The sequence below is a fragment of the Pleurodeles waltl genome, chromosome 12, assembly GCF_031143425.1.
Source record: "Pleurodeles waltl isolate 20211129_DDA chromosome 12, aPleWal1.hap1.20221129, whole genome shotgun sequence".
Classification (NCBI taxonomy): domain Eukaryota; kingdom Metazoa; phylum Chordata; class Amphibia; order Caudata; family Salamandridae; genus Pleurodeles; species Pleurodeles waltl.
The window spans coordinates 231,178,349-231,322,527 of record NC_090451.1 but is presented as its reverse complement, the minus strand read 5'-3'; positions in this window follow the sequence as shown (position 1 = coordinate 231,322,527).

Below are 144,179 nucleotides of genomic sequence, written 5' to 3'. Positions count from 1 at the left end.
GCCCTTACCTGTTGTATAGTGCACCCTGCCTTAGGGCTTTAAGGCCTGCGAGAGGGGTGACTTACTTATGCCACAGGCAGTGTTTTGTGTGCATGGCACCCTGAGGGGGATGCCATGTCGACTTTGCCTTTTTCTAGCCACCAACACACACAATCTGCAATGGCAGTGTGCATTTGTTATGTGAGGGGTCCCTTAGGGTGGCACAACAAATGCTGCAGCCCTTAGGGACCTTCCCTGGTCACAGGGCCCTTGGTACCACTGGTACCTTTTACAAGGGACTTATCTGTGTGCCAAGGGTGTGCTAATTGTGGAAACAATGGTACATTTTTAGTGAAAGAACACTGGTGCTGGGGCCTGGTTAGCAGGATCCCAGCACACTCTCAATCAAGTCAGCATCAATAACAGGCAAAACGGTGGGGGGTAACTGCAACAAGGAGACATTTTCCTACAGGGAGTCTCAAAGAGGCCTGGTCCATGATGTGGAAAAAGCGACACATATGTTTGAAGGTACTCCGTTTAGGTATAAACCTGTTTTCATCAGAGTGGACTAGAGCGGGAAAAACACACATAATGGTCGGTTAGGATTTTCCCTACGAATTTGTAATCAGTTCCTAATATCTCTATTGATCGATAAGAATATAGTAGGGTGGGGTCCCGGTTGGGTTTTTGCAGAGAGATCAAAACTGATTCTGTCAGAGGATGGGAGAATGCCTGTTGTGAGAGCTTCATTGAACAACTCCACCAGGCGTGACGACAACATTGCAATAACAAGAACCAAAGCGCTACCTTCAGGGCTTAAATAGGCCGCTTAATCTCTCCCCCAGGTGCTCTAAGAGCCCGAACAAAGAATGGGGATGACAGGCGATGAGGCATTACATGTTAGGGGCATGTGGTTGAGCAGTGGCCGCAGGCCTGCAATCCAAAGGGGTTCTTCTGTGTGGGACTCTGCCAGCCATGATGAGGTTGAGAGAAAGAGCGCACCCCTGGGTGGCGGCAAAGTCAGTGCTAGGTGACGTGGATTAAAGTAAGTCCTCCGCTGTCTGTGACGTGTCCTGTGGACCAGCCAGGAGTTCATCATGGTTTAATTCGCTTGTAATTGTGTCCCCCTCACTGTCTGAGGCATTTGAGTCAGATTGCAGTGGCGCTGTTGACCGGCGGAGAGCAAACGATGCCTTGATGGCCGATCTTTGACTGTGTTGATGTTCTTGTGGAGAGGTGGCTATTGCTTTCCCTGAAGACTGAGCAGGACGTCAGCCCTGTCGGTTTCTCTGTCTTTAGGAGCATTGGACGTCACCATTCAAGGAAGGTGGCCTACAGGAACCTGCAAAGTGAGACTCTATCCATTCCCAAGCAGCCTCAGGGTCTGTAAAGAGGTGGGTATGCTGATCGTGTATAATTTTCTGTTTGGCTGGGAAGAGCAGGAAATATAGAATGTTCGGTTCTCGAAGATGGCGGTTTACGGACATAAAGGAGGAGCGATACTGCTGTGTTTGTATAGTAAAGTCAGTTAACACTGAGACACTGTTGTTGCCATGCGTGAGAGGGGGCTGCTTGGCATGCAGCTTGCAGTAGAGCACCGCTGTCTTTATAATGCAAGAGTTTTGAAACAGTGGGGTGTGGGGGAGTCCCTGGTGGTTGCCTGCTGGCCGGTACTTCATGCTCTCGTCCTTGGTGAAATGTGGTAAAGGGGACTGGAATGGCGTAAAGGAGCATACCCATTCTTCAAGGAAATCGATCATAGCGCCTGTCCCTTGACGCCCGGTCTGGTAGGCCCTCTACACGAATGCTGTTGCGGTGGGCACAATTTGATTTTCTGCGTCCTCGGCTCTGTGTTCCAGACGTCGTAGTCTGTCAAGCAGGTCTTGTGTCAACTGCTCTTGGGTTCCAATTCGAGACTGTATTTCAGTGATGGCATGTTCTGTGTCTGTAACTCTGGAGGCAATCTTCTTGAGGTCATCAAGAAAAAGTCCAAATTCCTCTTAGATTTCTGCAATGCGCACCTCAAAAGGCGTGTGTGAGGATTCTATGGCTTGTAGGATGGCGTCAAGCTTAGACGTCGGGTCCAGAGAAGTAAGGGGTTGCAAGTTTCCAGCTTCCCACCTGGTGGGGGAGGACAGACCCGGTGAGGGTGGGCACGAGTGGGATCTCGCCGCCTTGTGTCGCATTGTGATGGTGGACGGGGGTGTTCCCCTGGCTTGGAGCATCCTCGCTGTCAGCTAGGTGGTATTGGAGCTGTTGAGCCCCCCCCCAAAAAAATGGGTGGCTCTGATTGAAGCCACCCGCTGGGGTTGGCGAGGTGGAGGCCAGTGGGGGGTGGTTGCGGGTCTTCTCACCCCCCCCGTTCCAGGTTGAACTGCGTGGTGTTGAGGTGAAGTTCCTCCAAGATAGAAAGCGTGTAGGTCTGCGCACAGAGCCCTCCAGCTAGACTGAGAGTATGTTCTCACCCCCGCTGCAGCAGGTCCCTGCAGGGTGTTAGGGAGGCTCAAGTTTGTAGCTCCATTGCGCGGCAGGGGAGATGGCTGCAGTCTAGTCAGGCCCAGATTCATGAGAGTTACTTTGCTGTTCTCCAACCCACTGATGGACGTATTCATGCAGTGGTGGAGCCCACTGGTGTAGTGGAGAATGAGTGAGGGGTGCTTCGCACTATAATAGGCCAGGTGGTAGCTTCCTCTGTGTAACATTAGTGTGCAAGGTTGGGTTGTCGCAGGGCTACTTCTTCCTATGGGCTATGTGCGTGGCATGGCCTGCGGATGCTAGGTTCTGACCGGAGGCTGTTGGGCTGCAGTGGTGTACTCACAAGTAATTGTAGCTTCCCTGCTGCGGTGAGGCGGCTCCAGTACCATGCCTGCCGGGTATTGCGGTTGGACGGGGGAGTTGTTTGGTTAGGGGCCGGGTGCAGACAAGCTATGGTGGTGCCGTCGCCCGGTCTTAGTTGCTGTCGCTCACCATGGATGAGCCCTGTGTGCCAGCTCCTGCTGTGGGCTCGTTATTTGCACGAGCCAGCCACTGGATCTGTTTGGTAGGGCGGCGTACCCTCTTTTCCTCCCGCAGGCGCCCAATCAGCAGCAGCGGGAGTGCAGGCAGGCAAGGATCTGAGGCCTCCAGCGCTGACTGCCGCTGCAAGCAGGAGTACAGACTTTGAGGTGTCGCAGCTCCGGCCGTGGGTCGAGGTCTTCGTTGGCAGAGCAGGTGGGGTCGGGCCCCCCGGTTCTTCTTGCCCCCTCTGGGCTGCACGCTCCACTGGGGGGAAAGAGGCCTTTGTAACGAAGGATGAGGGCAGTCACGGCCGCGGGCAGGGGTGGTCTTCCAGCAATGAAGGCTCTTGTAATATGGTGTCCCTAAGCCCTCATGCTCCGGAATGAAGTCACGTAGACACAGTCTTATGGTGGTATAAACTGGCCTCAGGCACGTGCGCCCGGCCCCTTTTATTGGCAGGGTCACCTGACTAGTGACGCCTGTGTTGGGTGGGTGTGGGGTGCACATGTAAGACCAGCCCTCAGCAGAGTGGCTGGCAGAAACACTAGAACGAGTCCAGCTGGACTCTACAACCCTCCATAACTTTATTGAGGAACCAAACAAAGTCCAACCTGTAAAAAAACAATAACAAAGCACCACAATCAGTCTCTCAGCCTCGAAAAGGCAGACCGCAGAATTGCAGTGGACATGGTGCAGCTGGGAGCACCCGGACACCTCCGCATGAGTCCATAATTTAACCAGGTACAACTGGGCACGAACACTGTGTGGATGAAGTCCAGATACTTCAGTCGCCATTCCACGACCTCACAGTTCACTGGATATTCTCGATCCGGTCCTGCCTGGGCTTATGTGGTCAAAGTCTATTTACAGTTTCTGATGCGGGTGCATCTGGAGCAGTGGGGAGTCCACTGTACACAGTTCTGGACGGCATTCTGGCTCTGGAGATTGTCTACCTCCTAAGACTGCAGATGACGTGACGGCCTGGGGCACCTGGGAGTCTAGCGGCAGAGCAGCGGCAGTCTTCCCTCTTGTGCCAGACCTCCATCAAGCAGGAGTCTCCTCGAGGCCCTTTCGCGGGCTTCCACGGGACTGTGTGGACTGTGCCGGCCTAGCTCAGGCCCAGCAAAGACGTCTCAGAGGAACAGTCTACAGGACCACATCCGAGTCCCACATAGAGCCAAAAGGGTGGTTGATGCAGGGTCCACTTGCTCAAGTCATCTGGACTCAGGTGCTCTGGTCATAGTGCAAAGTCTTCAGGTGACCAATCTCGCAATATAAGACCTCCGTGCTTCCGGATGCCTGACGTGGAGCTGTCTCAGATGCATTCTCTCTCAGCGAGATTCCATGCTCACAGGAATTAGTTGGAGGCCCTTGTCCCTGGATTGCGACGGGACTGCGTGGGCTGTGCGGGCCGATGTAGGCCACGCCAAATGAGTCTCTAAACTCCCAACAGGGCCACGTCCAACTCTTGTGCAACCCCAAGGGTGGGTGGTCCAAATGATCTGGTCTGTTCTCACCGGCAGGTGTCTGGTTCACGGGGCTCATGGCAGGTGTTCAGATGATACGTTTCTACATTGCCAGACATGCCTTGTCAGCATTGGTTCTTGTTACTGACTGTCTCCACTCAGGTGGTGCTGTGCTCCTTCGCTGTTTGGGTGATGCACCTCATGATGATGATGAGGATGATGTTATTCATCCTTCTGCAGATCAAACAGGTGGCGGTGTCTTTGTCGGTGGAAGGACCACTTGATGGACGTCGTGGCCACTGGCAGGTCTTGTGTGGCCTGTGCAGTTGGCGTCAGGGATGCCATCGTAGCCAAGCAGCCGGTGACAAGTGACAGGACGGTCGCACTGCGAAGCGTGGGGGACCACCCACATCGCTGTCTTCAGTGACGTCTGCTCACCCCGGTGACTGTCTTGTGCTGATGGATACCTTCTCATCTGCTCTCACGAGTCCTCAGTTGTCACTCTACTTCCTTCCGCTTGCACACCTGTGATGGAGTCGATCTGTGGTGTGACCAGTCTGTCACACTCCTCTCCTCCTCTCATTTCTTGTTGGTGTCGTGCCACTCTCTCTTCTCCTTTTTCTCCTTGGTGTGGCGTCGTGCCACTCTCGCTTCTCTTTTTCCTCCTTGGTGTGGCGTCATGCCACAGGTCGCATGCTGCGTCACATGGACCAATCACTGCACCTCCTCTGGTGCATCTTCCTCTTTCTCCTCAATGTGGCGTTGTGCCACAGGTCGCATGCTGTGTCACATGGACCTATCACTGCACCTCCTCTGGTGCACCTTGCTCGGTCGCAGCCTCTCACAGGCTGAGTCCTGCTGGTAGGACATGATCATCTCTTCAGGCAGACCTCTCCCGGTCTGGTCCTTTCCCGGATCCTCTTGGTGGACCTCTCGTGGCAGGAGGGTCACCACTCTCTTCCTCCATCTCTTCACTCGAGGGTGCCACTCTTGCTCCTCGAGGCTGCACCGTTGCGGCGCTCACTCTTGCCATCTGCTCTGGCAGGGTCGGTCAGTTCAAATGACCTTCTCACTGATGGGCCAACGGTGGCCATCTTCCGTCGTTGTGCGGCAAGCTGACATGGCCTCTTGTCCTGTGCGTTACGTCATGCTCTCGGGTACTCTCTCCATCTTCACAGGCTTTTTTCCGTGTCGTCACGTTCTCTGGCGCAGCACTCTGCGCACGTGACATAGTCTCTTTTTTTTTTCCATAAAGGGGGGACGGCCCTTGGCATTATTTCACTGTTTTCGGTGCATGTCTGCACCATGGTATTTCACTGTTTTCTTTCGGTGCGTGCCTGCCCCAGTTTACTCGGCCCACACGGGAGCTGGTGGGGGCGGCTCTGGGTATTTTCTTTCTTTTCTGGTGTCACGGACTCGTTGCGGCCGCAGCAGCCGTCCTTTGTGCTGCGGGCCGTTTTGCCGGCATTTTTGGGGTGGAGGTGGCCCTGGGCATATTTTCTTCGAGACCTCGAAGCAAACAACACTCTTGACCCCTCACAATCTGGATTCCGCAAGAACCACAGCACAGAAACCGCCCTCATCGCATGCACTGACGATATCAGGACCAAAGTCGACAAAGGCAATACCGTCGCACTCATCCTCCTAGACCTCTCCGCAGCCTTTGACACCGTCTGCCACCATACACTTCACACACGCCTCCACAACATAGGAATTCGCCACAAAGCCTTAGACTGGCTCACCTCCTTCCTCACCGACCGGACCCAGAGAGTCCGCCTTCCACCCTTCCCCTCCAACACTACCAAGATCACCTGCGGAGTCCCCCAAGGGTCCTCCCTCAGCCCCACACTCTTCAACATCTACATGATCCCCCTAGCTAACATCCTCCAAGCACACGGAATCACTATCCTCTCCTATGCAGATGACACACAACTCATCCTCTCCCTCACCCGCAACCCCACCACCGCCAAAACCAACCTACACGCCGCTCTCCTCGACACCGCCAACTGGATGACCACTAACCACCTCAAACTCAACTCAAACAAAACTGAGATCATCATCTTTGGCCCCAACAAAACCACATGGGCCGACTCCTGGTGGCCCACCGCCCTAGGCCCCGCACCCACCCCCGCAAACCACGCACGCAACCTCGGCATCATCCTCGACACCTCCCTCTCCATGACACAGCAAATCAATGCTCTAACCTCCTCCTGCTTCCACACACTCCGCACTCTAAAAAAATCCTTCAAATGGATTCCCCCAGAAACCAGAAAGACAGTCACCCACGCACTCATCAGCAGCAGACTGGACTACGGTAACACCCTCTACACCGGCACCACACTCAAACGCAAACTCCAGAGAATCCAGAACACAGCCGCTCGCCTCCCCCGCCACGAACGAATCTCACCTCACCTCAAATCCCTTCACTGGCTCCCCATAGACAAGAGAATCACATTCAAGATCCTCATCCACGCACACAAATCCCTCCGCAACACCGGCCCAACCTACCTCAATGAAAGAGTTAACTTCCACACTCCCATACCCAACCTCCGATCAGCCGACTTCGCCCTAGCCACAGTCCCCCGCATCCAACGCACCACCACAGGAGGCAGGTCTTTCTCCTACCTCGCCCCCAAAACCTGGAACTCCCTCCCCACCGACCTCCGCAAAACCAAAGACCTACTGGTCTTCAGAATGAAGCTCAAGACATGGTTGTTCGATCAGTGACCCTCCCTCTCTCCCCCCCCCCCAGTTCCCCTCCCCCAGCGCCTTGAGACCCTCACGGGTGAGTAGCGCGCTCTACAAATTTTTTGATTGATTGATTCGGTGCAAGAGCACCATTATAAAAAATAAAAAAAAAGGGGGGGGAACGTCCCCGGGACGTTTTCTTTGTTCTTGGTGCGGGATCGCACCATGTTCTTCAGGCGCGGCCGCAGCAGCATGGCACACGCTGCGGACTGCATTCTTATCTTGGGGGCGACCGGCCCCGGCCATAGTTTGGCACCTTCTCACTCCCTTTCTTCGCAGCGCGCGACAGCGCCACCCACCCATATACTGCGTGAACCCAGCAGCCCTCTCACACGCTGCGGGCCGTGCTGTAGCCGACTCTTGGGGCGGGGGTGGGGGTGCTCCGGGCATTTTTCCACAGGGGCTGGGGGAAAAACAGCACTGCGAGCTTCGTAGCGCTTTATTTATTTTTGGCACCCGCAGCCGTTTTGGCAGTGCTGCGGGACACTCTGATGGGCTGCACTCGCCCTTTCACTGACACCTGTGGGGCTGGGGCTGCGACGGCCTTACTTCTCCTTGTTCCTCCACCGATTGACGTGTCAAGTTCATGTCTGCAACCACGTGGTTGGCAGAAACACTAGAGCGAGTCCAGCTGGACTCTACAGCTCTGTCGGGGTGGGGCTGCTGTCTTCTCTGCCTCCCCTGGGGCCTTGCCCATCTCAGGTAAGTGTGGGTTGTAGTTCTCCATGTTGGATATCAGGATGGGAGCAGGCTGCAGGGCCTACGCCATCTTCTGTGGCTTTCTTAGGTGCTGGTTCTTGTACCTTTTCTGATCTCTGCTTACTCCTCTTCTTATGGAAGTGTGGATAAGTGATAGTAAGCACAGCAAAAATGTGCATTAGCACATTTAACTTCATTTTTCACATAATGTTTTCCTTCTGGGGAAAAAACATTCCTCTTCAGCACTTGAAGAGATGGGAAGTATAGGAAACTTTCCCAAACCATCTGCACTCTTATTTCTTTTTTTGGAGTAAGTCTTCATTATAAATAGGGTAACAAAAAAGGGAGAAGTTTTTTCATTACCATTGAATGTACTATGACTGAAAAGATGTTACTTACCTTCGGTAACCCTTGTTGGAGGATCCCTATTTAACCACAGATTCTTCAATTATAGACTGTCCTCTAGTCAGATGCACCTGGAGAATTTCCAGCAGCGCTCCCATACAGCTGTATGTGGCACTGTGTGGCTTCACACTGGCTTGTTAGCGTACTGGAAATGACAGAGCGGGGAGGCATATAAGGACCACTCCTGTGCGCTGATGTCAGTTTCTTGTATTTACACTTTTCGCGCCTGGGACGCAAAGTATCCAGCAATTGTTGTTGACAGTGTGCTGATTGCTAAATTGAGATATTTTCAGAAGCTAAAGAGACCACTTCAAAAGTGATCGGGTGCACGTTCTTTAAATACCTCAATGGGTTGTTAGCAGGGTTAATCTGGGGCACTTCTAGATGCCGGATGGCAGTTGAGAAAGTGGTGCATCCTATATATAAAGGTGGTTTAGGCACCTCAAATAATGTGACCTGTTATATAGTGGCATAGCTGACTTGGCCCACAAAATGAATTTGTGACATATGGATTTGGTGGGAGAATGAATAAAATAAATCATACGTGGAGCTCCCATAAAGAATGTTTTGAATGGGTTGCACCATTACCATGGGTAGTACTATTTGGAAATTGTAACCTGTACGCACATGATCTGCTGGGCTGGAGTCTCTTCAGGGTAAGAGAAGTAGCGCTAATTAATGACAGGAGGTCCTGGATGGAGGCCGGGCTGCTATGTATTATGGACTTTTATCAGGGGGGTACATTTCGTCTGTTTGAGTCCCTTCAGGAGGACTTTGATCTGACCACTAGCCTACTCCTGGCCTATAACAGTCTGAAATTAAAGGCACGCCTGACTTGGGGTGTAGAAGAGCAGGACCCTGCCAACATCCAAGATATACTGATGGGGATCCTGACTGGCTGCGCGGGAAGACAGGCGTTGACCTTTATGTACATGGGGGTGGCACCAGCATTCTGGTATCACACAGCCTCACTTTTAAACTAGCTGGGGTTTAATACAGGGCTCTCAGTCTGCACCTTGGAGCAGATGTTGGCTTATCCCAGGATTGTGTCCAGAAAGCCTTGATTTAAGTTCACGCAGATTAACTACCTACACCACACCTACCTTCATCCTCCTTGACTGGCGAATATTGACAATGGTGCTCTGGATGTCTGACCTCAAAATAGGACTTCGTAGGCAGACGTTGTGCATATGGTGTGGTAATGCCCAGAAATTAAGTGGTTCTGGTATGAAATTCATGAGATTTTACTAGAGGTTATGGAGAAACAGTTGTAGCTCAAGCAAGAGATATGTCCACTTGGAGGCATAATCCGGACCAAAGGCATCAGACAAATCTGTCAGTTAATAGATATGGTCTTAGTCAAGAGAATTATCGCTGTGGGTTGAAGGACTGGGTTGCACCAAGTGCAAGACACTGGCTTAAAGATTTTGAGAAATGGGGAGACTGCAGAGGCGGCAGCACTTAGAATGCAGAAAAGGAGTGCAGGTGAAGCAGTAGATGTGTCCGCTTGGGACTCAGTACTGGCAGCGCTAGTCACCAAGTCAAATGAACATCCACCCTGAACATTGGCAGCAGGACACTGCACAGTAACACTCCATGGGGACACAAGAAATAATAGGTTGATGTGCCCCACTGCTAGTCTCCTGGTGACTTTGGGAGGTCTAGAATAATGGTAAAAAATGTAGTAGCGGTGTTCCATGGGACGTTGCATGGCTGAAGGAGAGCCAGTTGATGACAACTATATCTATTTGTTTATGCGCACTGAGCTGATCTAGTTGGGGAAGTAGGTACTATGATTGTTCTACTTAGTTTATAATATGGATATAATGTTCACTGCATATCTTGTGATCCTATGAAAATTCACTAAAATGATGCATGGCCATTAACACAGAAAGGTGTCATGTAGATGACCTTTTGTACAATTATGCTTGCACTACATGTGTACCAGTCGTGTTTTTACGTTGTGTTTCATGGAAAATTACTAAAAGAGCGATACGTGAAAAAAGTGACCACTCCATAGCAGTGGAAGGGCATTGAGGAATCTGCAGTATCCACCAGAAAGAGCAGTACTGAAGGTAAGTAATTTGCTCTTCTGATGGGAACATTTAACTGCAAATTTTTCACCTTTAGAATAGATACTAAAGCACTACCACCCAAAGATAGAGAAACTTTGGACCTGCAGAACTGAACAGGACGAGTGTCCTTCCTACCGTACCTGCCTCTCAAGGTAGTGCTTTGTGAGCATATGTAGAATGCCCAAGTTGCAGCCTGGCAGATATCAAAGACAAGCAATGACCCTCTCCAATTCTGTCATAGTGTCTTTGGCTCAGGTGGCATGGGCTCTTAGGCCCTTTAGGAGGCTACTTTAGGGCTAGTATGTATCAGACCTTGATTCAGAAGACTGCCCACCTCAACAGGGCTCTCTTCTGCACAGCCTTTCATTTGTTCGCCCCAGAAAACCCTTCAAAGAGTTGATAGCCCTCTCAATGGATCCTGGGACAAGCAATATAAGAACACAAAGCCCTTTTGGGGTCCAACCAATGGAGCCTGTAGTCCTGATGCCTGGTTCAGCAAAATGCAGAACGTCTGAAAGAGCTGGCAAATAACCTTTCAGTGTGCCCTCTGCAAGGCCTTACTGGCTTCAAGAAAGAACAAACAACAGGACGTCTGAAAGCCTATCCCATAAGGGATCAGGATTTAAGGCATCACATCAGTTGACAAACTTTTTACAGAACCCAGCATCAAGGGAATTTGTGAAAGACACCTGGCAATCAAGAATGCCAACTACCAATTCATAAAGAAACTTTAACACTGCCAGTTGCTAGAGCGCAATATCCATGCTTGAAGGTGTAAACTACAAAGGCTTGAAGGAAGGACCCTGCCCTGTTACTGATAGAGGGGTTTCTGCCAAAGTGGTAGCCTGATCAGAGGACAGCTGCTCATGCTCAGGAGTTCCAGTTGCTACACCCTTCTGGCCACGTCCAATTAGGTTGACTTAGGCCCAATTTTCTTGATCTTATCCAGAACTTGGAGCAGGAGCTGTATTAGCAGGAAGATGTACAGGAGTCCCTAGTTTCATTCCAGCCGGAATGCATCTCCTAATAAGTGTACTCACTGAAGCTCCAACATGCAAAACTGTGCACTGTCAAGGGTGACAAACAGGACCAGCCAGTGCGCTCCCCACTGATCAAATACGCCCTTTACATCCTCAGGATGCAAACGCCATGCATGATCTACCAAGTGATATTTGCTCAATGTGGCTCCTCTGGCGTTCAGGAACACCGCCAGGTGGTTGGCAAATAGAAATATGTTCTGCTGCTCCTGCACCGCTAGAGACATGAATCTTCTTGAAATAATGCCCAGCACCCCACATTGCCATCACCATTGCAGTATCATACGGCAGTGCACCAACTTGCACCAACATTCCCTTCTTGGATGACAGGAAAGCTTTCAGGGCCAAACAGGGAGCCCAAAGCTCCAGCAGGTTAAAGTGCAGATGGCTCACCACCAAGACCAGAGGCCTCTGATCTCCACCTGCCATAGATGACCCTACCAACCCAGTAGTTATAGACTTGTTACCACTGACAGATCTGGATTGGGCAGGGTTAGCTGCCTACCACTGGACACCTTGTGATCAGACAGCCACCGCTCTGCATCTTGCTCGTCTCTTACAAGATCTGGATGGAGTCGGAGATGCGGCCTTGACGCTGATCCCAGTGGGATTTCTGGTTCCACTACACAACCCGAATGTACCACCCAGCATTGCGGACAAGGGCGATGCATGGGGTAAAGAGACTAAGAAGCTTCAGAGTCATGCGCACTGCAATCCTGGAGTGAACCGGAAACACCTGGATCATATCCTGAATGTCCAGGACTTGCTACAGTGGATGAAAATCCTTGAACCTCACCCAGGATTGCTCCAATGTACAAACGCCTCTGCATAGGAAACTGGTTGGGGGGAGAGGGGGATTTGAACTAGTTTATGGTGAAATCCAATGATAAAGCATCCACTGTCCCGTGGAGGTGGTCTACCACTGACTGCAGTGAGCCCTCCTTCAGCAGCCAGTTTTTGAGGTACAGCAATACATGAAATCCTGACTTCTGAAAATAGGCAGCTACGTGACCACCATTATTTTCTTGAACACACAAAGGTTGGAGGTGAGGCTTAAAGGGGGCACAACAAATCAAAAGAGTTCCTGGCTCACCCTGAATTGTAGGCAACTGCTGTGGGACTGCAGGATGAGTGTATGAAAATACGCATCCAGCACTTCTCCCGGATGGGAGACGGTAGAAATGGGGACAATGGCTGCCATCAGAGAGGAGGCCAGAGCCTGAATCGATCTCTGTTGGGCCGCAAATCCACCGGCGAATGCCCTCTAGGAATGCATTGCATTGCTGCATCTGGGATGCCAGCCCCTGGATGGCATTCACAATGGTTGACTGCCCTACAGAGATGGATCTCAGGAGGTCAATAGCTTCCTCATTCAGGGCAACAGAGCTCACTGGGGCAGGGCCTGAGGTGCCTGGGGCGAAAGAGATGCCCACCATCCTGGGTGAGCGGGCACGGGCAACTCTCTGAGGGGCTACTGGGAGGGCCGAGCTGGTATGGGGGATGGCGGCTGTACCTGCAGCTGGGGTGGTCACAGAGGTGTTTGCCACCACCAGGGAGCTCCCATGGGAGGAGGTATCTGAGTCTGTGTTGTCTCCTCTAGTTTCTGCCGTGGTGATCCCCTCGCCCTCAGTCCCACTGGTTCCCCCGGCGTCAGTGGACTCTGCCTCCAGGGTCCTGTGGGATGCAGCTCCCTCTGTCGCTGGTGCCCCTGCTCCTCCACCAGATGATGCTAATGCACACAAGGACAGGATGACCAAACAAGAAAGAGGGGGGTGTGGAGACAAAGGATACACTTGGTCAATGACTGCACCAACACCACTATTGGCATGCACATTACCGTCACACACAGGGAACAGGCCTAAGCAATATGCACTGCACTACCAGTGATATGGATAGTCACCAAGGCAAGATGAGGAGCATACACCGCCAACTGCAGCACACCTGGGACCCACAATGCCCTGCCTGAAAGTGACTACTAACAAGCTAGGTTACCTGTATTTGCCATGCAACCATTACCCGAGAGATGACCCACGCTGCAATGTCTGGCCTGGCCTTAGGGGCACCCACTAACACACAACCACCACCCGGATACCACCCCACCAGCAAAAATATGTAATGATACCCACTGTACTCACCCCCTTGTGGCTGCTGTGATTCCTTCAAGTGCCGATCCAGCTCAGGGTAGGCCACAGCCAGTGTGCGGCCCTCAGGGGGGGTCAGGGTCCGACGGGCACCCCTTCCTCGTTGGGAGGCCATCCCCAGCTGGGCCTCCGCGGTCTTCCGTGCCCAGAGTCTCAGGTCTCACACCGTTTCCGACAGTGAGTGCTCCACCTGCCATAGACTGCCAGGGTCCACACATCCTTGGCAATGGCACGCCATAATCCCTTCTTTTGATGGGCACTGACCTGCAGAGGAAAAACATACAGGAGAACTAGATTAAACTAACAGTCCAGCCTGTCACACACACATGGCCCACCATACCCGATTCCATCACCATTGGCACACACATAGGGCAGCCCACAACATGTACACTGCCAACAGACAATCCACCCAACCCTTACACGATGCGTTCACACACATCTCCATGCATCCATGCCACATGCATCGTGCCCAAAGTGTACTCACCTGTTGGTCTGGCGCCCCATACAGCTGTCCGTACTGGGGTAGGACCCCATCCACCAGTCTCTCCAACTCCTCCGAAGTGAAGGCTGGGGCCTTTTCCCCGGTCACACGGGCCATGGTAGGTTCCAGACACAGGTCACAGCAGCACACGCAGTGCAGGTCTTCTCCTTTTGAAGGTCAGGAAACAAGTGAGGAATCAGATAGAAAATGGCGGTCACGTCCGCGGCGATGTACACCGTCACCGCCGGAGTACATCCCCATTGGCCACTGTACTCCATAGGGCCCAATATTATCCAATGAGGAATTGCACAGCTGTGCACGACCGCCTACTGCCATGACACCCATCTTCGGCAGATATACCTAACTTCCACCTGTCCCTCCATACAGGACAGGCTGTCGCCATTTCAGGGGGGAGGAGGGGAGGAACAGGCTTATTGACAACTGCTGCGTCACAGGTTAAATAGGAACATACTTCGACATTTACACTGTCCCAATACATAAGTACACCATGTGGACTGCTGTTGTGGTTTAGTTATTCAAATTATGACAGCCTACTCACTCTTGTGTCCCTTAGATACCTACCGCTGCGGATAAATAGGAGGTGGAGACAAAAAGCCCGTGTACAGACCACTGGTGGACTTAACTACACTGGAGGACAGGCACATTATCCTCACCTATAGACTGGACAGGGCCACAATCACAGAGCTGTGTGCCCAGCTGGAGCCTGACCTGATTTCATCTATCCGTCATCCGACTGAGATCCCTCCCCCCATCTTGTGCAAGTGCTATCAGTGCTCCATTTCCTGGTGACAGGTTCTTTCCAAATGACAGTGGGCTTGGCAGCAGGAATGTCACAGCCAATGTTCTCAATCGTGCTGGCAAGAGTGTTGTCTGCCCTGGTAAAACACATGTGCAGCTACATAGCTTCCCCCCAGGTGGAAGATTTGGCCACTGTGAAGGCCGGAGTCTATGCAATGGGACATATCCCCCATATTATTGGGGCGATTGACAGTACACATATTGCGTTTGTCCTCCCCAGCCAGAATGAACAGGTGTACAGGAATCATAAGAGTTTCCACTCCATGAATGTGCAGATAGTGTGCCTGGCGGACCAGAACATCTCCCACGTCAATGCTAAGTATCCTGGGTCGGTGCATGATGCCTTTGTCATGAGGAATAGCAGCATCCCAAATGTGATGTCCCAACTACAGAGGCACAGGGTGTGGCTTATAGGTGAGCCTTGGTCCCCACCCACTGTATGTTAGTGTATGCCTCTGATGTTAACCTCATTGGATAGTGTGTGGCTAAATGTTTTCCCTCAATACCTGCAGGTGACTCTGGCTACCCAAACCTATTGTGGCTGCTGACCCCTGTGAGAAATGCCAGGACAAGGGCTGAAGAACGTTATAATGAGGCACATGGGGGAACCAGTAGGATCATCGAGAGAACCTTCGGCCTCCTGAAGGCTAAGTTCAGGTGCCTCCATCTGACAGGTGGATCCCTGTGCTACTCACCGAGAAGGTCTGCCAGATAGTCATAGCATGCTGCATGTTGCACAACCTGGCCCTCACACGCCATGTACCTTTTCTGCAGGAGGTGGAGACTGGAGATGCCCCTGTGGCTGCAGTAGACCCTGATGACAGTGAGGATGAAGAGGCTGAAGATGAGGATGAGTGTAAGGAAATGCCTCCTTGGCATGGTTACCCCCTGACCTTTTGCCTTTTGCTGATGACAGTTAGGATTGAAAGTGTGCTGGGACTCTGCTAACCAGGCCCCAGCACCAGTGTTCTTTCCCTAAACTGTACCTTTGCTTCCACAATTGGCCACGCCCTGGCACTCAGATAAGTCCCTTGTAAATAGTACCCCTGGTACCAAGGGCCCTGATGCCAGGGAAGGTCTCTAAGGGCTGCAGCATGTCATATGCCACCCTTGGGACCCCTCACTCAGCACATACACACTGCCTCACAGCTTGTGTGTGCTGGTGGGGAGAAAATGACTAAGTCGACATGGCACTCCCCTCAGAGTGCCATGCCAACCTCACACTGCCTGTGGCATAGGTAAGTCACCCCTCTAGCCGGCCTTGCAGCCCTAAGGCAGGGTGCACTATACCACAGGTGAGGGCATATGTGCAAGAGCACTATGCCCCTACTGTGTCTAAGCAAACCCTTAGACATTGTAAGTGCAGGGTAGCCATAAAGAGTATATGGTCTGGGAGTTTGTCAAACATGAACTCCACAGTTCCATAATGGCTACACTGAAATCTGGGAAGTTTGGTATCAAACTTCTCAGCACAATAAATGCACACTGATGCCAGTGTGGAATTTATTGTAAAATGCATCCAAAGGGCATCTTAGAGATGCCCCCTGAATACCAGTCCAACACCTAGTGCTAGGCTGACCAGTTTCTGCCAGCCTGCCACAACCAGACGAGTTTCTGGCCACATGGGGAGAGTGCCTTTGTCACTCTGTGGCCAGGAACAAAGCCTGTACTGGGTGGAGGTGCGTCTCACCTCCCCCTGCAGGTACTGTAACATCTGGCAGTGAGCCTCAAAGGCTCACCCCTTTTGTTGCAGCGCCACAGGGCATATCAGCTAGTGGAGATGCCCGCCCCTCCAGCCACTGCCCCCACTTTTGGCGGCAAGGCTGGAGGAGATAATTAGAAAAACAAGGAGGAGTCACCCACCAGTCAGGACAGCCCCTAAGATGCCCTGAGCTGAGTTGACCCCTGCCTTTAGAAATCCTCCATCTTAAGTTTGGAGGATTTTCCCAGTAGGATTAGGGATGTGCCCCCCTCCCCTCAGGGAGGAGGCGCAAAGAGGATGTAGCCACCCTCCAGGACAGTAGCCATTGGCCACTGCCACCCAGACCTAAACACACCAGATTCCTGCAACCTGAAACAAGAAGAAGGACTGCTGACCTGAAAGCCCTGCAGAGACACGTGAGACGACAACTGCTTTGGCCCCAGCCCTACCGGCCTGTCTCCTGACTCGACGAAAACTGCAACAGCGACGCATCCAACAGGGACCAGCGACCTCTGAAGCCTCAGATGACTGCCTTGAACCAAAGGACCAAGAAACTCCTGTGAGCAGCGCCTCTGCTCAACAACAGCAACAACCTTGCAACTTTCTTGCAACTTTTAAAGACGTCACTCTTCCCGCCGAAAGCATGAGACTTCACCCTCTGCACCTGAAGTCCCCAGCTCAAGCTCCAGAGAACCAACACAACAGGGAGTACTCCCAGGCAACTGCAACCTCGTGAGTAACCCGAGGCGACCCCCTTGTACCCCCACAGCGACGCATGCAGAGAGAATCCAGAAGCTCCCCCTGACCGGGACTGCCTGCACCCGCAGCCCCCAGGACCAGAAGGAACCGAACCTCAGTGCAGGAGTGACTCTCAGGCGACCCTCTGCCTAGCCCAGTCGGTGGCTGGCCTGAAAAGCCCCCTGTGCCCTGCCTGCACCGCTAGAATGCCCCCGGGTCCCTCCATTGATTTCTATTACAATCCCGACGCCTGCTTTGCACACTGCACCCGGCCCCCCCGTGCCGCTGAGGGTGTGTTTTGTGTGCCTACTTGTGTCACCCCCAGTGCTCTAAAAAAAAAACCTGATCTGCCCTCAGAGGACACGGGTACTTACCTGCTGGCAGACTGGAACCAGAGCACCCCTGTTCTTCATAGGCGCCTATGTGTTTTGGGCCCCTCTTTGACCTCTGCACCTGACCAGCCCTGTGTTGCTGATGTGGTAACTTTGGGGTTGCCTTGAACCCCCAACGGTGGGCTGCCTATGACCAGAAACTTAGACTTGTAAGTGCTTTACTTACCTAACAAACTAACCATTACTTAACTCCCCCAGGAACTGTTGATTTTTGCAGTGTCCACTTTTAAAATAGCTTATTGCCATTTTAACAAAAACTGTATATGTCATTGCTCTAATTCAAAGTTCCTAACTTACCTGTGTGGAGTAACTTGCATTTTATATATTTACTTCAACTCTTGAACTTGTGGTTCTAAAAATAAATTAAGAAAATATATTTTTCTTTTTAAAAACTATTGGCCTGGAGTTAAGTATTTGAATGTGTGTTCCTCATTTATTGCCTGTGTGTGTACAACAAATGCTTAACACTACCCTCTGATAAGCCTACTGCTCGACCACACTACCACAAAATAGACCATTAGAATTATCTCATTTTGACACTATCTTACCTCTAAGGGGAACCCTTGGACTCTGTGCACACTATCTCTTTCTTTGAGATAGTATATACAGAGCCAACTTCCTACAATGAGGACAACAGAACCACAGTTATCCGTCAGTACTTTCAATGACACACAGGTGAGTCAGTGCAACTTCACGTTTCAATGACTATTGGTGTATTCTGTGTGGCTGTGGCATGATGGCATTATTCACTTTTTACCTCTACTTAATGTCGCCTATGGATTCTCATTTTACAGATGTTAGTGCAATGACATCTGTGTACTGATGTGCTGACTACAGCCGGCTACAGGTCATTATCTCTATGCTCTCACACTGTACAATTAATTTGCAACGGATATAACTGTTTCCATTAATACACTGTTTCAACACATGACATAGAAGTATTTGAGTTGTGTTCAAGGGTGTTTATTGTAGTGCTAAGAAATTGAGGGGAAAGTGCAATGGAATGGGGTGATGATGGAGGTAAGTCCAGAGTATTGTTCCAGTCTGTTTGTAGCACAGGTGCAGTGTCTAAGTGTCCATAGGAAGGGGAGAAAAGGCAGTTGAAGGTGGACAAGGTGACAGTGTGGGACACAAGGGGGACAACCAGGAGAGTCTAATTTCCTGGCAGTGGTCTTGGCAATTGTCTCTGGCTTCTGTCTGGGTCACAGGGAACGTTTGCTGGGTGGCTCACCTTCTGCAGGAGGAGGGATGCTGGTGACCTGTGGGTCCTGTGGCAGGGCCTCCTGGCCACTAGCAGCAGCGGAAGTGGAGGGCTGTTCAATTGACTGGCTAGTGGTAGGGGCCCGCTGCTGTGCTGTTGCCTCCCTCATGATGTTGGCCATGTCTGCCAGCACCCCTGCTATAGAGATCAGGGTGGTGTTTATGGCCTGCAAGTCCTCCCTGATCCCCTGATACTGTCCCTCCTGCAGCCGCCTGTTCTCCTGCACGTTGTCAAGGATCTGGCCCATCGTATCCTGGGACTGTCGGTAGGCTCCCAGGATCTCGGAGAGTGCCTCATGGAGAGTCGGTTTCCTGGTCCTGTCCTCCCCATGGTGCACAGCAGTCCTTCCAGTTTCCCTGTTGGGATGTAAATTATGTATTATGCTTCATGTGTATGACATATTGTACATCTGTGGCTTCCCCTCTATCGTTGGTGTTGCCCTGCCAGCTTTTGCTTGTGTATGGTGATGTATTGTGGGTATTTTAGTTTCCCTATGTTGTGCATGCTTTAGTGATGGATGTCCATGCAGGGCTGGGAGGAGTGTCCATGCATTGGTATGGAATGCAGGGCTTGGCATTGGGGTTAGTCATATGTGTAGGTGCAGTGTGTGGGATGAAGTGGAGTGATGGGAGTGAGGGTGAGGGTGTGAGATTACATGCAGGTCTGGGGGGTGATAGGTAGTAAATGTTGCTTACCATTGTCCAGTCCTCCGGCTACTCCAGTGAGTCCCTCAGGATGCAGTATTGCCAGTACTTGCTCCTCCCATGCTGTGAGCTGTGGGGGAGAGGCTGGGGGTCCACCGCCAGTCCTCTGTATGGCGAGCTGGTGCCTTGCTGCAATGGAACATACCTTCCCCCGTTGGTCGTTCCACCTTTTCCTGATGTCATCCCTTGTTCTTTGGTGCTGTCCCACTGTGTTCACGCTGTCCACAATTCTCCGCCATAGCTCCATCTTCCTTGCAATGGATATCTGCTGTACCTGTGCTCCAAAGAGCTGTGGCTCTACCCCGACAATTTCCTCCACCATGACCCTTAACTCCTCCTCAGTGAAACACAGGTGCCTTTGTGGTGCCATGGGTGTTGTGTGGTGTGTGTTGGTGAGAGTGTGTTGAGTAATGTGGTGGGGTGTGATGTGGAGTGCATGACGGATGTATGGGTGTGAGTGGTGTGTGTGTCTAGTTGTCTCTGTGCTCTTCTTCTCAGTCTCCTGGTAGCAACTGGTGTTTGTAAGGGGTTGTGGGTATTGTTGGTGTGTGTTTTATAGTGGTGTGGGTGTGTGGGTGTGGTGTGTATGGGTGTCAGGTGTCTGTTTTTGGTACTGGCCAATGTAGTGTTATTTTGTATGTGGGTGTCCATTCTGAGTGCGGCGGTATGTACTGCAAATGGTTTACCGCCATTGAATATCCGCTGTGGTGATTCGTGGGTCATAAGGTGTTGGGCGTTGTTTTGATGGCGTAACGGTATGGGTGTTGGGTCTGCCACTTTAGCACTGCCCTTTGGTCTGGCGGATTTGTGTATGTGGCTGTATTCTGTTGGATTGGTGTGTGTGTGTCATAATATGGTGAACGGATATCCGCCACCGCGGTGGTATGTTGGCGGCTGTCAGCGTGGCAGTAAGCGGGATTTACCGCCAATGTCATAATGAGGGCAATAGTTTCTTTGAACAATTTGTAAGACCCATCTGTCGAACAGGAAGGATTGTCATCCTGGGAAGAAATAATGAATCTTACTTCCCACAGATTGCATGTGAGCCACTTAGGACAAACTAAAATGGCATCTTGGCTGTTGCAGCATAGTGGGATGAGGAGTTGGGAGGACGGGTGCCCCTGCTGTCCTGTGCGATGCATACCACTGCAACGTCTACGGCTCGAAAAGACTAGGTTGTCTATTGCATCTCTGGCTTAGCAAACTGCTGTGGTCTATAACCCAAGACCCTGGAATAGCTCCTAAATATGCAGAACTGATGGTGAAATAAAAGGAATCAGCCCCAAGGAAGATGCTATGCTTTAAACCATTCCAGGGAGGGGTCTACATTCCCACCGAAGAGTCCAGATCTATGGAAGGAATGGTTTCCTACCTGTAATCCCAGTTCTCTCTCAGGGGAATCTCATTTGAGCACTGAATAATCCCGCCCACGTGTGGGGATCACGAAGTACCTTTTCATAATATATTTTATTAAGTGCAGATGTTCACCTTTCTTCAAGAAGGTCTGTAGAAACACTTAAGACAAGAACATTGTGCAGCCTATAAGGAAGGGTATAATGCCCAATATTTCAGGCTGTACTCAAAAAAGGATGAGAAAACCTCTATATTTGTATATTTAAAGCCAAATACTTTAGTAGATTACTTAAATCTCTTTCATAAACCCTTCTTTGTAAAAGTAGAAAGATGACAGATAGGAGGTCAGTGTAGCCCTATATGCTGCCATTATGTGAGGGTAAAAACAGCATCTGTGTCTTTACGGGGCCAGAGACCACTAGTAGGCTCAACATGCCCAGCAGGTGGCAGGTGCTTCAGTTCTTCTTTTCCTGCACTTGGTGACAAGCTTGGAGCACTGAGCTCAGCCTTTTTTGGCTTTTTCTCTTAAAAAATCTCAATAAATTGTTGTGGCAGCTGTTTCACTGGATAGTTTTCAACTGCCCCTTTCATTTTCTGTCTTTTTCTCACAGGAATTTTTGGAATTGAGTGAAATAACATGACATCTTTATTTGACAGGTGTCTTGCCTGTGGGAGAAAGAAGGCCAAGTCAGGCCCTTATTATATCTGTGTTATCTGCCCACCTTCGAGCCATGTTCCTGAAAAATTTCAACACTGCAGAAGATGGCAGGGTCTATTTTTATAAGCTGTGGCTTTTGCCTGATAGTAGGGCACAAGTGTGGTTCAGGTGAGTTGCAGATAAGGCACTGTCCACATGTCCACACCTGTCCTCTCCTCACCCCTCAGCTAAGCCGCTACCTAAAATTTATAAATCAGGATCTGTAAGCTAAACCTACATATTTGTGCACCTACATGTAGCTCAGGTAAACAAAACTTGTCAGAATAAGGTTGGTAAGTTGCAATTTGTCAAACAGCTTACTGTTGTACAATTACAGTTGTATATTAAATGACAATAATTCACTAATTAAGTCTTTATTGTACTTTCTTGTTAACCGTACCAATAATACATGCACATTAATTTTTATTAGGGACTTGGTATCCATCCTGTTTAAGCTATATTAAAACCCTCTTTGGATCACAGTAGTATGGTCAAAAAGAAATGTGCCTTAAAATGGTTGTACATGATTCCATAAGCATGCATTTCACATTTCAGTCAATCAAAGTGTTACACAACACGTTTGACACGTTAGGGTTTTGCATAGCATGCTGATATTATATTGCACACAAAATTATCCAAAGAAGATATAACATGATTATGTGGCTCTCTGTATTCACAAGCGCTCTCATACAAAGGAAGAATGCTGTAAACCTGTTAAATTTGATTGTATATATGTTAAAAAGAGAAAGCCTACATTAACAGTGCAGTACACATCCTTGTACTTTTAGGAATTCCTAAAATTCCAGTGTTTAGCTAAGAAGAATGTTCACATTGTTCTCCAAACCACAAGGTGAAGTACATTTTACTTTCAAAATCCAGAGTCGCTTTGTTCAGGACTGCATGTTAAACCTTTATCCTCCTTGGTGCATCTCTGAAACTCTGAAGGATGAAGGAGTTTGCTTATAGTTGTGTCTCAAATAGCTGCCAAATACATTTGCAAGTTTGGAAGTTATGGCACCTGGATTTTGGTATTTGCCTTAAAAAAAAATTGAGAGAGGACCCCACTGTATCTACACCCCAAGGGGACAGGGTACCGTATCCAGTAATGAAAAAGAAATCCCCTTAAGGGCATCCACTGATCAATCGTTATCACTTAATAAACCACACACATTCAATAACACAATCAATTTTGATAAAGGAAATTCAATTAAAAAGGTAATTTAATAATAGTTATTGCCATAAAAAGTTTCAATAAAAAGTCTAAATTCACAAATAAAAATACTTAAAAAACCAGACAATACATCAACATGGGAGACACAACACAGACCATTCCCTAGTCTATTGTTATCTACTGTCTACAATATGGTTTGTCCTTTCCCATAAATTTATGATTTCAGATCTTTATGGGGCGGTTCCAAAGGGGTCCAGTAGGATGACAAGTATCAACGCGTTTCAGTGGTTTCTCAGGTTCTTTTAACCACCTTCTTCAGGACAATATGATATCCTCCCATCATAGATAATTTGGTCATTCAGACCATTCAAACTTCTCAGTAGTTCTTTTCGTTCCTGGGGCGTTACTTATTGCAACCTATTCCCCGGCGTTGGTCAGTTCCTTACTATTTGCAATCTTTTCTTTTTTTCCGAGTCCAAGGAGCTGACTACTCGTGCTCCTATCTTACTCTTCAATCTGCTGTTTTTATCCGAGAAGTAAAGACGGAGGACGGAATTGCTGCCCCAGTAGACTAGGGAATGGTCTGTGTTGTGTCTCCCATGTTGATGTATTGTCTGGTTTTTGAAGTATTTTTATTTGTGAATTTATTCTTTTTATTGGAACCTTTTATGGCAATAACTATTATTAAATTACCTTTTTAATTGAATTTCCTTTATCAAAATTGATTGTGTTATTGTATGTGTGTGGTTTGTTAAGTGATAACGATTGATCAGTGGGTGCCCTTAACGGGATTTCTTTTACATTTTTGGTATTTGCATCAGACTTTCAGTCATGCACAAAAAGCATTCTGAGTTAATACAAAAATCAGCGAGTGTTGTGTTTCCACTTTGAAGGAATCCAAAGTGATATCTTCATTAGGACGGAAGTGCTATCAAAAAAGGTTTCATCAGGCTTCATCACAGGACTTTAAACTAGATGTTTGTGGGATTGAAAGACATTAATTGCAAATTACAAAAAAAATTAAATTGAATGTTATCAATTTTGAGACAATAGTTTCATTTGTTAAAATAAGGTTATAGATGTGCTGGCACCCACAACCAACTGATAAGAAACCACTATCAATTAAGGAATTAGTACACGTTGTGTCTAGAAACGTTTTGCACTAGAGTTTACAAATACAGCAAAACCACAAATATAAATATAAAACATTTACAGTACAATAAACATAAAAACCCACATAAACAAACAAGTTACTTACCTTCCGTAACACCCCTTCTGGTGGACAATCTGATTAACTGCAGATTCCTCACCTTGTGGATTCCCTCAGGCACCAGACTGAATCTGGAGATTTTTTCTTCCGCAATTCCCTTGTGTGCTGGTAGATGGCATCATGTGGCTCTGCGTCAGGTTTGTGTGGTCCTACAAGTGATGTCAGGGTCACAATATAACCTTCATGCATCAATGTCAGTTTCTTTCTGATATCTTTCTTCACCCTTGGACGTGGAACCTTCAATAATCAGATTGTGACTGTGCAGATCTCTACTTGGAATCTTTTTAGAATGGATCAAAAGAGTCAATTTCACAGAAAGGGGAGGAAGGTGGGTTGGTGAGGAATCTGTAGTTAAAGTACCTACCAGAATGAGTGTCATTGAAGGTAAGTAACTTGTTCTTCTGATGGATACTTCTAACCACGGATTCCTGATGTTATGAGCAAATACCAAGGCAATTCCTACTTCTCCACAGATGGTGGGTGTGTGGAATGTCTCAGACCAGGAAATCACGTAGGACCAAACGGGCAAAGTGCCCCTCCTGTTGGACCTGGCTATCTGTGCAGTAGTGCTTTATCAACATGTGAACTGATGCCCACGTCACAACCTGGAAAATATCTAAGACTGCCACTCCCTAAAACAGTAAAGCAGTAGTAGCTTCAGCTCTGGTAGACTATGTCCATAATAAGTCATCCGTAGGCTCTTTCTTGGTCAGTCCATAACAAGTTTTGATGCAGATGACAATCCACCTAAAGATAGTTTGTTTATGTACTGTTCTCCCTTTCTTAATCCCAGAGAAACCCACAAACAGCTGATCGTCAACCCCATGGTCCTTGGTACTCTCAATGTGAAAACTCAGAGCTCTCCTGGGGTCCAATCGATTAAGTCCCTCTTCCTCTTTGGGGGGATGAAGCAGGCAAAGAAAACAAACAGGGTTATGTAGACTGCCCTAGCTGGACGGGCATAACCACTTTCAGAAGAAATGCTGATTTAGTCTATAGCACTAGCTTGTTCAGGGGAAAAATTGGTGTACGGTTGCTGGACAGACAGTCCTTGAAGCTCACTCAGGCACAACCTCAGAGGACAACTGTGCATTAGCTCAAATGGCCTGTATATCTGAGGTCCCACTGGGGCATCGCAAAGGATTTTGGCGGGAACATATTCGTCATTCCTCTCAAAAACACATTCCAACAGGTGATTTAATCAGAGATGGGTGATAAGGCAACTATCAAAAAGATGATAAGGCTGAAAAATAACCTTTAACTGTTGCCACAGCAAGACCTTGCTGGGCTAGTGATAAACAAAACATCTCGCAGAGTTCCCCATAGATGGTTTAAGTTGAGGAGCACCTGCCTGCCAATATGACATCCACTAAAACAGGGGGGGGAGATCAAAGGCTGTCAACTGTTGCCGCTCAGTCTCTAGCATGGAGGTATGAATTGTGCTGGCCCAGATGCAGCACCCTGCCCTGCTGCTGCTAAAGGAAGTCCTCCTGATGTAAGACAAATGTTAATGGTCAGAAGTTCCAGATACCACACTTTCCTGGCCCATTCTGGAGCTACAAGGTTTGCTTGAGTTCGGTCATTTCTGATCTTCCTCAGAACGTTGGGCCAGAGAGGTAGAGCTGGGAAAGAGTACAGGAGTCCAGAGTTCCAATCCAGGTGACAGCCATTTCCGAGTGAGGACCTCCTACGGAACTCAAACGGACAAAAGTTAGAAACCGCACCCATTCCCCTGTTAGAGTCAGGAGTAAGAACTTCAATGCCAAATGAATCATCTACAGCTTCAGCAGGGTGATATGGAGGCGGATTTCTGCCAATATCAGAGTCCTTTGATCGCCACCTCTCCCAGATGACTGCCCAAACCTAGCAACAATGTATCTGTCAAGACCGTTAGTTTTAGGTGGGGCAGAGAGAGGGGTCTGCCACTGATCCAAATTACGTCCAGCAGCTACCACTGCAGATCTGTCAGTCTCCTCCAATACCCAGTTGGAATCCAGAATGCTCACTTGATGCTGAACCCACTGACTCTTCAGATCCCATTGCACAGTCTGCATGTGCCTCCTGGTGAGGTCCAGTAGCAGGATGCAGGAGGCCAAGAGGTCAAGAAGCCTCAGACCAACTCTCATTGAGACCTAGATCAAGGGTTGAAACATTTGGATCTTAGCTCAAATATCCTGTGGCAGAGGGAAGGCTCTAAACAACACAGTGTTCAGGATGGCTCCAATAAAAGAGAGCCTGTGTGAAGGAGTCAGGTGTGACTTAGGCACATTGATGGAAAATCCCCAAGTTGTCAACAGGTTGGCCATTTTCTGGAGGTGGTTTACAACCATTTGGGGTGAGCCCGCCTTCAACAAAAAGTCCTCACAGTAAGGGAAGACTGGTATTCCCAACCTCCGGGGATTAGCAGAAACCACCACAATCATGTTTGTGAACACCCGAAGGGCACTGGTAAGGTCTAAGGGGAGCACTGAAAACTGAAAGTGCTTGTGGCCTACTTGAAATCTGTCTTTGGGATTGCAAAAGATAGATGTGGAAATAGGTGTCCTGCAAAACCAGCACAATCATTCAATCTCATGAATTCAGGTTAGACAGAACTTGAGCCAGGGTGAGCATTCTGTACTAGCCCATCTTGAGGAAGAGGTTTAGAGGGCTGACATCTAGAAGGTGACGGAGGCCTCTGTACTTCTTCGGCACCAGAAAGTAGCAGGAGTAGCAGTCATTCTCGGTCTTTGATGCCAGTACCCGCTCTATGGCTCTCATCTCTGATAGAGTCTGAACTTCCCTATGGTGAATGAATAACTGACCCTCTGGAAGCCGTTGTAGTGTATATAGTATTAGGGTGGAAATGAAGAATAGGGAGTAACTGTGGTAGATTATTTGGAGCACCCATCTGTCTATAAATGATGCTCTGCTACTAGTAGGGGTAAAAACTAATCTGGCCTCCAACTGGGTGAGAGTACGCAGCTGAGGGTAAATTGCAAGGGAGCAGAGGGTGAAGGATTGGGTAGTTCTTTGCCCTTGGGAGCCTGCTCACTGGCGGCCAGATCCTTGACCTCAGCCTTGAAAGGCCTGGGAATCTGTTGTTGTTTTGGCAAGGTCAGTTGTGTCCTCTGCTGAAATCCATTCCAAAGCCTCAAAAAGGATGACATTGTTAGGGAAACTGCTTCATAGGCAGTATTAGGCCATGAGAATGTGCTGTTGCTTTGCTCTCCTAAAAGTTCTATGGTGCTGAGTCCGCCTTGTCTCCGAAGAGACAGTTGCCATTGAAAGGCACATCCATCAGTGGTTGCTGGACATCACTAAAAAATCAGGCGGAACTAATCCAAGCGTGTCCTCGAAGCACCAAGCTGGTGTCAACTGCCCTACCCATTCGGTGGTGTCCAGGCCCAACTGGATCATGTATTTTGCTGCGGCATGGCCGTCCTGAATTATCTGCCGAGGACTGGCCTAATGATCCTCAGGGATAGCAGACAAGATATCAGCCACTATGTCTCACAACACATGCAAATAACGCCCCAGGAGGCAACTTGAATGTACTCACCTTAGGGCACGGTTGGTGGATGAAAACTTTCATTTACCAAAAGCTTTCCCGCGTTTTGACTCCCTTTCTAGTGGGGTGGTCAGAAACACATTCGGATTTACCCTGCCGGAAGAGGCTTGAACTACCAGGCTCTTAGGTGTTGGGTGCTGCAGCAGGAAAGATGGGTCCTCTGGAGCCAGCCTACGTCTTCTGGCGATTTGCTGATTTATTGGTAAGCAAGATCCTGGCTTTGTCCTGGTGCCTGTGAGTGTGTCCATCAATGTCCTTTGAAAGTAAGGACAGGTTCCTGAGACGCCTGCTTTGGTTGCAGGACCTCTGAAAGCACATTTGCTTCACTTCCAGTGATGGAGTTTGTAAGTCCATTACTTCTGCTGCTCTCCTGATAACCATCACCGAGGAGCAGAGTCTTCAGTGGAAGGACCAGAAGGTGAATTGAAACCAGTGTTTGGTGCTGTGTCTAGGCCACCGGCCTCTTCTAAATGCATACATACATTTTCATCATCATATACCTGGGAACTGTCACTCCCATCGTTGTCTTGCTGTTCCTCTGTATATCCTCTAGTCTAAGGGAAGCATATCAGAATCCAACTGAGGTTGGACTGTATGTCGGGGGAGGGTGGGTGCATCTTTGAACAAGGTCATGGATCTGGTGTTGGTGGAGCTACTGCTGGCAGTGAAGCACGGGGGACCAAGGGCCTGGCGGACCTCAGAGCAGGGCAGCGTTGGTGTGGGGACCAGCTCTGCAGATGGTAACCTGGCTTGAGGCCCCCTCAGATCCATGGACCCTAAAGACATGCTAGAGGTATAGGTTGGAATAGCAAAAATCTGAAGTATAGCCTCTTTAAAGGTCTGGATCTGCGGTGGCACCACTGATGGACCCAGGAATTCAGGTTGTATCAAGACTAAAGCTGGGATCAATTCTGAAGTTGGAAACCAAGACCAGGACTTCAAGCTACCCTGACATCCATATGACTTCTTTTGCACAGTGTGGCAGGAAGGAGAGTTGTGTTTGGACTTTTTGTGCTTCTTTTTCTTGGACTTACCTGATGACTTTGAATGTTACAAGGACTTCTCTTGGGAACGGCATTATGAGCAAGAACGCGTTTGTGTCTTCGACTTGAATCAGACTATCCGAGCCTTCCTACGATATATGGCAACGTACAGTTTGAACTTGCGGTCTTGGATGGCCTTCAAATTACTCCAAGAAAAGTCGCTGCATTACTTTGAGTGAGGAAAAGTTACATACCAGTAGTTATAGTTCTGCATTGTAGGAATCTTCATTGAAGTCATAAATCTTGAATAAATCTGTGCTATTAACACAGACCTGGAACACCTTCCATATATATATACTAAGAATCCAGGAAAAAGACATTGAAGAATGTTCATTTAAAGTCATTTTCCATATAGTCATAGTGTAGACTGTCAGAGATGTATTTTCCTGGTGAATGCTGGAGGAGAAAAACCTGGAAAAAATAGACCAATAAAGCCTCTGAACGTGCAGTAGTGTGTCATACAAAAAAGGCTGCCTGTGTATATCAAACAGCATGGGAAGGATAGAAAGAAAAAACTGCCTGATAGGCTGTCACTGAGAAGATTAAAAAAGGGACCTGCAGCTTTAAAGACCCGAGAGGTACCGCATCCCACAACCAATGCACTGGCAGCATGTCCGAGAGTGTCAGTTATTTTTTATGCGATGCACAGGATACAAATATACTCTGACAGCCAGCGTGCAGGGAGGGTGTTTATGACTTTCATGAAGATTCTTACAATGCAGAACTATAACTACAGGTCTGTAACTTTTCTTTCTGAATTGTAGGATTGTCACAGATCGTCATAAACCTTCAGTAGAATAGCAAGCTGAGAGAAAAGAAAAAAAACACAATGCGGATGTCAGGTACCTGCATGCTGTAAATCCATAAAGCGGGTTAGTTAACTCGCACCAAAATGAATTATAAGTTCAAGCCTGTATGAAAATGCCACTTTTGGCATGTCACCCCCCACTTTTTGCCTAGTGTTGATTCCAGCTTTGATTGGAACTGTGCTGGGACCCTGCTAACCAGGCCCCAGCACCAGTGTTCTTTCCCTAAAACTGTACCTTTGTGGGGGGGGGGGCGTGGCCTGAGCGTCAAGATGGCGGCTGCACCTTAAAGGTGCTCCGGACCCCTCCGTCATCCGCTCGGGAATCGCGCACGAATCGGCCCCACCCGGAGGAGGGACGAGACGGAGAAGGATCGGGGCAACCCCCGGAGCAGAGGAGTTGTTGTCCGGTGCTCGAGGGCCCGGGAGGAGCGAAGAACGGACAGAGCGGCCCGCACGCAAAATGGCAGGCGCTCAGTCCGCATAATCGCCACCGGTGAAGCGGCGGCGACTGGAGGCGACCGGCCTGAAGGGGGAAAAAACCAAAGACGGCGCATAGATCTGACGATGATGGGCAGGCTGGGGAGGAGAGAGGAGGTCCTCGGATTCGGATGCCCCGCACCCAACTGACAGGTACGGAGAAGACTGAAAGCAGTGAAGCCGGGAGGCCTCGACTGGGGAGGGCCCGATCCCCCATGGACGGCGGGAAATGGCGCTGAATCAGAGGGACTGAAACAGGCCTGGAGATCCCGAGAATGCTGGGAGCACCCTGAAGGACGGGGGAGGGACCTTTTCATCGCTTCCTCATCGCCCCTTTTGTGACTAGGGGCAGGGGGAGAGTGAGTTATCGTTTCCTCGCTTCCCCACCCCCACCCCCCTTTTTTCGTGATTAACAGTCCTCGGCCACGAGGAAATAAAGATCTGAGGTGGACAAGGTGATGAATGGAGCCTTTCGGCAAGGCTGACATAAAGAAAGGGTGAGGCCCTTGGGACGAAAGGACGAACTTTGACACACCAGCAGAAGTGAGCACAAGGGCAGAAACGGGAACTCCGGGAGAAACCGAGGAATAAGCGGCAAGGAAATATCCCGCAAGCAGGCCCAACAAGGTAGTTAAATGGGCAAAGATAGGCAAACCCGCCCCGCCGCGGCGCAAACGCGCATTGATCAATTCGCCACGGGGCCCAACGGAGCCTCGAAAGAGGACTGAAAGACCAGCAATAATGACGAGAAACAAACCGGGAACAGCGATCTGGCAACTATTCTTCAAGCAATACACTCCTCCCAAGAGGCGGTGGAGGGCAAAATTGGGGAAGTAAGGGTGGACGTGGCCCTGGTGCGCCAGGACCTTCGCAATGCTACAGCGAGGATTGCAGAAGCGGAGTCCAGGATCTCTATGGTGGAAGACGAGCTGGCGACCCTTAAAGCACAGGTATCAACTTTAACAACCCGTACAGCGGAACTATATCGAAGGGCAGAGGATGCCGAAAATAGATCCCGCCGCAACAACCTCAGAATTGTGGGACTGCCCGAAAACACCGCCGCGTCCTCTCTGGCCATATTCCTGGAGGACTGGTTCCGGTCTTGGCTGCCCCGGGATCTTCTGACACCCTGGTTTGCGATCGAACATGCCCATCGGGCCCTACAAGCCAGACCCCCACCAGGCTCTCCACCGAGGCCAGTGATCCTTAGACTCTTTAACTTTAGAGACAGGGATGCGATTCTCCAGGCGGCAAGAACAAAAGGAGAGCTGCATTGTGATGGGTCCAAAGTTATGGTGTTTCCTGATTACACTAAAGACGTTCAAATGCAACGCCGTTCGTTTATAGAAATAAAACAAAAACTAAGGGCGATGGAAGTTCCGTACCGTCTCCTCTTCCCGGCCAAGCTAAGGGTGGTTCACGGCAACAAGACCCACTTCTTTGAATCCCCAGATCAGGCCTGGAGGTGGTTGACCGAAGAGGTCCCGATGGGCCCTAATGAGGGAGAACGACGACTGGCACTCTCGGGCCAGCAAAGGAGCAACCGGCAGCGACAGCCACGGAGGTCTCGCCAAAGAACTCGTTCCAGGAGGCGCAGGGAGGGGGGGGAGACGATCTCGGGCTCCCCTCGAGGATCCGCGGAGGAATCAACCCAAAGGCAGGGGGTAGAAGTGAGACCGAGAGACAAAGAAATGAACCAGACCCCCCCCGGACCCTAGAGAACTGCTCCCCGGAACTGTAGATGACACGGATCTCTCACAGAGTCCAGTGATCTGAGTCCTCCTCCCGAGAGGGGGAGAGAGGAAAGACAGGCTTGAAAGGCCAGAGACCAAGGAGAGGGTCGTCAGGCTTGGAGTCAAGCATTACAAACTTAAGCACTTCTTAATCCGAAAAAATGGAGGGGTCCACCAAAGCTCAGACACAAGCAGTTAGCAGCTTGTTATGTTTGGGAACAGGCTGTTGGTATTGGGCGACAGATGCTTCTGGGGGGAAGTATGGGGTGGGTTGGGAGTTGGGGGGCATGTTTGGTTCTTTCCAGCCAGCAGGCTGTTGTTATTGTTCGAAATAGTCAATGTAGGTTTAGGGTCTCTAATACCGGCAGGGAACAATAGTGATAGGACACTCAGACACAGAAAGGCTTGGAAGGATCCAGGGGAGAGGCTGCGGGGGCTGGGGCGGGGATGGATGAGAGGGAAAGAATGGGGATGACTCACATAATATCGTGGAACGTCAACGGGCTCCTTGACAAGATTAAGAGATCAGCAGTACTCACCTACATTCATAGACACAAACCTAACATACTTCTGATGCAGGAAACACACCTCTTGGGGAACCAGTGCACCTTCTTAGCCCGCAAGGGATTTGACAGGGTATTCCATGCAGGGTTTACAAGAGGCTCAAGGGGGGTTGCTGTACTGCTACATCACTCCCTACCCCTGGTGGTGAGACAAGAATGGAGAGACCCGCTGTGGAGGTACATGGCAATCTCAGGCTTGGTAGAAGGCCAGACAATGAATATTGTGAGCGCTTATGCTCCCCCGAACTTGGTGCGTAAAACTCTAGAAGATTTGACAAGGTTACTAGCAGAATTACCCCCCGGGAAAACGGTAATAGGGGGCGATTTCAACGCAGTCCCAAACCCAGATCTAGATACAAGCGGGGGACCTTCGACACATAGACAGGCACTGTCCAATAGTCTGGAAGGATGGATGGCATCAACAGGGCTCTGCGATGCTTGGAGGGTGTGGCACCCGAGAAGCAAACAATTCACGCATAGGTCGGCAGCCCACAACACACAGTCCAGAATAGGCTTGGTATTTGTATCAGTCAGGGATTGTGGACACCTCACTCACATCGAGATCCTACCGCGTGGGATCTCGGACCACGCGCCGGTTCGGCTTAGGATGGGCCTGGCTGACCCACTGATCCGCCCCATATGGAGACTAAACGCATGGCATTTGCAAGATGAGGAAGTGGTAGATAGTTTAAGGGTGTCGTTGCGTGACTACTTCATCACTAATGAAGGCTTGGTGAGATCACCAGGAATCCTATGGGCTGCAAGTAAGGTAGTAATGAGAGGGATAGCCAAAGGTCTGATCCGTGCTCTGGAACACGCCCGCAACTCCAGAATCACACAATTGGAGGCTTGTGCCACTCTTCTGGAGAGAGAACAGGAATCTCATTCAGACGAACAAATAACCAGAAACCTCTTGTTGATTCAAGAAGAAATACGCAGTCTATCCCTAGAAACGGCAAAACACATGTGGCGGGCCTCTACGGCTCGAGTATACGGTTGGGGTAATAAAACAGGGAAATTACTGTATTGGTTGGTTTCCCAACAACAGGCTCCCCGAATCGTCCCTGAGATAGACAATGAACGGGGAGAACGAGTGGTGGAGCTCCAGGAGGTGGTCGAAACATTCGCCAAATACTATAAGACCCTATACCGAGCCACAAGTTCAGAGGTTGGGGACTCTCCAGACGGATCCTTGGGGGTCGGGTCATTCCCGGCTCTGCCTACGGTGGACATACGGGCTCTGGAGGAACAGTTCAAGGAAGCGGAAATTAGCGAGGCCATAGCGGCAATGGGGGTGGGGAAAACTCCAGGACCCGATGGGTTTCCCCCAGAATACTATAAAAGATTTAGGGAAGAGCTGGTCCCCCATCTAATGAATCTCTATGCCGAGGTGGACCAAAAGGGCTTCTTTCCGGATGGTCTAGACATTGCCACCATTGTTGTGTTGCCTAAGACCCAACCCCCCTCCCTCTCCTGCGCAGGCTACAGACCCATATCTCTCATAAATAGTGAAATAAAGATCTATGCCACAATGTTGGCCTCCCGCCTTAAAAGGGTGATGCCCTTACTGGTCCACCCAGACCAATGCGGCTTCATGACCGGACGTAGCACACGCCATTGTATTCGAAGGCTCCAAGTGGCTCTTGCAGGACGTCACCGTTTACCCCAGCAACTAGCTCTCCTATTCATCGATTTTGAAAAGGCATTTGACTCAGTGAACTGGGAATTCCTTTTCGCGGTACTCCGGCGGGCAGGCTTTGGGCCACGATTTCGTAGACTGGTCCAGGCCCTGTATACCAGACCCATGGCGCGGGTGCGGGTCAATGGAGTTTTGTCCTCGGCCTTTCCGATACAGCGGGGAACGAGACAGGGCTGCCCCCTCTCCCCTCTCCTCTTTGCTCTGGCCATTGAGCCTTTGGCAAGAATGTTGAGAGATGATCCGATTTACCAGAGTTGGAGATGGGGCCCCTCTTATGAAGATCGAGTGGCCTTATACGCGGATGATGTCCTGCTGTACATGGCGAACCCGGGAGTGACCGGACCCCGGAGCTTCCAGTTACTGCAACACTTCGAAGAGATCTCGGGGCTCAAAATGAACCCGTCCAAATCGGTGCTGGTCCCATTGACGCAGTCGAGAGACTGCTTTGACTGGCAGGAGACGGTTCCACTGCGTCGGCTAAGTTTTAAATACTTGGGGATATGGGTCGCACTGCTCCCTGAGTTGTCCTGGTCCCTGAATCTAAATCCACTGATGTCTCGTATACGGGAAGACCTTAGGCATTGGCAGTCTCTACCGCTGAATATTCTGGGCCGTATTGCCTTGTACAAGATGATGATCCTACCTCGCCTCTTATACGTGGTCCAGAACTTACCATTTAACATTCCACGCTCGTGGTTTAAAAAACTGGACGGAATCACCACCTCCTTTACATGGGGGGGAGCGAGACATAAAGTAGCAACCCGGAACTGCCAAAGAGACATATATGACGGGGGTTGGGCATGGTTGACCCATACCTGTATTACCTGGCAACACAGCTCCTGGTGGTACATGACTGGTTCAACGGAGGCTGGTCAGATCCAGCATATCAGGTGGAATTAGACGCCTTGGGATATCCCCATATCCTGGATGTGCTATATGGGGCTCCAATCCCCTTGAATCTAGAGCCCATCACCAGAGCGGTATTTTTGGCATGGAGAGCGGCTCTGAGACATACCGGTTGGAGCAAAGTGGTCACTCGGCAAACACCGCTGTGGCATGGCAGATGGCTGAGAGAGACGGCCGGGTTGGAGGGGTTCGGGAATTGGGACACATTGGGAATATCCTTGGTTGGGGACGTATGGAAAGGAAGCTTGATGAAATCCTTTGATGAAATGCAGCAAGAATTCCAACTATCCCCGAAACAATTCTTTAAATATCTCCAGCTCCGACCTGCCCTCACTAAGCACTTGAAAGAAATATCCCATATACCAGAGTTCAACCCGGTAGAAGCCAAAACAATAATGGGCAATCTGGGGAGGAAGGGGGTCTCTCAAATCTATAGAATGCTGATCTCAAACGTTCCAGGGGATCTGGATCATCTCAAGAAAGGTTGGGAGAAATGGGTGGGTCCACTTGAAGAGGAAGACTGAGTGGAGGCACTGATGGCCCCCCGAATGCTGGTAATGTCGACGAGGTTAAGGGTGACACAATTCTTCTATCTACACAAAGCATATCTAACTCCAGACAGAATGTACAAAATGGGTGCCCTTGACTCTGGTCGATGCCCAAGATGCAAGGAAGACAAAGCTGACTTTTATCACATGATATGGTCCTGCCCAGTGATCCAGAGGTTCTGGAAGGGGATAAATCAAGAGCTGAATAAAGCCTTGGGATCATCACAGGTACTGACTCCCAAAACGATACTATTAGGGATGATATGGAGGGATCTAGAGCAGATAAAACATTGGTCGGTATAGCGACTGCGGTAGCAAAGAGAGATATAGCAGCCGCATGGAAGAATATCAAAGGTCCTTCTCTTCAGAAATGGAGGACGGGGGTGGACTGGTGTGCAGCCCAAGAAAAAGTGGTGTATGAATCAAAGGGATGCCCTCACAAGTATGAAAGAATATGGGGGAAATGGGTGGGACTCCTAAGCTAAGATATGGGGCTTAGAATATATGTATACCCTCGTTCTTCCTTCCTTGTTTTTACCCTGGCAAAATGTGATGAAGTGATTTCTTACAGTTGTTTGAAGCATTGAAAGATCAGATCAGAATTTATTGTCCAACCGGTGTGAAAGAGATCAAGTTTTGCTAGTTATTTGTTTGTCCTAATTTGTACCTTTTTCAAAACAATAAAAATTTGATTATAAAAAAAAAAACTGTACCTTTGTTTCCACAACTGGCACAGCCTTGGCACACAGTTAAGTCCCTTGTAAAAGGTACCCCTGGTACCAAGGGCCCTGTGGTCAGGGAAGGTCCCTAAGGGCTGCAGCACATATTATGCAACCCAAGGGACCCCTCACTCAGTACATGCACACTGCCTTGCAGCTTCTGTGTGCTAGTGGGAAGAAAAGACAAAGTTGACATGGTACTCCCCTCAGAGTGCCATGTCCACCAACCACTGCCTGTGGCATAGGTAAGTCACCCCTCTAGCAGGCCTTACAACCCTAAGACAGGTGCACTATACCACAGATGAGGGCATAAGTGCATGAGCACTATACCCCTACAGCGTCTAAGCAAAACCTTAGACATTGTAAGTGCAGGGTAGCCATGAAGAGTATATGGTCTGGGAGTTTGTCAAACACGAACTCCACAGTTCCATAATGGCTACAGTGAAATCTGGGAAGTTTGGTATCAAACTTCTCAGCACAATAAATGCACATTGATGCCAGTGTGGGATTTATTGTAAAATACACCCAGAGGGCATCTTCGAGATGCCACCTGAATAACAGTCTGACTCCTAGTGCTAGGCTGACCAGTTTCTGCCAGCCTCCCACAACCAGACGAGTTTCTGGCCACATGGGGAGAGTGCCTTTGTCACTCTGTGGCCAGGAACAAAGCATGTACTGGGTGGAAGTGCTTCTCACCTCCCCCTGCAGGAACTGTAACACCTGGCGGTGAGCCTCAAAGGCTCATGCCTTTTGTTACAGCACCCCAGGGCATCCCAGCTAATGGAGATGCCTGCCCCTCTGGCCACTGCCCCCACTTTTGGGGGCAAGGCAGGAGAGGATAATGAGAAAAACAAAGAGGAGTCACCCACCAGTCAGGACAGCCCCTAACGTGTCCCGAGCTGACGTGACCCCTGCCTTTAGAAATCCTCCATCTTGAGATTGGAGGATTCCCCCAATAGGATTAGGGATGTGCCCCCCTTCCCTCAGGGAGGAGGCACAAAGAGGATGTAGCCACCCTCCAGGACAGTAGCCATTGGCTACTGCCCCCTAGACCTAAACACACCCCTACATTTAGTATATATGGGCGACCCTGAACCCAGGAAATCAGATTCCTGCAACGTACACAAAGAAGAAGGACTGCTGACCTGAAAGCCCTGCAGAGACGACGGAGACTACAACTGACTTGGCCCCAGCCCTACCTCCCTCTATCCAGACTCAAAGAACCTGCACAGCGACGAATCCGACAGGGACCAGCGACCTCTGAGGACTCAGAGGACTGCCCTGAACATGAAGGACCAAGAAACTCCTGAGAACAGCGGCACTGTTCACCAACAGCAATATTTTAGCAACAAAGAAACAACTTTTAAAGAACTCTCCCTTCCCGCCGGAAGCGTGAGACTTCTCACTCTGCACCCGACGCCCCCAGCTCGAGCTCCAGAGAACAAGCACTGCAGAGATGACTCCTAGGCGACTGCGACGACGTGAGTACCCTGAGTCAACCCCCCTGCACACCCACAGCGACGCCTGCAGAGAGGATCCAGAGGCTCCCCCTAACAGCGACTGCCTCATAACAAGGAACCCAACGCCTGGACGAAGCACTGCACCCGCAGCCCCCAGGACCAAGAGGAACCAACCTCCAGTGCAGGAGTGACCAGCAGGCAGCCCTCTTCCTAGCCCAGTTGGTGGCTGGCCCCAGAAGCCCCCCTGTGCCCAGCCTGCATCGCCTAAGTGACCCCCGGGCTTCCGATAGCAAACCAGACGCCAACTTTGCTGCTGAGGGTGTGTTTTGTGTGCCTGTTTGTGTTCCCCCCAGTGCTCTACAAAACCCCCGAGGTCTGCTCCCCGAGGACGCAGGTACCTATCTGCCAGCAGACCGGAACCGGAGCACCCCTGTTCTCCATAGGCACCTATGTGTTTTGGGCCCTCCTTTGACCTCTGCACCTGACCGGCCCGTGTTGCTAGTGCGGTAACTATGGGGTTGCCTTGAACTCCCAACGGTGAGCTGCCTATGCCCAGGAGAGTGACTGTGTAAGTGCTTTACTTACCTGAGAAACTTAACCATACTTACCTCCCCAGGAACTGTTGATTTTTGCACTGTGTGCACTTTTAAAATAGCTTATTGCCATTTTAACCTATACTGTGTGTACTACTGCTTTAATTCAAAGTTCCATACTTTACCTGTGTGAAGTACCGTGCATTTTATGTACTTACCTCAAATCTTGAATCATGTGGTTCTAAAATAAATTAAGAGAATATATTTTTCTATATAAAAACTATTGGCCTGGAGTTAAGTCTTTGAGTGTGTGTTCCTCATTTATTGCCTGTGTGTGTAGAACAAATGCTTAACACTACCCTCTGATAAGCCTACTGCTCGACCACACTACCACAAAATAGAGCATTAGTATAATCTAATTTTGCCACTATCAACTTCTAAGGGGAATCCTTGGACTCTGTGCACACTATCTCTCACTTTGAGATAGTATATACAGAGCCAACTTCCTACACAATGTCAAGCCTTTTGGGGAACCCCTGGACTCTGTGCACGCTATAGTGGTCATTATGACATTGGCGGTGACTGTTAAAGTGCTGGTAATACCACACACCACGGTGGTAGCCACCAACTGCCAGGCAGAAGACAATGTACCGCCCACCATATCATGACACTGCAATCCGCCACAATTTTCTGGGCGGTACCAACGCCCTCAAAAGCCTGGCGGAAACACATCACAGAAGACCAAAGACTCACCAACAGAGACACAGAGAAGATCAATGCCACCATGGAACCAGAACGTCAAGTCTTCCCAATGCTCTTCTACGCCATGCTCCACCAGGAACACCAACGCTGGCAAAGACGACGACGGTGAGTACAGCCGCCTAGCACACAAGGGAGGGAGGGAGGAAAAGGAGAGTTACACATACAAGCATACCACATACCATTCACACACACACCATACACACAACCAGCTGCAGACGAAAAACAATGGCACAGGACACACGTCATAATAATGCAAGGAATATAGTAAGGTAGTACTGAGAATGTATTGAAGGGGAACAGCCACCATATGAACCAACTGGATAACAAAGAGATATGTACAATTGTCCAGAATGGGCCAATGCAACAGTCCAAAGTACAAAGGGCCCACATGGCCACAGGACACAGTCCAAGGCCCAACTTGTTTCCTGACAACATCTACACATAACTGTGCAGGGGCATCATTTTGGAAGTGGTCAGGCACTTCAGGGGGAAGAGGGGTGGGGGCACCTCACCTGAAGTCGGGAACTTGCCCACTGGTTCTGGAGGCGGCTCCATACCCATTATCCTTTGCTGAGGAGTGGAAGGTCACAGTCTCTGAGGTGGGGTATTTGCCCACTGGTTCTGGAAGGGGCTCCATGCCCATTACTCATTGCTGGTGAGTGCAAGGTCACAGTCTCTCAAGTGGGGAACTTGTCCACTGGTTCTGGAGGGGGCTCCTTGTACAGCAGTCCCTAGAGGGTGGCCTACATGCCTTCTGCTGGAGGTGAGGGCTACATTGTCTCAGCTGGAGGTGATGGCTCTGTGACCACTGGTGGTGGTGGTGGTGTTGGTACCCTGCCAGCCTCTGCTAGAGGTGAGGGCTGAGGTGTCTCAGCTGGGGAAGGTACCTCCTGAGCAGCCTCTGCAGGAGGTGAGGGCTGCTGTGTCTCAGCAGGGGAAGAGGGTCTTGTGCCCACTGGTGGTGGTGTTGTTGCACACACATCTCCATGCATCCTTCCCACATGCATCGTGCCTAAGGTGTACTCACCTGTTGGTCTGGAGGCCCATACAGCCGTCCATACTGGGGTAGGACCCCATCCACCAGTCGCTCAAGTGAAGGCAGGGACCCTTTTCCCGGTCACAAAGGCCATGGTAGGTTCCAGACACAGGTCATAGCAGCACAGGCAGTGTAGGTGTTGTCCTGTGGAAAGTCAGGAATCAAGTGAGGATTTAGATAGAAAATGGCAGTCATGTCCGCAGCGGTGTACACCGTCACCGTTGGAGCTGATCCCCATTGGCCACTGTACTCCATAGAGCCCCATATTAGCCAATGAAGACTTGCATGGCGGTGAAAGACCGCCTTCCGCCACAACACCCAATGTCGGCAGAGTTACCTCACTTCTACCTGTCCCTAGATACAGGACAGGCGGTGGAAAACAGACCTGGGACTGCACATGCCAATGCAGATGGCCTTTCCAGGTTCTTCCACTTAGAAAATGAAAACTCTCTTGGGAAAGGTTAGACTCATCCTCTTTCGTTTGGGGGAGGGCGGGGGGCTTTTGCAGGAAAATGCCACTGTTGGCATGGTCACCACCCACATTTTGCCTAGTGTTGATGCCAGCTTTGATTGGAAGGGTTCTTTCTCTAAAACCGTACCTTTGTTTCCACAATTGGCACAGCTCTGGCACACAGTTAAGTCCCTTGTAGAAGTTACCCCTAGTACAAAGGCCCCTGTGGCCAGGGAAGGTCCCTAAGGGCTGCAGCATGTATTATGCTACCCTATGTGACCCCTCACTCAGTACATGCACACTGCCTTACAGCTTGTGTGTGCCAGTGGGGAGAAAAGACAAAGTCGACATTGCACTCCCCTCAGAGTGCCATACCCACCAACAACTGCCTGTGGCATAGGTAAGTCACCCCTCTAACAGGCCTTACAGCCCTCAGACAGGGCGCACTATACCACAGGTGAGGGCATAGCTGCATGAGCACTATGCCCCTACAATGTCTAAGTCAATTCTTAGACATTGTAAGTGCAGGGTAACCATACTGAGTATTTGGTCTGGGAGTCTGTCATTACGAACTCCACAGCACCATAATGGATACACTGAATACTGGGAAGTTTGGTATCAAACTTCTCAGCACAATAAACCCACACTGATGCCAGTGTGGGATTTAGTGAAAAATGCACACAGAGGGCATCTTAGAGATGCCCCCTCTATGTTAACCCTACTGCTAGTGTAAGGCTGACCGGTCTATGCCAGCCTGCCACTTACAGACGAGTTTATGACCACATAGGGTGAGTGCCTTTGTGCACTCTGTGGTCAGAAACAAAGCCTGTCCTGGGTGGGGGTGCTTTACACCTCCCCCTGCAGGAACTGTAACACCTGGCGGTGAGCCTCAAAGGCTCAGTCCTGGTTTTACAGTGCCCCAAGGCACTCCAGCCAGTGGAGATGCCCGCCCCCCCCCCCCCCGGACGAGTCCCCACTTTTGGCGGCAAGCCCAGAGGGATAATGAGAAAAACTAGGAGGAGTCACTCCCTCAGCCAGGACCACCCCTAATGTGTCCAGAGCTGAAGTGACCCCCTCCTTGAGAAATCCTCCATCTTGCTTTGGAAGATTACGACCAATAGGGATAGGGATGTGCTCCCCTCCCTAAGAGGAAGTGGGCACAAGGAGGGTGTAGCCACCCTCAAGGACAGTAGCCATTGACTACTGCTCCCTGACCCTAACACACCCCTAAATTTAATATTTAGGGGCCACCCTGAACCCAGCTCTTCAGATTCCTGACGGCCTCAAGAAAAGAAGAAGGAGTGCTGGGCTGAAAAACCCGCAGAGAAGAGAAGGAGAGAACAACTGACTCGGCCCCAGCCCTACCGACCTGTCTCCTGCTTCAAAAGGTGCAAAAGAAGAAGCAACGTGTTCTGCAGGACCAGCGACCCCTGAAACCCCTCCAGGGAACTGTCTGCAACACTGAGGACCAATAAACTCCCGTAGACAGCGGACCTGTCCAACAAGAAGGCAAAGAAACCATCTTTAAAGGGACTCTCACCTCACTCCAGAAGTGTGAGTCCAAACTACTCTGTACCCGACGCCCCTGGCCCGTGTCCAGAGAAACCACAACCAGCCAGAGAGGATTCCCAGGCGATTCTGACAACGTGTCTACCCTGGGCTGACCTCTCCAAACCCCCACGACGACGCCTGCAGAGGGAATCCCGAGGTCCCCCTGACCGCGACTGCCCGGGACGGGAAGATATCTGTTGCCTGGAGAATTCTGCACCTGCAGCCCACAGGCCGAAGAGAAACCGACCACCAGTGCAGCAATGACCAGCAGGTGGCTCTCACCCTTGCCCTGTCAGTGGCTTGCCCAAGAAGCCCCCCTGTGCCCTGCCTGCAGCGCCAAAGTGACCCCCGGGTCCCTCCATGGAGTTCTATTGAGAACCCGATGCCCTGTTTGCACACTGAACCCGGCAGCCCCTGTGCCGCTGAGAGTTTAGTTTTTGTGCCTACTTGGGGCCCCTCCAGTGGTCCTTCAAACCCCCCTGGTCTGCCCTTCGACAACTCGGGTACTTAGCTGCAAGCAGACTGGAACTGGAGTGCCCCCTATCTCCTTAGGGACCCACGTTATTTAGGCTCCGATTTGACCTCTGCACCTAACCGGCCCTGTGTTGCTGGTGCTGGGTGTTTTGGGTTATCTTGAACCCCCAACGGTGGCCTACCTATGCCCCGGAGATTGAACCCGTAAGTTTGTTACTTACCTCAAAAACTGTACTTTACTTACCTCCCCCAGGAACTGTTGAAAATTGCAGTGTCCACTTTTAAAATATCTTTTTGCCATTTTAAAGAAAACTGTGTAAATTGTTGATTCCATTCAAAGTTCTAAGTATTACTGTGCAAAGTACCTTTCATTTAATGTACTTACCTGCTAAATGAATTCTGTGGTTCTAGAAATAAATTAATAAAATAATATTTTTCTACATAAAAACCTATTGGTCTGGAGTTAAGTCATTGAGTGTATGTTTTCACTTATTGCTTGTGTGTGTACAACAAATGCTTAACACTACCCTCTGATAAGCCTAACTGCTCAACCACTCTACCACAAATAGAGCATTAGTAATATCTATTATTGCCTCTGTCAAGTCTCTTGGGGAAGCCCTGGAATCTGTGCACACTATGGGGGTCATTCCAATGTTGGCGGGCGGCGGAGGCCGCCCGCCAGAATTCCCCCCTCCGAAATACCGCGCCGCGGTCAAAAGACCGCGGCGGGTATTACAAGTTTTCCCCTGGGCTGGCGGGCGGTTGCTGAAAAACCGCCCGCCAGCCCAGGGGAAAACGACCTTCCCACGAGGATGCCGGCTCGTAATCGAGCTGGCGGAGTGGGAAGGTGCGACGGGTGCAGTGGCACCCGTCGCGTATTTCAGTGTCTGCAAGGCAGACACTGAAATACTTTGCGGGGCCCTCTTACGGGGGCCCCTACCATGCCCATGCCATTGGCATGGGCACGGCAGGGGCCCCCAGGGGCCCCGCGACCCCCCCTACCGCCATCCTGTTCATGGCGGCTTTCCCGCCATGAACAGGATGGCGGTAGGGGGGGTCGGAATCCTCATGGCTGCGGAGCGCGCTCCGCAGCCATGGAGGATTCACACGAGCAGCGGAAAGTCGGCGGGAGGCCGCTGACTTTCCGCTTCTGACCGCGGCTGAACCGCCGCGGTCAGAATGCTCGTTGGAGCACCGCCAGCCTGTTGGCGGTGCTCCCGTGGTCGGTGGCCCTGGCGGCCACCGGCCGCCAGGGTCAGAATGACCCTCTATATCTCATTTTGATATAGTATATACAGGACAAGATTCCTACAAAGCCCATAAAGAAAACAAATTGAAAGATTCCTTACATTTCTTGTCCAAATTTTGTCTCAGCCTGAGTATACGTGTCTAGACAGTAGCGTCTTATAAAGATGTGTAAAGATCTCCAAGTAGCTGCTTTAGAAATGTCTAAGATCCAAACTGTGGTTGCTGCCTTTCCCCCTGTAGAATGAGCTTTAGCTTTGCATTGTAAAGGTTTATTTGCAACTTGGTGGCACTGAGAGATACACAAGACTATCCAACTTGCTACAGATTGTTTCAAGGTAGCTCATCCCTATCTTAAATATCCTTAAATTATGGAATGATGGGTTGATTTCCTTATGCTTTTTGACTTATCTAGACAGAAACGCAGCAACCTTTTAACATCAAGAGAGTATAAAGTTCTCTGCACTGCAATTGCATGGTTAGAAAAAATGTAGGAAGTCTGTTGATTGGTTAATATGAAATTCTGATACCACTGTTATGATGGAAGACTATAAAAGGTTCTATGAAGACAGCCTTTAACTCACTAACTCTACATGCTGAAGTAATGGCTATAAAAAAAGACGTTTTCCATGACAAGTGTTGCAATTTTGACTTAAGGATGGGATTGAATGGTCCCATCAGTTTTGACAATACCAAGTTCAATTCCCAAGGAGAAGAAGGTCTCCTGACTGGAGAAAAATCTTTCTTCAGACCTTCTACAAAATCTTTGACTACAGGACTCTTGAAGAAAGGTTGTTGGGTTGATGATTTTTGATATGCCGCAATAGCTGCTAAGTGTACCTTAATAGGTGATAATTGCATGCCTGACCTGGCTAAGTGAAGTAAGTACAGAAGGATGACATTCTCCTGTATCGCAATAGGGTCATGGCTATATTTAAGGCACCATATACAGGAACGCTTCCACTTAAAGTATTGCATGCTCATGTGGACGGTAGTTTTGCTTCCTTTAAAATGTTCATACAATCATCAGGAAAATTTAGATGACCATATTGGGTGATTACAGGAGCCATGCTGCCAAATTCAATGATTGGATCGTTAGATGTAGAATTCTGCCCTGAAGTTTCGATAGAAGATCTGGTCTGAGTGGAAGGCGCTTGTGATGGACTATGGACATCTGGAGGGTATCTGTGTCCCACCACTGTCTCAAGCAATTCTAAGCAATTGTGATGTGCTATTTTATCAATTTCTGAATTACTCGTGGTATGAGTGGAATTGCTGAGAAGTGTAAACAAATGGAGTCAACCAGTCTAGCGAAAAGGCATTGTTAGGAGACTGTGGTTCTACAGCCCTGGAAATATAGCCTCAGCGTTTTTTGTTTTGAGCTGTGGTGAATAAATCTGAGTGCCCCATTCTTTGAAGACGTTGTCAACCACCTCGTTGTTGAGATCCCACTTCTGATTTTCTTCTTGAAAACGTCTGAGAAAACCTGCTTTTACTTTCTGGATTCCCAGAATGTGAAAAGCTGTAATTGACAGTCCTCTTGACAGAGCCCAATGCCACATTGCTTAAGGCTGCAGTTATAATTGTCTTGACCTTGTTCCACCTTGTTTGTTTATATAATACATTGTTGTGGTGTTGTCTGTTTGGATCATTCAGTTTTTGGAGGTGAGAAATGGTATAAAGGCCTTTAGAGCTAGATGTACATCTTTCAGTTCTAATAAATTTATATGATAAGACTTCTCCTTTCGAGACCCAAGACCTTGAGTGGTGAGGTGGTCCGTATGAGAATCCCATCCTGTCATTGAGGCGCCTGTAAAAATGTTTTGTGATGGTGTTTCCTTCCGAAAAGGCACTCCTGTTTATAAATTCTGGGACATGGTCCACCAGGAGATGGAATGACGTTCATTCTCTGTTAGAAAATTCGATCTTCCCAGCGTACGGTTCTTTGTGACCATTGATCCTCTAGGCACATGTGGAGAGGTCTCATGAAGAGCAATGCATTCAGGACTATGAAAACACAGTATGCCATTGAACCCAGAAGAGATGCTATCTGACGAACTGTGGGCTTGACTTACTTCAGAAGTTGTGCACACTTCGTCTGGATTGATGATACTCTCTCCCCATAATGTAAACCCTTTTTCCTTTTGTGTATCTATGGTTGTCCCTGGAAAAGTGAAGCACTGGACTGGTGTAGAGTTACATTTTTCAGCATTGACTTGCAAACCCAGTTCTGATAATAGGGATGCTGTCACTGCAAAGTCTTTCTTTATTTTGTCGAGAGAGCCTGCTCTTAACAGGCAATCGTCTAGGTATGGATACAAATAAATGCCTTTTTCCTGAGGTGTGCTGCTACTACTGCCATGCATTAGAAAAAAAGTTTGGGGGGCTGAGTTTAGACTGAAAGCAAGTACAGTATACAGATGGTGGTATGTTCCAACTAAAAATCTTAGAAACTTCGATGATGAGTTATTGAAATATGAAAGTACGTGTCTTGAAGGACCACTGCGCAAGCCAATCGTCTTTTCTCATGTGTGGGAATATTAGATAAAGTAACAGCATTTTGAACTTTCCTTTTTTGATATATTTGTTGAGGAGTCCGAGATCCATGACAGGCCGAAATTGTTTTGAATTACCTTTGTTTTGAACGATAAAGTATCTTGAGTAGGCACCCCTGTTGATCTGATTCTGAGGAACTTATTCATTGTTCTTTTCTGTAGAAGAACAGATGTTTCTTGCAGTAGATTGTGTAGATTGGCCATTGTGACATGTGATGGAAGAGCTAGCGGTGGAGTATTCTTGAAATGGAGTGCATATCCATTTTGAATGAGATTTGATACCCAACTGTCCGATGTTATGTTATGTTTCTCCACTCTTCAAGGAAAGAATTTCACCGCTCCCCCCAGAAGAGTGGGAAACTGTGCAGGGGGTTTGTCCCTCCTTGTTTGTTCTGTGAGGCATTTTTGTCCTTGGTCTGAGAAGGGTTGGGTGGAGGGGATCTCCTTTTCTCATAACGACTTTGGTAAGGCCTCAGTGATGAAAGTCTCAGCCAAGCTGTTCGCCTCAGAGAGATGCTGTGACAGGAAGCAGTAGCTGAAAGTTCAACTGAGTCCACTGCAGCACTGATCGATTAATTAGCGATCAAGGAACCTTTGTTGACCATTTTAAGTTATTCCTATTGTCATTGACATGGCAAGTCAGACATGAATGCCTTCATGCCAAACGCATATCCCGCTGTGGTATCTGCCTAACAACGCAGCCGAGTTGGTGTTTCTTAACTGGGTAGAGGCCGTGCCACACATTTTTTTGACAGTAGCATCCACCCATTTGCTCGGCCAATCTGGAGGAGCCATGGATCCCGGAGCCGAAGCATATCTTCGCCTTACTGACACTGTAATAGTTGAATCCAGTTTTGGTTCAGATTTTAAAAAGTCCCTATCTTGTTGTGGAGGCCTGTACTTCTTCAGAAGTCTTGGCGTAGTTGATTTTACTGTAGCTGGTGTTAGAACTTTTTCTTTAACAATGCCCATTAGTCCTGGGAGAAAAAGGAGAGATCGTGGAGTAGATCCTAGTTGCAGGTTTTCTAAAAGCACTGACACTATTGACTGAGGTGTATCAACCTTAATATTACCTTTAGATGCACCTCTTAAAAGGGCGTCTTGGAAAGCAATGATGTCATCAACCGGAGAAACTCTAGTCGGAGACTGAGGTGGAGAAGCAGGTGTGTACGATGAGTTTGAGTTGGAATCAGGAGATCTTGACCTTCATCTTGAGCGTGAGGGGGTCATGGATCTTCCAAGAGAATGTGATTGTGGTGGTGGTGATCTAATTGGAGGCAGAACTTTCCATTTTCGAATGGGCGACATAGTTGCTGCCCTAGAGAACTGTCATACAGGAGACATATCTAGAGGTTGTAAATGATCCTATAGAGGATCGTTCACTGGAATTATCGGTCTTATAGAGGATCGTTCACTGGAATTATCGGTCTTATAGGTGAAAGCCCAATATCTGGTTGAGAAGACGGAGTCTCAGAATGTTGTGGAGACCATGACTATTGAGAAGAGGATGATATATCATCTTGATGTATTCTTGATGTTGAGACTGGTGAAATCAACAATGTGCAGATTCTCTTTGTCATAACCAGTGTCTTCAGTGGGAACGATTGTCTCTTTGACGCCGAGTGGGTTTTCATCTTTGACAAGCAGTGGGATTTCAACGTTGATCTCGACTGAGACAGCAGCGCCTTCAGTCTTCGGCATCATAGGTAATCCCTGTGCTGATTTGGATGTTAAATGGTGACCAAGTTGTGTCAATGTTAAGACTTCTTTCTAAGGCAAACAAGACGGGGCCAAACCTCTTGATGGCGGCGTCGAGTGGTGCTGATCCCAATGTTGAGATGGAGATTTTCTGGACACAGATCTCCTTTTGTGGGAGTCCACACCTGTCTTCTAATGCTTTTCTGTAGGCTGGTGAGAGGAAGATCTTTCCGTTCTCTTCCTCTCTTGCTCTGCCTTCATATTCTGCACTCAGTAACATAATTTGATGCCCTCTCTGTACTTAAAAGTCCTCTTTGACATGTTACTGCAAATGTCACAGCCTTTAGTGAGGTGCATAGGTGACAAGCCACACACCCCCAATATACCTCGTTTTTTTAGTCTCTGAAGCTATTTCTTGAAGCAATTTTCATAGGGTACTTTGTTTCGTCTACATGATCCTTTGTTTTACTTGTGACAAAAAAGCACCACTACAAGATGGCTGCCACCGAAGGGTGCACGCTCCAGGTCACGTGAGTCACACATTTCTGACTCCACCGCGTGGCCCCTTGCTGACAAACCTAATTGGGCATTAAACGCTCATGCTTTTCACACCTGAGCTTGATTGGCCAATTTGCCGTACTTTAAAGATGTGAAATCCACGCTGTTCATTCTCCATTCAGGCGAGCAGAGGAAGGTAGGTTGGTTGCGCTCTCTGCACAGTAGACTTGTGTGGTCGGTTGCACTATTATTAAACTCTGGTTCTTTCACATTTTCCAACCGCATCAATGATACTTTATGTTTTGACTGCCATTATTATGTTTTTACAGTTAGAAGCTGTTCGCTAACCTCTACCTTTGGCCTACAGGGCATATATTACTGATGAAAAGGGTAAGACCCCTTATACCTAAATCTGTAACAGTCACTTATGACCCACTGTGTGACACTTTCATAGACTTGATCCAGTACTTTATGCACCACGCATGGCCATTTTGTTTGTTTTGTTGATGTGTGTATTGTTACTGTTTCACTTGATTTTCATTTGTAGCGACTGATACAACACCTTTCCACAACATGTGCACGTCTACTACGGGAGACACTATGATACAATGTACTGAAAGAGCAATCTAGCCAATGCATTGAAGCAGTAACATGGCATCCACTGGCTTAACATATGCTTTATTTTTTCTCTGTCTGTTACTTATTTTTCTAGGTTAGACAATAATATATTTTTTCCTCATAAACACCAGGTATTACCGTTGAGGGGAATACCTTGACTATACATGAAATTTTAGGTGTGGGGTTGGGTTGCATCCACACATTTTTTTAGGTCCTAAAGAAACGCCCTCGGTCCTTTTTTGGGCCATTGACCTGATCTTACTTGTACATTGTAGGCTACTTGGGTACATTTCATCCCCACAGCAGCTTGACCCATTTTTAGGTTTTTAACCCTGTCAAGAGACCGCTAACATTAAAGGACTTATTTAGAATCTCCTAGACAGTTTCATGTTCCCTCACTTGTACATACACTATCACTTCACCGCACTAGTTTAGGACACCCTCACACCTATACTTCTCATCATACAGCATACCAAAAAAAGATCTCAGCTAAAGTGACTCTTCAAGGGGTCCGTAGGACACTGCAGCACCGGTCCTACGAGAAGCATGTCCTATGATGAAGCATAACATCCCTATGGGATGTGTGAGGGCACCATAAAACAATCTTAAGGATTCCCTTCTTTGTTTTGTCCTCCACTCCGCTCTCCTCCTTTTCTTTTGATAGGAACAGTACCTCCCTTGAGTACTGGATTATTGTTTTTGGAACCCCGGTACTGGACATTCATTGGCTCCTATTCCCCCTTTCTCTTGTTTACCTTGAAAAAAGTTTATCAGGTGACAGAAGTGAAGACGTGAACTCCAGAGCCGCACAGAAAGAAAGGAACAGACTTCTAACCGCACGATGCACCACCTACTAATGTGGGAAGGAATTGCTGCGGAAAAAATATCCAAACACAGTCTAGCATCTGGAGCATTCAGAAGGTGAGAATCCATCAGAAAAAAAGATTCAGACTCTAGTTGGCTGGAAAGCCGCCAATTTTGAAAAGGACGCCTCAGGCAGCCAACAGTGACATGAGGCCATCCCATTGGCAGATATGCTGATAACAAAATAACATTCATAGTGACAACAGACATATTATTTACCTGTCAGGGGAGTGGAGTGAAACCTCTATAATTACTTGAACGAAGAGGTCCAGTTGGGAAAACTTCCTCTAGTCCCTTACTGACAATTAACCGTAAAAAGGGAAAGAGGACATCAGAAAATAAGGGAAATGAAACCAGAACATAGAGATGTCACAGGGGGTGGGGACAAAAGAGGAGCCTTTCCCAGAAACAAAGCAAAAACAGACTTAACCCTCAAACAGACTATCTTCTGGGATGGAACAGGAAGAGGAGGAGAATGCTGGAGGTGGTCAGGTCCAGAACTGGAACACAAAGGTTATGAGAATACCACTGGAAGAAGGAAAGGAGGTTGGCACTCATCAGGGACAGGAAGAAACGATTGCAGAAGAGAAGCGCCAGGAAAAGGTGTGGAGCAAAGAATGGTAGTACCCTTTGGCAGAGGCATTGCAGCCCACCACAGTCCAGGAGAACTGTGGATATGCAGGTGAGTGCTGGTAATACCGAATGAGGCGTGGGAGATGGTTGAGAAGGGACAGGAATGGTGTAATCTCCCTCTTGGGAAGTAAAAACATCTGTCGCCCAGAGTCACATATTTCCTCTTGTATGCACAAAAGAAAAGGGATGACCTTATTATTTGCTGGCAAGGATAATTCTTTTTTTTAAAGCACCTTAGATAAAGTGCCTAACGACACATTTATTTTTTTCCCCTCTGTGCTATTACCCTCACTCATTTTCCTTCTCCACCTGTGATAATTTGTTATCTCCCAATGTGCACTTCAATTAAAGACTCACTATGTATCCTAGGCTCAACTAAGTTGTCACAGAAAAACACCCAAACTTCTCCTCTAGTGAAGGAACAATCATGTGGTGTGAGACAGGGCCTTCATTTTTCTTATACCCAACTTACCCGAAGTATGTTCTTTCCAAAGGTTGCCAACAGGGTCCTGACACAAGGAACCTGGAGATAGGAAAAAATAAGAAAATTTAAACACTGCAAGAGTGGAAAACCCTGTGTTTTTGCATTTCTCCTGTTCTGGTTGCAAGAAATAAAACCAGTGTTTCAAAACAACTATCTAAAAAGCCTCTGAAGCCATATTTCTGTCTGTCTCCCATATTACCCCACCTGGTTTAGCACTGCAAAAGGACCCCTCCCTCCCGCCACCATTCAGGAGTGTCTTCATGCACAATACCATATTTGTTGACAGTCTCAGCAACGACTGCCACTTCTAGAGGTGATCTTTTGCTGCTATGCTTATTGCCTCAAGTTACTTTGCCCTAGCGTCCTCCATTACAGGCTTTGCTTTTAACCTTGTTATTACCCTCTCATGGCTATATGGGCAGTTTACAGACTTTATCAGACAATTTTAAACTGCCACTTTTAGAACCAGTAATTGAGATTCCACAGGGCAGATTTTAAACAATTTAGGCAGTCATCAAAGGAAATCTATTTTAATGAGCAACAAAGAAGGCTTAATTACATTTTTGGAAAAAAATATGTATATGGGATTTCTAAAGCACAAGCCTAGACAAAAGGAAGCAGACCCCTGTACATTGTCAAAGACAAGCATAAAGTCAACAAGTAATGGGAGAGTAAACTAGGTTGCAGACAATTAATACATTGTGATGTAGTATTATTTGAAGAGGTGAGTCATCAAATCTTTCCTAAATTGGAGTAGTGCTGGGGCGGTTCTGATGGATACGGGATGCTGTTCCAGATCCCAACTGCATAGATGGAAAAGTCCTGCTGTCTTTAATTTGTTACACTTCTTAATCTGCAGGCTAATGGTGTCCTGGCTGTGGATGTACAGAGAACCATCATATTTGTAATAAGCTGGTGCGATGGTCGGGGTGGCTTTGTTAAATGATGCACCTGTTTTTAAAAATGGTGTGGGCCAGGAAGGGGAGCCGATGGAGTTCCATCAGTATGAGGGAAACAACTACATTAAAGGATAACAAATTATTATAAAAAGGCCAGGAACAAACCAGAAAAGCAGATGTCCACCAATTTATTGTTTAATAACTAAATCACAATGTTCAGGGATGGGTGCCAGACAACTTGAAAAATATTGCAGACAAAGAACAGGAAATCAAAGGAAATTCTGACTCTTCACAGGAAATGCACTTTCGCTATGCAGTCTGGCTGGTGGGTTACAAACCAAAGATGCAGGAATTAAAAGCAAACTTTAATACTACTCGCATTTACAGGCCTCTAACTCAATCTTCAAGTAACCCTTCTCTATTACAAGGTCTTTTTTTGTCACCTGCGTGCCACGCCCCCACCTTCCAACCTTCAGAAAACCTGTTTGACCAATTGGGGAGCTTTGTTAATTAACAAGTTACTACCTTCAGTAACGCTCCTTCTGGTAGAGATTATCTAGCTAGCAGATTATTCACTGTAGGAAGCTCACTCTGTACATACTATATCAAAATGAGATATAGTGTGCACAGAGTCCAGGGGTTCCCTGGAGGCTTAACAGAGGCTAAAGTAGATAATACTAATGCTCTCTTTTGTGGTAGTGTGGTCAAGCAGTAAGGCTTGTCAGAGGGTAGGGCAAAGCATTTGTTGTACACACACAGACAATAGAAGAAGCACACACTCAATGACTTAACTCCAGACCATTGGTTTTTATATAGCAAAAATATATTTTCTTAATTTATTTCTAGAACCACAAGATTCAAGTTGCAGGTAAGTACTTCAAACAGGCACAAAAAACACACCCTCAGCGGCACAGGGACGGCCGGGTGCAGTGTGCTAAGTAGGCGTTGGGTTTGCTATTGAAAGCAGTGGAGGGACCCGGGGGTCACTTAGGCGATGCAGGCAGGGTACAGGGGGGCTTCTCGGGCCAGCCACCGACTGGGCTAGGAAGAGGGCCGCCTGCTGGTCACTCCTGCACTGGAAGGTGGTTCCTCTCAGTCCTGGGGGCTGCGGGTGCAGTGCTTGGTCCAAGCGTCGGGTTCCTTGTTACCAGGCAGTCGAGGTCAGGGGGAGCCTCTGGATCCTCTTTGCAGGTGTCGCTGTGGGGGTCCTGGGGGGTCGACTCAGGATGCTCACGTTGTCGTAGTCGCCTGGGAGTTCTCTCTGCGGTGTTTGTTCTCTGGAGCTCGAGCCGGGGGCGTCCGGTGCAGAGTGTGAAGTCTCACGCTACCGGCGGGAAGAGAGAGTTCTTTGGAAGTTGCTTTAAAGTTGCAAAGTTGTTGCAGTTTTTGAACAGTGCAACTGTTCTCAGGAGTTTCTTGGTCCTTCGGGTTCAGGGCAGTCCGCTGAATCCTCAGAGGTCACTGGTCTCTGTTGGATGCGTCGCTGTGCAGGTTCTTTGAGTCTGGAGACAGGCCGGTAGGGCTGGGGCCAAGTCAGTTGTCGTCTCCGTCGTCTCTGCGGGGCTCTCAGGTCAGCAGTCCTCCTTCTTGTTGTAGGTTGCAGGAATCTGATTTCCTGGGTTCAGGGTGGACCCTAAATACTGAATTTATGGGTGTGTTTAGGTCTGGGGGGCAGTAGCCAATGGCTACTGTCCTGGAGGGTGGCTACACCCTCTTTGTGCCTCCTCCCTGAGGGGAGGGGGCACATCCCTATTCCTATTGGGGGAATACTCCAAAACCAAGATGGAGGATTTCTAAAGGCAGGGGTCACCTCAGCTCAGGACACCTTAGGGGCTGTCCTGACTGGTAGGTGACTCATCCTTGTTTTTCTCATTATCTCCTCTGGACTTGCCGCCAAAAGTGTGGGCTGTGTCCAGGGGGTGGGCATCTCTACTAGCTGGAGTGCCCGGGGCATTGTAACACGAAGCCCGAGCCTTTGAGGCTCACTGCTAGGTGTTCCAGTTCCCGCAGCGGGGAGGTGTTAAGCACCTCCACTCAGTACAGGCTTTGTTTCTGGCCTCAGAGAGCACAAAGGCTCTCACCCAAGGGGGTCAGAAACTCATCTCAGTGGCAGGCTGGCACAGACCAGTCAGTCCTGCACTGAAGGATTGGGTAAAATACAGGGGGCATCTTCTAAGATGCCCTCTGTGTGCATTTTGTAATAAATCCAACACTGGCATCAGTGTGGGGGTTATTATTCTGAGAAGTTTGATACCAAACTTCCCAGTATTCATTGTAGCCATTATGGAGCTGTGGAGTTTGTTTTGACTACCTGAATACCAGTCTGACTCCTAGGCTGACCAGTTTCTGCCAGCCTGCCACAACCAGATGAGTTTCTGGCCACATTCTCACCTCCCCCTGCAGGAACTGTAACACCTGGCGGTGAGCCTCAAAGGCTCACCCCTTTTGTTACAACGCCATAGGGCATCCCAGCTAGTGGAGATGCACGCCCCTCCGACCACTGCCCCCACTTTTGGCGGCAAGGCTGGAGGAGATAATGAGAAAAACAAGGAAGAGTCACCTACCACTCAGGACAGCCCTTAAGGTGCCCTGAGCTGAGGTGACCCCTGCCTTTAGAAATCCTCCATCTTAGTTTTGGAGGATTCCCCCAATAGAATTAGGGATGTGCCCCCCTCCCCTCAGGGAGGAGGCACAAAGAGGGTGTAGCCACCCTCCAGGACAGTAGCCATTGGCTACTGCCCCAGACCTAAACACACCCCTATATTTAGTATTTAGGGGCACCCCAGAACCCAGGAAATCAGATTCCTGCAACCTGAACAAAGAAGAAGGATTGCTGACCTGAAAGCTTGCAGAGACGACAGAGACGACAACTGCTTTGGCCCCAGCCCTACCGGCCTGTCTCCTGACTCGAAGACAACTGCAACAGCGACGCATCCGAGAGAGACCAGCGACCTCTGAGGCCTCAGAGAACTGCCCTGAACCAAAGGACCAAGAAACTCCCGTGAGCAGCGGCTCTGCTCAACAAACAGCAACAAGTTAGTAACTTTCTTGCAACTTTTAAAGACCTCACTCTTTCTGCCGGAAGCGTGAAACTTTACCCTCTGCACCCGACACCCCCGGCTCGAGCTCCAGAGAACCAACACCACAGGGAGGACTCCCAGGCGACTGCGACCTCCTGAGTAGCCCGAGACGACCCCCTGGACCCTCACAGCGACGCATGCAGAGAGAATCCAGAGGCTCCCCCTGACGGCGACTGCCTGTAACGAGGAACCCGACGCCTGGACCAAGCACTGCACCCGCAGGCCCCAGGACTAGAAGAAACCGAATCTCAGTGCAGGAGTGACCCTCAAGTGACCCTCTGCCTAGCCCAGTCAGTGGCTAGCCCGAGAAGCCCCCCTGTGCCCCACCTGCACTGCTAGAGTGACCCCTGGGTCCCTCCATTAAATCCTATACAAAACCCGACGCCTGCTTTGCACACTGCACCCGGCCGCCCCTGTGCCTCTGAGGGTGTGTTTTGTGTGCCTACTTGTGTCCCCCCAGTGCTCTACAAAACCCCCCTCGTCTGACCTCCGAGGACGCAGGTACTTACCTGCTGGCAGTCTGGAACCGGAGCACCCCTGATCTTCATAGGTGCCTATGTATTTTGGGCTCCTCTTTGACCTTTGCACCTGACCGTCCCTGTGCTGCTGGTGTGGTAACTTTGGGGTTGCCTTCAACCCCCAACGGTGGGCTGCCTACACCCAGGAACATAGACTTGTAAGTGCCTTACTTACCCGACAAACTAACCATTACTTACCTCCCCCAGGAACTGTTGATTTTTCCACTAAGGCCCATCTTTATACTTTTTTAACGCCGCATTTGCATAATGTTTTGACGCAAAAGCAGAGAAACGTACAAAATACAATTGTATTTTGTACGTTTGTGCCGATTTTGCAGCAAAAAACAATGCAAATGCGGCGCTAAAAAGTATAAATATGGGCCTAAGTGTTCACTTTTAAAATAGCTTTTTGCCATTTTAACTAAAACTGTGTATGTTATTGCTCTAATTCAAAGTTCCTAACTTACCTGTGTGGAGTACCTCGCATTTTATGTATTTATTTCAAATCTTGAACTTGTGGTTTTAAAAATAAATTAAGGAAAGATATTTTTCTATATAATATTGGCCTGGAGTTAAGTCTTTGAGTGTGTGTTCCTCATTTACTGCCTCTGTGTGTACAACAAATGCTTAAGACTACCCTCTGATAAGCCTACTGCTCGACCACACTACCACAAAACAGAGCATTAGAATTATCTAATTTTGCCACTACCTTACCTCTAAGGGGAACCCTCGGACTCTGTGCACACTATCTCTTACTTTGAGATAGTATATACAGAGCCAACTTCCTACAGGGGCACAACACATGCTGCAGCCCTTAGGGACCTTCCCTGGTCACAGGGCCCTTGGTACCACTGGTACCTTTTACAAGGGACTTATCTGTGTGCCAGGGGTGTGGCAATTGTGGAAACAATGGTACATTTTTAGTGAAAGAACACGGGTGCTGGGGCTTGGTTAGCAGGGTCCGAGCACACTTCTCAGTCAAGACAGCATCAATATCAGGCAAAAAGTGGGGGGTAACTGCAACAGGGAGCCAGTTTCCTACAATAAGTTTTATAGTTTCTGAAATATTGGCAATTATCTGTTTTAAAAGTTGACAGTGCAATTTTCAGAAACAGATCCTGGGGGAAGAAAAGTTAGAACATTTTACAGTTAAGTACAAGACTTACAGTTTCAGTCTCCGGGGTTAGGAAGTCCACAGGTCGGGGTTCAAGTTAACCCCAAACACCCACCACCAGCAACACGGGGCTGGCCGGGTGCAGAGGTCAAAGCTGGTGCAAATTTAACATGGGCTCCTAAGGAGACTGGGGGCACTCAGAATCAGGCCTGCCTGCAGATAACTACAGGTGACTTCGGAGGGCGGACCTGGGGGGTTTAGAGAAGCACTGGGGGAGCCACAAGTAAGCACCAAACACACACCCTCAGCGGCACGGGGCGGCCAGGTGCAGGTTGTAAACAAGGGATCGGGTTTCCAATGCTGGTTTATGAGGGGAACCTGGGGGGGTCAATCAGATGTTACAGGTGAGGTGAGGTGGTAGACTTGGATAAACCACATGCTGGACAGGGACGAGGGCCGCCTGCTGAACGAAGCTACACCAGGGGTCGGGTCAGATATCTTCGTCCGGAGCTTTCATTGTCATGGGGGTCCTCAGGATTCCCTCTGCAGGCGTAGTCGTGGAGAGGTCAACCCAGGGTGGGAACTTACTCACAATCGCCTGGAGACCCTCTCAAGCTGATTGAACCACCTGGTCACCGGCCACAGGCATCTGGTTGTCAGGGCTCACGGTTCCTGGGAGGCTCTGTAGTCCCTTGGTTGTAGTTTCTTCTTGGACAGGTCTGCTGTCCAAGGAAGTTCTTGGTCCTTTGGGGTGCAGGGCAGTCATCTGGAGCTTGGCAGAAGTCACTGGTCCCACAGGATGCGTAGCTTTCTTGTTGCAGGTTCTTTGAAGCAGGAGACAGGCGGGTAGGGCAGGGGCCAAGTCAGTTTGCGTCTTCCTTTTTCTCTGCTGGGGGTTCAGCTTAGCAGTCCTTATCCTTTCTTGTCAGGTTGCCAGGAATCTGGTGAGCTGGGATCAGGGAGGCCCTTAAATCCTGGATTTAGGGGTTTTGCAGGGGTCAGAGGGCAGTAGCCAATGGCTACTGTCCCTGAGGGAGGCTACACCCTTCCTGTGCCCACTCCTTTGGAGGAGGGGGGCACATTCCTAACCCTATTGGTCCCTGTCCTCCAAACCAAGATGGAGGATTCTGCAGGGAGGGGGGTCACTTCAGCTCTGGACACCTTAGGGGTGGTCCCAGCTGAAGTGGTCACTCCTTGCTTTTCCTAAGTTTCCTGCCGGACTTGCTGCCAAAAGTGGGGCTTTGTTCGGGAGGGCGGGCATCTCCACTAGCTGGAGTTGCCCGGGGCCCTGTAACATGAGGCCTGAGCCTTTGAGGCTCACCGCTAGGGCCTATAGTTCCTGCAGCGGGGAGGTGTGAAGCACCTCCACCAACAGCAAGTTTTGTTTCTGGCCTCAGAGAGCACAAAGGCCCTCCACCCCAGGGGGTCAGAAACTTGTCTGTTAGTGGCAGGCTGGCACAGACCAGTCAGCCCTATACTAGAGGATTGGGTAAAATACAGGGGGTATCTCTAAGATACTCTCTGTGTGCTTTTTAGAATAAACACAACACTGCCAACAGTGTGGGTTTATTATGCTGTGAAGTTTGATACCAAACATCCCAGTATTCAGTGAAGCCATTATGGGACTGTGGAGTTCGTAATGACAAACTCCCAGACCATATATTCAATATGGCTACACTGCACTTACAATGTTTAAGAATGGACTTAGACGCTGTAGGGGCATATTGCTCATGCAACAATGCCCTCATCTGTGGTACAGTGCACCCTGCCTTAGGGCATTAAGGCCTGCTATAGGGGTGACTTACCTATGCCACAGGGAGTGGTTTGTGGGCATGGCCATGTTGACTTTGCCTTTTTCTCCCCACCAGCACATACAAGCTGCAAGGCCCGAGTGTCACGACTCACGTGCTGCTTGCGCCTGGAGTTTGCAGATCTTGAGGCGTGGATCTTGAGGGTTCGGCTTTGGCCCAAAAAGGGGCAACTCTTTCTGGTAGCCACGGTGCTGTAGGCAATGGAACGCCAAGAACAGACCGTGACCTTAAGAAAGTAGCGCCAGAGGGAAAAAACCCCTTCAGAAAGAAAGGGAAAAAACCTCCAACAGAAGATTCACAGAGGATTCCTGAAACAAGAACAGAGGAACAGGAATCAAAAAGAACTGACGTAAATAACACAGAAATGGCGAAATCCAGAACCAAAGGCTAGGAAATCAGGAGCGAGGACACCATCTGAACAGAGAGTGTTGCAGCGCAATGAAGAAAAGAAAAGACCACCCTTAAATACCACAAAACAGGAAGTGACCCACAGGAAGAAAAAGGACACCATCTTAGATAGGGAAAAGTAGATAGAATAGAATAGAATAGAAACCATAGAGAATAGGGAAAGAGGAATGCTGGGAAGACAAGGGTAACCTGGGAAGGGGAAAAGACATAAAGGAAAGTGCAAAAAACAGACCCAAAAAAGAAGAAGACAGAAGAAAGAAGAAAGGAGCCACAACAGGTAAGAGGGGTCAGGAGACCCTAACAAAAACGGAGGGAGAGAACAGAGCGAGGCCCCAAGGAAACTCTGGGGCCTCGTAGGGTGCAGGAAAGGCTCGGGGCACGCCGCGTCTTTAGGACGCGAAGCGCGGCCCGAGCCGAACGCGCGGCCTGTGCCGAACGCTCGGCTCGCGCCGCGCGGCGCGACAGTAGGCCCCCCTCCCGAAGGCCCTGGTTTGAAAGGAAATAAACGGTGAAAGCGCTGAATCAGAAGAGGAGCATGAACAGAAGATGCATCTTTCCAAGAACATTCACTGAGAGGATAACCCTTCCAATGAATCAGATACTGCAGACGTTTGTGAAACAGTCGAGAGTCACAAATTTCCTGAACCTCATATTCAGGAACATCATCCACTAAGACAGGAGGAGGACAGGAAAACTGACGGGAATAAGGATCAGGCACATAAGGTTTGAGTTGGGAGACATGGAAGACTGGATGAATCTTCCACGTGTGAGGCAAGTGAAGACGGACAGTGACAGGATTAAGCAACTGGAGAATACGGAAAGGCCTGTAGTAGCGAGGTGTGAACTTGTTCTGAGAAAGACGTGAGGGTAAGAATTTAGAAGAAAGACAAACTTTATCTTGTGGATGGTAGTCCGGAGTGGTCCTACGTTTCTTGTCTGCTACTTTCTTCATATATCTTTTGGTGTGTAAAAGATTGGATCGAATCAGTCTATGGATTTGTAGAAGGCGTTTGGAAAAATAAGTAATAGCGGGCAAGGGAGTGGGAGACCGAGAAGAAGTAGGAAAAGAGGTAGGATGAAAACCATAAGAACAGAAAAAGGGAGTGGTCTTGGAGGCACCATGGACTGAATTATTGTAAGAGAATTCAGCAATAGGAAGATAAGTGTTCCAGTTGCTTTGAGTAGAGTTGCAAAAACAACGAAGGTATTGTTCTAAGCCTTGATTCAGACGCTCTGTCTGTCCATTGGTCTGAGGATGGAAGCCCGATGACAGAGCTCTATTGATATTAAGTGTCTTACAAAAATACCTCCAAAACCGGGAAATGTACTGAGGTCCTCTATCAGATATAATGGTATGAGGAAGTCCATGAAGACGGAAGATATGGTCGATGAATATCTGGCTTAGTTCTTGGGATGTAGGTAGCTTTTTCAGAGCAGTGAAATGAGCCATCTTAGTAAAAGAGTCCACAGTGACCATGATTACCCGGTTTCCTGCTGAAGGTGGTAACGAACACATAAAATCAGTAGAGATGGTGTGCCATGGAGTTGGCGGAACCGGCAAAGGCTGGAGTAATCCTGCAGGTCTGGTTCGGGGAATCTTGACTTGAGCGCATGCGGGACACGCCTGAACGTATGTTTCAATATCCAGTTTCCAAGTAGGCCACCAGAAAAATCGTGATAGCAGTTCTTGTGTGGCCTTGATGCCTCTATGACCAGCAACCGGTGAATCATGACACATTTGTAATGCTTTTTCTCTAACTCTGTTAGTAGGGATGAATAACAGATCTTGATAATAATAGTATCCTTGTCTCTTATGTAATAGAGGCCTTAAGTTCTCTACTTCGTCATCAGATAGATTGGAGTATTCCAGTTGTACCTCCTCCAGAAAAGACTGAGCTACCCCAATGATCTTATTAGGTTCCAGTAGATGTTGAGCTGGGGCAGGAGTACAATCTGGATAACGACGCGACAGAGCATCAGCCAGAATGTTTTGAGAGCCAGGAATATGTGTAATGTAGAAATCATACTGGCTGAAGAAGAAGGCCCAACGAGCTTGACGACTATTTTGGCATACGAAATTTCGTAAACATTGTAAGTTTCGATGGTCTGTTCTCACTTCAAAAGGCTCCTTGGAACCCATCAAAAACTGTCTCCATTCTATACAAGCTGTTTTCAGAGCCAACAATTCTCTTTCCAGTACTGAGTAATGTTGTTCTGCAATAGAGAGTATATGAGACAGATAGAAAACAGGATGTTCAAGACCATCATCCTCCTGTTGTTGGAGTAGGACGGCTCCAATGGCCTTTTCAGAAGCATCGGTGATGACAATAAATTGTTTGTTGGTATCCGGATGTCTTAAGATGGGAGCTTGCGTGAATGCTTTCTTTAATTCCTGAAAGGCTGTTTCGGCAGCTTTGGTCCAGACAAACCCTTTAGTTAGATTTTCCTTCTTTAAAGTGTGAGTTATATGGCTAGTTTGTTTTGCAAAGTCTGCGATGAATTGCCGATAGAAGTTCGCTAATCCTAGAAAACATTGTGTTTCTTTAATAGAAGATGGAGAAGGCCAATCTAGAATAGCTTGTACCTTTTCTTGATCCATAGCTACACCTGTGGGACTTAACTGATAACCCAGATATTTGACTTCCGTCTTGTCAAACTCACACTTCTCGGGTTTGCAAAATAGTTGATGTGCCCGGAGTCGTTGAAGGACTTGTTTCACATGGAAAGAATGGAGTTCGGGATTTCTAGAATAAATAAGAATATCATCTAGGTAGATTACAACTGTCTGATTCAGGAGATCAGAAAACACTGAGTCCATAAATCTCTGAAAGATTGCGGGGGCATTAGTAAGACCAAAGGGCATTACCCTGTATTCAAAGTGACCAAATGGAGTCCTAAAGGCCGTTTTCCACTCATCTCCTTTTTTAATGCGTAAAAGGTGGTAGTCTCCCCGTAGATCTAGTTTGGTAAACCGTTGGGCCCCTCTGACTGCCTCTAAAATGTCCCTGATGAGAGGCAAAGGATAACGATCTTTAATAGTTATCTTATTCAGGCCTCTAAAATCCAGGCAAGGGCGAAGATCCTTTGTCTTCTTGGGTACGAAAAAGAGAGGAGCCCCGGCCGGAGAAGACGATGGAACAATAAGACCACTTTGAATATTTTCTTCCAAGTACTCCTTTAGTACTTCCTTTTCAGTTTCCGTGAGGGAATACATCCTTCCAAAAGGAACGATAGTGCCAGGTTCCAAGGGAATAGCACAATCGTAATCTCGATTTGGAGGTAACACTAGTCTGGAGGGTTTTTGGAATACGTCTTGAAACTCCAAATAGTGTTCAGGAACTCCTTGGACTGTATTAATGGTCGAACCGGTAGTACCTTCCGTGATTATTGATCTCTTAGGTGACCAATACTTGTCAGAAGCAAAACAGTGCTCGTGACAGAACTGTGAAGACAAGGAAACCGTCCGGGTAGCCCAGTTCACATATGGATTATGTCTGATGAACCACGGGATTCCAAGAATGATGGTATGATTGGGGGAAGTTATAAGATCAAAGGAGATGTGTTCCTGATGGTTACCGATCTGTAAACTCATCATCAGGGTAGTTGTATCAACTGGACCCGACGATATCAAGGATCCGTCCACCGTGTGTACTTGTTCGGGAATCTCCTTAGGTTGTGTAGGAACTTGTTGAGTAGTGGCCCACTTCTTATCCATATAAATACCACTAGCTCCACAATCTAGTAGTGCCATAGTCTTCTCTAGACGGCCATCAGGTAATTGTAACATGACAGGTACAATGAACAAGGATGTGGTATTGTCATTAAAGGAACTGATGGAAGGTATAGCTGCTAATCCCGTCCCCTCCCTTCTTACAGAGGACGGGAAGCGGCGTTTCCCGATGGCCTTGATGGACGTACTAGACAGGTACGAAGCATGTGGCCGGCAGAACCGCAGTACAAACACAACCCCTTCTTTCGTCTATCTTCTCGCTCGCTAGCGGAGAGAGGGCCTCGAGTGGTATCCACCTGCATGGGTTCTCCTTCGATGTCTCTGACAGGAGGGCGAGGTTCCTCAGAACGATGCGGAAAAACTCGTGAAGTGCTTGGTTGGAAAGACCCTCTACTCTTTCTCTTCTCTGCTCTCCGTTCCTGAAGGCGATACTCGATGGAAAGGGCTTGATCCATCAGGCCACGAAGATCTTCCACTCTGGTGGAATGTACTAGTTCATCCTTTATTTCTTCTTTGAGTCCTCTACGAAACAAAGTTACCAAAGTACGTTCCACCCAGGTGGTCTCTGCCGCTAGCTGACGAAAGCGTGTTATGTATTGAAGGACATCTTGTGAGCCTTGATGAATATCGCATAAGGCTTCTTCCACTGAAGCCTCCAATCCCGGACGACTAAACATCTGCTTGAAGCGATTCACGAAGGCGGAATAGTCCAACAATACCGGATCGTTAGATGATACCATCGGGGTTGCCCAGGCCAAGGCAGGACCGGATAAGGCACTGATGAGATAGCCCACTTTTGTTCTGTCATGGGAGAACTGGGTGGGTCGGAAGGCGAAGTACACCGTTAAGGAATCAAGGAACTCACGCAGTTTGGTTGGCTCACCAGAAAAACGATGGGTAGAGGCGGAGAGCGTCGGAACATCACCACTACGGAAAGCCAAAGCCTGTCGCAATGCAGCATTCTCACTACGTAGTTGTTGTAATTCTTGAGCTTGTTGCTGAATTGTCGTCAGGAGAGATTGATCCGGATCTGCAGCTGCTACCACAGTGTCTTCCATGGTGTTAGAAGACGTTGGGATGGTTGGGCGCTGCAGTCTGTCACGACTCACGTGCTGCTTGCGCCTGGAGTTTGCAGATCTTGAGGCGTGGATCTTGAGGGTTCGGCTTTGGCCCAAAAAGGGGCGACTCTTTCTGGTAGCCACGGTGCTGTAGGCACTGGAACGCCAAGAACAGACCGTGACCTTAAGAAAGTAGCGCCAGAGGGAAAAAACCCCTTCAGAAAGAAAGGGAAAAAACCTCCAACAGAAGATTCACAGAGGATTCCTGAAACAAGAACAGAGGAACAGGAATCAAAAAGAACTGACGTAAATAACACAGAAATGGCGAAATCCAGAACCAAAGGCTAGGAAATCAGGAGCGAGGACACCATCTGAACAGAGAGTGTTGTAGCGCAATGAAGAAAAGAAAAGACCACCCTTAAATACCACAAAACAGGAAGTGACCCACAGGAAGAAAAAGGACACCATCTTAGATAGGGAAAAGTAGATAGAATAGAATAGAATAGAAACCATAGAGAATAGGGAAAGAGGAATGCTGGGAAGACAAGGGTAACCTGGGAAGGGGAAAAGACATAAAGGAAAGTGCAAAAAACAGACCCAAAAAAGAAGAAGACAGAAGAAAGAAGAAAGGAGCCACAACAGGTAAGAGGGGTCAGGAGACCCTAACAAAAACAGAGGGAGAGAACAGAGCGAGGCCCCAAGGAAACTCTGGGGCCTCGTAGGGTGCAGGAAAGGCTTGGGGCGCGCCGCGTCTTTAGGACGCGAAGCGCGGCCCGAGCCGAACGCGCGGCCTGTGCCGAACGCTCGGCTCGCGCCGCGCGGCGCGACACCGAGGGCCGTGTGCATGTGCTTGGTGAGGGGTCCCCCAGGGTAGCATAATACATGCTGCAGCCCTTGGGGACCTTCCCTGGCCACAAGGCCCTTGGTACCATGGGTACCTTTTACAAGTGACTTACCTATGTGCCATGGGTGTGCTAATTGTGCAAACAAAGGTTCAGATTTTGGGAAAGAACACTGGAGCTGGGGCCTGGTTAGCAGAATCCCAGCACATTTTCAATCAAAGTTGCCTTCAATATCAGGAAAAAAGTGGGGGGTAACAGTGTCACTTTCTTACAGATCTGCTAACCACTGCCAAAAAAGCATCCTTCAGAAGGGGTGCATTCCCATTCCACCAGGGCCAAAGCTGTTGTTACTGCTTTGGTACACAAGGTCCTGTTGTACACATCTGCCAGGCAGCCACATGGGTATCTCTTTGTACGTTCATTATGCAGTATTGCATGTACAGCCTGTGGTTTGCCCAAGTCGACCCCCTGGACCTCGTCTGCAGCATCAGAGTGACCCCTGGGGTCTCCTCATAGACCAGCATTGGAAACCTGATGCTTTGTTTGCACCCTGCAACTTGCCGACCCAGTGGCGCTGAGGGTGTATGTTTGGTGCCTACTTGTGCCCCACCCAATGCTCCTCTACACCTCCCAGGTCTGGCCCCCGATGTCACAGGTACTTACCCTGCAGGCAGGCCTGGTTCCGAGTGCCCCCAGTCTCCATAGGAGCCTATTTTAAATTTGCATCAACTTTGACCTCTGCACCCAGCCGGCCCCGTGTTGCTGGTAGTGAGTGGGGATAACTTGAAGCTCAACCTGTGGACATCATAACCCCCGGAGACTGGAACTGTAAGTCAAGTACTTACCTGTAAAACATTCTAACTTTTCTTCCCCTCAGCAACTGTTTCTAAAAATTGCACTATCAACTTTTAAGACCGATAATTGCCAATGTTTCAAAAACTGTATAACTTATCGATTTCAAACAAAGTACTATTGATATATGTGTGAAATACGAATCCATTGATGTACCTGCCTGCAACTTGAATCTTGTGGTTCTAGAAATAAATTAAGAAAATATATTTTTGCTATATAAAAAACATTGGTCTGGAGTTAAGTCATTGAGTGTGTGCTTCTTCTATTGTCTGTGTGTGTACAACAAATGCTTTGCACTACCCTCTGATAAGCCTAACTGCTCAACCACACTACCGCAAAAGAGAGCATTATTATCTTACTTTAACCTCTGGGGAACCCCTGGTCCCTGTGCACACTATATCTCATTTTGATATAGTATATACAGAGCCAGCTTCAGATTGTACACTTCTGTGCAGCCGTGCCTTTTTTTGCTCTTGCGAACCACACGAAGACTTGACCGTCCATCTAGTGGCCATTGGTACGACTGATGTAGCAGCAGAGCGCTCTTTTGGGGTCCAAGCAATAGAGTCTCTCCCAATCTTTAGAAGGGTAAGGCGGAGCATTAAATGCCGGCTGAGTGATAGATTGAAAGATGTGGAAAGGCGTCACAAGTTTCAGTAGAAAGGATGCCTGAGTACGCAGAACCAGCTTATCAGGGAAGAAGGTGATGTACAGTGGCTGAACACACAGAACGTGAAGCTCACTTACACGCTGTGCTGAGGTGACAACAATTAGGAACACAGTTTTGAAGGAGAGGAGCTGCAGGGGGCAGCTGTGGAGTGGCACGTACGGAGTACACATTAAATTAATAAGGAAGAGATTGAGGTACCATTCGGGCAACACAAAAGGAGAAGGGGCAAACATATGTTGCATCCCTTTCAAAAACCTCATCACAACCAGTGATTTAAATAACAAAGGCAGATCAGGCAATCGCAGGAAGGCTAAAAGGACCGATAGATAACTTTCAATAATGCTCAACACAAAGCCTTGCCATGTGAGAGAGAGAACAAATAACAGGACATCAGACAATTGGACCTGGAGGGGATCAGTCTGGCAAGGGCTGCACCAAACGACAAACTTGTCCCAGCGACAACTGTGTATAGTCTTTGTTGAGAGATGCCTGCCTGCCAAGATTACTTCAACTACCTACAGAGGGAGATGGAAGGCATTCAGCTAGTGATGCTCAATCTGCATGGATGAAGGTAGAGAATGTGCAGGTCTTGACTTGGGTCTGGTCGGTCCTCATCTTCTTGAGAACTTGGGCCAGGAATGGTATCGGTTCAAAGATAAACAGGAATCCAGAGTTCCATTCAAGGCAGAACATGTCTCTGAACAAGAGACACCTTGGAAACTCCAACACGCAGAAGAGCTGATATTACCCGTTCTCAGTGATGGCAAACAGATCGAAAAAAAATTCTCCCCATTTGCAGAAAAGACCTTGCACCACCTCCCAGTGTAACTGCCACTTATGATTCACGAGGTAAAAACGTCTGAGTTCATCCAACAGGAAGGTCCCTTGGCGATCCAGCCATTTCTAAGGCACAAAGCTTCCTAGCACAAGGCCAGTGACCCCGACCCACCCTGTTTGCTACAGTACTATCTGGCAATGTGTTTTAATGAGCAGCTGTAGCAGCCTCACCCAATGGACTGCAAGAAGACTTTCAGCTCCAAATAGAAGTTTGATATGGAGCCAAGGCTCTGCCGGAGACCACAGGCCTCTAATCTCCACCTCTCCAAGGTGGCCGCCTCAGCCCGGAAGTGGTGACCCACCAGTCACCACTGTCAGCTCTGGATAGGCAAGGGAGCGGGGTCTACTGTTTCCCCAATCTTAGTCCAGGAGCCACCACTGCAGAACTTTCACAGTATCCTTCGAAATCTGAAAGTGGTCAGAGACATTCCCTTGATGTTTGGCCTACTGGGATTTTAGATCCCACTGTGAAGCACACATTTACCACCCAGTGTGCTCGACCAGCAGGATGCAGGAGGATATCAGTCCCAGAAGCCTCAGAGTAAACCTCACTGAAATCGGGGACCGAGGCCGACAGATCTAGATCATAGCCTGAATGTCTTGAACTCTCATTCCCAGGAGAAAGGCATGAAGCCAAACTGTGTCCAGAAAGGATCCAATGAAGGGGAGCATCTGAGAAAGAGTGACTTTGGCACATTGACAATGAATCCCAAGATTGACGGTAGGCTTGATGTAGTATGGAGATGGTTGACGACGGTCTCTGGTGAGCCCGCCTTCAACAGCCAGTCATTAAGTGTAGGAAAGTAGCTTCTTTCTAGCATGGTTACCCCCAATTTTGGCTTGTTTGTGAGTGTGTGTGAGTGTGTTTTTACTGTGTCACTCGGATCCTGTTAGCCAGGACCCCAGTGTCATAGATAAAAACCTATATGTCAGTGTGTTTTGCCTGTCTCACTGGGATCCTGCTAGCCAGGAAACTGGACAAAGGAAAGGGGAGTGAACACTCCCCTGTCCATCACCACCCCAGGGGTGGTGCCCAGAGCTCCTCCAGTGTGTCCCAGACTTCAGCCATCTTGCTTTACAAGGTGTGGGGCACTCTGGAGGGCTCTGAATGGCCAGCAGGTGACGTCAGAGACCCCCCCTGATAGGTCCATACCTGATAAGGTGGCCAGTCCCCCTCTCAGGGCTATTTAGGGTCTCTCCTGTGGGTTCTCTTCAGATTCTGCTTGCAAGTTTTTTCAGGAATCCTCTGCAACAACTTCAGACTCTTCTGACCTCGGATCAACCGCAGCCTGCTTCAAGAAACGCTGTAACTGCAACAAAGTGTCTACAAGAGACACTTTTCTTCAGCAACCTCAGCTCCAAGTCAGCAACTGCAACAGGTTCCACAGTGTGCACTCTCTGGGGACTCCCTGTCTTCATCCTGCACCAGTATGACTGAAGAAATCTCTGGGGAGTGACGGAGTCACTCCCTTGCTCCAAGCAGGCACCTTCCAAGACGACGACCGGTACCCTGGTACTCCGCTCACAGTGACGAGCATGCTCCTATGGACACAGAGGGTGGACATCATCGACACAGACTGTCCTAAGGTCCTGCTGACGCAATTTGGAGGAGGTAAGGCCTTGCTTCCCCAAGAGCGACGGTACCCCTGTGTACTGCGTCTTCTTCGCCTCCTGAGGCCTCTGTGCACTCTTTGCAAAATTTATTTGGGCACAGCCGTGCCCAGGTCTCCAGCTCTCAATCCTGTGACGCTCAACTCGCTGAGTTGTTTTCCGGCGGCGTGGGACCTTCTTTTGTTGTGCTGCATCAACCACATTTTGCACCTCCTTTGAACCCGGGTCCTGTGGCTCCTGGGGGTGCTGGCTGGCATCCTGAGGACTCTCTAAAGTGCTGAGATCCCCCTCTTCCTCCTCACACAGAGCTGAGCCTCCCAAGTCCCTCCTGGGTCCAACCAGCGCCACTTCGAAGCAAAAACACTTTTGTCGTAGCCAAGGCTTGTTGGCGACTTCCAACACGAAATCTCATCTGCAACGATCTTCACGCCGTGGGACATCTTTTGCATCATGCAGGAACCCGCTGGCATCTTCCTAGGGTGCATTTCTGCAGTCTACGACTAACCGGGGACTCTTCTTTTGCACCCTCTTCTGGGTTGGCAGGGGCTCATGCCCTTCCTGGAACGTCTTTTGACTTCTGGACTTGGTCCCCTTTCTTTGCGGGTCTTCAGGTCCAATAATCCAGCAGTTGTTCTTTGCAGACTTGGTTGGCTGCTGCAAAATCCCCAAAATGAGGTGTAGTGTGTCCTAAGGAAACCTGCAGTACTTTACTCCTGCTTTTCTGGGCTCTGTGGTGGGGTAATTTACTTACCTTTACTATATTCTTACTCTCCCAGCGATTCTGCACACACTACACTTGTCTAGAGGGGAATTTGTGATTCACATTCCACTTTCTTAGTATATGGTTTGTGTTGCCCCTAGACCTATTTTCTCCCATTGCATTCTATAGGATTTCCTACTGTTTGCATTGTTCTATTAATATTTACTTGTCTAATTTTGGTGTCTAGTGTATATATTGTGTATAATACTTACCTCCAGAAGGAGTATTGTCTCTAAGATATTTTTGGTACTGTGTCACCCAAATAAATACCTTTATTTTTGGTAACACTGAGTATTGTCTTTACTTGTGTATAAGTACTGTGTAACTATAAGTGGTATTGCATAAGCTTTGCATGTCTCCTAGTTCAGCCTAAGCTGCTCTGCTATAGCTACCTCTATCAGCCTAAGCTGCTAGAACACTACTACTTCACTAATCAGGGATAACTGGACCTGTATAAGGTGTAAGTACCCAAGGTACCCACTACAAACCAGGCCAGCCTCCTACATTAAGGTAATGGAGGACTGGCACCCCTAACCTCTGAAGGTGCCCTGCTATACTGCCATCAACTTTTGTAAACACCCAGGGGGCACTGGTGGGACCAAACGGCAGCACAGCCAACTGAAAATGCTCCTCTTCCATCACGAAACACAGGTAGTGATGATTGACCGGCAGGACAGGAATAAGGAAATAGGAGTCTTGCAGGTTCAACGTCACCATCCAGCCTCCAGGGTCAGGAGCAGACAAAAACTGGGCCATGGTTAGCATTTTGAACTTCTCCTTCCGGAGGAAGACATTGAGTGTGCAGATCAAGAATAGGCCAAAGATTTCTGTCTTTCTTGGGCACCAAAATGTAGTGGGAATAACAACCATATCCCACTTCTGGTGCTGGGAACCTCTCGACAGTCTCTTTAGTCCAAGAGACTTGTACTTTCTGCTTCAAAATGTAGAGATGGCCCTCCGTCAGTTGCTGGGTTGACAGTGGAAGGTGCAGCAAAGAAAAAAGAAATGGAAAGGCCCTTTGTGGACAATCTACAGGACCCTCTGTCTGGCGTGACTACTTGCCAACCTGATAGAATCAGTGGATTCTACCTTTCATCAGGTGGAAGTGATCCTGTAAGAGTACACTAAAAAGGTTTGGGGGTGGGGCTGGACTGAGTGGCAAGCTGATCTTGGCAGCGGGGGCAGTGGGTACCTCAGCCTCTCCAGCAATACTGCTCGGTTCTCTGCTGGTTCGTAACAGGCTGGCAGTAAGGTATGCCTCGGCCAAAGCTACGAAAAAACAGTGGAACTGCTGGGCCAAGAGATCCAGAGAGTGAGTGATAACCCTACCCTCCTTGAAATATTCAAGGGCAGAGTCAGCTTATCTTCAAACAGGCAAGTCCCATCTGGGGCATGTCCATCAGAGACGACTGGACGTTGCCAGAGAAGCCAGTCGATTGTAGCCACTCAATTCAATTCAATTCGATCTTTATTTGGATTTTACTCCATAAAAGATATTCAACACTCTTTAAAAGGGATAATAATGTACAATAAAATATTTTAAAACATTACTGATAAATAAATAAATAAGGTCCTTCGCTGCAACAAATAGGCCATAATTCATTACTCATACCAGAGGTTTTCTAAATGCGTCATTTTTTTCCTTTGTTATTTAGCATATAAAATGAATTTTCTCACTGAATCACATTTCTCTTTGGTGTCCAATTTACATAAATAGTTAAAAGCTTCTCTACAATAAAACAGTTTATTAATAACAAATAAAGGTTTTAAAAAATATTTCCTAATATCATGGTAGGATTTACAGGCTATAATAAAGTGCATTGTAGATTGTGCAAATCGCCCCACACAGGGGCACTTCGGTAGGTTTTTGCTCCCCATCCTCACCTTTGGAAAAGCTACTAAAAAATGCAATGTCCTAAAACGCATCCGAGTTAAATTAAATCTATCCTGCGTGTTTGCTACCATCAATAGATAATTTGGCATTACCTCGTTGACTTCAGTCATATAAAGTGCTACTGTTGGTTTCCTACATTCTCTATTCTATCGCTATCCCTCCATACCATTAATTTATTTTTCACTTCTTTTTTACTAAATTGAGTATAATACCTGTATCATCTAAATGTGGTGCTAAATTTATGACTTTCAGCAAAACATTTAGGTGCGTGAACCATGGGGTTCTATCCCGGTATTCTAATGTGAGGCAGTCTTTGATAATCTTTTGGGTAAATCGAGTCCCTTCTTTAGACCAGATGCCGTGCCAAGTCAATAAGGCATTGGTATATATTAGGTCTTCCACATAAGAGCAGCCCAATTCCATATGTACCATTAGTGTGGAAGTAGTATTTGGTACTGCAAGTAGTCTACAGAGGAATTTGTTATCTAATACTTGTAATGAATGGATCTCAAGCGTTAAGCCCCAAAGTGCCGAACCATATGTATTACTGCTAACTGATTTGCTTTTGTAAATTTGCAGCTTTTCCCTAAGGGGTTTATTACCAATTTTATTTGAAAATCTAAAGACAGCCTCTATTGTCCTAATATACTTCATCTTAATAATTTCTAAATGTTGTTTCCACTGGCCCATATTAGAAAACTAGACACCCAGATTTGTAAATCTATTCACCTCTTCGCATTTATGACCCTTGATAAAATAAGTTTTCTTTCTGGCCTATCCCTGTCCACAAGTCATTACAACAGTTTTGTTCATGTTCAGCGACATATCTCTTGCCTCCATAAAGTCTACAAAGCACTCCATCAACCGCTGCAGCCCATTGGCAGTTTGTGACAGCAATACCGCGTTGTCTGCATATAAAAGAACTGGGATAGGACATTCCCCTATTTTAGGGGTGTTGATTTCCATATTTTTTTAGGTGGGCATCTACTCCGTTTATATAAAGGGAAAATAGAAGGGGCGCCAAGACACAGCCTTGACGTATCCCTCTCCCTATCCTAAAACCTGGAGTATACTCACCATTTCTTCCATATCTCACCTGTGCTATTAAATGATTATACAATTGTACCAAGAAGTTAATTATATCTAGGGGCGCACCCAGGTCTGCTAAGACTTTCCACAGCTTTGCATGGTTCACCAAGTCAAAAGCGCTTCTAAGATCTGCAAAACAGAGGAACACATGACCCTTTTTTGCTATTGTATATTTACTTATTATTAAATTAAGATTTATACATTGTTCCAAGGTGCCAACCCCAGGTCTAAATCCCAGTTGGGCCTCTGTAAGTATATGATTGTCGGTTGCCCATACCTCTAATCTTTCTAGGAGTACTCTCCCTAATAATTTTGACAGAAGTGTCCAGGAGGGAAATAGGTCGGTAACATTTAGGGTCACCTCTATTCCCATTTTTAAAAATAGGAAGAATTATGATTTCAGTCCATGATGTTAAGATGTATCCCTTTGACGCACTCAAAAGAACTTGGGTCAAAATAGGGGACCATAGATCAATATATGTCAGATAGGCATCTACTGGCACCCCATCGGGGCCCAGTGCTTTCCCTTTCAGACATCTTCCCATGGCAGATTTCACTTCCCCTAGACTAACTGGTTTCAGAAAGGGTGGCTTGATCTCAATTATCCCAGTATTCGATGGGTACATAATCAGATGATCTGGGTTAAAAATCAAGCCAAAATGGGAAAGCCATTCTCATGATGGAACGTGTACAGTTATTTCGAGTGCATCGCTATTTTTTAGGAATGGTTGATTGTTTTCAAAATAGGGTACAATCTCTCAGTGCCGATTATCCCATGCCCTAGCTCTCAATTGTGCCTTCCTAATCTTCAGTGCATGTTTGTAGCTAGAGCATCTAATGATTACTTCTTCCCTATTTCTTGGTCGAGCCTGCAGGGCTCGTTTAAGTTCCTGACTTGCTAGTGAACAATTATGATCAAACCACCCCACTTTTACTGTCCTTTTGTTCCCCGATGTTGCCATTAGGCTCCCTGCAATGGCATTACTAGGCTGGTTAAAGGATACTAAGATCTCAAATGGACTTTGATTATATTCTGTACATGTTAAAATATCTTGTCTATATCGTGTCACGATTTTTGTCATCAAATCTGCTTTATTTACCCCAGTCCATTTAATGGCAATTCTATTTTCCCTTTTTATCCCTATATTCATTGCTAATCTTTCTCCTATGTTAAAGGATTTAACTAATTTCATAGTAAGTGACAAAGGGTAGTGGTCACTATAGATAGGTGGCTCATTCTTCAGAGATTCAATCATGTTTGTATTACTCTTGGAAATTAGTATATGGTCAATTGTTGAAAAATGCCCTCTGCCTATAAACATTGGAAGCTTTGTTCCCTTATGCCCATCTTGTTCCACCAAGTCTAAGTCATGTCTAAATATTATTTCATTCAGTACGGCTCCATAGTTGTCATGTATAAAGTGTGATTGTGCATTTCCCCCATCATCAGTAAATCCACATATCTTTTCTAAAGTGTTCTGGCACGTCCCGATGTTAAAGTCTCCAGCCCATACTAATGTATAACTAGATGTTATATTGTTTATGAAGATCTGTAAATCATCCTGGAGGTTTGATGCCACTACTTTGTTGGTATCATCAAATTTATTGTTGTAATAATTTATTAATACAAAACTTATGATACCATCTAACCGAAAATGTAGAAACTGATAATAAGGGGAGTCAAGGAAGGATTTCACCAATGTAAACGGTACCAGTGTTGAGATCAGTATTGCTAACCCTCCCTTGGCCCTACCGCTTGCTGAAGCGGAAGCTGGTGTAAAGAATATAACATATCTTTCAATATAGAAAGATCCCTTATGCCATGTCTCTTGTAGACATATATTATATGTGACAAACTTATTATGGTATGCCATTCCTTATCAGCCATTTTGGTCGTTACCCCAGCTATGTTCCATGACATTAGTGTGATTGAGTCTCCTGCTAAGGGCCTCTTATCAAGCTCAACGTCACCGTTACAGCTTAAAATATTCGATTTAGACACTACAGTAGTAATTTGTGTTTTATCGGGTAACAGAGTCCCTATTATATTCATGTCTCCTGTAGTCAATCCAGGTCCTCCATATTACTCAGAGGGGTAAATTGATTAGAACACTCTAATTTGTCATGCCTATCCAAATTGCTAGATGTTGTCCTTATGGCCCCTGTTTATCTTGTGCCTGGAGTGTTCAACATTCTATAGAAATATCCTAGGGGGACAGCCATGATCTCCCTTCTCATGTTTTTACAGGTTCGATGTCTTTTATCTAAATCAAATAATATGTTGCCCACAATACAATCTCCCTCTTCTGCCTCCAAATATCCCACGCAGTCAACTCGCCTTGCATAAAGAATTTCACAAAATAATATGTCTGATGCACATATATTCTTCGACAACCAGTGAACTACTTTATTACATAGATCTGGCCACGTCTCAACGATGTTTGGTCCCAATTTGGGAACATTTTTTAGAATGATTGTGTATGGAGTAGCATCTGGCGGTAGTTGTAAAACTTATTTCACAGATCTATCTCTATTCAAACGCTTTGTATGTACCATCTGGTTGTCTCTCTTGATTGATAATAGGTGCCTTAGGCTGGGATGTTTCTTTCTGTATGGGGTGCCAGTGTTCCATACTTCTTTTGTTAGGATCTTCCTTCCCTATCATTATGCTATCCCTTGTATCTACAACCACTTGGTTCTCATTTAGTGTGATATCGCGGCCAAGGGGCAGGTTTTTCGCATTGGTCACTAAGTTCACACTTGCTTCTGTCTTACTTATGCGTTCTTTAATATCCTTAATTTCTATCAGAACTTTTGACTCTATAAGGTCTAGTTTACCATGTAGTTTTTAAAAAAGAGTTTCCATGCTTTTTAGTAAGGCACCATCATGGCCTTTTGGTAAAGCTACTGGGTGGCTTCCATACATTTCAGTAGTTATTTTGCTGCCTTTACGGGACTGTGATGGTGGTGACACAAAGTTAGGTTTGGTTATCTGTCTACTTCTTTTTTTCTTTGGTGGTGGAGGGATTGGGTCATCTATACCGTTCAATGGTTCAGTTTCTTCTGTTATGTCTATGGGTAATGGTGGACCTAAGGAAAACCTAGGGTCCACCCCAATAAGACTTTCTTTTGGGGATTCTAGTTCAATAATTGAACCTACAGCCTCAATACTCACTTCAATAATGGCCTCATGTAAAACATTTTTTGTTGCCACTAAACGTGCTTCAACATTAATAGTTTCTTAGTTAGTTTTCCCATTACATCTGTAAGATATTAAGTTATCATATTAGTGGTTCTCTGATTTTTGTGTTAATACTATTCCCCATTTGGTTTTGCTTTCTTTTCCACATTGTAAATATGGGGTTGCTATATTAAATACTCTTTACTAATCTATCAAGGTTAATGCAGGTCTCTAGACAAAAAATGTACAGAGTATTCCCAGCCCAGCCTCCTCCGGGCTCTGACGGGTGTGGACGGGCCTGCTCTTGGACCGGGCACGCGCCCTGGCGCGTCCCGACCGCGTCCCGCAGAGTGGGTTTGCAGCATCCTTATCACAGCACCGCCGGGCGTGAAATGGCAACCGGCGGCTCTAGTGCCGCTAAGGAGTCTGGGGCTTGTAGTTCAGGCTCCCCCCCCAGTCACAAGGAAGTTCGTTCTGCGGAGCGGGTTTGCAGCATCCTTATCACAGCGCCTCCGGGTGCAAAATGGCAATCAGCTGCTCTAGTACCGCTAAGGAGTCTGGGGTTTGTAGTTCAGGCTCCCCCCCAGTCACAAGGAAGTTCATCCTGCGGAGCGGGTTTGCAGCGTCCTTATCACAGCGCCTCCGGGTGCAAAATAACATCTGGCTGCTCTAGTGTCGCTAAGGAGTCTGAGGCTTGTAGTTCAGGACCCCCCCCAGTCACGAGGAAGTTCGTCCCGCGGAGCGGGTTTGCAGCTTCCTTATCACAGCTCCTCTGGGCGCGAAATGTCAACCGGCCGCTCTAGTACCGCTAAAGAGTCTGGGGCTTGTAGTTCAGGCTCCCCCCCAGTGACAAGGAAGTTCGTCCCGCGAAGCGGGTTTGCACCGTCCTTATCACAGCACCTCCGGGTGCGAAATGGCAACCGGAGGCTCTAGTGCCGCTAAGGAGTCTGGGGCTAGTTCAGGCTCCTCCCCAGTCACGAGGAAGTTCATCTCACTCATGGTGTTGAATGGTAATGCTAGTACCTATAGCCTGGCCAACTGAGCTGGTGGTGTCCAAGCCACAAAGAACTGTGAATGTGGCTGCATCACAACCATCTTAAATTGTCTGCAAGGATAAAGCGAAGGTCTTCCGGTAAACCAGGGAAGACATATGCTACCAAGTCCCAGACGGCGTGAGTGTAATGGCTGAGCAAACAGGAGGTTGTGGCCACACTCCATACACCACAAGCAGAGCTGGTGGAGATCTGTCACCGACATCTGCTTGCACCAGTCTTAAATGGTTTACAACCTGTCGTTTCAGAGGATGACACTCCTTGAAAACTGTGATCAATTTTAGAAGAAAAATCTTGAAGAAAAAACATTAAAAAAGGGGTCTCTGGGAGACTTGGAAAGAAAGAAACTGACATCAGCACGCAGAAGTGGTGCCTATATAGGTGCCACACGTCACTTCAGGATTGAAATAGAATCAGAGCAGCCTAACGCCTCCTTCCGGCATGTATGGGTACTATGGAAAAGTTTCCAGATCCAGTTTGACAACTGGAGAATATTCAATAGATGATGAATCTGCAAATAGAAGTCTTTATCAGTAGAGATATGTACTTACATCTTTGAAGATATCTAGAACTACCATCCAAGATCCTACTACGGGGTACCCGGCTTCAACCTCCTGCATTTCTAGAACACTTGTTACTTTGTCCCAAGTCAATTCAGAAAGTTTTTGCCCTTAAGGACTTAAAAAACAAGTTACTTACCTTTGGTAATGCTGTATCTAGTAGAGACTCTACCTAGCTGCAGATTCCTTACCTTAGAATTACCCCCAGATGTCATATTGGGTCAGGACATTTTTTGAGAGTAGTATCAATGAGTGCCCGAAGGTGTCATCATTTGTCTATGCGTGACCTCATCGGCGTTGTCCGTGCTGGAAGTGACGTGTGCTGTACCTATATAGGTGTCACCCTAGGGAGCTGATGTCAAGTTTCTTTTTGCAACTTTCTACAGCAGGAGTGCGGAGTCACGAAGAACACTGACCACTGGTGTAGAAACCTAGGGCCCTGAATGGGGGAGAAAACCCTGTATCCTGATATACGTTCGCAGAGCGAAGAGGATGGGTGGGTCGGTAAGGAATCTGTAATTAGAAAGAGGACCTTATTTAGATCTTGGCGAAGGGGTTACTCTGTTGCAACAGTAACGGATATCCTGTCTGTCGAAATCTAAATAGCATTGTTTTCTATGGTATTTAGATTTTGGAGGACGAGATATCTGTTACTGTTGCGACGGAGTAACCCCTCCACCGAGATCTAAATAAGGCCCAGAGTCTCTATTAGATAAAGCGTTACAGGAGGTAAGTAACTTATTCATCTAGTGGAGACTTCTAGCCCTAAATTCCTTATCTTAGAGTACATACCCAAATAATACGTCCCCAGAGGTAGGTCTACGAAGATGTTTCACACTAAAAATTCCTGCAGGACAGAACGAACAAAGTGCCCATCCCAACGGACCCCATTTTCCAGGCAGTAGTGCTTGGTGAACGATTGCACAGAAGTCCACGTTGCTGCCTGGCAGATGTCAAAGACCGGAAGCCTGCATGCTAATACAGTGGTCACAGCCTTAGCTCTGGTTGAATGGGCAGGCAAACCCTCAGGGGGGTACCTTCTTGGCCAGTATGTACCAGATTTTAGTGCAGTGGACAATCCACTGCGAAATGGTCTGTTTCTGCACAACCTACCACTCCTTTGCTCCCAAATACCCCACAAAGAGCAGGTCATCTACCCAGAACAAGGTAGAATGATAAAGCTCTTTTTGAATCCAACTGGTGGAGTTCCTCCTCTTCCTTAGGGGGATGTGGCAGAGTGTAGATGGTAGGCAAGGTGATGGACTGGCCTACATGAAAAGAAGTGACAACTTTCGGTAGGAAGGAAGCTCTTGTGCGAAGAACCGGCTTGTCTGGGAAGATGTTCAGGTACAGAGGGTTAGATGACAAGGTTGGAGGTCACTAACTCTCTGGGCAGATGTTATTGCCACCAGAAAGGCTGACTTGATGGTAAGGAGCCTGAGAGGACATTTGTGCAGGGGCTCAAAACAAGCGCACATCAGAAAGGTGAGTACTAGATTAAGGTCCCACTGGGGCATGATGAGCGGCAAAGGTGGAAACGTGTTGCAGACCTTTCAAAAACGTATTTACAATAGGGAATTTGAACAGGGATGCCTCATCTAGCAACCACAGAATGGCTGAGATAGCAGAAAGATAGCCCTTCAAGGTGCCCAAAGCAGAGCCCTACAGGGCAAGAGAAAGAATAAATAAAAGGACCCGAGAAAGGGGAGCAGAAAGAGGGTTAATCTGTTTTCCTGTACAGCATGACACCAACTTTCCTCAATAGCAGGTGTGTACTGTCTTTGGAGAGGCTTTGCCTGACTCCCAAGATAACATTGCAGACATCAGGCAGAAGGTCGAAAGTTGTCAACTGTCGCCGCTCCACGCAAAAAGGTGAAGCGTTAAAAGGGCCGGGTGGACAATCCTTCCCTGTTGCTGAGACAGAATATCCTCCTGAAGAGGTAGCCTGAGCGGAGGACCCATGACCATGCTTAACAGCTCAGGATACCGAACTCTCCAAGCCCAGGCAGGACCACAAGGATGACTCCGCCCCAGTCATTCCTGATGTTCTTGAGAACTCTGAACAGCAGCGGAAAGGTGTATAGGAGACCTGAGCTCCACTCGAGACGAAAAGCATCTCTGAGCAGAGCCTCCTTGGAAACTCTGGTGCGCAGAACTGCTGACACTGCACATTCTGGGCACTGGCAAACAGACCTAACCAAGGTGCGCCCCACTGCTGATGAAGACCTTGCACCATCTCTGGATGGAGAGATCATTTGTGATCCGCTAGGCATTGTCAACTGCCTTTGCCTGCCCTAACATTCAGAGAGCCCACCAGGAATTGAACCACTAGGGATATGCCCTGACATTCCAGTGACGCAGGGCCTCTTGACAAAGGGTCCACTACGCCACCATGCCCTTTTTGTTTCAGTACCACATGGCAATGATGATGTCCATGAACACTTGCTCTATCCTTCCCTGGGTAGGAAGACTTTCAATGCAGCCAGAGCGCTCGGTGCTCCAGTAAGTTGATATGAAATCCAGATTCCACCAGAGATCAGAGGCCTCTGAACTCCACCTCTCCCAGATGGTCACCCCATCCCAGGAGTGACGTATCTGTCACTCCTGTCAGATCTGGTTGGGGAAGGGAGAGGGGTTTACCACTGACCCAATCATAGTTTGTTAGCTACCACTGCAGATCTTCTGCCGTACCCTCTGGGATCTGGACCATATTGGAAAGATTCCCCTGATGCTGCACCCACAGGAACCTCTGGTCCCACTGCTTAGCCCACATATGCCAGCAGGCATGTGTGACAAGCGGATGGAGAAGGCCATGAGGCCCAGCAGCCTCTGAGTCAGTCTCACCGAAGCTTCTGAGAGAGAGTCAGGTGTGACTTCGGCATGTTCATAGTGAACCCCAGCGAGTGCAGGTGGTCTGCTGCAGTCTGGAGGTGGGAGACAACTGTCTGGAATGAGACCGCCTTCAACAACCAGTTGTTGAGATAGGAGAAAACTGGTACCCCTAATCTCTGCAGATGAACTGCAGCCATCGCCTTTGCCTGGGTAAACACCATAGGGGTGCTGGTAAGGCCAAAAGAGAGCGCAGCAAACTGAAAGTGCTCATGGCCCACCGTGAAACACAGGTAATGTGTGTGGGCAGGGAGGACGGGAATGTGGAACTATGGCCCTCATCATGACATTGGCGGTAAATCCCGCTTACCGCCACGGTGACGGCCAGCATACTGCTGCGGTGGTGAATATCCGTTCCACATATTATGACACACACATACCAATCCGAAAGAATACTGCTACATCCACAAATCCGCCAGCCGAAAGGTCAGTGTTAAACTGTTGGTACCAACACCCATACCGTTACGCCAACAAAACAACGCCCTCTACATCATGACCCACGAATCACCACAGCGGACATTCAACGGCGCTAAATCATTGGCGGTACACACCTGCGCGCTCAGAATAGACACCCAAATACTAAGCCACACAACATTGGCCAATATCAAAAACATACACCTGACACTGATACACACACCACACCCACCCACCCACATTACCCACAACCCCTTACGAATCAAAACAGTTGCCACCAGACTGACACCAAGACCAGTGAGCCAACTAGACACACACACAACATACACCCATACATCCCTCATGCACCGCACATCACACACCCCACCCCATTGCTCAGACCCTCACACCAATGCACACCACACAACACCCATGTCCCCACTAAGACACCCCTGTTTCACTGATGAGGAGTTAAGGGTGGAGGAAATTGTCAGAGTAGAGCCAGAGCTGTTTGGAGCACAGGTACAGCAGATATCCATTGCCAGGAAGATGGAGCTATGGCGGAGAATCGTGGACAGCGTGAACACAGTGGGACAGCACCAAAGAACAAGGGATGACATCAGGAAAAGGTGGAACGACCAACGGGGGAAGGTACGTTTCGTGGCAGCAAGGCATTAGCTCGCCATCCAGAGGACTGGCGGTGGACCCCTACCTCCTCCCCCACAGCTCACAGCATGGGAGGAGCAAGTCTTGGTATTAATGCATCCTGAGAGACCCACTGGAGTAGCCGGAGGACTGGACACTGATGAGTCAATACTTACTACTTATCACCCCCATTCCAGCATGCCATCTCACTCCCACTCCCATCACTCCACTCCATCCCCGCACTGCACCTACACACCTGACTAACCCCAATGCCAAGCCCTGCATGCTATACCAATGCATGGTCAGCTCTCCCAGCCCTGCCAGGACACCCATCACCAAAGCATTTACAGCATAGAGGAACTTTCAATCCCACAATACATCCGCATACAAAAAATCAAAGGTGGCAGGGCAACAGCAACGATAAAGGGGAAGCTAGGAATGTACAATATGTCACAGGCATGAAAAATAATACATCACTTACATCCCTACAGGTGCCCCAGCCAATGTCAGCTGAGAGGAGGTGCCACAACTATCCTGTCCCCCAACAGAAGATGCCCCCAGTGATGACAGTAATTCTGGACTTCTAGATCTGGATCAACAACCTGGCCCATCCGGGACCACTGGACAGTCGGTCATCCCAGCACACTCCCAGTCCACCACAGAGCCTCTCCCATCAGTATCCAACCCAGCGTCTCCACACCTCTGTCCCCAGGACACGTCAATCAGCAGTGTGCCCACCTGTACACGGACCCCAGTCCACACCTCGCCCCCAAGACAATCAGGGACCTGGGGTCAGTGGCAGTGGGCACAGCGTTCAGGGGACAGGCACACAGGAGAACAGGGACTCTGGGAGGACCCCTGTGTGCCGGGGGGGGGGACAGGCCCAGGAAACCAACTCTCCAGGAGGCACTCACCAAGATCCTGGGGTCCTACCAACAATCCCAGGACACAATGGGCCAGATCCTTGACAACATGCAGGAGAACAAGTGGCTGCAGGAGGAACACCAACAGGAGATCAGGGAGGACTTGCAGGCCCTCCACACCACCATGATCTCCATAGCAGTGACATCTAGTGCAAGTAATCTGAACACTGTGATAACATACAATTAATGACCTGTAACTGTCCATAGTAATCACATCAGGACACTATTGTCATATCACCAACATCTGTAAAATTACAAGCCATAGGTGACAGTAAGTTGAGATGCAAAGGAAGTGAATGCCATCCTACTACAGTCACACAGATGAAATCAATAGTGAGAGCAATTATCAGTTCCACTGTCTCACCTGTGTGTCATTGGAAGTACTGACGTGTAACTGATGTCCTGTTGTCCACATCCTCATCCTCACTGTCCTCACGGTCCACTGCTGCCACAGAGGCATCTCATCTCCAGTCTCCTCCTCGTGCAAAAAAGGCACGTCATCTGAGGGCCAGGCTGTGCAACATGCAGCATGCCACTACTATGAGGCAGACCTTTCTGGGTGAGTACCACAGGGATCCACCTGTCACATGGAGGCACCTGAACCTGGTCTTCAGGAGACCGAAGGTCCTTTCGATTATTCTTCTGGTTCGCTCATGTGCCTCATTATAACGGTTCTCAGCCCCTGTCCTGGCATTCCTCACAGGGGTCAGGAGCCACAATAGGTTTGGGTAGCCAGAGTCACCTGCAAGTATTGAGGGACAAACATTAGCCTTACACAATGCTATGGGGATAACACCTGAAGGCATACATTGACAAACAGTGGGTGGGGACTCTGCTCACCTATTAGCCACACCCTGTACCTCTGTAGTTAGGCCAACACATTTCGGATGCTGCTATTTCTCAGGACAAAGGCGTCATGCACTGACCCAGGATACTTGGCAATGACTTGGGAGATGTACTGGTCCGCCAGGCACACCATTTGCACATTCATTGAGTGGGAACTCTTCTGATTCCTGAACACCTGTTCATTCTGGCCGGGGTGGCAAATGCAATATGTGTACAGTCAATCGCCCCAATAATATTGGGGATATGCCCCATTGTATAGAATACTGCCTTCGCAGTGGCCAAATCTTCCACCTGGGGGAAAGCAATGTAGCTGCACATGTGTTCACCAAGGCAGACAATATCCTTGCCAGCGCGATTGAGAACATTCAATCAATCAATCATAGCATTTCTAAAGTGCACTACTCACCCATGAGAGTCTCAAGGTGCTGAGGTGGGGGAGGGGGGAACGGACGGACTACTGCTCAAACAGCCAGGTCTTGAAGTGTCTCCTGAAGGTTAGCAGGCCCTGTGTCTGTCGCAGGTGGATAGGAAGCATGTTCCACATCTCAGCGGCAAGGTGGGGGAACGATCTGCCACCGGAGGTCGTTCTGTGGATGCGTGGAACGGTGGCGAGTGCACAGTCAGCGGAGCAAAGCTGGCGTGTCGGAGTGTAGAAGGAGAGTCGTCTGTTGAGGTATTCTGGTCCGGTGCTGTGCAGTGCTTAGTGAGCGTGTGTGAGGAGCTTGAACATGATTCTCTTGTTGACAGGGAGCCAGTGCAGTCCTCTCAGGTGGGCTGTGATGTGGCTGTGGCGGAGGATGTCCAGGACGAGGCGTGCGGAGGCGTTCTTTATGCGCTGCAGTCTCTTCTGCAGCTTGGCTGTGGTTCCTGCGTAGAGGGCATTGCTGAAGTCCAGTCTGCTGCTTACGAGGGCTTGGGTGACCATCCTTCTGGTTCTGGTGGGCATCAATTTGTAGATCTTTTAAAGAATGCAGAGGGTGTTGAAGCAGGAGGAAGAGACGGTGTTGACTTGCTGTGTCATTGATAGCAATGAGTCCAGGATGAACCCCAGGTTGTGTGCGTGGTCGGTGGGTGTTGGTGCGGTTCTCAGTATGGCAGGCCACCAGGAGTCGTCCCAGGCGGAGGGAGTGGAGCCGAGCATGGTTTAACATTGGCTGTGACATTCCTGCTGCCAAGCCCACTGTCACTTGGAGAGAACCAGTTGCCAGGAAATGGAGCACTGATAGCACTTGCACAAGAGGGAGGATCCTAGTGGGATGACGGATAGCTGATATCAGGTCAGGCTCCAATTGGGCACACAGCTCTGTGATTGTGGCCCTGTCCAGTCTATAGGTGAGTATAATGTGCCTGTCCTCCAGTGTAGCCAAGTCCACAAGGGGTCTGTACACTGGGGGTTGTCTCCGCCTCCTATTCATCCACAGTGGTAGGTATCTAAGGGACACAAGAGTGAGTAGGCTGTCACAATTTGAACTATGGAACCACCACCTCAGTGTACATACAGCATTAATGTGATGGGACAGTGGGAATGGCAATGTAAGTGCAATTTTAGGCAATGACGCAGTTAGGGATAATCTGATCGCTGTTCACCACCATGAAATGGTGACCACCTGTCGTGCATCTAGGGACAGGTGGAAGTGAGGTAACTCCGCCGACGCTAGGCGTCGTTGCGGAAGGCGGTTTTGCACTGCTGTGCAATTCTTCATTGGCTAACATAGGTGTAAGGAAATGCCTCCTTAGCATGGTTACCCCCTGACTTTTTGCCTTTTGTTGATGCCAGTTATGATTGAAAGTGTGCTGGGACCCTGCTAACCAGGCCGCAGCACCAGTGTTCTTTCCCTAAACTGTACCTTTGTTCCCACAATTGGCACAGCCCTGGCACCCAGATAAATCCCTTGTAAATGGTACCCCTGGTACAAAGGGCCCTGATACCAGGGAAGGTGTCTAAGGGCTGCAGCATGTCTTATGCCACCCTGGGGATCCCTCACTCAGCACATTCACACTGCCTCACAGCTTATGTGTGCTGGTGGGGAGAAAATGACTAAGTCGACATGGCACTCCCCTCAGAGTGCCATGGCACCTCACACTGCCTGTGGCATAGGTAAGTCATCCCTCTAGCAGGCCTTACAGCCCTAAGGCAGGGTGCACTATACCACAGGTGAGGGCATATGTATATGAGCACTATCAGCACTATTCAGCACCCCAGGCATCCCAGCTAGTGGAGATGCCCGCCCATCCGGCCACTACCCCCACTTTTGGCGGCAAGGCTGGAGGAGATAATGAGAAAAACAAGGAGGAGCCACCCACCGGTCAGGACTGCCCCTAAGGTGCCCTGAGCTGAGGTGACCCCTGCCTTGAGAAATCCTCCATCTTGAGATTTGAGGATTCCCCCAATAGGATTAGGGATGTGCCCCCCTCCCCTCAGGGAGGAGACATAGAAAGGGTGTAGCCACCCTCCAGGACAGTAGCCATTGGCTACTGCCCTCCTGACCTAAACACACCCCAAAATTGAGTATTTAGGGGCGACCCAGAACCCAGGAAATCAGATTCCTGCAACCTTCACAAAGAAGGAAAACAACTGACCTGAAAGCCCTGTAGAGTCGACGGAGACGATAACTGACTTGGCCCCAGCTTTACTGGCCTGTCTCCAGACTCAAAGAACCTGCACAGTGACACATCCGACAGGGACCAGCGACCTCTGAAGCCTCAGAGGACTGCCCTGAACCAAAGGACCAAGAAGCTCCCGAGAACAGCGGCACTGTTTACCAACAGCAACATTTTTGCAACTTTGAAACAACTTCTAAAGAACTCACTTTTCCCGCCGGAAGCGTGAGACTTCACCCTCTGCACCCGACGTCCCTGGCTTGAGCTCCAGAGAACCAAAACTGCAGAGAGGACTCCCAGGCGACTGCGACCTCGTGAGTAACCTGAGACGACCCCCCCTGCACCCCCACAGCGACGCCTGCATAGAGGATCCAGAGGCTCCCCCTGACCGCGACTGCCTGGAACAAAGAACCCAACGCCTGGACCAAGCACAGCACCCACAGCCCCCAGGACTAAAATGAACAGAACTCCAGTGCAGGAGTGACCATCAGGTGACCCTCTGCCTAGCCTAGTTGGTGGCTGGCCAGAGAAGCCCCCCTGTGCCCAGCCTGCATCGCTAGAGTGATCCCCGGGTCCCTCCATTGATTTCTACAGAAAACCCAACGCCTACTAAGCACACTGCACCCGGACCCCCTGTGCCGCTGAGGGTGTGTTTTGTGTACCTGTTTGTGTTCCCCCCAGTGCTCCACAAAACCCCCTGGTCTGCCCTCCGAAGACGCAGGTACTTACCTGTTGGCAGACTGGAACCGGAGCACCCCTGTCCTCCATAGGTGCCTATGTGTTTTGGGCACTCCTTTGACCTCTGCTCCTGACCGGCTCTGTGCTTGCTGGTGCAGTGACTTTGGGGTTGCCTTGAACCTCCAACGGTGGGCTGCCTATGCCCAGGAAACTGAACTTGTAAGTGCTTTACTTATCTCAGAAACTTAACCTTACGTACCTCCCCCATAAACTGTTGAATTGTGCACTGTGTACACTTTTAAAATAGCTTATTGCAATTTAAATCTATACTGTGTATGTTACTGCTCTAATTCAAAGTTCCTTACATACCTGTGTGGAATACCTTGCATTTTATGTATTTACTTCAAATATTGAATCTTGTGGTTCTAAAATAAATTAAGAAAAGATATTTTTCTATATAAAAACGATTAGCCTGGAGTTAAGTCTTTGAGTGTGTGTTCCTCATTTATTGCCCGTGTGTGTACAACAAATGCTTAACATTACCCTCTGATAAGCCTACTGCTCAACCACACTACCACAAAATAGAGCATTAGAATTATCTAATTTTGCCACTATCAACGTCTAAGGGGAACCCTTGGGCTCTGTGCCCACTATCTCTCACTATGAGATAGTATATACAGAGCCAACCTCCTACATTGGTGGATCAGCGGTGGGGTCTAAGACTTTGCATTTGCTGGGCTACTCAGCCAATACCTCATCACACGACTAAATTCCAAAAATTGTCATTAGAAACTGATTTTTTAATTTTGAGCTATTTGTCTATATTTTTTAAAGTCCTGCGAGGGCCTTGTGTAAGTCCCTGTTAGCATTTCTTTTAGAGTTTAAAAAGTTTGTAAAAGTTTGGATTTAAGTTCTAGAAGTAGTTTTTAGATTCTTAAAAAGTAATCCCAACTTTTAGAGTCATAATGTCTAGCACAGATGAGATGGTGGTGAAACTCAACCTCACCCCTTACCTGCATCTAGGGATGTCAGAGTTAAGGACTCTCTGTAAGCTAAAAAAGATAAAGACTGGGTCCAACCCTACCAAAGTAAAGCTCCAGGAGCTTTTGGCAGAGTTTGCAAGGGACCACCCCTCTGAGGATAATCCTACAGATGGGGAAGTTAGTGAACAAGAGGATGATTTCCCCCCTCCTGTCCTAACCAGTGAGAACAGGGTTTCTCAAACCCTGACTCCACAAATCATAGACAGAGAGACTGGTTCTTCCACAGTGGAGACCAGTAACTCTGGAAGCATTGAGGGCAGCCTCAATGAAGATGACCTCCTGTTCGTCAGGATGGCCAAAAGATTGGCTTTGAAGAGGCGGCTCCTAGCCATAGAAAGGGAAAGACATGAGATAGGTTTAGCTCCCATCAATGGTGGCAGCAACATAAATAGGTTCAGAGAGAATACTGACATCCTAAAAATCCCCAAAGGGATTGTAACAAAATATGAAGATAGTGATGCTATCACCAAATGGTTCACAGCTTTTGAGAGGGCTTGTGCAACCAGAAATGTAAACAGATCTCACTGGGGTGCTTTCCTTTGGGAAATGTTCACTGGAAAGTGTAGGGATAGACTCCTCACACTCTCTGGTAAAGATGCACAATCATGTGACCTCATGAAGGCTACCCTGATTGAGGGCTTTGGATTCTAAACTGAGGAGTACAGGATTAGGTTCATGGGGGCTCAAAAATCCTCGAGCCAGACCTGGCTTGATTTTGTTGACTTCTCAGTCAAAACACTAGATGGTTGGATAACTGGCAGTGGTGTAAATGATTATGATGGGCTCTATAACTTGTTTATGAAAGAACATCTGTTAAGTTATTGTTTCAATGACAAACTGCATCAACATCTAGTAGAACTAGGTCCAATTTCTCCCCAAGAATTGGGAAAGAAGACAGACTATTGGGTCAAGACTAGGGTGATCATAGTGCTTAATTTGTAAATAAAAACGTGCCGGTGCTCAAAGCCTTCCTCTTAAACACGCAGCTGCTGCAATTAAATGTGTGAATAGGGAGTACTGAGCCTGCGTGATCCTGAAGTCATCTCGGACCTCATCTTGCAGCTTTCTGCTTTCTACCATTGTGAAGCTTTTTCATGTTTCTCTTCCTCCATCTTTCCCAAATGTGTCTTTAGCTCGCTGTAAATGCTTGAGACAGAAGCCTATGCGCCGGCTCTAAAAAATAAGTGCCGGTGCTTAGCACCGGTTACAACAAGCACAAATTAAGCACTGGGTGACCAAGACTTCCACAGGGGGTGACCAAAAGAAAGGGGCCACAAAGCCTCCCCAGAGGAAGAGTGGTGAGACATCCAAGGGAAAAAGTAAGGAGTCTTCTACAGGGCCCCAAAAACCAGCTCAGGAGGGTGGGCCCAGGGCCTCTTCACAGTCCTCAAATGGGTATAAGGGTAAAAACTTTGATCCCAAGAAGGCCTGGTCTCCAATCTGTAATCAGCATGGACACCAAACTGGAGACAATGCCAGTCCCAAGAAATGTCCCACAACAAGTACTACTCCAGTTAGCACTGGAATAGCCAGTCTTCAGGTGGGATCAACAGTGTGCCCAGAGGAAATCAGGGTTCACACTGAAGCTACATTAGTCTCTGAGGGTGGGGTGGACCTAGCCACACTTGCTGCCTGGCCGCCTAACATGCAAAAATACAGGCAGCAACTCTTAATCAATGGGACTAGAGTAGAAGCCCTGAGGGATACAGGTGCCAGTGTCACAATGGTGACAGACAAACTGGTTTCCCCAGGACAGTACCTGGCTGGACAGACATATCCAGTCACTAATGCTGACAATCAAACTAAAGTCCATCCCATGGCAATGGTAACTTTAGAATGGGTAGGGGGTCACTGGCCTGAAACAGGTGGTAGTCTCCTCTGCAATTCCAGTAGAATGTCTGCTAGGGAATGATCTGGAGTCCTCAGCATGGGCTAAGGTAGAGCTCAAGACCCATGCAGCCATGCTGGGTATCCCTGAACTGGTGTGTGTCAAGACAAGGGCACAGTACAGGGCTCAGGGTGAAAACGAAGTGTTGGAGTCTGGAATAATGGCCCAACCTTCCAAGAGAAAAGGAAAGAAGACTGCGGAACCAGCTTCAACACAGCACAAGAAACAGAACCTCTCTTACCAGAAAGATGTTCTACCCCCTGAGGGAACTGAGTTCATGGTGCTAGTGCCTTACCGGGTTGAGCTCTTGGGCCCAGGAGGACCCTCAAGGGAACAGCTGTGTAAGGGGCAAGACACTTGTCCCTCTCTTGCAGGCCTAAGACAACAAGCAGCTGAGCAAGAAAAAGGAATTGTCAGTGGAACCCACAGGGTCTATTGGGAAGATGGACTCCTTTACACAGAGGCAAGAGATCCCAAACCTGGTGCCACTAGGAGAGTGGTAGTGCCTCAGGAGTTTAGGGAGTTCTTTCTGACCTTAGCCCATGACATTCCGCTTGCTGGGCATTTGGGACAAACCAAGACATGGGAGAGATTAGTCAATCATTTCTACTGGCCCAATATGTCCCAGAAGATAAGGGAGTTTTGCACCTCCTGTGTCACCTGTCAAGCCAGTGGTAAGACAGGTGGCCATCCAAAGGCCCCCCTCATTCCACTTCCAGTGGAGGGGGTCCCCTTTGAAAGGGTGGGAGTGGACATAGTGGGTCCACTGGAACCTCCCACAACATCACGGAACCAGTATATCCTAGTAGTAGTGGATCATGCTACTAGGTAACCTGAAGCAATTCCCCTTAGGTCCACTACTGCCCTTGCAGTAGCAAAAGCACACATAGGTATTTTTACCAGAGTGGGATTTTCTAAGGAGGTGGTTTCTGACAGAGGTACCAACTTCATGTCAGCTTACCTAAAACACATGTGGAATGAGTGTGGGGTGACTTCTAAATTCACCACACCATTCACAAACCAATAGTCTTCTTGAGAGGTTTAACAAGACATTGAAGGGCATGATCACGGGGCTCCCTGAAAAACTTAAAAGGAGATGGGATGTCCTCTTGCCATGCCTGCTTTTCGCCTACAGAGAGGTGCCACATAAGGGAGTAGGGTTTTCCCCCTTTGAGATTCTGTTTGGCCATCCTGTTAGGGGTCCACTGGCACTTGTTAAAGAAGGTTGGGAGAGATCTCTCCATGAGCCTAAACAAGATGTGATGGACTATGTACTAGGCCTACGTTCAAGGGTGGCAGAGTACATGGAAAAGGAAAGCAAAAACCTTGAGGGTAGCCAACAACTCCAGGAGATTTGATATGACCAAAAGGCTGCTATGGTTGAGTTTCAGCCAGGGCAGAAAGTCTGGGTTCTGGAGCCTGTGGCTCCCAGGGCACTTCAGGACAGATGGAGTGGCCCTTGCCCAGTTCTTGAGAAAAAGAGTCAGGTCACCTACCTGGTAGACCTAGGCACTAGCAGGACCCCCAAAAGGGTGATCCATGTGAACCGCATCAAACTCTTTCATGACAGGCCAGATGTAAACATGTTAATGGTTACAGTTGAGGACCAGGAAGCTGAGAGTGAACCTCTCCCTCATCTCCTCTCTTCCTACCCTAAAGATGGCTCAGTAGATGGAGTGATCTATTCAGACACCCTCTCTGGCCAACACCAGGCTGACTGCAGACAAGTCCTCCAGCAGTTTGCTGAGCTCTTTTCTTTGACCCCTGGTCAGACACACCTGTGTACCCATGATGTGGACACATGAGACAGTATGCCTGTCACAAATAAAATATTCAGACAGTCTGACCAAGTCAAGGAAAGCATCAAAGTGGAAGTCTACAAGATGCTGGAGTTGGGAGTGACTGGGCATTCTGACAGTCCCTTGGCTAGCCCAGTGGTCTTGGTCCCCAAACCTCATACAAAAGATGGCAAGAGAGAGATGAGGTTTTGTGTGGACTACAGACGGCTCAACTCTGTCACCAAGACAGATGCTCACCCCATCCCCTCTGCACCCGACGCCCCGGGCTCGAGCTCCTAGAGAACCAACACTGCAGAGAGGACTCCCAGGTGACTGCGACCTCGTGAGTAACCTGAGACGACCCCCCTGCACTCACACTGCGAAGCCTGCAGAGAGGATCCAGAGGCTCCCCCTGTCCGCGACTGCCTGGAAAAAAGAACCCGACGCCTGGACCAAGCACTGCACCCGCAGCCCCCAGGACCGAAAGGAACCAAACTCCAGTGCAGGAGTGACCATCAGGCGACCCTCTGCCTAGCCCAGTCGGTGGCTGGCCCAAGAAGCCCCCCTGTGCCCTGCCTGCATCCCTAGAGTGACCCCGGGTCCCTCCATTGACTTCTACAGAAAACCTGACGCCTACTAAGCACACTGCACCCAGCCGCCCCTCTGACGCTGAGGGTGTGTTCTGTGTGCCTGTTTGTGTCCTCCCCAGGGCTCTACAACCCCCCCCCCTGGTCTGCCCTTTGAAGACGCAGGTACTTACCTGTTGGCAGACTGGAACCGGAGCACCTCTGTTCTTATTAGGTGCCTATGTGTTTTGGACCCTCCTTTGACCTCTGCACCTGACCGGCCCTGTGTTGCTGGTGCGGTGACTTTGGGGTTGCCTTGCACCCCAAACGGTGGGCTGCCTATGCCCAGGAAACTGAACTTGTAAGTTCTTTACTTACCCCAGAAACTTAACCTTACTTACTTACCCCAGGAACTTTTGATTTTTGCACTGTGTCCACTTTTAAAATAGCTTATTGCCATTTTAATCTATACTGTGTATGTTACTGCTCTAATTCAAAGTTCCTTACTTACCTGTGTGGAGTACCTTGCATTTTATGTATTTACTTCAAATATTGAATCTTGTGGTTCTAAAATAAATTAAGAAAATATGTTTTTCTATATAAAAGCTTTCGGCCAGGAGTTAAGTCTTTGAGTGTGTGTTCCTCATTTATTGCCTGTGTGTGTACAACAAATGTTTAACATTACCCTCTGATAAGCCTACTGCTCAACCACACTACCACAAAATAGAGCATTAGAATTATCTAAGTTTGCCACTTACAACCTCTAAGGGGAACCCTTGGACTCTGTGCACACTATCTCTCGCTTTGAGATAGTATATACAGAGCCAGCTTCCTACAATAGGGCTCTATGGAGTACAGTGGCCAATGGGGATCAGCGCCGGCGATGACGATGTACACCACCACGAACGTGACCGCCATTTTCTATCTAAATCCTCACTTGATTCCTGACTTTCTACAAGACAACACCTACACTGCGTGTGCTGCTGTGACCTGTGTCTAGAAATTACCATGGCCCGTGTGACCGGGGTAAGGGCCCCTGCCTTCACTTTGATGGAGTTGGAGCAACTGGTGGATGGGGTCCTAACCCAGTATGGACTGCTGTTTGGGTCTCCAGACCAACAGGTGTGTATACCTTGGGCACGATGCATGTGGACAGGATGCATGGAGATGTGTTTGCAAGCATCGTGTCATCGGGGGGGATGTCTGATGGTAGTGTACATGGTGGGTGCCGGGCGATGTGCGTGCCAATGGAGATGGAAACAGGATTGGTGAGCCATATGTGTGACAGGCTGGATTGTATGTGTAATGGTGTCCTCACGTCTGTATCACCTCTGCAGGTCAGCGCCCATCAAAAGAAGGGATTGTGGCGTGCCATCGCCAAGGACGTGCCTACCCTGGGGGTCTACAGCAGGCAGAGCACCCACTGTCGGAAAAGGTGGGAGGACCTGAGACACTGGGCACGGAAGATCGCAGAGGCCCAGCTGGGGATGGCCTCCCAACGAGGAAGAGGTGCCCAACGGAACCTGACCCCCCTGATGGCCCACATACTGGTGGTGGCCTACCCAGATCTGGATGGGCGCTTGAGGGCATCACAGCAGCCACAAGAGGGTGAGTACAGTGGGTGTTACAACAATAATTGGTAGGTGGCATGGGATACGGGTGGTGGGTGTGAGTTAGTGGGTACACCTTAATGCCAGGTCAGACATTGCAGCGTGATCCAGCTCAAGGGTAATGGGTGTATAGCAAATCCAGGTAACCTAGCTAGGTTGCGTTCCATGTCAGACAGGGCTTAGTGGGTCCCAGGTGGGGTGCAGTTGGCAGTGTTTGGCCCTCATCTTGCTGTGGCATCTAGCTGTACTGTGTATACCAAATGTGGTGTTGGTGCTGACCCAGTGCTCCCTTTCTCTCCCTCCCCCCTTTTCTCCTTGTGTCATACTGTTCATGTGTGCATTAGCATCATCTGGCGGAGGAGCAGGGGCACCGGCGGCAGAGGGAGTTGCATCCCACAGGACCCAGGAAGCAGAGTTCACCGACACTGAGGGAACCAGTGGGACGGAGGGTGAGGGGAGCACCACGGTGGAGACAGGAGGTGACAACACAGACTCTGATTCCTCCTCAGATGGGAGCTCCCTGGTGGTGGCGGACACCTCTGTGACCACACCAGCTACAGGTACAGCCGCTACCCCTGTACCAGCACAGCCCTTCCAGTGGCCCCTCAGCGAGTTGCCCGTGCCCGCTCACCCAGGAGGGTGGGCATCTCCTTTGCCCCAGGCACTTCAGACCCTGCCCCAGTGAGCCCTGCTGCCCCGAGTGATGGGGCTACTGACCTCCTGAGATCCATCTCTGTAGGGCAGTCAACCATTGTGAATGCCATCCAGGGGCTGGCATCCCAGATGCATCAATGCAATGCATTCCTGGAGGGCATCCCCGGTGGACTGGCGGCCCAACAGAGATCAGTTCAGGCTCTGGCCTCCTCTCTGATGGCAGCCATTGTCCCTGTTCCTACCGTCCCCCCTCCAACAACCACTTCCCAGTCCCATTCTCTTGAACCCCAACCCATCCCATGCACACATACAGACGAGCATGCACACAAGACATCAGACAAGAGTGGCAGAGTCAAACACAGGCACCACACTTCAGTCCACAAGCATTCACGCAAACAACAGATAGTTGCAAACACAACCACATCCACTGTCTCCCCTTCCTCCTCCTCCACCTCCCTCACAGTCACGTCCACACTCACACCTGCATGCACTGCTTCAACATCCACCACCAGCATCACCACACCAAGCAGCACATACACCTCACTAGCAGACACCTCCACAACATCCATCCACATGTCCCCTGTGTCCTCTCCCACCCTGTCTGCCCCACCCTCCTAAAGGACACAAACGCAGGCACTCAGACACCCAACAGTCATCCACCTCACATCAGCACACTGACCATGCACCTGCACCCAAGTCCAGCAGATGTACACCTCCAACAACCACTCCCTCAACCTCCACTAAAACCCTCCTCCCTCATCCTGCCCCACTGTCCCTAAGAAGCTTTTCCTTGCCCAACTGGACCTCTTCCCTCCCCTACCCCTCCCACTATCCTGCCCGTAAGAGCAGGGTCCCAACGACCCAGCCCAGCACCTCAGCCAAACAGTCCACAGAGACAGTGGAGGCACCTCCTAGTCATGGAGGCACGACAGTGAAGGATCCCACTCCACCAGCCAGGAAGGGGAAGGATCCTACTCCACCAGCCAGGAAGGGGAAGGATCCCACTCCACCAACCAGGAAGGGGAAGGATCCCACTCCACCAGTCAGGAAGGGGAAGGATTCCACTCTACCAGCCAGGAAAGGGAAGAAGCCCTCACCTCCAGCCAGGAAAGGGAAGAAGCCCTCACCTCCAGCTGAGACACAGCAGCCCTCGTCTCCTGTAGAGGCTGCCCAGGAGGCACCTTCCCCTACTGAGACACAGCAGCCCTCACCTCCAGCATAGGCTGGCAGGGTACCAACACCACCACAATCCACCAGTGGTCACGGAGCCCTCAACTCCAGCTGAGACAATGCAGTCCTCACCTCCAGCAGAGGGCATGTAGGCCACCTTCCAGGGACTACTGTACAAGGAGCCCCCTCCAGAACCAGTGGGCAAGCTCCCCACCTGAGAGACTGTGACCTTGCACTCCCCAGCAATGAGTAATGGGCATGGAGCCCACTCCAGAACCAGTAGGCAAATACCCCACCTGAGACACTGTGACCTTGCACTCCCCAGCAATGAGTAATGGGCATGGAGCCCCCGCCACAACCAGTGGGCAAATACCTCACCTGAGAGACTGTGACCTTGCACTCCCCAGCAAAGGATAATGGGCATAGAGTTCCCTCCAGAACCAGTAGGCAAATACCCCACCTGAGAGACTGTGACCTGGCACTCCCCAGCAAAGGATAATGAGCATGGAGCTCCCTCCAGAACCAGTGGGCAAAAACCCCACCTGAGAGAATGTGACCTTGCACTCCCCAGCAATGAGTGATGGGCATGAAGCCCCCTCCAGAACCAGTGGGCAAGTTCCAGACTTCAGCTGAGGTGCTCTCCACCCCACTTCCCCCTGAGGTGCCTGCCCACTTCCAAAATGATGCCCCTGCACAGTTCTGTGCGGATGTTGTTAGGAAACAAGTTAGGCCTTGGACTGTGCCCTGTGGCCATGTGGGCCCTTTTTACTTTGGACTGGGCATTGACCCTTTCTGGACAATTGTAAATATCTCTTTGTTATCAAACTTGTTCCTATGGTGGCTGTTCCCATTCAATACATTGTCAGTACTGCCTTACTGTAGTCCTTGCATTATTATGACGTGTGTCCTGTGCCATTGTTTTTCATCTGCAGCTGGATATGGGTATGGTGTATGTGTGTGAATGGTATGAGTTGTATGTGTGTGTGTCACTCTCCTTTTCCTCCCTCCCTCCCTTGTGTGCTAGGCGGCTGTACTCACCGTTGTCGTCTTCATCAGCGTTGGTGTTCCAGGTGGAGCATGGCGTAGAAGAGCATCGGGAAGACTTGCAGTTCCGGTTCCATGGCGGCGTTGATCTTCTCTGTGTCTCTGTTAGTGAGTCTTTGGTCTTCTGTGGTGTGTTTCCGCCAGGCTTTTGATGGCGTTGGTGCCGCCCCGGAAATCGTGGCAGATTGCAGTTTCATGATATGGCGGGCGGTACGTTGTTTTCCGCCCGGCTGTTGGAGGCTACCGCCGTGGTGCGTGGTGTTAACACCCTGGTGGATGGTGTGGTACATTGGCTGTCTATGGGAGTTCTCACCGTCATGGTCATAATTTGGCGGTAATTACCACAAGCCTGTTGGCGGAATTGCCACCACATTAACAGTTACCGCCAATGTCATAATGACCACCTATGTATCCTGAAAGTCAAACGCTGCAGAAGCTTAGACATCCCCTGAAAAGGCAGTCGTCCTCAGCCAGGCGTGGTACAGTAAGGCCACTGAAAAGAAACGGCTCTGCCTAGTGAGTCAGTTGTATCCAGCCCCCTGTGGATCATGAAGTTTGCTGTATCTCTCCTATATGCCATAGCTTGGGACATTATAGACCAGGCCTCGGGGACCATGAGCAGCACCTGCACAACCGAATCCCAAAGTGCATGGGAGTAACTGCCCAAAAGGCAGGAGGTGTTCATAGACTGCAGCGCCAGGCTATTGAAAGAAACATTTTCTTGCCTAAGGTATCAAGCCTCTGGGGTTCCCTATATGGTGGTGTGGTAAGGAATGCGCCAAAATTACACGAGGAGTGGAGGCTTAGACCACCAAGCTCTCTAGGGGCTGGATGGTGTGAGCAAACTGGGGTACCCCAAAGCAGGGTGAAGGCAGTGGGTAGTTTTCCTATCCACAGGAACCCCTGTGCAGGGTTTGGACCAGGCCCTGTAAGGGCTTCATTACAGGGGATAAGCAGTTCTGAGGGGGTAACACCCGGCTGAAGCACCTCTGTCAAGGTCCAGGACTTTGGCCTTCCTTCTCACCAACTTAACAAAAGAGGCTCCCGTCTCCGTAGCCACAGTAGGTGGAGCGATCATGCCAGTATATGGGGAGGTGTCTAGTTCATTGGAGTTAACAATTCCTCACACTAGTCCATGTTGGAGTTTAGGGGCTGGTTTTATTCAGGGTCCAGCAACCCCTCCCAATCTTCTCCCAGCCCATAGTATTAGGGCACAGGCTCTGGTCTGGAGGGTATGGATTCAGTAGGCGCCGGAGTTGGCATTGGGTGACTCCCCTCTGGCTCTGTGTTGGAGTGAGAGATGAGAATGGGGACAGTGCCACTAGAAGGACAAGGGAACATCGACATTGGGACCAGTATCGGGGAAGATTTAGGTGGAACGACCGGCGCTGGTTTGCATCCATCTGCAGATTCAAGATGCCTGACTGGTGCTGGGACGGATCAACTGGCAGGGATCCAGTTGGGCCTCCTCTTGAACATGCAGGGCCCAAAGGCGCCCAGCAGGGACAGGCTGCTAAAATATGAGGTGCATGGCCCCAGAACTGGGCAGGGGTTGCTTCAGCTCTCGGAAACTCTGGAAGGTGGGGAAACAGCCCAGGGACAACTGTGGAGCCAGGCCTCGAGTGGCTATGCATCCTCGTCTCGATGGATGACTAAAGGACAAAGGCGAAGATCTCTTTGACGTTTTACTCTTCTGAAACTTCTGTTAACAAGCATTGGCAATCCCAACAGTTCTGGGTATGATGTGCTAGTACATGCAGAATTTGCACATGAGCGAAACACCCAGGAGGGAGCCAGCAATAGCAGAGATGGCTATAGCGCTGAAGTAATCCCTCATGCAGTTCAATATAAGCATTCAAGTGAAGACGAAAGGATACACCCAAACATCTAATACCATTAGCTGAGTGATGAATACTCCACTGGGTTGAGCCAAGAAGAATACTGACAAAGTGGCTGGGAAAGGTTGGTCGAAGAAAGCAAGTATGAGGAGGATCCAAAGCCCACTCTACATTGTAAACAATCGGTCATTTTGACAGATGTACTGTCAAAACCCAAACCTAAAAATGTGGGTGTTACCTCAGATCTAGTCTCGGTTTGACATTGATAATCGAGTAGGTACGCAAGGTCAGTGGTTGCTAGCTTCCTACAACTTAGATTCCTTTAAAAGACGCTCCCTTTTCTACCCACCTTTATGACTATGATAGTAAGGGAAATTGTGTTCTTCGTAAATACACAAAAGGTGTGGGGTGTAACTGGAGGGAACTGGACTATTAGGCCCTGTTCAGGAAGCGCTAGTTGGGCACGTTTTCTCCAGGTAGGGAATAGGTGTAGGACGTGGCTATGCCTTTGAGGGAGTTCCCTTTACGGACAAGGTGGTCTGACACACATTATAGTGTCATGCTTCATCATTTGACCATCTAGCCCCACCCAGGTAAGATGATACTACCTGGGCGGACTCAACCTCGTTGTTAAAAGAACTGCCGAGGGAGTGCTGAAATTAGATCTAGCTGGATTGTACAAGGGATCCAGATAAAGAATTGGTGAATAAAATTACCTTACAAATCACCTGTTTCGTTTGGAGATTATTTAATATAGGTGTTTGTAGGTAAGAATAAAAACCAGGGTAAGGATTCTGTTAAGAATGATGACTCAAGGAGTCTAAAAGTAAGGAACCAACATGTTTCTGCCCGCACTAGGAGCTGGAAGGTCTGGGGCATTCATCAGGGTCGGGGATCCCTATAGGACAAGGAGCATGAAAGCATGCTCGATAATATGAAATTCCCCGGACTAGTCTGAGGCCTCAGGCGTTGGGAACATATCACATTTGCTGTACTATGGCAGTCAGTTAAGAAATACATTCAGTTTGCGGTGCTTTGTTTAGTGTTCTGATTGTTTTTTTTTTTTTTTAACCAGACTTGTCCCGAGTTTTTGTCCAGCTCAGGGTCCCCCTATCGTCTGAAAATCAGCTTCTTCTTGTGGTTCTCCTATGACACCTTTCAGAGGCGGTCGCAGATTTTCTGAGTGCTTCGTCCGCAGTTTAGGCGTGCACTCCTAGTAGCTCTTCGATGCCTGTCTAAATCTGAACTTTCTCTTCAGAGCTTAAAATGTTTTTTTCTTCTATCAACCTACTCCGTCCCCTTTCTAGGATGCATTTTTAGGGAGCCCAGTCCCAAGATGACCACAAGTGAACGTGCGCTTCAGAAAAGCAGAAAGTCACTGATGAACCACGCCTTATCATTAGACAACCAAATCCCCCCAAAAAAACAATTCACGTTATATCGGTGAATTAGATTTTTTCCAGAGTTTGAGGCTTAGGGGCGGCCATAGTCTGGCGGCCGGCTTTAGTGTCTAGTCCTGTATTGCAGTGGTTTCAAGAGCAGAACAGAAAGCTACTGAAATTGCTCACAGGCAAATAACTAATCAGTTTAACAGTAATGCCTTCAGAAATGTGTGTATATTTAGCCGCGCTCAATGTTCTGCTGAGACAGAATTGCTGGTCCAGGATGTGCGAATGATGCCGGGAAAGAGACTGCTTTAGAAATCGATAGCTGGAAAGTGCTGGTTTAAGGTTTGTCAGAGTTGTTGGCTGTTTCTCACTCATTCTTATCGACTTGAATTTAAAAACAAGGTATTGATTTATAGAGAGCAGCTTCAGTAAATATAAGTGATGTCCTCCTATTCACCTTACAACCTGCGGCTCCTGCTGAGGGAGCCTCTCCCCGGCACAGCCTCTCCGAGGCTCCACGGCTGGGCCTACGTCTCTGGCATAGCAGCACTGGAGGGAGGAGTGGATGATCAGGAATCGGAAGAACTATGGGGATTCCACTGGATGGGTAGAGCAAGACCCCTAAGGAACAGTAGAAGTTACCCACGGAGAGACCAATCCCCATCTCGGCATCTCTCAAAGGCTGCATGGCTGGTCCTGTGTCTCCTGCAGTGCACCTGTGACGGAGGGAGCTGAACATCAGGACTTGGAAAAACTGTGGGGATCGCACTGGATGGGTAGAGGGAGGCCACTGAAGAACAGTAGTCTGCTGGGGGGACCAATCCAAATCACAGCATCTCTTAGAGGCTGCAAGGCTGGGTCTGCTTCTCTGGCATTGCACCGCTGAAGGGAGGGGTGGATCATTAGGAATCTGAAAAACTGTGGGGATCCAACTGGATGGGCAGAGGGAGACCACTTAGGACCAGTCCCCATCTTAGCATCTCTCAGAGGCTGCATGGCTGGTCCTGTGTCTCCTGAACTGCACCTGTGATGGAGGAAGCAAAACATCAGGAATCAGAAGAACTGTGGGGACCCGACTGGATGGGCAGAGGGGACCCATGAAGAACAGTAGAAGTTACCCACAAGTCTGCTGGGGGGACTAATTCAAATCACAGCATCTCTCAGAGGATGCACGGCTGGGCCTGCGTATCTGGCATTGCACCACTGGAGTGAGGGGTGGATGATTAGGAATAGGGAGAACTGTGTGGATACCACTGGATGGGCAGAGGAAGACCACTGAGGAACATTAGACGTTACCCACGAGTCTCCTGGTGGGACCAATCCAAATCACAACAACTCTCAGAGGCTGCATGGCTGAGCCTGCTTATCTGGCATTGAACCACTGGAGGGAGAGGTGGATCATTAGGAATTGGAAGAACTGTGGGTTTCCCACTGGATGGGCAGAGGGAGACCAGTAAGGAACAACAGGGGTTACCCACGAGTCTCCGAGTGGGACTGTAGGAAACTGGCCCTTGTTGCAACTATCCCCTCACTTTTTGCCTGATATTGATGCTGACTTGACTGAGTGTGTGCTGGAATCCTGCTAACCAGGCCTCAGCACCAGTGTTCTTTCCCTAAAACTGTACCATTGTTTCCACAATTGGCACACCTCTGGCACACAGATAAGTCCCTTGTAAAAGCTACCAGTGGTACCAAGGGCCCTGTGGCCAGGGAGGGTTCCTAAGGGATGCAACATGTGCCCCTCACCAAACACAGGCACACTGCCATGGCAGATTGTGTGTGCTGGTGGGTAGAAAAAGGCAAAGTCCACATGGCATCCCTTTTAGGGTGCCGTGCTCACAAAACACTGCCTGTGGCATAGGTAACTCACCCCTCTAGCAGGCCTTACAGCCCCAAGGCAGGATGCACTATACCACAGGTAAGGGCATAGCTGTAGGAGCAATATGCCCCTACAGTGTTTAAGTCCATTCTTAGACATTGTAAGTGCAGAGTGGCCTTATTAAATACATGGGCTTTGAGGTTGTTATTATAAACTCCACAGTTCCATGATGGCTTCACTGAAGGCTGGGAAGTCTGGCATCAAACTTCTTAGCACAACAAACCCACACTGTGGTCTGGCCAGTGTTAGATCTATTCTGAAAAGCACACAGAGGGCATCTTAGAGAAGCCCCCTGTATTTTACCCAATCCTCTAGTGTAGGGCTGACTGGTCTGTGCCAGCCTGCCACTAGCAGACAAGCTTCTGCCCCCATGGGGTGAGGGCCTTTGTGCTCTCTGAGGCCAGAAACAAAGCTTCACACCTCCCCCCTGCAGGAAATGTAACACCAGGCAGTGAGCCTCAAAGGCTCAGTCCTCCTGTTACAGTGCCCCAGGGCACTCAAGTTAGTTGTCCCCCCCCCCAGACAAAGCCCCACTTTTGGTGGCAAGTCTGGCAGGACAATTAGGGAAAGCAGGGAGGACTGACCACCCCAGCTGGGACTCCCCCTAAGGTGTCCACAGCTCAGGTGACCCCATCCTTGCAGAATTCTCCATCATAGTTTGGAGGACATGGGCCAATAGGTTTAGGTCTGCGTCCCCCTCCCCAAACGGAGTGGACATAAGAAGGGTGTAGCCACACTCTGGGACAGTAGCTATTGGCTACTGCCTTCTGACCCCTGTAATGCCCCTAAATCCAGGATTTCGGGGCTTCCCTGATCCCAGTTCGTCAGATTCCTGGTGTCCTCACAAGAAGACTGAAGAAAAGAAGTAGGACTGCTTAGCTGAACCCTCGCAAACTGATTTGGCCCCAGCCCTACCGGCCTTTCTCCAGTTTCAAAATCCCTGCAATAAGAAAGCGATGTATCCTGCAGGACCTACCGTCCTGTCTCCAGCTTCAAAATTCCTGCAACAAGAAAGCGATGTATCCTGCAGGACCTTGTAGAAGCCCTAGGAGGACGGCCTGCACTGCAGAGGACCAAGAACTCCTATGGACAGTGGGCCTGTCCAAAAAGAAACTCCAACTAAGGACTCCAGAGACTCCCTGGATCAGCGAGTCCTGACTACTCTGCACCTGACGCCCAAGACCCAAATCCAGATGGCCCAACCAACTAGAGAGGATCCTCAGGCGATTCCAAGCAAGTGCCCACCCTGAGTTTATCTCTTCTGTCCTCCATGACGACGCCTGCAGTGTGCATCTAGAGAACCCCCCCCCCCCAGACAGTGACAGCATTGTATGAAGACACTTATTGCCAAAAGGTACACTGCACCCGCAGCCCACTGGCCTTGGGGAACCCGACCTCTGGTGCGGCAACTTTCAGCAGCCTGTGGTTTTCTGGAACTGATCCCCTGGACCCAGTCTGCAGCATCTAACTGTCCCCCGGGATCCCTTAATAGAAAAGCATTGGGAGCCCAATGCTGTATTTGCACCCTGCACCCGGCCGCCACTGCGCCACTGAGGGTGTGTGTTTGGTGCTAACCTGTGGCCCCTCAATGCTCCTCTAAACCTCCCAGGTCTGCCCTCCAAAGATGCGGGTACTCACCTGCAAGCAGGTCTGAGTCCAAGTGCACCCAGTCTCCACAGGGGCCCACGTTAAATAATGCCTCAACATTGGCCTCTGCATCTGTGGGGCCCTGTGTTGCTAGTGGTGGGTGTTTGGGGTTGACTGGAACCCCCAACTGTTGACTTCCTATCCCCCAGAGACAGAAACTGTATGTTGCGTACTTACCTCAAAACTATACTAACTTTTCATCCCCCCAAGACCTGTCTTTGAAAACTGCACTGTGACGACTTTTGAAACAGTGTATTGCTATTTTATTGAAAGCCGGTTACATTGCCAGTTCTGAACAAAGTGGTATTGTCAGATAAATGGAATATATAATTACCAACGTACTTACTTGCGACTTGAATCTTGTGGTTCTAGAAATAAATTAACAAAACATATTTTTTTCTATATAAAAACAATTGGTCTGGAGTTAGTCATTGAGTGTGTGCTTCCCTTACTGTCTGTGTGTGTACAACAAATGCTTTGCACTATCCTCTGATAAGCCTAACTGCTCAACCACAATATCACAAAATAGACCTTTAGTATTATCTACTTTAGTCTCTGGGGTACCCCTGGACTCTGTGCACACTATGGGCCTGATTACAACTTTGGAGGAAGGTGTTAATCCGTCCCAAATATGACGGATATACCACCAGCCGTATTACGAATCCATTATATCCTATGGAACTCGTAATACGGCTGGTGGTATATCCGTCACATTTGGGACGGATTAACACCTCCTCCAAAGTTGTAATCAGGCCCTATATCTCATTTTGATATAGTACATACAGAGCCAGCTTCCTACAGGGACCAATCCCCATCTCAGCATCTCTCAGAGGCTACACACCTGGGCTGCATCTCTGGCATTGCACCACTGGAGGGAGGACTGGATCATTAGGAACTGAAAGAACTGTGGGGATCCCACTGGATGGACAGGGAGCGATCACTGAGGAACAGTAGACGTTACCCATGAACCTGCTGGGAGCCTAGGCTGCATGGCTGGGCTTGCATCTACTGCATTGCATTTGGGCTGGGAGAAAGCAATGCATCAGAAAATTGCAAAAACAAACAAACAGTGGATCTCACTGGAGTGGCAGGGATGCACAACAGGGGAAAGAAAAAAAGTTATCTATGTGATGTCTATTGGGGGGGTGGTTGATGACCTCCCCAGCTCTGCATTTTTAAGAGGCTGCGTTGTTGGGCCTGCATCTCTTGCACCATGAAGCAGTGGGAGGCAGCAGAAGTTTGAATAACTGTGGCTATACTACTGCAGAGGTATACTACTGGGGAAAGATAGACATTAACCATGAGTCTACTGGGGGGGACCTTTACCCTGATCAGCATCTCCTTGAGGCAGTATAGCTGGGCATGTGTCTTCCAGCCTTGTATCAGGGAGGGAGCAGACCAACAGGAATGGCAAGAAATGAGGGGAACCTATAGGACGGGCAGAGATAGACCACTGGGTAAAAGTAAAAGTTACTCATGTCTCCACAGTGGTATAGCAAAGGCCTGCATTCAAGCAAAGAAAATGACCCTCCCCTTCCCACACGATGACCAGATTTGTACTTTAAATGCAGCCAGTATTCTGGCTTGGTGGGACTCCAAGCCCCCTGGAGCCAAGGCCCAAACACTCACTACAGTATTAATAGTTACATGCTCTGTGTCTAATGGAGAATAGGGGGCTTATCTTCATCTCAGAATCTTGCAAAGGTTATGTTGTTTGGCTTGCATCTCCTGCACGGTGCCAGGGAAATCGGAAGCAGGAGGTGAAATCAACTGGATGGAATGGTTTACACCACTAAGGGCCAGATGTAGGAAACGTTTGCGAGTCGCAAATAGCCCGAATCGCAATTTGCGACCCCGCAAAATCGGAAATGGGATGCAAAAATCCCATTTCCGACTCGCAAAATGCATCGCGAGCCATTACCGACTCGCAAAAATAGCGATCCCATTTTGCGACTCGCGAGTCGCAACCCAAATGCAATAGGCACTTGCAAATTGCGACTAGTCGCAAAAAAACCATTTTGCACTTCCAATTTACCACTAACTCAGAGCAGGTGGTAACCATTACCAAAGTATAAAAGGAGACCCAGAAGGCACCTGGGTTACTCAAGATGGCGGAGATATATGTGATAGGAATGAGGAGGAGAGCCCACGCCGCACAGCAGAGGAGGAGGAGGAGCCACAGACAGGAGAAGATATACAGAACCAGGCAGACACTTTTCCAACAAACTGAGGAGATTTATGATAAATATAGACTCAGCAGTGCAGCTATACTAGATTTAATAGAATTACTCAAACCACAGCTACAACGCCAGAATGTGCGCGGCTGCGCCATCCCTACGCATGTGCAAGTGCTTTGCTCACTGCACCTCTTGGCCTCGGGTAGCTATCAGGGGGTCATTGCCGTGGCAGGTGGGGTATCCCAAAGTTCACTCTCACGGTTCTTCAGAGCATTCCTAGATGCCATACTCACACACATGTCCAGATACATATACCTACCCAGGAATGAGGCAGAAATCAACAGCACCAAGTTGGAATTCTACAGGATTGCCAACTTCCCCCATGTCATAGGGTGTGTAGACGGGACACATATACAAATATGCCCTCCTGCAAACCTGGAATATCTGTACCGCAATAGGAAGTGTACCCACTCACTCAACATCCAGGTGGTATGTGACGGCCATTATATTATCACTGACATGGTTGCCAAATTTCCAGGGAGTACTCATGACTCCTACATTTTTAGGCACAGTAGGATACACCAACGCCTAGAACGTGGGGAGTTTGGAGATGGATACCTCCTAGGTATAGCTGAATACACCTTACAGACATGCACACAGGTCAATGTGGAATCCATCTCTGCCCAGCTAACATTGTACATTTTTGCCAAACAGGTGACAGTGCATATGCACTCTGACCATGGTACTTACCCCGTACTTAACACCCAGCAATGAGACAGAGAGGCGATACAACAGTGCACATAAGAGGACCAGAAATATAATTGAACGGACCTTTGGACTGCTGAAAGCAAGATTCAGATGCCTCCACAGAAGTGGAGGTGCCCTCCAGTATACCCCAATAACAGCTTTCAAGATTGTTGTTGCATGCGCTATACTGCACAACATTGCCACCAGACGTGGGCTACCTCTGACCCCTGAAGACCCTGATTCGGAGGATGAAGAGCAAGAGCTACCACATCGCCATCATGGGATAGAAGCATCGCAAATCAAGGCAGACTGAGACGGGAACACATTGCAAACCAATACTTTGGAAGGTATGTGCCAACTGTCACCACACTCACTAATGTCACACACAAAGAGTCCAGGTGTTAAGTGGAAAGAACAAGTGATTTAATTTGTGCAACCAAAAAAAACTATATACATTGTTAACAGTTCAGGGGCTGTAAAAGTCCACCTGGCATGGGACACATTGACTTCATGTGCCCCAACACCAGGACAGTGTGGAGCTCAAACCCTACGCCGGCCTCTGCCAGCACGGCTGGTACCTGGGTTGTCAGCAGTGCCCTGCCTTGCGGTTCCACTGCGCAACACCCTGGTGTCACTGGCAGAGACACTGTTGACGGTGGAGCCCTCCTCGCTATCTTGCGGCGTGTCGGCCGCGCCCCTGGCCACCTGCTGTGCCTCCATTATATCAACAGCGTGGCTGAGACGGCCCAGTCCACGTGCCACGTCACTGGCAAAGTGGCCCATGTCAACTTGGAGGCTGACCGTGCGCCTAGAAAGGCCAGTAGTGTTGACCGCCAGCCTGACTATGGATGCAGACATGCGGTCGAGCCGGTTCAGTAGTTGCCTGTCACAACGCCTTGCACCCTCTGTCTGCGTTAGGAGTCCAGCCACAAGTTGTCGCATGGAGAGTGCAAGGTCGCCAATATGTGTGTTAATTTGTTGCAACTCTGTATGCACAAGCTGCATGCTACTGCCTTGATTTTGCTCAATGCGCCGCAATGCCCCTGTAATTCTCCTGATCTCCTGTGTTTGCAGGCGCTGACACCGTAGGAGTGCGGCCTCAGCACGTGACATGGAGGCGTCCCCTGACTCTGCCTGCCGCTGTGATGGTACATTTCCATGTCGCCTGCGACGCAGTGGAGGCTCCGTGTCTTCTAACGTGGCACTGTGGCTGGGACAAGGTGCTGGATCACACACCAGTATGCCAACTGGTGTATCATGAGGGGACTGGGTGTTGGTGGTGCAGGTCTCAGTGGTGGCTGGTCCTGATTCCTCTGTTGGCTGCTGGCTGACCAGTGGCCCCTGGATGCTTTGGCTGGTGGGGGTGTCTTGTGGGAGACCTGTGGGACATAGGGAACACACTGTCAGTATCAACTATCTGTTATCAACTTCCTAATAAACTGTTGCCTATAAACTGCCTAGTTGACTACATTGCCCATAATGCACCATTCTGGTGATTGCTACTCTGAAATGGAGCTATTTTGGTTGTGCATGCTACTGTGTACAAGGTGGGTGGGGGTATGGCATTAATGATGGTACATGCATGTCTCATGGTACTCACCGGTTGATGGTCCTGGCTCAGATGTATCCAGCTCTCCCATCCCGCACACTGCCTCAGGCTCAAGGGTCTCCTCTACTCTTTCCTCCAGGGGTGTGGGTGGTGGTATTGTGGGCGGTCCCCCTCCAGTGCCCCTCATCTCCCAGAGCCGCTCTGCCACCCTCTCCTTGGTCCGGGAGCGCAGGTCATACCACCTTTTTTTTAGTTCTTCTATGCTCCGGTGGCTGACACCCAGGGAGTTTACTTTCTCTCGGAAGTCCATCCATATTCTTCTTTTCTCCACCTCTGGCACGGTGAGGGCTGCCCTTCCAAAAAGTTGGTCATGGTGCTGGCAGCATTCCTCTGTCAGCACCTCCAGCTCTTTCTCTGCAAATTTAAGTTTTCGCTTCCTTGGTGTCTCTGCCATGGTAGCTGCTGTTCTTTCTGTTTGCAGTTCTGCTGTTAAAATGGGTGTGGTCCTCCCTCCTCCCAGGTGTATTTGTAAACTTCCTGGCTGTAATGTCATCATCATGTGCCAGGAAGTGTTCTGCAGCACCTGCATTCAATTTGCAGCACAATCGCAATTTGCGACACCCACTCGCAAATTGCGTGTCCGTTTTTAGCGCGGGCGCAAAAAGCGACCTCGCAAACAACGGACTCGCTATCTGCGGTGCGACTTCATTTGCGAGTCGTAAATTGAAGTCGCGTTTTCTTCTTGCATTACATTTAGCGAGTCGGAAATTGCGAGTGGCACCGACTCGCAATTTCCGACTCGCTAATTTTTTCCTACCTACATCTGGCCCTAAGTCACTAGAAAAAAGTAAATGTTACGCATGAGTCCACTGGGGAGATTCTCCTCAACTCAGCATCTTGGCTGCTTGGGTGGGTTTACATCTCCACACGGTGCAGAAAGTGATGGTGTGGGACCAGCCTGAGTTTGAAGAACAGTGGGAATCCTCCTACAGAATTAGACAACAGGAAAAACGCAGGCATTAACCATGAATCCACTGGGGAGCCACTCCCTCAAAGCATCATTCAAAGGCTGCAGGTGTTATTGCACAACAGGTAGACCAAAAGGAAAAGATAGAGTTTACCCATGAGTTCAAGGAGTGGTGGTACTGACAGATATTAATTGTGATTTGTAGGGACACAGATGATGTTTGTAGGGGTAAGGACATATGCACAAGTTGTTTTAAGAGAGGTGCAAGTGCAGTAAAAAATTATAATGGATTTGTTGGGGTGCAAAATTTGTTTAAAGGGAAACGGTTCTATGTTGAATTTGTTCAAATGGATGAAGAGAAGTGCAGCGTTTATCACAGGTGTAAGGGTTTGGTACAAAGGTTGTTCATAGTGGTAAGGAAGGTCAGATCATTTTCATATGGTGAAAGAAGAGTGGCAAAGGTCATTGATAGGGTAAGAAATAAATAACTAGTTTGTGTTAATCAGTAAGGAAGGCTACATATGCTCATTATATTGTAAGGTGTGGGGCTAGACGATTTTCACAATTGGAAGTGGAAGTGTGAAGTTAATTCCTAGAAGCACAAGAGATGTTCACTGGGGCATAGGAGGTGCAAACCATTTTTATCCAGGCATGACAAGAATAAAATGTTGTTTAGGATAGGACTGGGGTGGTGCAAAGGATACTTACAAGGGAAACTGAGAAGTACAAGTGTTTGTAGGGTAAGTCTTGGATGTGCAGTCAGACAGAGAAAGAAAAAAGCAGGCCGTAGGGTCATCAGAGTCAGACATCACAGTCTCGATTGTGAAGGTTTTCGTCTCCCATCTGTTCAAGTCTCTCCCTGGAACATGTTCGGCTGGGACATTACCTGTGATGGCTTTACTGGGATGGGCATTGGCAATCTTTGGGAGGTTAAAAAAGAATGGGAGAGGCATGGCCTTGAACTTCTACCCGAACGTGACTTCTACCTAGCAAGCATCAGTATATAGAATAGATAATTTACTTGCCTGTAATCCTAGTTCTCTTCCAGGGGAATCCTCATCAAAGTCGTAAGCAATGAATTATTCCCACCCACATCTGGGGACCCCGGAGAACATAACACATATACATAATAATAGATATATGTATACAAATGAACATACATATACATGCAGCCTATGTTATAAAGGTAAAAAAACATGTCTAATTTCTGTGAAGTTTTCCTCTAATAAATGTGAAAAAGAACTCCAGAATTTCTGAAACTTAAAAAGAAAGGAGATTTAGATAACTGCTATGTTTTATTGAAGAGAAAACTGTAACAAGACATTTTTAGCTAATAGGCTGCATTCAGATTAATATGGTATAGCAAATAAATGGCACCGTACCTTTAAGGCCTCAGAGACCTCCAGTATCCCACCATACCTCAGAGGTCAGAGAAAGTTGACAGTTAGATTAGTTATTTTTTAACGGTGAAGTGAAGAATGAGAAACTCCACTAAAACATGAACTGCTGAAAGCGAGGTTTGTCCGGGGAGGTGGGAGGGTTGCTTATGACTTTGATGAGGATTCCCCTGCAAGAGAACTAGGATTGCAGGTAAGTAACTTATCCTTCTCTTCCAAGTGATCCTCATCAATAGTCAAGCATTGAATAGAGTAGCAAGCCCATCCCATACCCCTGCGGACGAAGCTAGAGTAGGCTACAGCAGCTGAGCTCTTTCTTTAAACAGGTTTCGTAATGATGCTTGTCCCATTTGGGTGTCTACTCTAGTATCTGAATCGAGACAGTAGTGTCTTGGGAAAGTATGTACCAATCTCCACATCACTGCTTTGCAGATTTCGGAGATGGGTACATTTGTCAGAAGAGCTATTGTTGCTGCCTTGCCTCTGGTAGAATGGGCTTTTGGTCTGGCGGTCAAAAGCTTATTAGCCAACTGATAGGTAAACATAATGCAGAAAACTATCCATTTAGAGATAGTTTGTTTGGAAGCAGCCATGCCTTTTCTCATTGGACCATAGTTCACAAACAAATGATCTGAGTGTCTAATGTCTTTCGTTTTATCCAAATAGAAATTCAGAACTCTTTGGTTTGGAAAAAAACGTAGGGAGCAAAATAGATTAGTTAATATGGAAATCAGAAACCACCTTTGGCCGGAAACTAGGATGTGTTCTCATAAATACCCTATTGTCATGGAAAACTGTGTAAGACACTTTTGCACAGAGAGCCTGAATTTCGCTTACTCTGCGTGCTGAGGCAATAGCTACAAGAATCACTGTTTTCCATGTCATATGCTGTAGAGAAGATTTATGTATGGGCTTAAAGGGTGGACCCATCAGTTTTGAAAGTATTGCATTTAGCTCCCAGGGAGTAGAGGGTGAACGAACAGGGGGAAAACTTTTCTTAAACCCTCTAAAAAATCTTTAACAACAGGCATTTGATAAAATGATATCTGAGAAGGTGATTTTCGGTAAGCAGTTATATCCGCAAGATGTACCTTTATCGATGAAAACCACAAACCTGATTTTGCCAGATGGAGGAGGTAAGGTAAAAGGACATCCTGCCCCAGAATCAGATGGAAATTATTCTGGATGCACCACATATAAAATCTTTTCCATTTAAACACATATGAACGTCTCGTTGATGTCTTTTGGACACCTTGAGAATGTCCATGCATTTCTGCAAAAAGACCTAGATGACCATTTTGCAGGAATTCAGGAGCCATGCTGTCAAGCTCAATGAAGGAAGGCTGGGATGGAGTATTTTCCCCTCGAGTTTGTGAAGGAGATCCAGTCTGCATGGCAATCTCATGCGTGGTTTCTCTGACAGGTGGAGTAGGTCTGAGTACCACCACTGGCGAGGCAATGCAGGGACTATTAGGATCATCCTGTTCCTGGCTCTGTAGAGCTTGTTGATGACCTTCGGAATTAGAGGAATGGCTGGAAATGCATACAGAAAAGTTTCTGACCAGTTGATCAAAAGGGCATTCCCCTTTGTCCCTGGCCGGTGAAACCTGGATACGAAGCTTGGGCATTTTTTGTTTGCTTCGCCTGCGAATAGGTCTATTTGTGGTTGCCCCCATTCCTGAAAAATGGTTTGAACGACGTTGTTGTTTAGAACCCAGTCGTGCTCTTCTGCATACGTGCGGCTCAGAAAATCTGCTTGGGTGTTCAAGGATCCTGGTAGGTGAACCGCCGATATTGCCAAGTTTCTGGCTAGTAGCCTCATCCAGATTGCTTACACTTCAAACGATAGGGTCTGTGATCAGGTTCCTCCTTGCTTGTTCAGGTAATACATTGTGGTGGTGTTGTCCGCTTGATCAAGCAGAGAGTTCATCTGAATGGAAGAATAGAGGGATTTCAGTGCTAGATAGGCTGCTCTGAGTTCCAACATGTTTATATGATAAAGTTGTTCCTTGTAGGACCACAGGCCCTGAACTAGTAAGGGACCCATGTGAACCCCCTAATCCCTGAGAGGATGGATCTGTGATCAAAGTTTGTGTGGGAAGGTCCTGGGGAAAAGGAACTCCTATCCGTAAATGCCGTTTCTGCATCCACCATCGGAGTGATTGTTTGACTTCCCTTGTGAGAAGTATCTTGTCGTCCCATTGGTTGGAATATTGAGACCACTGATCTTCCAGAACTTGCTGTAGAGGTCTCATGTGCAGCCTGGCATTGGGAACAATGAAGATGCAGGAGGCCATTGATCCCAGTAGCGATACCACTTGTCTGGCTAATGGGAGAGGAGTGCAGAGGAGAGTTCGACATTTCATGTCGATTGAGTGTAACCTTTCCTCCGAAGGATGGTTTGTATCCAGTGTCGCTCCTAGGTAATGGATGCTTTGAGTTGGTATCTGTGTGGATTTTTTTATTTTGATCTGTAAGCCCAGAGTTTGCAGGCAAACTTGATAATGCTGTTGTGCTAGTTCTAGGGAGGCACTCTTGATCAGCCAGTCGCCTAGGTATGGATAGACAAAAATTTGCTTCCTTCTCAGATGTGCCGCAACTACTGCCATGCATTTCGAGAATATTTGAGGGGATGATGTTAGGCAGAAGGGTAAGACTTTGTACTGGTAGTGCTTGGATGCAACCCTGAAGCGCAGATACCTCCGATGTTGTCTTGCGATTGGAATATGGAATTAAGCATCCTGAAGGTCTATGGAACACATCCAGTCCCCTGATGGAGTTGGGGGTAGATCTGATGAAGAGCAAGCGTTCTGAATTTTTCTTTTTGGATGAACTTCTGCAGGAGCTGCAGGTCTAAGATCGGCCTGTATTCCTGAGACAGGCCTTTTTTCTGGGTGAGGAAATAACGTGAGTAAACTCCTGTACCCTATTGCAAGAGTGGAACATCATCTATTGCCTCTTTCTGAAGTAACATGCCTACTGCCTTTCGTAACTGCTGATGGTGGAATGTTGCTTTCGGAGGTACTTCCGGTGGCGAGGATTTGAACTTGAGTGTGTACCCATTCTGAACAATGTTCAAAACCCATTGGTCGCTTGTTATTCCAGGGCACTCTTTTAAATGCTTGGCAATTCTTCCCCCCACCGGAGCGAGAGACAGAGAAGAGAGAAGCTGTGACTCATTGTTTTGACTGTCCTTTGGACGAGGACGAGCAAGGACGGGGGGCATTTTTTCCTCTTCCTGGGCATCGAGGATAGTGATGCGACCGACCATGTTGTTGGTGTTGTGGCACCCAGTGAGCGGTTTAAACCCCCTGTTGTACATGAAGTCGGTCATAAGGCCTGTATCTTCGTCTGAAATCTTTTCGTTTTTCAAGCCCCATTGCCTTGAGAGTGCCTGCCTCCACTTTCATTCTGGCAAATTCCTCATCGGTGTGTGTACCAAAAAGAGACAATCCGGTGAAGGGAAGATTTAATATTCTCTGCTATGCTTCAGGCTTTAACCCTGTAAGTCTTAGCCATGATAAATGCCTTGTAGCGATGCCGTGAGAATAACCATGAGCGGAGAGATCGAAAGCATCAGCTGCCCCGCTAATGACCTGGTTTGACACTAGACTGCCCTCTTCTAAGATTTCCTGAAAATCTTGTCTATCTTCTTTAGGTAGTTTTTGTGTAAACCTAGAAAGGGAGTCCCACAAAGACCTAACGTACCTGCCAAGCAATGCTGTTGCACTGGACACCTTCATGTATGATGCCGAGGTACAACACATTTTCTTCCCCATTGAGCCAAATTGTATACTGTCTTTATACGCTGGTGCCGTCGAGGATGAAGCAGTGGCATGGGTCTTTTTTTCCAGCTGCCACAATCACCAAATCTGGGAGAAGCTGATTGGAGGAAAAAAAGGGTCTTGATCAGATGCCTTATATTTCTTCTGGAATCTCAATGGTACAGTTCGAACAGACGCTGGAATAAGGAAAGTCTGCATAGCAGGTTTGAGAAGGCCGGGTGCTAAAGGTAGTAGTGGTCTGGAGGAAGATCTGTGATGGAGTGTTTTAAAAAATGACCGAGGACGTATACACAGATGTTGCAATGTCTATGTTTAGCTTTGTCACTCCTCTGATGAGGACATCATTGAATGTAACCAGGTCGTCCATAGCGGAGACTCCAGATGAAGGGGAGTCTGACAGCACTGGTGTTAGAAATGGGGTCTCTAGGTGGCAGAGGTATACACAGTTGTCTAAGTAGGGACCACAATCCTAGTCAGGGTAAGTCACTCACAATCCAAATTATCCTGTGCCTACCCTCTGGTAGCTTGGCACTGAGCAGTCTGGCTTAACTTAGAAGGCAATGTGTAAAGTATTTGTGCGATAAATCATACAGTAACACAGTGAAAACACCACATAAATACACCACACAGGATTTGAAAAATAGATTATATTTATCTGAATAGAATAAGGTCAAAATGACAAAGATTCAATAAGCACACATTGAAATATCACTATTGCAAGTTCAAAGAGTCTTAAATCTTAGAAATCAACAGTTGTCCCTTGATTACACAAAGCACCTGGTTTGCGTAAAAAATAACATGCATGGAGAACGCAGAGGCGATGCGTGGAAAAATATGGTGTGTCAGATTTTCTGATGCAGTACAGACGATGCGTTGTTTCTTTCCACGCTGCAATGGGCTTGCGTCGCTTTTCCGCCTTCAGTCTTGGTTCCTCACTGCGATGCAGGGATCTTTTTGACGCCCAGGGACGATGCAGGGAAATGCTGGGCGTGCTAGAACAAGTGTTGCGTCGATCCGGTAGGGCGATGTGTCAAAATTTCTGTTGCGTGGCAGGGGCTGCCTCAATTTTCCACTGGGGGAATCAACTGTGTGTTGTTCTGGTTCGGCTGGGCGAGGATTCGGTAGGGAGTCCATCGAATTTTCTGTCACAAGGCAGGCGCTACGTCGAATTTCCACTCAGGAAGTGGGGCTGCGTTGTTCCGGTTCAGCTGTGCAGTGATTTCTCAGTCGCAAGGCAGGATGTGTGTAGTTTCCGGCAGGATGTGCATCAATTTTCGGCGCACAAGGAATTTCCTGAAGAGATGAAGTCTTTTTGGCACTGAGACTTCAGAAAACAGGAGGCAAGCTCAATCCAAGCCCTTGGAGAGCACTTCTCAGCCAAGTCAGAGGTAAGCAGGGCAACAGCAGGGAAGCAGCCCTTCTCAGCAAAGCAGTCCAGATGAGTCCTTTGGGCAGCCAGGCAGTTCTGCGTGACAGGTTGCAGGTTCAGGGCCAGAAGTGTCTGAGTTGGTGGGGTAAGAGACCCAGTTCATATACCCAAAAATGCCTTTGAAGAGGGGGAGACTTCAAAGAGCAGTTTTGAAGTGCACAAGTTCCCCTTTCAGTACAGGCCTGTCTGCCAGGGTCCCAGTAGGGGGTTTGGCAGTCCACTGTGTGAGGCCAGGCCACTAGCCTTTGAAATGTAAGTTTCAGGACCTCCACCCTTTCAGCCCAGGAAGACCTATTCAGTATGCAAATGAGTGAAGGCCCTCAATCTGACCTTGGCGGGCGGCGGAGGCCGCCCGCCAAAGTCCCGCCGTCAGGTTACCGTTCCGCGGTCGAAAGACCGCGGCGGTAATTCTGACATTCCCGCTGGGCTGGCTGGCGGCCGCCTTCAGGCCGCCCGCCAGCCCAGCGGGAAAGAGGCTTCCACGATGAAGCCGGCTCGGAATCGAGCCGGCGGAGTGGAAGCTGTGCGACGGGTGCAGTTGCACCCGTCGCGTATTTCACTGTCTGCGCAGCAGACAGTGAAATACATTTAGGGGCCCTCTTACGGGGGCCCCTGCAGTGCCCATGCCAGTGGCATGGGCACTGCAGGGGCCCCCAGGGGCCCCGCGACCCCCCCTACTGCCATCCGGTTCCCGGCGGGCGGACCGCCGGGAACTGGATGGCGGTAGGGGGGGTCGGAATCCCCTCGGCGGCGCAGCTAGCTGCGCCGCCTTGGAGGATTCCAATGGGCGGCGGTACACTGGCGGGAGACCGCCAGTGTTGCCGGTCCGACCGGGGCTTTACCGCCGCGGTCGGAATGCCCATTGGAGCACCGCCGGCCTGTCGGCGGTGCTCCCGCGGTCCTCCAACCCGGCGGTCATGGACCGCCAGGGTTGGAATGACCACCTGAGTGTCCTGTGTTTGTGGTTGTTTGGGTTAAATACACAAGTAAGCTGTCAACCAGCCCAGACATTGATTGGAGACAGTTTGTAAGGCACAGATGGCTTTTAAATGAGGAGAAATTCTCACTTTCTAAAAGTGGCATTTCTAAAATAGTAATATAAAATCCAACCTCACCAATAAGCAGGATTTTCTATTACCATTCTGGCCATACTAAATATGACCTGGTTACCTCTTTCGGATCAGAATCTACCACTCAAAAAGTATATGAGGGCAGTCCCAATGCTAGTCTATTAAAGGAGCAGGCCTCATAGTAGTGGAAAATGAATTTAGGATTTTTCCACTACCAGGACATATAAAACACACATGTACATGTCCTGCCTTTTACCTACATAGAAACCTGCCCTAGGGGTTACCGAGGGCCTAACTTAGGGGTGACTTATATGTAGAAAAAGGGGAGTTTAAGGCAGTGAAACTGCACACACAGGTCCTGCAATTGCAGGTCCGAGACATGGGTAAAGGGCTACTTAAGTGGGTGGCACAATTAGTTTTGCAGGCCCAACTGTAGAAAATAATTTACAGGCCCTGGGCACCTGTAGTGCACTTTACTATGGGCTTACAAGTACATCAAATATGCCAATTGGGAATGTATCAATGTTACCATTTTTGAGGGAGAGAGCATATGCACTTTAGCACTGGTTAGCAGTGGTAAAGTGCGCAGAGCCCTAAAACCAGCAAAAACAATGTCAGAAAAGTGGAGGGAGGCAGGGAACAAGTTAAGGGATGACCACCCTAAGGCTGTCAAGTTTAACAGGTGGTGAATAGTCCCTTATGGAGGAACGAGAAGTTGACGACTAAGAAGGTGATCTATGCCTTCTTTGAGACCTGGAACGGTAAAGGTGACGTGATCTGGACTGAGATCTGATGTGTGTAGATCTAGATGGAGATCTGTGAGACCATGGTTCTTTACTTGGTGTTCTCCCTCTGAGTGGACTCCTAGATCTGCCTGCCTGGCATCCTTGATAGCGTACGCGTACTGGATGGAGAAGAGGTTCTTGAATAGTCTGAACCCGGAGTCAGATGTCATCGAGGGAGACACGGAGATTGTAGTGGGGACTTATTTGCCCCTGGCCCGTCTCTTCATGAATAGATCCAAACTCTGTGGAAAGAGATCTGCTTCTCGACGTTGAGAATCTTGGCTGCGATGTCGAGCTGGGCCTCTCACGCTATCTTCATATCTGACTTAACGTTGATAGTACTTGACATTGAGCGTCTCCCAACGTCGATACTGGACACTCCGTAGGTGGAGTCGACATCGCGTGATGTGAGATAGGCCTTGGCGTCAAATCCTGTGCTGTCGACATCTCTTGTAGCGTTGGATTAGTCGACGGTGAGCCTGCCACCGACGATGTAGCCTGTCTCAACATAGAATGACCCTGTTTCGACGGTGATTTCTTGTACGTTGGTTATGTCGACCGGATTGGGACTCTTGACGTCGATTTACAATGCCTCGCCGGTGACTTCTCCGATGTCGATCTTGTCGACATCAACAGCGGTCAGACTGGCACTCTTGACGTCAATCCCGACTCCGACGAGGAACAGACAGGTACTTCTTTCTTCCTACCTGATGACTGAGGGGAGGAACGTCAATTCTCCTTTGGCTTCCCTCAATGTTCCAGAGAGGAGGGCACCATAAAGGAGATTTTTGCCCCCCCCCGCCACTTGAAGGTCTCACCTTTCCTCTCTATTGAAGTGCATGAAGTCTACTCTTTTCTCTGTCTTTGAGAGTTCTTCTTGACAAGGTTTTACAATGGTAACATGTCTCAGGGTTATGAGAAGCTGATAAACAAGCAATGCAGACAGGGTCTGAAATTGCCATCTTTCTTCCACAGAAGGGACATTTGTTAAAAAGAGATGGAATTTTGACTGATAAACTCTAGTTTTCAGTCAGGAAATTGTGTAAAAGTACACAATGTGCTTAAAAACATCAAGTGAAGTCAAATTTATTGGAGCTAGTGCTCTGGGATCCTTTCTGAAGGAGCCTGGAAAAAGAACTGATCTAACTGTCACCTTTCTCTGACCTGAATGCAGCCTATTGGCTAAAAATGTCTGTGCTTTTCATTAGTTTTCTCTTCAATAAACTATAGTACTGTTATCTATGTCTCCTTTCTATCTGAGTTTCCAAAATTCTGGAGTTCTTTTTCATATTTATTGAAGGAAAACGTAACAAAAAGTAGACATGTTTTTTACCTTTATAACATAGGCTGCATGTATATGTATGTTTGTTCATAATGTATATGTCTTATGAGCTCAAAGGTCCCCGCATGCGGGCGTTAATATTACAATGCTTATGACTACTGATGAGGATCCTCTGGAAGAGAACTGTTCTTTTAAAAGGCTGCATAGTCTCGCCTTTTGCTACACACTGTCTCACTTGTTATTCTGCTCTTTTATAGCAAGTATACATTACTCCATTGCCTTTGTGACTAGGAACACACTGCAAATTTTTGTTCACCATCAGATCTTTCCTAAACCAGCCAAATGACTAAGACCTTTCTCACCACTTTAGCACAATTCAAGGCTTTTCTATGCAAACTACGGCGGTCATTATCAACATGGCGGGAAAGACCGCCAACAGCGGCGAATGGAAACCTGCCATATAATGATAGAAAAACCCAACCCCGCCAAAAATTCCCATACCACCACTCCCGCCAGGACCCTGTCAGCGGGAATCCCGCCCCACCCCACCCTGCCACCGCCAAGCACACCCACATCCCGCCCTCCAAATAATGATGCACAAATCATCTCGGCGGACAGTGGAAGCCGGACAACCATTGGTGGCTGCGACCGCCACGGGCAGCAAGTGGGCCCAACAGCAACAAGTGCACACATTGGCTAGGCCTATCACCCACACCTGACACACTTCAAGAACACCATAAAACACCCCCAGACACACCCCACAATCCCTTGCAATGAAACCAGGACCAGAAGACGGGGAGCACCAGAGCCAGACAGAGAACGCCAGCAGACAGGACACGCATATCGAACCACACAGGAGCACCCATGCCCCGTCCCCAATCCCAACGCCATCCACCACCCTCACCATGTCCCCCCCAAAAAATCCACGCTTCACAGAAAGGGAGCTAAGGACCATGGTGGACGAGATCCTGAAGGTAAAGCCACAAATATTCAGGTCCGAGGTGCAGCACACACCCATTGCGCGGAAATTGGAGCTGTGGCAGACCATTGTCAACAGGGTGAATGCAGTGGGACACTAACTATCTACGCACCAGGGACGACATCCGCAAGAGATGGAACGACCTGCGGGGGAAGGTCAGGGCCATGGCATCCAGGCACCACATCGCAGTGCAGAAGACTGGGGGAGGACCGCCACCAACACCACCAGACTACACCGACTGGGAGAAGAAGGTACTCGCCATCCTGCACCCAGAGGGACTCACTGGAGGAATGGACTCGGGTAATTCATCTACAATTACCCCATATACAACACATCTGCAATGCATGCACCACGCCACCACACCCACACCCACCTAGACCCACACCCCACCCAGCTATTACCCACCACATCCACCACCCTGCATTACCCACATTACTCCCGCTGTGCACAGCCACCCACCCCTGCACGTACCCACAATGGAATAATAACTCCCACCACAATGTAACCCCACCACTGCCACTAAATGCAATGTCCACCTCACAAAGGCACCCTGGAAGGCCACTGAAAGTCACACCAGCACAAAATTGCACAGTTCTGTACACCTGACACCCTCATGCATATGTAACAGACATGTCTATGTCTCCCAACAGGCACCACCACCCATGCAACCCTAATGGAGGGGACAAGGAGTGCCACAGCACTCCAGGGAGACAGAGGCACATCACAAGACCTTGGCAAAGGACCCCTATGCACTGATGAACAGGCAGGCCCCTCACACAGCCCTGGATGCTCACCATGCAGCAGCCCCACCCAGGAAAACACTGTCACCCCTAACACCTAGTCAAGACCAGCAGGCCAGGGGAGGCGTACCCACACCAGTGGACCCAGGGCACAGACAGGTGGAATACAGCTACAGAGGCCACACTCTCCCACTCCCAACATGCAGGAAGGCGAGGGCCCCAGTACAAGTGGCACATCAAGACCTGCGCAGGGGACACAGGCACAGGGGGCCAGGGCAAGGTCAACTGCCCCAGTGGGTCAGGGAGTAGGTCACCGGATGGATGCAGCAGCCCAGGACGTCATTGCAGAGGTATTGGGGGCCTACCAACATACCCAAGACAGGTTGGCACAGATTGTGTCCACCCTGGAGCAAAGTCAGAGGATGCAGCTGGAACAACACCAACAGGCCATGAAGCAGTGGAAAGAACGCAATGCCACAATGGCCACCATTGCTGGAGCACTGCTGCAGTTGGTCAACAAACAGTCAGACACCCACACCGGACAAGAGGCCCCCACAACAGTCCTGGACAACCAGCAACAGATGACCCAAGCAGCAGAAACAGCACAGGAAATACCCTCCCAGGAATCACAAGGGTCAACCATGCCACAGCAAGAAGCTCCATAACAGGCGCCCAAACATAGTCCCAGGCCAAGATATGGCACTGGAAACCCAGCTAAGAACAAGCCCCACTCCAACATTTGACACTGCTACTACTGCAAAGCAACCATCCCACCCATTCACCAACTACACTTAGCTGAGGGCTAAATAAAGTACTATACTACAAATAGGACCCACCTATGACATCCAACAGGGCTGCCACCAAGTCGGTTTTGAGGACACCCAACCCTTACGACTTCCATCACTGTACATAGCACATTTCACTGTATTCGACCAATAAACAACATTTCTCACCTGTAACACTGTCCCCTGTCTTCAATGTTGAACAAAGTGGAGTATGGATGCAACTGGCAGGGAACAACTTTATTGTCAATTTGTGCTTGGTGGTGGTAATGTCTGTTTCAAATTATGCAAGGAGGGAATGCATATATTGTCTGTCAGTAACATGCTGCAGAGGTCCAGGTCTCGCCTATCATGACCAATCCCCCCTATACGACATGGCACACTTGCAGTATCAGTCACTAACCACAATTACAGGCTTAAGTCCCACACAGTTATTGGAAGTAGAGTTGTATCAGTTGGTTCCTGGAATTGACATCTTCCCCTTCCTCATCCTCACCATCACTCTCCTCACCTCTCTGAGGTAAATGATCAGGACCTATAGCACCCTCCACCTCCAAAAGGGGGATAGAAAGTCTCACAGCCACGTTGTGCAGCATGCAGCAGGCCACCACTATTCTACACACCTTATCAGGCCCATAGGCCAGGGAACCCCCAGAGATATGTAGACACTGGAATCTATACTTCAGGAGACCTATAGTACACTCTATCACCCTCCTAGTACGTCCATGGGCCTCATTGTATTTCCTCTATGCATCCGTCGTGGGATTCCTCACTGGTGTCAGGAGCCAACGCAAGTTTGGATAGTCAGAATCACCTAGAGAAATGGGCAATACAGAGTCGTCATTGTAATGTCCCTTAGTCAGACAGGCTGGTTTTCTGCAATGTGTCAGTTAGTGACAGGCAAACTTACCTATGATCCACCCTCTGTCCTCTTGTAGTTGTTCCATCTTCTGTGGCACACTACTGTTCCTCAAAACAAATGAATCATGGACTGAACCCAGAAACATGGCATTCACATGGGAAATGTACTGGTCTGCAGTACATACCAATTGGATGTTCATGGAGTGAAAGTTCTTCCTGTTTCTGTACAGCTGTTCACTCACTCTTGGGAGGATGATAGCTATGTGGTTGCCATCGATGGCACCTGTGACATGGGGAATGTTTGCAAAGGCATAGAAGTCAGACTTGATGGCAGGGAGGTCAGCACTTTGGGGGAATCGCACATAGGACTGCAGATGTTGTACAAATGCATTCAGAAACCTTGTCAGTACCTGGGTGAACATTGGCTGTGAGAAACCAGCACCCATGCCCATTGTCACATGAAATGAGCCTGTGGCCAGGAAATGGAGTGCGGAGAGCACCTGCACCTCAGTTGGAATGGCATGCTGATTACGATTTCCGGGAGCCAGTGCAGGATCCAGTAATGCACATAGGTCCTGAATAGTTGCATGTGTGAGTCTGTAAGTGATAGTGATCTGACGCTCCACCATGGTCCCCATATCCACAAGTGGTCTGTACACCGATGGTGCCCTTCCTCGCCACAAGGGTCGTTACCTATGAGGGGTAAGAAAAAGGAGTGATGTGCACACATACATTGGCATATTTGCTAAATACATGCAGTGCATTGTTCATAGTAGTGTCTGTACAATAACTGCAGCCTGACAGATGTACATGTACATCACTAGGAGGGAACAGAGTAAATCATGTGTGATTATATACTCAATGGATAGAGGCCTAGGTGCTTCATATGGCTAGTAGCCCCAGCACAGTGAGTATTATGAATTTCAAGATGCGTAGGTGATGGCAAAATGTCTGCCTACTGTAGTTCTGCCCCTTCGTTGTGGAAGTGACCTAATACCGCTAGCGGTTGACGTCACAGCGTACAGCGGTGTTGACCGCTGTTCGCACCCTCATTGGCTAACATGGATGCCAATGGTGAATCCTGGCATATCATGATCGCTGCCAGCGGTGACGGTGCATAATGCCGCAGAACGTACGCGCGTTTGTCATCGTTTGATCACTTGACTCCCTGATCTTGTGCGGACAGGTACTCCACTCTGTGTACTGCTGTGGGCTGCCTCTGGCTATGGATGTTCCACGTGGTGCAGGGGAAAGGGCCCGACCTTCACCCAGGAAGAACTGGAAAAACTAGTGGAAGGGGTCCTGCCCCTGTATGACAGACTCTACGGCCGGCAAGAGGTACAGGTGAGTCCAGGTTTGGGGGGCACTGTGTGAGTAATGGATGGAGTGGATTGCACAGATGTGTGCTCCTGTGAGCCAGGAAGGGCCTTGGTGCATGGGATGCTGTGTGCTACTGTCCTGCATGTCTGGGAGTACTGTCTGTCCTATGTTTGACAATCTGCCAGCTGTTGCCATCGTGCAGGTGCCTGACCTCTGTGTTACAGTTCTGTGTCACCCAACTAGGTCAGCGCCCACCAGAAGAGGGCACATTGCCATGCCATCGCCAAGGAGGTACGGACCCTGGGGTCTACAACCGGCAGAGCACCCACTGTCGAAAGAGGTGGGAGGGAGCTGAGGCCCCGGCAAGTGGGAAGGCAGCGGCCCACGGATCCTCCGAGGCAGAGACAACAGACACCCAGGGGACCAGTGGGTGGGAGGGCGAGGGGAGTTCCACGGGGGAGGCTACTACCACAGGAGGTAGTGACTCTGAGACCTCCTCCGATGGGGGTCCTCCGGCAGTGGCGGACCCTAGTGGACACACCACTACCGTGAGATCTTCCACCACCACCCATACCATCAGCGCCCTCCCTTCTGCTCCCCACCGAGTTGCCTGTGCCTGCCCACCCAGAAAGGTGGCCGTCTCCTTCGCCCCAGGCACCTCCTCCCCTGCCCCAGTCAGCTCTGCTGCCCTCACAGAGGAGGCTATTGACCTCCTGAGAACCATCTCTGTAGGGCACACAACCATCGTCAATGCCATCCAGGGTCCGGCTTCAGAGGTGCAGCAGACCAATGCCTATCTGGATGGCATTCACGGTGCCGTGTCTGCCCTACAGAGATCTTTTCAGGCTCTGGCCTCCTCTTGGATGGCAGCCAGTTTCCCTGGCCATTCCGTCCCCCCTCCAACCTCCTCTACCCCTTCCAGCACACCACTCCCTTCACCCGTCCAAAGCACACAATCAGACCTGCTTACAGGCACATCAACACACAAGAAGCACAGTTCCAAACACAAGCACCACACCTCCCACCACAAGCATTCAAACTGCCAACAGACACCTGCACACACAACAACGTCCACTTCCCCCAGTGTTCCTGCCTCTTCCGCCTCCCTGTCTGTCCCCTCTACATCCACACCCTCATGCACTGCACCTTCACTCACTGTTACTGCTTCTCTTCCAGCACTCACCACAATAGCAGACAGCCATACATGCACCCCATACACCACACCTGCACTCACCACCTCTACTGTAGTTGACACATGCAGCACACTCACCAGACTTGCAGACACCCACCCAACATACATCCACACTAGCTGTCTGTCTTCTCCCACTGTGTCCACCCCCACCTCCCAAAACACTCAAATGCACCAAGACACCCACCCCTCAGACATCCACCACACCACAGCATACTGAGCAGTCACCTGCACCCACTACAAGCACACCTACACCCCATACATCAACTCCCTCTGCCTCCACTCCCACGCCCACCCCAATTGCTCCCAAGAAACTTTTCCTCTCCCGTGCATACTAGTTCCAAACCACTGGCCCACCCCGTCTTGTCCTAAAACGTGCCCACCTCCTTGCCCTTTCAGCTCCTTCCACATCACAGCCCACCCCGGTCCAGCCTTCCCATTCCCGTGCCCCTTCTCCGGTGAAGAAGAAGGCCCGCTCAGAGCCTAAGGCATCCAGCTCCACCGAGCCAAACAGCCCCCATCCCCTTCAAAGGAGAAGCCCACCCCCCGCCCACAACCTCCTCACGCAAGTCTAAGTCCCACCCCCGTCGGAAATGTTGATTCATGGGGTCAGGCACAGAGGAGGGAGTGGGATTTCTTTTGGAGAAGTGAATGTGCAAGCTATGCTAATAGGTGCTAGAGCAGGTGCAATACAAGTTCACACGTGTATGAAGAAGATGCAAAATGAAATCACAGGGGTATGGGGTGCTTTAAAGTTTATTTATAGGATAATGGGAGCTGCAAATTATGTTTCTGGAGATTGGCAAGAGGTGCATAGATGTTTATGGGTTTATGAAGATGCTTATAGATTAAACCGAGGGACAGGTAGAAAGTGCAACATTTGTTCATAGGACACATGGGAAGTGCTATGTTTTCTGATAAGGTCAGTGAGATATTCAGATGTTAAAGTGGAGATTACATAATGCCACATAAGCAAAAGTGGAGGTTATATAATGCCACATTGGCAAATGTAGTGCGAAAGGCGAAGTGGGACAGCCATTCGTCTTAGCAATGCCATGTCCATCGCATGGAGGCAACCCTGTAACTCCAGTACCTTAAAATTGCCATCTCGTCTCTGTCAACATGTCCATACCATTGTCATGGTACTGCTGTCACAGTATCTTTGCCATGGCTGAGCAATCAATATGGCTGCACCATGTTTATGCTATTGCCATTTCTCTACTGTCACCAGGATCTAGCCATCACATGTTCCTGTTATTGCCAGGCCCTGATAGAGCTAGATTCCTGCCCTTACCAGGTTGCTCCCATTATAATGCCATGCTATTGGTATAGTTTTGCTGTCAACACTTGTGTGCAATTCCCCTGGCTCTAGCATCACCATGGCCCTTGTAATCTTAGGAGCGCCGTGGATGAGGTGCCGAAGTCCTTTTTTATTTTTAAGGCTACACAATACAGCCCCTGACACCGAACGACTTGGTAATCTTTTTGCTGCAATTTAAGAGTATAAAGCACATTCTATAAATTAAACCATGCAACTAATGATAATCCAAGTTAGTCAACAATGGGGTAGACAACTATGGCTGTGAAGTAGGAAAGGTTGAAAGTGAGGGGTAATCCTGCAGCAGAGGCCCCATTTGTGTAAAATCACTGTTAACAGGTTAGTCCAGACTGCATCTGTGGTAATGAATAAGCTTTCAGTTCCCTTAACCCCAGTGCCCACATTATAGCCCCATTCCCCTCCTCTCGTGTTTTCTTTTGTTCATGGACCACTGAGGATGTACAGACCACATCTCCATCACTTCAGAGCAGGTAGTGTCCACCTCTTAGCTCCATTCATCTCTGATGGTTCCATTTCTGGTAGCCTTCTTTGCATGGACCATTAAAGCTACACAGATCTCAACCCTATCACTTAAGAGCAGAGGCTGCACCCTTTTGATTTCTATTCACCAATATGTTGTCTTCTTCTGTCCATGGACCAATGAAGATGCATATGCCATATCTCAAGGAGTCTACCACTTAGCTTCCTTAACCTTCTTCTGTGTAACTTCAGTGAACCAAGCAAAGACAATACAAAAGTGGAACAGATTTCACCTCAATCATCAGAACAAGGGCTGCTCCTATTTTGGACCTATTTACAATTGCTTTAGCATCTGTCCCGAGACCACAGAAATTGCACAGGTCACAAATCAATAATTTCAGAGAAGAACGTGTCCAGCTTTGAACTCCGTTCATCTCCCTCAGTTCCACGTTGTCACCTTTGCATGAACAACTGAAGCTACTCATACCTCCCCTTATCAGTTCAGTTCAAGTGTTCTACGCTGCTTTATCTTCTTCTGTCCATGCACTAATGTTGATGCACAGATCACATCTTCATCACTTGAGAGAAGGAAGTGTCCTCCTCACTTTAGGGCATAAGTTCTGGTCGCACAGCTTCTGCAGAAAGCAGCTGCTGCTTCACTAAGAGTGAGCATCACTTGGAAACACTGATGAGGACTAAGAGATGAACATGGTCAAAGTCACAGGGACCAAATGTAAAAAATGATTAGGTGGCAAGCAATGTTCCCTCTAAGGTGCGCGAGTAGGCAGCTTCGCACACAGCAATCGATCTCCGCGCAGGGGGCACACTGGAGGACACATTTCAAAGGAGAAACTTTAAGGTATAAGTGTAGAAATCTCTCAGAGGAGCAATAAAACAAAGGAGGCTAATTAAACCTGAAAGGCAATCATTTGCACCTGTGGATGGGGTGATCGCCATCGTATTTGGCAGCGTTTAACTTTTATTGTAGTTCAGAACACAAAGACAAACGCTGCCATATATGACAGAGATCATCCTATTCACTGATGCAAGATGATTGCTTTTAAATATTTTCAGGGCTCTTGCAGGGGTGCTTACCGTTGAATTTGTTTGCTTGCTGTAGGAAGTTGGCTCTGTATATACTATTTCAAAGTAAGAAATAGTGTGCACAGAGTCCAAGGGTTCCCCTTAGAGGTAAGATAGTGGCAAAACTAGATCATTCTAATGCTCTATTTTGTGGTAGTGTGGTCGAGCAGTAGGCTTATCAGAGGGTAGTGTTAAGCATTTGTTGTACACACACAGGCAATAAATGAGGAACACACACTCAAAGACTTACTCCAGGCCAATAGGTTTTTACGTAGAAAATATATTTTCTTAGTTTATTTTAAGAACCAGAGGTTCAAGTTTCGAAGTAAACACATGAAATGCAAGGTACTTCACATAAGTAAGTTAGAAACTTTGAATAAAAGCAATATCATATACAGTCTTTGTTAAAATGTCAATAAGCTATTTTAGAAGTGGACACAGTGCAAAAATCAACAGTTCCTGGGGGTGGTAAGTAAAGATTAGTTTGTGAGGTAAGTAAGACACTTACAAGTCTCAGTTCCTGGGCATAGGCAGCCCACCGTTGGGGAGTCAAGGCAACCCCAAAGTTACAACACCAGCAGCTCAGGGCCGGTCAGGTGCAGAGGTCAAAGAGGTGCCCAAAACACATAGGCACCTATGGAGAACAGGGGTGCTCTGGTTCCAGTCTGCCAGCAGGTAAGTACCCGCGTCCTCCGGGGGCAGACCAGGGGGGTTTTGTAGAGCCCTGGGGGTGGGGGGGGGGGGCACACAAGTAGGCACACAAAACACACCCTCAGCGGCACAGGGGCAGCCAGGTGCAGTGTGCAAAGCAGGTGTCGGGTTTCAGATAGGATTCAATGGAGGGACCCGGGGGTTACTCTAGCGGTGCAGGCAGGCACAGGGGGGGCTTCTCGAGACAGCCACTACCTGGGCTAGGCAGAGGGTCGCCTGGGGTTCCTTCAGGTCCTGGGTGCTGCGGGTACAGTGCTGGTTCCAGGCACCGGGTTCCTTGTTACAGGGAGTTGCGGTCAGGGGGAGCCTCTGTATTCTTTCTGCAGGCGTCGCTGTGGGGGTTCAGGGGGGTCATCTCAGGCTACTCACGGGCTCCCAGTCGCCGGGGAGTCCTCCCTGTGGTGTTTGTTCTCTGGATCTCGAGCCGGGGGTGTCGGGTGCAGAGTGTGAAGTCTCACGCTACTGGCGGGAAACGTGAAATCTTTGAAAGTTGCTTCTTTGTTGCAAAGAAGTTGCTGGTGTTGAGCAGGGCTGCTGCTCACGGGAGTTTCTTGGCCCTTTAGTCCATGGCAGTCCTCTGAGGCTTCAGAGGTCGCTGGTCCCTGTCTGATGCATCGCTGGTTGCAGGTTTTCAAGTCAGGAGACAGGCCGGTAGGGCTGGGGCCAAAGCAGTTGTCTTCTGTCTTCTTTGCAGGTTTGTAGGTCAGCTGTCCTTCTTGTTTCTTCAGGTTGCAGGAGTCTGATTTCCTGGGTTCGGTGTCGACCCTAAATACTCAATTTAGGGGTGTGTTTAGGTCTGGGGGGCAGTAGCCAATGGCTACTGTCCTTGAGGGTGGCTACAACCTCCTTGTGCCTCCTCCCTGAGGGGAGGGGGGCACATCCTTATTCCTACTGGGGGAATCCTCCAAAATCAAGATGGAGGATTTCTAAAGACAGGGGTCACCTCAGCTCTGGACACCTTAGGGGCTGTCCTGACTGGTGGATGACTCCTTGTTTTTCTCATTATCCTCTCCTGCCTTGTCCCCAAAAGTGGGGGCAGTGGTTGGAGGGGTGGGCATCTCTACCAGCTGGGCTACCCTAGGGTGCTGTAACAAAAGGCATGAGCCTTTGAGGCTCACCGCCAGGGGTTACAGTTCCTGCAGGGGGAGGTGAGAAGCAGCTCCACCCAGTACAGACTTTGTTCCTGGCCACAGAGTGACAAACGCACGCACCCCATGTGGCCAGAAACTTGTCTGGTTGTGGAAGGTTGGCAGAAACTGGTCAGCATTTTACAATAAATCCCACACTGGCATCAGTGTGCATTTATTGTGCTGAGAAGTTTGATATCAAACTGCCCAGATTTCAGTGTAGCCATTATGGAACTGTGGAGTTCGTGTTTGACAAACTCCCAGACCATATACTCTTTATGGCTACCCTGCACTTACAATGTCTAAGGTTTTGCTTAGACACTGTAGGGGCCTAGTGCTCATGCACATATGCCCTCACCTGTGGTATAGTGCACCCTGCCTTAGGGTTGTAAGGCCTGCTAAAGGGGTGACTTACCTATGCCACAGGCAGTGTGAGGTGGGCAAGGCACTCTGAGGGGAGTGCCATGTCGGCTTAGTCATTTTCTCCCCACTAGCACACACAAGCAGGGTGGCATAAGACATGCTGCAGCCCTTAGAGACCTTCCCTGGCAGCAAGGCACTTGGTACCAGGGGTACAATTTACAAGGGACTTTGTGCCAGTTGTGGGAACAAAGGTACAGTTTAGGGAAAGAACACTGGTGCTGGGGCTTGTATAGCAGGGTCCCAGCACTCTTTCAATCATAACTAGCATCAACAAAAGGCAAAACGTCAGGGGGAACCTTGCCAAGGAAGGCATTTCCTTACAGCCACCATACCTCAGATTTCCAGCACGAGTACAAATAAAGGAAAATAAGAGGTGTAAATAGTGGTGAGCCTTACAGAGGAGTAGGAAGGGCCGCAGGTCAATCTATGAAAGATATCAATACTGAAGAATCCCAGCATACAGAAAACTTGTTTTTTCTCCAGTACTATATCTTTCATAGATTCACATGCTTGAATCAGACTAGTAAGCAGAACTAATTTAACAATGGAGGTGGGTAAGGCAAATCATCCCACCGTGACCAAATAAGACAGCATGACTAAACTTATTAGCATGCATTTACTACCGACATCTAGAAAACATTATGTGACAAACCACAATAAAGTTAAGGGAGAGAAACATCACAAGTTTCAAGTTTATTCATTTAGTATGTTACAGAACTCCACTGGAGGTCCACATACCATGATACATATTTATTTTTAAAAAAACAGAAAAAATAAAAAGATTAAGCTTTCCTAGACAGTTGATTAAATTAATAAAATGTTAAAAAACATTTCATTTGGAGGAATGAGGAGGGCTTGTAATAACTCAGAAGCAGTACTAAAGGTAAAAGTGAAACAAATAGGGCGCAGCCACCTGCGACGATGAAGCAACAAGGCCGGACAAATTAGAACAACATGTTTCAAATCTTGGACGCCGCTATGGCAAAGATTACAAATGGCGGAGCAACCAAACCATCTGGCCTATAATTTATTAAGGGGAAGCTTCCACTGTCGCAGCAGGAGCCAGAATCTTATCACCCCATGGGGCTTGGTCCAGATGAGGTATGGCTGTGTAACCCTCGGCCTTAAGGTATCAGATATTATGTGAAAGCTCTGCCTGTGTATGTAAGTTTGGATGTCCTGGTGGAAACTCAACGTCCAAGTTGCGTTCCTGAGTGTGGATTTGAGCAATGCTGGAGAGAGAGTGAAAATTACAGAAGAGTCTAATTGCAGATGATTAATGACATATAGAAAATTCCTGCAGATGGTATATTTTGTTCTATGGCTGGCTAATCATCACTACACGTCCTCAAGTAAACCGTCCAGCAAATTACTGCAGCCAGACCTTGAATGAAGGAACTGCGAAAGCCCAGCTCAAGTCTTTATGTTGGTGCTGAGAAGGCAGAGTTTACAGATAAGATATTCCTCAAAACATGTCCCTCGAGTTTATCGAGAAAGACCCATTTTGAAATTGAAATATGCTCTATGCCAGGGGTATCTTTACCCGGTAAACCTCTAGGAGATGTTTAAAGTGCCCTCTGTATAGGGCGTTCAGACCGTTAGCTTGGGATTGAACATTCCTCTCATTGTGCTCGATATGCTCTCTATCTTTAAGGTTCCCACAGACCATTTTACCCAAAAAGACGTAGGAGGTTACTCTTTCGAGGTGTTGGGCTCCCAAGGTCCAGCGAAAATTACTGTACTTAAGTCTTTTGTTACGATGAAAGCACATAATTTTGTTTTTGGAGCAATTTACCTTTAAAAAGTGGACAAACCTCACAAAACAATACTGCATATGAAAATAACTAACAACTGCATACCTAAGTGCAACAGGATTCGTAACACAGCCTGTCCAACTGCCACATCAGCCTTTCTTAATATACCCAGACAGTAATTATTCGCAAAGGTAGGGGCATTAACCCATGCCTATGCCCGGCAGATGTCTGGAAGCGACACGCCTGCAAACAGGGCAGAAAAAGCAGACACTTTTGACATAGAAGGTGCAGACATTCTTGTAATTAACAGTCGTCCAGTTTTCTTGTGACAAAAAGTGTTGGTTGCAGACACCCAACAAGCTGTATTTGCCTCTGATAGAGCCTGTCCCTTCCTTAGTCAAGCAAATAACATCAGTTCATCAGATTTTCTGAAGTCTTTGTTCTATCAAGGTAGAACTTGAGACAGCATCTGACGTCTAGCGAATGCAAGGTTCGCTTTCCTGCTAATGATGGGTTACTGAAGAATGTTGCAATACGATAAGTTCATTCAGGTGAAAAGAGTTTTGTACTTTCGGAATGAACTTAAAGTTAGTTCGCAAAATGATTCTGTCATCCCGAAACAGCAAATATGATTGGTGAATTGTCAGGGCTTGAATTTCAGCTATTCTCCGTGCTGAGGTGAGAGACAACAGAAAGGCTACTTTCCAAGAAACAAATTTTAAACAAGCTTTATGAACTGGCTCAAAAGGAGTTCTCATGAGCTGATACAAGACCATGTTAAGCTGCGAAAGCACAAGAGGGGACTTCACTGATGGGTAGAGTCGAAAAGCCCCATCATGAGCGCTTTAACCAGTCTGTTAGACCATAATGAATGTTCCCCTGAATGCCATATAAATCTGGAACAGCTGCCAAATATGAGTTAATCCTGACCCCGATAGGCATAGCAGGCAAGGGAGTATCTGCTCAGAAGTGGAGGAGGAGAGAGGATGCAGAGACTGAGAGCTACACCAGGAGCAGAATCTCTTCCAGTTTGCAGAGTAACATTTGGTCGTGGAGACAGCTCGAGCATGCTGGAGAACTGCTCTGCAGTGCTCAGGCAGATTTACTGTCCCAAACTCACTGTCGTGAGGAGCCAAGCCAATAAGTTGAGTGAATGCATCTGTAGATGGACAACGTGCCCCTTGTTCGTTGACAGAAGATCTTCCAATGGTAGGAGTGGCAAATGTGTGCACTCTAAAGGACCAAGAAGCTTAGTGAACCACTGCTGCCTGGGACACTGAAGCAATAAGATGGCAAGGTTTCTGCTTCATCTTGTGAATGACGTTGGGGATGAGTGGGAAAAAAGGGAAAACGTATGTGAACATCCCCATCCATGCTAGGTGTAATGCATTTCCCAATGATCCTGCTTGCTGGAATCTGCAGGCGTGCAGTTTGCATTTCTTGTTGAGCAAAGTAGCAAAGAGATCCAGCTTTGGAGTTCCCCGGTGTTGGAAGATTTACATTAACTGCTTTTGATTTAGTTCCCACTCGTGCCACTGGTTGTCTGTTCTGCTTAAGGAATTTGCCCATTCATTCTCCACCTCTGTTACATGTTACACCTTCAGGATAATGCTGTGGGCGATCAACCATTCCCAGATTTGTTGAGCTTGAGTCTGCAGAATCTGCGATCGTGTACCTTCCTGCTCCAAGAAATAAAACATTCTTGTAGTGTTTTCACGAAGACTAAAGAATTGTGGAGCCTGTGAGAAAAAATGCTTTAAACTCCAGAAGGTTTATATGTAATAATTACTACTGAGTGGTCCAATTCCCTTAAACCTCCAAATCCTGCATATGGGCTTCCCAGCCTTCTAGGGAGCCATCTGTTTTCATAACTACCTAGGGTTGCTCATGAACAAATGAAAGACCCTGAGAGCTATTGGCTGTGTTCATCCACCAAGACACTGTCAACTTCAATCGTCAAGGTAACTGAAATTATGTCCTTGAATGTTCCCTAGCACTAGACCCATTGAACGTCTGGTTGTTGGTGCAACGGTTGCATGCGAAGACGACAGAGTATCAACGGGATGTAAGGTGACATTCCCAACACTGATTTGTACTTCCGGACAGAAGTGGACCTTCTTGCAGAGAGGAAGGTTGTTATTGATTTGAGCCGATGAATCCTTTCTGCAGTTGGGAAAGCCTTGTAAACCTTCGAGCCCAGGACTGCCTCCAGAAAAACAGCTGACCCGGACGGGGCTGAAGATGATTTTTCGTTGTTCAGCTTGTGGCCTAGCTCCTTGAATAGCCTCAGACAGGCCCAAGTTGATTTTCTTGCCAAGTGGAAAGTGGGTCCTTTTATGAGCCAGCTGTCTAGGTATGAAACACCTGGTGCCTTGTTCTCCTCAGGAAAGCCGCCATCAGGGCCATGCATTTGATCGTGGAGGCCAAACGTAGCCCAAAAGGAAGCACTTTGAATTAATAATGGCACCCTGCCATCTTGAACCGCAGGAATTTTCAATGGTTCCAGTGGATGGGGATATGGAAATACGCATCCAGAAGATCCAGGGATGCCATGTAGTCTCCTGTATCTAAGAGCTGCAGAATTTCCTGTAAGAACAGCATCCTGAAAGAATGTTTCCTTTTTTTTTGTTTTTTTGTCCTCATTCACTTGTCCAGCCTCTCGATGAGGGAGATCAGTTCAACTAACATTCAATCTCCCCCTAGAGACTCCTGTCCAGGACAGTCCGCATCTCTGATTAGTAAAGCCTTACCGGCTCGCCTTCAAAGCTGCCGGAAACCCGCCTTGGTGTAATCACAGGACAAAACCTCATTCTTGCGATTCCAACCATCTTTTCAATGGGTCCCAAAATTTGTACTTTTTATTTGCTTCCTCTTTATCCCTTACATCTAAAGTTAGATTACACATTAATTAATCCTTCCACTCTAGCGCCGTCGGGGGACAAGCACTTATCCATTTCTTACATATCTCCCGCCTTGCCAACAACATCATATAGAAAAGTAATTTGGCATTATCTTTTGTTAGATTCCTGGAATCCAATTGACAACCAAAAATAACCAAGGAGGGATTTACCTGGTACTTTAAAGGTATAATTCAGTTCACTATCTCACCAACCTCTTTCCAAAACAAACTGAGCTGGGGACACTCCCAGAACATGTGAATGTCGCCTGCTAGATCCATGCCACACTTTTTACAGCTAATCGAGGTACCTTCCATCAATTTAGACAGTTTCCCTGGGGACCAGAAGGCCCTGTGAATGGAAAACAAATGATTTCTTCTTAGACAGGCAGATTTGACTGTAGAATACAATAATGTAAAAGATACTTGCTATAATTCTCTTATCTGTACTCCTGGCAAGCATTCTCCCCAGATTTCTTCAGGCAAGCGAAATTCTCCATCCACCTTTTCAATCAATGTCCAATACCATCTTGCAACTTCTTTCTTTCCCGAAAGGTCTTGATATAGTAATTCTTCCAATTCGTTAGAACCACCCACCTCTTCTTTGACGCTCTTCACCCAACTCCATATTTGCAGGTATTTAAATTGGAAAGATATCCATCTACCTTTATATTAAGGTCCTCATAGGGGAGTAACTCCCCGTCAGTACAAAGCTGTCCCCATTGTACAAGCCCAGCCTCCTTCAAAGGTTTAGCCAAGGCGTCTCTAGTCCATTCCGGTGAGCCCGGAGCATCCCAAAGAGGCGCATATTTACTATAAAACAGTAACTTGGTAGCCCTCCTTAGATCATACCAAACGTTAGCAGAGCCTTGCAATATTTTAAACCCCACCTTTTTGAAATATTTAGGATCCCCAAATTTATAGAGAAACCCTAACTGTGTATCATAATTGGATTCCATCATAACTTTAAGAACTTGCCCCAACTCTGAAATCTTTGACCCATTCAATGCCCCCCTCATGTTCTTAATGAAAACCGCCCAAGCATAATATTGAAGATCCGGCAGCGCTAACCCTCCCTTCTCCTTCCTCCGTCTCAATTTCTTCTATGCAATTTGCACACCTTTGGAGGCCCAAATAAAGCTGCTAATTCTACCCTGTAATTTACCCAGCCATTCTTTATTATATTTCAAAGGGACCGCATTGAAAATAAATAATAACTTGGGTAATATCGTCATCTTCACTAAATTAACCCTCCCGAAAATAGTTAGAGGTAGATTAACCCAACTCTTCAATAATTTACTGACATCTAACATAACTCTCATAAAATTAACCTCTGCTATTTTGTCTATATCTTGTGTGATCACAATGCCCAAATATTTCAATTCCTTCTTAATTAAAACACTCCCCTCTCGCATATTCCAGGTCATAATTTCAGTTTTTTCCTTATTAACCGCATAGCCAGCAATTTCCCCAAATTCCCTTGTCAGTTCTTCCAATGCCGGTAGGGTTTGCTGTAGATTTGCTGTGTACACCATCAGGTCATCTGCATACAGAGCAACTTTCCTACTCCAAGCCCCACCTCTAAACGGGACTATCTTCTGTTCTCTTCTAATCTTGCAAGCCAAAGGTTCAATATACATGTTGAATAACAATGGTGATAGTGGACATCCCTGTCTAGTTCCCCTACAAATTTTAAAGGGGCGCGTTAAAGTACCATTGACCAAGATTTTTGCCTCTGCATTCTGGTATATTATCTGCAATGCCCTAGTAAATTTCTCTCCCACATTAAAAACCTCACAAAGGGTACACAGATACGCCCAATTAACTCTGTCAAAGGCCTTTGTGGCATTGATCATCACTAGGGCCAATGGTTCCTTATATACTTTAGCTATGTCTATGGAGCCTATCAGGCTCCGAGTCAACTATTGCATGTATCTCCCTTTTACGAATCCTTTTTGATCTTCCTGAATCAATTTACCTAAAGCTCCCCCCAGTCTCCTTGCCAGAACTTTTGTAAATACTTTATAGTCACAGTTTAATAGAGAGATCGGCCTATACGAGTCACAGCTTTTGGGGCCCTTCCCTGGTTTTAAAATCAGAGTAATAATGGCCTCCTTCCAAGAGGCGGGACACATACCCCCTTCCAATAAAATATTATTACACAATCCAGTTAGGAATTTTGTTATACTACCTCCTAATGCTCTGTAAATCTCAAAAGGTAATCCATCTGGCACTGGGGCTTTCGCCAGCTTCCCTATCTGTATACATTGCTCCACTTCTTCTTGCCCGATAGGATCATTCAAAACCTTATTATCCTCCTCTTCCAGGGCAGCTAAGTCCAAATCCCTAAAACATTTTTTAACTTTCTCTGGTGACACTTCTAAATCTTCTGTATACAGCTCCTTAAAGTGATTTCGAAAGACCTCCCGGATCTCGTCATTACTATTACAGATGAGTCCTGAATCTTTATCCTGAATTCTAACCACGTTATTCCTGCCTATATTTGTCCTTATTTTACAGGCCAACAGTTTCCCACAATTCTCCCCATACTCAAAGTGGGCAGCTCTATTTGCCACACACCTTTCCTTGATTCCAATTTTTTTTCCTTCTTCCGGAGCTAGATCTATCAGCTCCCGCTCCAATTGTTGTATGCGCTCTTCCAACCGACTAATCTCTTCCTTATACTCTTTCCTTTTAACACAGGCCGCTCTTATCAATCTACCTCTCAGGAAGGGCTTGAAAGTATCCCATACCATTGCTAATGACGATGACCCCACATTAAGCTTAAAAAATTCCTCTGCATCTGCTCTTAATCCTGCAACTATATCATTGTCCAATAATAGGGTTCTATCTAACGTCCATCTATCCTGGGCTACTCTGCCTTTTAACGAATACTCAAACTAACTGCAGAGTGATCCAATAGATGAACTCCAACATGAACTATTTCCCCTACGCAGTCCCTTATCCTCCCATCTACCAAAGCATAATCTATTCTTGATTGGTGACTATATTTTTTGTTATTGTAGGTGTATCCCCGTTTTAATCCCATCCTTTCCCTCCATACATCATGTAAGCCCAACTGCGACATCATGATTAGTAGACGGGAACGCATCTTTTTATTGAAAATCGATCTACTACATGAGGATCTATCAAGTTGGTAACTTAACACAACATTAAAATCTCCCATCCATATTATTTGATCGGAAAATTGAATCAACTGTCGAAATAGGTCCTCCAAAGGTGCAGGGTCATCTTTGTTAGGCCCATAATAAGCCACCAAAGTAAACGTAAAATCAAAAGCTACCAGTTTTCCGATAACCCACCTTCCAGCCTTATCGGCTGGTCCCCACTGGAAGGAAATCTTAGGGTGATTTTTAATTATAATAGCCACCCCTTTACTTCCCCCGGCCTGAGTAGTACTCGAAATCTGCTGTACCCACCTACATGGTCTAAATATCTTAATGCACTCTTCGTTAGACAGATGTGTTTCCTGCAAAGCTAACACATTAAATTGGGCATCCCTAAAGTATTGCAACAGTCTTTTTTGCCTTTTTACTACCCGGAGACCATTGATATTCCAGGACAAAAGTCTCAGCTCATTCTCACCCATCATCTAAACCGCAAAGAAATCTACTGAATGAGGATATATTTTTTTTATTTTTTCCCCCATGCTCCCCACCCTGTGATTACCCTCACCTTTCCCCTGCCACCCCTGATCTAACCCCCACCTCCACCCCCACCCCCTACTCCCTAGGAGAACCCACCCTATTACTTATCTAGGCAAAATCACCTCAGGAGGACTCCCCGGACCTGTGGATTTTAATTGTGAAAAAAAAGGAAAAAAGAAATTCACATCCCCCCTACCTTAGTCTCCTTTTTCCAAAGTTTTGATCAGCTCATCTACCTCTTTACAATCTCTAAAAGAATGTTTCTTGATAAATTTGTTTAAGAGCCTCAAGTCCATCTCCTGTCTCCATTTTCTTGACTTTTTCTTGATGAGGAAGAAGTTGGAGTAGAACCCCATGGAACTTCCTCTATCACATCTTTGTCCAGAAAAGCAGACATGTCAGACATCTGACGGTCTTATCTCCCCAATTTGGCCGGCGCATTAGATGCTCTAAATGATGTTACAGACATTGTAGGAAGCTGGCTCTGTATATACTATCTCAAAGTGGGAGATAGTGTGCACAGAGCCCAGGGGTTCCCCTTAGAGCTCGATAGTGGCAATAATAGATAATACTAATGCTCTATTTGTGGTAGTGAGGTCGAGCAGTAGGCTTACCAGAGGGTAGTGTTAAGCATTTGTTGTACACACAGAGGCAAATGGGAACACACACTCAAAAACTTAACTCCAGGCCAATACGTTTTTATATAGAAAAATATTATTTTCTTAATTTATTTTAGAACCACAAGATTCAGATATCAAGTAAGTACATAAATTGTAAGGTACTCGGCATAGGTAAATGTAGAACTTTGAATGAAAACAGTAATGTACACAGTTTGGCATAAAATGGCAATAAGTTATTTTAAAAGTGGACACTGCAAAATTCTACAGTTCCTGGTGGAGGTAAGTAAAGGTTAGTTTGTCAGGTAAGTAAAGTGCTTACAAGTTCAGTCTCCAGGGCATAGGCAGCCCACTGTTGGGGGGTTCAAGTCAACCCCAAACACCCAGCACCAGCAACACAGGTACGGTCAGAGGTCAAAGAGGGGCCCAAATAACATAGGCGCCTATGGAGACTAGGGGTGCTCCGGTTCCAGTCTGCTAGCAGGTAAGTACCTGCATCCTCGGGAAGCAGACCAGGGGGACTTTGTAGAGCACTGGGGGGGTCCCAAACAGGCACACAAAATACACCCTCAGTGGTACAGGGGCGTCCGGCTGCAGTGTGCAAAGAAGGTGTCAGGTTTTACGTTGAAATCAATGGAGGGACACGAGGGTCACTCTGGTGATGCACACCTGATATAGGGTGTTGATGTCATTAGACCACACCCCTTCTCATTACAGAGATGCACATCACCTAATATGCTTAATTGGTAGTAGGCTTTCGAGCCTATACAGCTTGGAGTAAGACAACATGCATTAAGAGGATGATGTGGTCAAAATACTCATTTGCCTAATAATTCTGCACTCCCTGTACAGATATTTGGGACCCGCTGAGGTAGTACTTGTTGGGCCGGGAAAATAGACATAATGTAAGACATATTGCCTAATGTGTGGCCTATTGGATGTTGCTCAGCTGACAGCTGTGCAAGCTATCATAAGGATAGATTACTATCTATCTACTAATAAACGAGGTTGTTTGTAAGAAGCAGATTGTGAGATACTGATGTTCACTGGCTACACTGGCGACCCTGTATCAATAATGGCTGTTATGCTTGCTAAAAATGTAAAATAAAGTATTAAAACCACCTCAAATGCAATGTGCTACATAAGGGCTTTTGGGAACCAATGAAGAGATATCAGATGGTAAGAAATTGGCTAGGAACCAAACTCCTGTTGTTCTGAGCTCCCAGTATTACCATAACTTCTTGCCACTAAAGCCAGATTCTCCGGTTACCCCTTTGTACTCTGAAAGCCAGTTCGTAAGTTTACATCTTCCCTCTTGGTTCTCTGAAATAAACTATAAGGTTTACCCCATTCTTCTCCACTGCTGAAAACAAACAATAAGCGTTATTTACCCCGTTCTCCTTTACTAATAAGGTCAAGCTCTAGTTCACCCCTTTCTCCTCTACTGTTGGAACCAAGGTCTCTGGTTTACCTCATTTAACTTTAGACTAAGACGAAATTGTCCTCCCTTTCAGCATCTCCCCAAAATAAAAACATTCACCTCTGACCACGGCAGGAACCAAATCTCAGGTTCCCCTCTTTTATGTCTATTCAGGGAATCAAACACTTGCTTTCAACTCCATTCCACTGTAGGAATCAAAAGTTAAATGTATTCATCCCTTTTCGGTAAACATGACTTCCAGAGTCACCGTAAGTGTCTGTTCTAAGACCTGGACTCCCAATATCTTTTCCTCAAATGGTGAGCATATTTAATGTAACCCTTTGTCTATTAACCGACAAAAGAGACATTCCTTCCCATCTCCTCAAAGGAACCACCCTCTTACCTTTACACCTATACCAGCTATGCCCTCCGCACTCTCCATCTTTGAAACCCGTGGTTCGAACCTAACACACACTCGTACCACACAACACAGACACGCACAAGCGTTCGTACACACACACACTTTGTGCGCTCTCCAAGACTGAATGCCTATATTAAAGAAGTCTGGCTGGCTCTTCCCTTGCTAGCCTCGCACCCTTCCAAGATGCCAACCCTGCACCAAGTGATCCCCTCGGCTTAACTTTCAAATTAAGAACACTGTCAATTTGGAAACCTGTGCAAAGCTGCCGAAGATGGACATAATCCTCTGAAAATGTCAAGTGGCCTCTGATATTGGTCACTTTTCAAAGACCGTCGGGCTACAGTGTCAAAGGGTAATGAAAAAGCACAGCAAGCCCTCTCCACAGGACCCCAATCGATATACATAATATTACTGTGCTTTACGAAGATTAAAGATACTCTCCTACTCTCAACATGAAGACCCCGGCCCTCGCAGAGGAGGCGCCCCTGCCTCCGCCTTACCCGTTCGCGGCCCGACAGTCACTCCCATTATTGTTCCATCAAGATCCCCACTGCTATTGCGTGGCCGAGCCGAGAACGGCCAACGTCTGCTTCTGGGGAATATCATCAGACAGAAGCCTGCCAAAGGGAGCACCGGCAGTGCCTTGAAAAACACAAATTTGTGCCTCTGTGAAGTGAATTTCCAACTCTGTCCTTGTGAACTTTCGATTGTTGAAGTCCCGGTGTGAATTCCAGTCAGATTCAGGAACTGTTTGCACTTTCAGAGTGTATTCTCAAAATTCCGAAATTCTGAAGTTCTAGAACCTATTCAGAATATTTTATAATTAGAGTTTCTTCATGCAACCAAACAAAGCCCTCTGGGGACTTTTCTCTCTTTCCCCTCTCTCCAGAGTTGATAAAACACACGCCCTGCTGATAGGTTTGCATTATAAAGCCTCAATGTCATCGCTGTTCGCTGAAAGATATTTTGTTTGTTTTATATGATGAGTATTTCAAACTCCCCAGCCATATCTTAAGGAAACATATGCTTAAAAGACGAGAACTGTAATTTAATACAATTTAAAAGAGTAGCAAATTTTATAATTTTTTTATTACATATTTCTCTTGGAGATTCTTGGACAGTCATGTTCCCCTCGTTGGAATCAACATCTCTCATCTTATAACTTCCTGTCCAATTCTCATGTCTCTCACAACACCCACAATTCTTCACCTCCTCTCTTTATTTCTTAACTTACTCCAGTTTATCCCCATCTAATTTCCCCTACCGTTTGAGAGAACACTGAATTACCTGTTTTAGTAAATAGCTGCTCTACTGGAACATTCATTGTACTGTAGTCTCTTCGAGACAATTTCTATGCTTGGTCATCCTAGAAACAAGCATTGCCAAAACCAACAAGTCTTGCCTATGTGAGAGCTATTTGCTTTTGCCATGTCTTTTAGCCATGTTGTACAGCAGCATGGCTGCTATTCAGCATGGCCAACATTTAGTAGTATGGCATACAGGAGAGAGGTGTAGAAGAGAATGGCACAGAGTGGAGTGGCATAGAGTAGTTTTGTTATGTTTATATTGCTGTTGACTCCCATTATGGTAACAAAACTGTTGGATTTCGGGCGGCACCACCACCGAGTATGGGGGACTGAGACTGATCCCACACCGTGTGACAGCTGTTGGCCTAACCCTTCCAGCTAGCTAGCAGCACCACACCAATACCAAAGGTAAGAGTGATTTGTGGCAGCCTACCACATGACACTCATATTTATACTCCCTCTGCGCCGGATTAGCGTCATTTTTTTTACGCTAATCCGGTGCAAACTTAACACTTTATTTATACTTAGACGCTAGACCGTCTAGCGTCAAAATATCCTAGCGTGCGCCATTTTCTGGATGCCTGAAACCACCTTGTGTCAATGTGATGCAAGGTAGGCGTTCCCGTCCAAAAAATGACTTAAACTCCCGTGCGCAATATTTATCCAACCGGGCAAAAATGGCACACGTCTGGTAGGCGGAGCCGGAAAATGACGCAAATACCAATTTGAACCAAATTTTAACGCCTGGGCCAGGGCACGCGTTAAAATGGGGCAAACACACCACTACTTAAGGAAAACTCACCCAAGCAACATCATTGCTCAAAAAGGAAGACATGGTGGTGATACTCATGCAGCATGCTCGAAGACGCAGAGCACAGGACCAACAGCAGCAGCTACCACCACACCAACATGGACCCCAAAGGCAACGCAGAAGGCAGGAGAGGATATTCAGGACCAGGACAACCCTTCAGGGCCTATGGGAACATGACATCATCCAGAGGTACAGACTTAACTGGCAAGCCATACAGCAGCTGCTGCGCCACATTGAGCCTCAGTTGGCAGCCAGCTTGCAGACACCCCACATCATTCCACTGGAGACCAAGCTGCTAGCTGTCCTGCACATGTTGGCAAGTGGCTCTTTTCAAACCACTGGTGCCCTGCTTGCTGGGATCTCACAGCCCTCATTCTCTGCTTTCCTTCCCAAGGTACTTGATGCCATCATCTCCCTCACACCCCGTCACATCAGCTTCCCCAACACACAGCAGAAGAAGTAGGAGACCTAACAGGGGTTTTATCAAATTAATGGATCCCGCACGTGCTTGGTGCCATTGACTGCACACATGTCCGGATTGTGCCACCTGCTGCAACTGAGCACCTATACTGCAACAGGAAGCACACACACTCCATCAATGTGCAGGCCATTGTGGATCACAGTGGATTGTTCACCAACATCCTGGCAAAGTATCCTGGGAGTGTACATGATTTATTCATCTTCCGCCACAGCACCATCAATCAGCACTTCCAGGTTGGACGATATGGCAATGGCCTACTTGTTGGTAAGTACAGAAACCTAGTAATTTACACACAGCACAGCAACTCTGTAGGACACCCAATACATACACCACTACATTGACACGTGGCCAGGAAGACACTGAGGTGTGACACTGGTAGTCATGTTTGATATCCTGACCCAATGGGATACACACCTATGGACAAATGACAGATGCAAATAATAATAGATGCCACTCTAGAGCCACACGGGACCAATTTAAAACCACACAGTGACAATGACATGGCCTTAACTGGCAGTACAACTTGGAAGATAAACCTTTCAATATCACATAAGGCTACAGTCAATCCCACACCCTTCCAAGCAATACGTCCTGTGTAAGGGGTTTGTAATGTGTGTTGCTGCATGTCAAACACCATGAGACACATTGCATGATGACTCTGACTCTAATGAAGGTGACATGGAATTATTGAGGCAGTACCAACATCTCACATCACTCCTGGGGTGACACTGCCAGCTAGCAATTAGGAAGTAGACTGTGCTATGAAAACATGTGGATGTGACACTAATGCAAAGTGCACACTGCTACAGATACGGATTGAGACAATTCCCCATATACATAACAGATGTACAGGGAGATGGACCTTCTTACACTAAAACCTTCACCCCCACAACCAAGTTAGCCAGCTTACCTGGAGCAAGTTCAGTAGTGTAGGTGCACGTTTGCACATGAGCCAACTCGGTGAGGGAACAAAAATAGGTTTGCATAGAACTTGTCACACATGGGATAGTTGTGCATTGTCAATTGTGAACACTTCAGTGCTGCCAACGTATGGAGATGTGTTGTGCATTGTCACCTAGCCAAATCAAAGGGCCTCACTGTTGCATTTCACCTGCAACTACATTGAATTGGATGGGATGTTCAGGCCATATAGTGCAACTATGTTACCACCACAGTGGAATCTATTGTGTGTGTGTGGAAGTATCATGTCACCTCCAGTGAAGGCACACTGACATTTCTTTCTCACTACATAACGCATGGGAGATACACACTGAACAGCAAGTTTCTAAATATATCACAGATATCACGTCAAACAGCCAAATACCAGTTTTGTTAGTCAAACAACCCAATGCAGAAAGAACATCACAGAAGCCTAGGATCCCATACAATACCACAAACATGGAAGAGTCACAGACGACACAAGATAACAACTGCCATGCAAAGTGACAATCACGGTGCAACCAACAACAAAATACTTACTCTCATTTTCTCCTTCAGCTGATCAGGGTTCTGGGATCCAGCCATGGATCATGACCCCAATTGCCAACCCAAGCACAGCAGCAGAGCGTGCCTATAATGAGGCACATCGTAGGACACGCACTATAGTTGAGCGGACTTTTGGCATCCTGAAGTCTAGATTCACGTGCCTGGACATCACCGGAGGCAGCCTTCTATATTCCCCTGAAATGGTCTGCAATATCATTTTGACCTGTGCCATCCTGCACAACATTTGTGTGAGGAGGAACATTCCCCTCTATGAACCGGATCAACAAATGCCTGAAGAGGAGGAGGAGGATGCTGTCTGGGAAAATGAGGGGGAACATCCAAACACAGCTGCAGTATTGCATCGCAGACAACATATCGTACAAAACGTCTTCTAACTATAGTCACCATCACCACTTTGTTATCATATGGAATTAAACACCTCACTTCATCACTCAGTCATGCTCTGGGTAATTATTTATGCATCACATGATCTCTAGGAATCATAATCAGAGTTTTGCCTCATGGAGCATTGCAGAAATACAAATTTGCATACTGCAAAATCCACATCACATTTGATAGGTATGAATGTACAGCAAACATCACACACAGTGTTAATGACATATATTCTG